Source organism: Dreissena polymorpha, chromosome 4 (assembly GCF_020536995.1).
Source record: "Dreissena polymorpha isolate Duluth1 chromosome 4, UMN_Dpol_1.0, whole genome shotgun sequence".
Lineage (NCBI taxonomy): Eukaryota > Metazoa > Mollusca > Bivalvia > Myida > Dreissenidae > Dreissena > Dreissena polymorpha.
In genome coordinates, this window is record NC_068358.1 from 112,608,717 (window position 1) to 112,752,895 (window position 144,179).

At 34.8% G+C, this 144,179-nt stretch overlaps 4 protein-coding genes and 1 long non-coding RNA gene across 10 annotated transcripts; 1 reads left to right on the forward strand and 4 right to left on the reverse strand.

The window, feature by feature from the left end:
- The first annotated feature begins 6,872 nt into the window (after window positions 1-6,872).
- Window positions 6,873-62,819, forward strand: LOC127877519 (protein tumorous imaginal discs, mitochondrial-like). Of its 2 annotated transcripts, XM_052423455.1 has the most exons (13): window positions 6,873-7,034; window positions 30,918-31,069; window positions 38,507-38,590; window positions 42,146-42,266; window positions 43,210-43,349; window positions 44,520-44,672; window positions 51,073-51,220; window positions 52,787-52,851; window positions 53,849-53,977; window positions 55,713-55,828; window positions 59,603-59,700; window positions 60,113-60,280; window positions 61,247-61,396. In XM_052423455.1, exons 1-12 carry the CDS (start codon window positions 6,881-6,883, stop codon window positions 60,232-60,234), a joined length of 1,482 nt encoding a protein of 493 aa, XP_052279415.1. In that variant the 5' UTR covers window positions 6,873-6,880; the 3' UTR covers window positions 60,235-60,280; window positions 61,247-61,396. The 2 variants fall into 2 exon arrangements, with proteins under 2 accessions (XP_052279415.1, XP_052279414.1); XM_052423454.1 differs by lacking the exon at window positions 60,113-60,280 and having other exon boundaries at window positions 61,247-62,819.
- Window positions 46,894-49,657, reverse strand: LOC127877520 (uncharacterized). Its single transcript, XR_008048475.1, has 3 exons — window positions 49,334-49,657; window positions 47,894-48,080; window positions 46,894-47,478 (listed from the first exon to the last, which is right to left on the reverse strand). It is a non-coding gene; the product is annotated as an uncharacterized LOC127877520 (long non-coding RNA).
- A 1,935-nt stretch (window positions 62,820-64,754) lies between the features above and the next one.
- LOC127877431 (protein arginine N-methyltransferase 9-like) lies at window positions 64,755-80,126 on the reverse strand. Of its 3 annotated transcripts, none has more exons than XM_052423300.1 (11): window positions 79,724-80,125; window positions 73,215-73,376; window positions 72,923-72,997; window positions 72,412-72,579; window positions 72,001-72,103; window positions 71,614-71,690; window positions 70,018-70,192; window positions 69,395-69,581; window positions 68,029-69,139; window positions 65,726-65,882; window positions 64,755-65,400 (listed from the first exon to the last, which is right to left on the reverse strand). In XM_052423300.1, exons 1-11 carry the CDS (start codon window positions 80,008-80,010, stop codon window positions 65,023-65,025), a joined length of 2,880 nt encoding a protein of 959 aa, XP_052279260.1. In that variant the 5' UTR covers window positions 80,011-80,125; the 3' UTR covers window positions 64,755-65,022. The 3 variants fall into 3 exon arrangements, 2 of the variants coding, with proteins under 2 accessions (XP_052279260.1, XP_052279261.1); XM_052423301.1 differs by lacking the exon at window positions 79,724-80,125 and adding an exon at window positions 79,340-79,641; XR_008048435.1 differs by lacking the exon at window positions 64,755-65,400 and having other exon boundaries at window positions 65,745-65,882; window positions 67,930-69,139; window positions 79,724-80,126.
- A 1,769-nt stretch (window positions 80,127-81,895) lies between these two features.
- On the reverse strand, window positions 81,896-82,568 carry LOC127877433 (heat shock 70 kDa protein 12B-like). Its single transcript, XM_052423305.1, has one exon. The coding sequence runs from the start codon at window positions 82,553-82,555 to the stop codon at window positions 81,896-81,898; it is 660 nt and encodes a 219-aa protein (XP_052279265.1). The 5' UTR covers window positions 82,556-82,568.
- Window positions 82,436-120,661, reverse strand: LOC127877432 (heat shock 70 kDa protein 12B-like). Of its 3 annotated transcripts, none has more exons than XM_052423304.1 (5): window positions 120,519-120,661; window positions 119,322-119,636; window positions 118,715-118,933; window positions 83,260-83,404; window positions 82,436-82,948 (listed from the first exon to the last, which is right to left on the reverse strand). In XM_052423304.1, exons 2-5 carry the CDS (start codon window positions 119,625-119,627, stop codon window positions 82,575-82,577), a joined length of 1,044 nt encoding a protein of 347 aa, XP_052279264.1. In that variant the 5' UTR covers window positions 119,628-119,636; window positions 120,519-120,661; the 3' UTR covers window positions 82,436-82,574. The 3 variants fall into 3 exon arrangements, with proteins under 3 accessions (XP_052279264.1, XP_052279262.1, XP_052279263.1); XM_052423302.1 differs by lacking the exons at window positions 82,436-82,948; window positions 83,260-83,404 and adding exons at window positions 116,043-117,860; window positions 118,168-118,312; XM_052423303.1 differs by lacking the exons at window positions 82,436-82,948; window positions 83,260-83,404 and adding exons at window positions 116,043-117,860; window positions 118,168-118,312 and having other exon boundaries at window positions 120,466-120,594.
- Between the last annotated feature and the right edge of the window lie 23,518 nt (window positions 120,662-144,179).

Sequence of the window (144,179 nt, forward strand, 5' to 3'; positions counted from 1 at the left end):
TATAAAAAGTTTTATGAGCGATCAATGCGCCACAAATAATGTGTTCAACGAAAATATTGAAACTTTGAGGAACACCCTTATTCCGGCATTTGTGCAAAATTACGACAAATTATCTGAAGATGAAAAGAAATCAATATCAGAAATGGGCCATTTTTCATGCAGGTTGCATTTGTTGGCAAATTTTGGCACGGAAGCAGACAAAGCACTGTCTAGTTTTGAACACATTGTTTGTGATGGCAAAAATCCTCATTCATTCAATAGTAATGAAAGCGGGTCTATTCGTTTAGCACGCACCGCGGCTAAAGCCTTTACCAAGAGAGGGTCAGACAAGGCAGGTGTCCATAGTTATTTTGAAACCTACATGAAGGGAAAAGATGAACGTAATCAATTAGTGACGTTTCATGGTCATAGGATTAATGTTGTATTTCATGATTGTGCTGCCGTCTACCACCATAGCAAAGATATTGAATCATTTTTAAATGATTGGCCAGACAAAAATGGTCTTTTAAAATCAGTTCATTTTGATGTTAAGGAGCCTGCATACCTTGCTGGGTGCAGAGCTATGGGCATTCTTGACAAATTAGTAACAGGCCCTTTTTGGCGCATTCTCGAACAAACTGGGTCAATACTATCACTCAATGATGACCTATTACAACTAAAACTAACTTTGACAAATTGGGCCCAGGATGGTAAAATACCATTGTCAGGTGAATCTATGTTCGATGAAAATAATGTTCCTATTATAAAGGATGAAGTATATCATTCACTTTTTAAGGAAACAAATGATCCATCTCTTGATGCCCTGACTGTTCTAGCCTTAGAACTGCTGTATGCTCAATTGCTCATTTTGCTTGAAAGGCAGGCCAAGACCCAACTACCTGAAGGAAAGTATCATAATCCAAATGAGTATCTAATTGAAATGGCTTCCAATGTCCCCAAAACAAATGCAATCTCTGAAAGAGATATGGCTGTCCTGGACAACTTACTTAGAGCCAAACCAGCATCATCAACTTTAACATAGGAAGCAATAGTTATGTGCACAAAAAACAAACCTTTTTCATGGCTTAGATCACTGGATGAACCAACCCGAAATGAAATTCTAAATGATGCAAGAGAAATGGCGGTATCAGTTAAGAAAACATTTCGCGAAAGAAAGGGAAAGCTCGAACTGGACATGAAATCAAAATTAAGGGCAAAACAATTGAAAGTTAAAGCAAAAGAAAATAAGGAAAAACATTCAAAAATCGAATTGAGTAGAGAGATTTCAAAATATGGAGGACCTTGGGGGTTAGAAGAGTTGGAAAATGCTCAAAACACATTGGAAAAAACTGAATTCAGAAAAGCAATTTTAATCCAAATAAAATTCCACAAGTCAGTCCTAAGGTCAAAAGGTCGAAAAGAATTATTTCAGGAGACATGTCAGAAACGTAAATATTCAGATGCAGAAATTGTAAATAATTTGAAAGAAATTTTAGAACAAAACGATATAAACGACATTGATACCGAAGAAATAAAGCCCGGTCTGTTTTACAAAGACCTAGATGAATCAAGATTGCAAATTAATGTAAAGAAGAACGAACTTACTGAAACACTGTTTAAAGCTAGAGAAAAAAGGAAACTTGATCAACAGAAAAAAACACTGCCAGAGTATATAGAAAATCCAAATAAACTAGTTGGGAGAAATATTCAACACAAATGTGTTGAAAATGGATCTGAAATGTGGTTCAATGCAAAAGTATTATCTGTGAAACAGGTGAACAAAGACACAATTAAAACAGAGTACAATGTCCAATATGAAGAGGACAAGGACAGTATCTGGTTCTTCCCTCTGTTGATAGATCTGAAAAAAGGGGACCTGATGATTATGTAGAACTATTGTGAAATGGCGAGGAGTACATGTTTCTATAGAATTTTACATCATTTCAAATGATGTAGAATTCTATAGAAACATGTACTCCCTGCATTACATATTGCATTCATTTTATTGATCCTTTGCCTTTTGTATGTACATGTCAAAATGATCCATGAAGCAATATATTATTACACTACATAGCCTGGCCTTTCAGAAAATGTAATCATTTATATAGTTTTGTTCAAATTCTAATTTTATGTATTATCCAGCGGCCATTTTGGCGGCCATTTTGTTGATTTTTATGTTACCTCATGTCAAAATGATCAAAGAAGTCACATCTTATTACTCTCCATAAGATGACCTTTACAAACATGTATACATTTATATAGGTATAAACTTCTTTGATCAAATTCAAATTTTATATACGAATAATGTGGCGGCGGCCATCTTGGCGGCCATTTTGTCCGCCATTTTGTTTCCAGATGTCAAAATGAGCGATTTAAGTATTTTTTCATAATCCTCCTAGCATGACCTTTCCAAAAATGTATACAGGTTTAGTTTAAAGTGCCTAGTTCTCATCCTAATTGTTGTGTCAGTATTATTTTGCGGCCATCTTGGCAGCCATTTTGGCGGCCATTTTGTTGTCACGTGCCAAAATTAACTTAAAAGTAATTTATTAAAATGCGAAATGTCACAACCTATCCAAAAATGTATACATTTACATAGTTTTAAAACACTACCAGATGCCTATTTTGAGAAATGAATTAAATTTATGACATTTTATTAAAAAATGGTGCCATGTACTATATATGCTTATATAATACGGGCAAAAGCCCGCGAAGCGGGCGTTGACCGTTCATACATATGGGAATTTAGACATAAAATTACATAAGAATACCACATATGGATACGTCTCAAAAAAATTTGCCAAGCGACATATATTTTCGCGATGCTATTTATGAACTTGAACAAATCAAAAACACTTTGACATATGCTAAATCACATGTAAATACATACCTCAGAAAAAGTTATATCAATGACATCATAATTGTGTAGCGAATCGCACTAAATATTCTCGCATCATTTGTTTTTCTTCGCAACCGTTCCAGAATTAGGTCATTACTCAATTATCTCCCCTGAATGCTCTTCTTCAGTGGGTATAAGCCGAAGACTGGTTCACTACATATAGTAACAGTCTTCACCGAACACAATTTAGGGGAACATAACCCGTCTTTAATATATTTCCGAATCTCCGATTTCTGTCGAATTTATTTGCTTTGATCTTTTCGATATCTTATTGTTATTATTATCCTGACAAATCACAAACGCCTGTTAAAAAATTATTTGTTTTAAACACTATAGTTGGCATCTCTATTCTTCAAGTATTCTCGCGGTATTTCAATAACGACACCCTACTGTTTATGTATCAGAATTTGTGACGCATTTTCCATTCGCTCTCAGAAAGAAGTTTTACGTTTGATCATGGGCAATATTCTGGTAAGTTGTCGTTGTTACCCACCAGAAACACATTTATTCACAAATTTTTAAGATATTTAGATCTAACTTTTTAGTCTTTTAGCTTTATTTTTTAAAGTATTTTCACCTCGTCTGCTTGCACTTTACCGATATCCCAAAAGGTTACATATCACTATAAATAGTTTAGGCCTAAAACCACAAAATCCGATACCGTTGGAATTTTCGTGCCACAATCTTACGTAAAAAATCTTCCAGATTCGAAATCAACAAAAAACAAGACATTTATAAATTGTCTGCATTATTGATCAAATTTTAAGATATTTGTTGGTTTTCCGTTTTTAGAAGCTGTTCTGCCAAGGCAAGAGCTGGGCATTATACAAGCCATTATATCCAGCAAAACTGACAGTTTTGGTTTACAGAAATCAACAAAGGAGGGATTCCCGAACTATCAAAATTTCCAAGCTATACACACAGTTATTATCTGTGGTGATCTTTATTGGTTCTGTTTGTTTACTTGGATGGAACATGTGTGAACTTTTATAGAACTTTGAAAAGTCTATATATGTCTATCTATAAACAAAAATCAGCTATGGTATAATACGATCAGATGTGCAAACAATGTCAATGGGTTGTTAAATTAACAATTTGAAGGCAATTATGCTGAAAAAAATATGAAAAGTTTCCATGCAAATTTTGTCTGTATATCGACAAGTGTCTGCCGATTATTGTCAAACTAGTAATACAAAACTTACCACAAGTATGTAAAAGCACTAAGTACCAGTGATCATATTTAGTAAGATAGTGTAATTCTAAACAGTAGCAAATAGCTTGTTTAGTAAATCCATAATGCAATTAATATGATTTCCGTTCTATTGTGTAATTAATAAATTGGTTGTTACTTGCTAATCCATGATAAATGTTTTATGGCTAGTGCAAAACCAGCAATGTTAATTTTGTAAAAGGTAATACAATAACACCACTTTGTAATTTCATATACGTAAATATTCTTGAAATGTAGGTTGATGAGTTTTACTTATTTTGTAACTATTATTTTATGTGCAAATAAATGATGTGAAGTGTTTTGTATATCCACACAATACCACATATCTTTTTATATATGTACTGTATTATGTGTTATTTGAATGTTTAAATAAAAAAATATGGATGATATAACATGATGCATTCTAATATTTGCATTCAAATTGTAACTGTAGAGCTAAGTGTATGCAGTTTAGACTGTGATTTTAGAATTGCTACAAAATGGCTAGTTTTTTAGTGGCGACACAATTTAAACTATTCAACAATAGTTTGCGAAAGAAAATTAGAAACCTGCAAGATACCTGTATTTATTAAATATTTTAATTGCGAAACAAGTATGTTGTTATGCTGTTACACATAATTATACATTGATAATAAATAAGAAGACAATTAGTGGTGTTAACGTTTCCCAACAGTAGAAATCATTCTTCTGATGAAGTCAGTGGTATACAGACGAAAGCTCCAGGTATGGCTTTCAATACGTAGTGTGTGTTATTTGGCAGTCTAAAACTTATTGGATTAAAAAAAATCCTGTCAAATTTGTCAATCAAAATTGATTTGACACATCACATGTACTGTATGCTAAATGCAACTGCTTTAGCAAGCTGTCAAGTTGAATTGAGACATTTGATGAAACAAACTGGTTCCTGGGTAGGACCAGTACTTAGTGTCTATATGACGTACCATGACGTCGAAAGTCTACAAGACCTACTAGATAGAACGAAAAATGTACTCTGACGTACAGTTTTCACCGACCCTTGAGTGTTAGCCAAACAGAAGACACCTTACATCTGTTGCTTTTAGAGATATTTGACATTGAACATAAGTATTATTATTATTTATACCAAATTATGCGACTATCGACCGCTTACTCATAGATATTGTGCGTATTTATTAAACATTATTATTATTATAATTTATACCAAATTATGCGACTATCGACCGCTAACTCATAGCTATTGTGCGTATTTATTGACCTGGCGTGGCGGAATTAACCTCTGACTTATGCAAGTTATGGTTATCACAAAATACGACCAACGGAGAGGTTATAATACATTATTTATCCTGTTAATGCTTGATAACTGTTTGGTTACCGTTGGGAATTTCCTACACAGTAATGCACTGGACGGTCGTGATACTCCGCCCAGAATGATCAATAAATACTCACAATATGCTGAATAATTTTAATTTTAAAAAGGTAACAATTGAATCTTCTTCAAATTTGTATATAATCTATTTCAATGCATTAAATACTTGAAACTTCTATGTGTTGTTTTTTTTTTGCCATTCTGATATTTTTATTCATTTTGTCCTCAATTAAAAAAGAGATTTTAAACATTTATTATGAATAAATCTGAAGGAAAAGCGGCTCAAGAGACTAGTGTTTTGATTGGCTGTTCAAAAATGTGTACGTCGAAGTACAAAGTGTACTTTGACGTACAAATATATACTTCGAAGTGTATTTTATATTTATGTCGACGTACAATTATTGTACTTTGACGTACATTTCTCTTTTTAACTTGTAGGTCTTCTTGACTTTCAACCCAAATGGTACGCCATAGTATGTCTTTAGGGTTATCTAAAGAATGCTCCCACTTAAGAGATCAATACAGAGACCTTCCAGTGACTAAGCCAGTTAGCAGACACCCCATCCACTATACCACAGACACCGAACCAGCTATAAATTCCTGTGGCTAGAAAACACAAAAATATAAGATGCTAGATCTTTAAGCTTGGAACAATAACTTGTTTTAAGATTGATTTTTTTTGGATGCATTACTTAATTATTGCAACAATTATAATATTTTGAACACAATCATGTCAATATATTTATTAAAAATACATATAATCATATTAGAATTTGTCACACATTTTGTATAAACCCGCAGACTTTAAAGTTGCATATCGTTTAAACCGGTTATCCGATTTCAATGAAATAAAAAGTATTTTGATCTGTTATCCCTGTTGTTTCATTATCTAAAACAAAATATGTATTCCATTCGCTTTAAAAAAAGTGACTGAACACCCTATCTGATGAGCTGTCTGTCTTCTGTCTCGACCGGATGTTGTACCACGTGTGCCCAGCGAATGACGCCAAGTGTTTTTGAACAAATAAGCTTGCCATTACAAACCCCGACAACAAGTTCGAACTTTCACACTCAAATATGGAATCCGACGAAAATGTCATAAACTTTCATTAATTACATAATTTGTCGACCGATTAAATTCCCGCTAAACTGCGTCACGCGGTGTACTTACAACATTGCAATGTTGTAATAATCGCTGTATTTATGAAACAGAAAGGGAATTGCCTGATACCATTTCCGAATTACGAAGTAAATTTGAATCGGTTAATTATAAGCAAATTATAATAAAAATTATGTGATCATACCATTTTTCTTCTTGTAGTTGGGTAGGGGTTCAAATAAATGTGTTCTTTTGAACCCAATATTTTACAAAATTGTTCAATAAATAATATCTGATCTTATATCCGAACTCCTTTCAGCTTTAGAAATGGCTGCCCTTCGAACGGCATGGAATCGTTCACTTGATAAAACAACCAAGTTTGTTTTGTCAGAACTAAAACTAACGAGCGATTACATGCACTTACCCTGTGTCGTGTCTTTTTCAACGCTGTCGTGCAAAAAGTCTCATAAATTTGGAAATGGTATGATTTTCGTTTTGTTTATCATGTGTTTTCGCGGTATACATGTCAATGTCAAACAAGGAAAATTACATCATGGTCAGATCATGCATGAATGGATTATTTATCGCTTGAAAAATCTAGTTGACTAATATGATAATAGGTGCTACCTAATTTACGGGCAAAAGCTTATTTGAAGTTTGATAAAAATAACACAGGTAATATACAGTCAGTTTATCTATTCCGGCTCCTGTCCGATTCCGACATATTTCTAGATTGAATGGCTGGTACGGAGAGAGTATGTTTAGAAACTTAATTTTGTCTGTTGTTTCATGTAAAGTAATTATTTCTTTGTCTACTGAATGGATGTTTACAAAATGTATGAATTCTTGGTCTGCCAGCGGTTGGATTTCCAAAACGAGGCTTCAGATCGGTTGAATTTCCGGCGCGTTTTTTCGGACGTCTGAAAAGTCGGTGGACAACATTAATCTGTTCAATGAACGAGGTTACCAAAAGGTTCGTGTTATTTTCTTGAATTATATATATTTTACTCGTTACAGTCATCAATATGCATTTCGACCTTCATTTAAGAAAGATAAACACCATTATATAAAGGCCAGTCAGTGTATCTATTCCGTACCACCTGGATGCATAACTCGGGGGCCGTATAAACATTACCGTAACTTCGACAAACATTTTTGGTGCATGTTTTGCGGATTTGGTCTGTTGTTTAATGCTATAGTTCGTCATTAAACTTGGTTGACATGCAAAGTATGCCTTGAAATAAAATGTTTGCAATATTTTCTCCCATTTGTAAATGTGTAATGAAAATAAATAAACTTTCAGTGGTCAGACAAACTGTCTTAACTGTCAGAATTACACCACAGGAGCTTGAAATTCTTTCACTACATAAAGTCTATGCATAAATTATTTTTTAAAAAAACCCACCCACCCCTCTTCTCTATATATAAAAAGACAGCTTGTCTTTTTATATATAGAGAAGAGGGGTGGGTGGGGTATTTTTTTAATAATTAATGCATAGACTTTATGTAGTGATAGAATTTCAAGCTCCTGTGATTACACACACACACACACACATATACATGTATGAACACTATTATAAACAAAAGCTATGATGAATTCTTTCAAATAATTGGTCTCATTATTCACAGTGTGTCACAATGTGTTCACTATATCCCTGCTGCAGGCTCATTAATGAGCAGTTTATAATTTTGTCACAATATTTACACAAATTATCCAATGCATTGAATAATATTCTTTGCATTAGGGAAATGCTAAATGTATGCTGTCTCAGAACAAATTTAAAGAGTATATGCTGACAGATATTATTATAAAGATAAAGTTATAATATTAATTCAAATAAATTGGCGGATTTCTAAATATTCATGAAACATTCTGTGTAGCCCGCATTACCTTAATTTTTAGGTTTAGACCATCCCAAACTGAAAGAGGTTGCAGATAACACACTAAGTTGTAATGTAATAAGACAAAGTTGATTTAGAAGGTTATATATCATTTTGATAAAAAGGGAAATTGCTCAAATTTGAGCAATTTCTCCTTTTATCACAATTATATCTAGTGTCATCATCAAAATCTTGAAAACCCTGTTATTGCATTGTAAAGGGTTAACACTTGTTATATCATTTACATTTGCAGATACAATTGCCATGGGAAAGCAGAAGACAAACAGATCATCAGTACATTGTAGTCCAGCTGTAGAGGCAGCAAAATCTGTAAAGCGGGTAATTAATTATCTTAATCAATTAAATAGTTATGCGGTAAAAAATATTTCAAAGTATAATGTGCATCTTATAATGGTACACATAACAATTTTGACTTAAATACCATTTTGATTGCTGTGTGTATCTTAGTTGTGAACTTCCTAAAGCCATTTTCAAATTCATTGAATACAGAGCACAGTTTCATACTTAACTTAGCTATAAATTAAAATGTATGTTATACTCACGCAGTACTGTATAAATAAACTATGATATCATAGGAAATATTTGCCTTTAATAAATGTAAACATATAAGGTTACATACAGTATGAACTGTAATAAAAATGAATACAGTATGGTACATGTGGTATTTTCTCTATGATCAGTTGATCACATTGTGCAACAAGGTGAACACAAAAGGATTTAGTTTTTTTTATTTTACCCCATGTACAAAGTATGGGGCTGAATTGAATGAGTTAACACATAACCAAACAATAAAGATATTTTAGATGTTTGTTGCAGATGACATAGGACATCACTAGGATAAAAGTAATATTTACTCATTTTAGCAATTTCTCCTTTTATCATAATGATTTCTACCCTACCAAATCAATTTCTTCCTTCTCTATCAAAGTTCCATTTTTTTCTGCAACCTCATTGAATTTAGGACATTCCAAATGTATTGTTTGGTAACAAGTTGACACCGAACTTCATTTTTTCCCCCACAAAATATGTGATAATATACTCAATGAATATGCTAGTCCTTTATGTCTTGTTTGTTAATTATATATTTTTATATATTTTTATTTTGTTATTGATTTTAAACCTTTCAATGCTGCATTTCAAGATTTGGAATTAATGTGTCTATGGACTGGATTTAAGCACTTGCATCCAATTAGCTCAGCCTTCCAAAATAGCCAAAATGATTTGAGACAGTTTGTAACAAAGATTCAACTACACGAATGTGTGTGTTATCTTTGAAACACATTGTTGATAAGACACGCAAGAAATATCCAGCATTGAAAGTGTTATTTCAACAGGCAGTTGATTTGCTAGAAATAAAATTGTAAAATTATTACTTAATCGTGTTTTTTATTTACACCCCATATTTTGTAACAATGTCTCGATACCTTTTTGTACAAAAATCTGCTCAAAGTGACAGTCAAAAATCATTTTGAGATGACCCCCGAGAGCACACATCTAAAAATAGATATGCGATTCGGAATAGTTTCTCTGCTATCGCAAACGGACACGTCGGGTGCAGGTTTACACGCGTGGTTTTACCTTCTTACACGTGCTCGATTTAATTCAAGTAAGTCTTAAATTATCGATAAAAAAAGTGTCTCTCATCATACGAAAACAGAGAAATGTGTCTATCGCACGTGAGAAATTTGCAGCGAAATAGCGTAAGGTGTGACGGAATAGATACACTGACTGTATGTCTGCACATTATCATGCAACAAAACATTCAATTTCTTTACAAAACAATATGTAATTTAGCAAAGCAATAAAATATAATTTGTTTAAATCTTAAACAAGTTTATGAAGCTATGCTTTTTGTATAGTAACCCCTTGTACTGTTTTCAAACTCTTAAACATGTATTTCATTTTTTGTTTCCATTTTTCAAAACAATGTTAGAATTAAAAAAAAAAAATCTCGCGAAACTGTGTTTTATTGATGTTTTCCTTATGCAGGGATGCCATTTATGTTTTAGGGTGAGATTATTTCTAAAACGATTTTATTTAACTTAAGCATAAAAAAGAAAGGTGCCGTACTTCATTATTTTGGTCCCATGTCTAAATCATCGACATCATAAATGTATCCCCTGCATATGTAAATGAAAAACTTTTTGTACTTAATAAATGTTACTAAATATATAAATGCAGCGTTTTTTTTCCTTCTTTAACTTATACCGGGGAACGGTACCTTTCCCAAAGCCTACCGGTAGCTTCCCAATTTTAGAACCGGACCTTTCCCAATCTCCATATCTACCCATCCCAACGATCCTAGGTACCGTTCCCAATCGACAGTGCCTTTCATTTTCACTGAAAATATCTTTTAAAATCGCCGAGCCTTTCATTGTTGGTCTTTTATTTTCGCCGAAATTCGTACCGTAGAAAGGTAAACAATTGTCAAACTCAAAGGGACGCAACTCTAACGGTCGTGTAAAATGTGAATGGTTCACATACTCGCGACGAATAGTGATTGATTTTTCCCGCCAAAAAGTTTTTCCCCGCGAAAGACCAGTCTTCACTACATGTAGCCAAGGAAAGATAATAACAAATCTTAAATTGGAAAGAATGAGTCATAATTCTAAATATTATCGAAAAAAGATCAAGAGAGAAGAAAATACTTCACCGGGGGTTCGCACTCTAACAGACTTCTTTCGTCCCTCGACGACAGGGCCGGAAAAACCTTCGACGAGCGCAACCGAGATTGTAGGTAAGGACTCGCCCCATTAACGACTCGCCCCTTGTTTTATACTGATTCGCCCCACATCCATAACGACTCGCCCCATTATAAATCATTCGGTATGATTTTTTTTGTAATTTGTTAATAGCCTAGTTTCTTTAATTCAATTCTCGTTCGTGTTCATGCTTTATTTCGATTTTTGTGTGTGTTTAAAGTAGGTTAAAACGAAACATTCAAAAAGTGGGTGGGGCACCTTACACCTCCCAAGATTTTGATTATATATAACTATACTTGCTGATTGTTAGTGATAAAATTAATTTAAGAAAATTTTATGGTACCAAGTTAGTTCAAATTATGCCATTTGGGTCAAACTATACCCTGACCCTAGGGTCACAAAATTGAACATTATATAAAGCTTATATCTTGCTTATTTTGTGAAAACTTTTTAAATATTCTTGTCCTTAACTCTAGTTATATAATTAAAGCATTCCACTCTACAACTCATATTGGTTATGTTTGGCTATTTTCACTGTCTATAATCATTAATGTAATGTTATTAAAAGATTTCAAACCAGTCCAAGTTCCATTGTTGTTATTCTTGTTCTGTTTTTTAAGTTTTTAATTTCACTCGCATAAAACATTGCAGAAGGCTCTTGTTATGTAATGTAAGTATCCTCTGATTTGTCTGTTGTGTACATTGTCTGCAAATGTAAACAATGACTGGCTGTTAATAGAGTTTGAGAAGTTGCTTTGAGTTAAATGTAACTTTGTGCCTGACTGTGAGGAGAGATATGTTTGACTTTGATCTGATTATCACCCATTTGGAATTTAACATATAATTTGATAATTCATTATTATTATTATTTTAAAACGTTAATTGATATTACTAAATATGTTTTCACAAAAAAGGACTGTCCAGGGCTTGTGAGCCTTCTAAGAGCTTAAATAAAAGTATTAATATTATTTTTTATGCAACCTCAGTGATTATGCCTATCACTAGAAGATTTTTTTTCCATTGACAGGCACATTCCTACTGAAGTGGCAATAAAACAATTTTCACATGACATGATTGTAAACATATCATTTTCTGTTAAAACCTAGAGCTTAAGATGCTTTGTGATGCAGAATGAAGCCACTAATGGTAGAGAAGATGCATTTTAAAGATTCCCAATTCATTGATTTCGCGACTCGAAAAATTCCCAATTTTAAGTTTTCACGACTCGAAAAATTCCCAATTGTAGGGGTACAGGTAGCTTTCCCCTTTGGGGAAAAAAAACGCTGAAATGCAACAATGCTTGCGGGAGTGTTTGCGTCTATCTTGAAAGAAGTGCATAGACCTCATTCACTGTGCAAAATTACACAGACCAGAAATATCACCTTTGGCTTTGGACACAATACTCTTTGCATATCTTCCGCACTGTTAGAGCTTATGTCATGAAATGTGGTAAACTTTTCTGAATACTCAGGAATTAACAGTTGGTAAAAACTATCGCTTATGGCATACACAGATTAAACATTACTAGGTTGGTGCTAAGGAGAAAATACTAGTAGCAAAAATTTAGGTTTATGATGAAGACCCACATCATAAGCTTAACGCTAAATATATGAGTGTATCTGTCACTTTATGTGTTAGACAAAAAATAAAGAACAACATACTTATTATTACGAATTTACTGTTATCAACAAGAATTGTTTAACCAGTAAATAATTTACCAAACCATATTTAAATAAAATATAATCAAATATTTTTCACCTGAATTTAATTACATTATTTCATTTATTTTCATTTCATTTAATTCATTTTCATGTTTTGAAAGTAAAGATATTCAGTCATTATGGAATGTGGCATTAAACATATAGACAGCAGCTGCGTATTGCATGTGAATGAGGCAGTTTCCACATGAATATGATTATTAAATAACAACCCGATTATTAAACTGCATGTACATCCCAATTGATTAAGGTAGCGCACCTCTAATGGGCACATATCCAAATATAATCTAATTAATTATTTTCTTAATCAGCATCATTTCACTGAACTACATGCAAATTTGTAGGTAGGCTTTCCATGCTTTTTAAAAAAAATATACCGATTTTTTCAAAACCACCCCCACGCTCGGCTTTTGTCCAATTTATTTTCACACCTGGGGTATATAAAAGTTCCGTAATTTATTCAAATTTCCAAATATGGGCATGCAGTTGGTGTGTACAGATGCTGTAAAGGTGTTTAAAGTTTAAACAATATGAAATAAGTATTCTTTTACAGACATTTATTTTTTACAAATTTTTATCTATGGAAGAGCGCCATGAAATGTAAGTGATTTCAGCCAAGTAAAAATTGGGTCGGTTAAAAACAAAGTGTCATCAAATTCAAAATAGTATCATTTAAGTCATATTTTAAACTAAGTTTTTATTGAAACACTATATACAGCAAAAATACCAAGAAATAGACAGATTTACCGTTCACTTTTTGAAATGAAAATAAAAATGCAACATGCATGGTTCGTATTTTCAACAGTAAATCACCCAATTTCGCCATAACGTTGTTTTAATTTTAATAATTGAAGAATGTGCATAAAAATTGCAACATATTTAACAATAAATATGGCTTATATGCCATATTAAATCAAATTACGTTAGAAAATAAATAAAACGCGTCGCAAAAAAGTATACGTCGTCGGCAGGATTCGAACCTGCGCGGGAATATCCCAAAAGATTTCTAGTCTATCGCCTTAACCACTAGGCTACGGCACCTAATAGTAGGCTCTTCAACCTTCGAAGAAATCGCGGGAAATCATTAGAGGTGCGTTACCTTAAAGTCAAGTTTTTGTATGTTCAAGCTCATAAACAAAATAACACATTCAGTATGTTCATTTATACCCCTATCATCTCGCCCTTGTTTCTGTGCACTCAACACATGTAGTATTAGACACACTGTTATGAGTTTGCATATATTCGGTAAGTTCCTACCACGCGTTTGTAAGTTAAAAAAGACGCTCAGTCATGGCACTAAATTTCAATGAGTTGACTTCATCAGAGATGTAGAACCAAAAAAAATACTCCACTCATCCAGTACGCCTTCTATGAAGAAATAATAACAAGCAGTCATCAAATAAAATGAATACCGTATCCTACACTTTCGCTTCTTATATGGTCTTCAAAAGTAAGTAATCAGTGGTAATCAGAGACAGTTGACAAGACTAAACTTCTGCTTTTCGCTTATTTTCAATTTTTTCAAAGTGTCAGCATAATGTGCAAAATAATAATGGTAATACACAACATGGTCTCAGGTGTGTCAAATGAATTTTTAGGCAAGGATTATTAATTATAGGTATAAGTTCAAGTGTACAGCACACTCTTTTGTAATTAAAATATTGCAAAGTGTGCTACTGGCACTGCATAATGCACATTTATATTTAAGCAAAAATTAACATTCATTTATATAATAAACAAGAAATCTGATACTTAAAAACAACTTAGTAGATATTGTTTAATGTACAATGTATTACTCAAAGTCATCATCACACACTGAGACAACACAATGGTCTCTAAACAGAGTGTGCTTTTTAATTGTGGCATACATTTTATGAATTAATACTAGTAATAGAAATACAGAAAAAAAACGTCTAGAGCTGCCTGGGAACTATCATTTTTAATATCAACAATTCATTTGAGATGCCTGATTGCAAATTGTTAATTTCACTATTCTTTCACATTGTTTTCACACCTGATATTTGTTATGCTGATATTTGTTATGCTGTATATTCTTTTTGCTTACAGACATACAGAGTCTGGTCACAATAATTGCAGTTTCTTTACAGTCCACTAACGTTGAACCTTACAATTGCTAATGTTACAGTCCCAGTCAAGCTTTTTAGGTCCAGAATTGCTTCGTTGTTGAGTACAAAGCTCAGCAGAGCAGAATGTTGTTGAGCAGAATGCTGCATGGAATGTGTGAAGTCCAGCATTTGACAGAGCAGCTTCTAAAAGAAAATCAAAAACAATCCATAAAATGTACATATGAATAAGTCTATTTCCAATGTGTATGTAAGCACAGTTTGATTTTTTTACAGTTTGAAACAGTTTGGTACGAAAATGATCGAGTATGAGTCGGAGATACAATATTTTTACAATCACAACGTAACTTAATACATCGCAAAAGAAAGGGTCGTGAGAATAATCACGTAGAATATACTCAAGAAATAACTCCAAAACTTAATAAAATGATAACTTTTATGTTCCATTAGTTTGACTGAATAAAAATGACCTTAAATTTAAAATCTGCGAAATTTTGTATGTGCCGAAAACAGTTCCCATGCTATCAAAGGTAATCTTTAGCAATATTACATGTATATAGAATGATGTTTTATGTAACCAAACGCAATATTTTAATTGAATAATGACTTACCAATCGAGTGCATTCCATTAATTTATTAAATTTCAACAATGTAAACATCCACCAGAGTATGTCAGTTTCAATTTTTACTTCTTAATGACGTATCGACAAAATCAGTGACATCACACAGACATGTATAGTTGTCGACGAAAGAAACGCGGCCCTTCATGTTGTGAACAAATTAAACTTTTAAACAATTGTTTATTTATGTAAAGGGATAATATTAACTATAGAATATTGGGTTCATTGAAGAAGTTAATTCGAAACTAATCTTATTTGGTATTGTAACCGGAAGTACGCAAATAATTTAGACGGGTTATCTTTTTAAAGATTTTGTTAACAACATCTAGAGAATTTTCAATTTGCAATGCATTATGGGAAACAGGAAGTTTCACACAGGGAGGCAAACAGACGTATTTTGATCGTAGAAAATCATAATACAATAACATAGAGTACGATTCGCTACCTAATAATTACTGCCATGCCGTATTATTTCATGAGGAATGCATCTACGTGTCATATAGCGTTTGTCGAAGTGCCTATGTGCTCCAGCGCTCTATGATTTTCCATCGCGAAAATAGGTGACGGCAGAAATTATTTGACTTGTATCCCTATAAGGTAATGTCTCTTTGTATTTCAGAAAAGTGATACAAATAAACGGTCAACGCCCGCTTCGCGGGCTTTTGCCCGTATCATAAATATGTTAATTAATGAAATAATTACTTTATCAAGAAATCACGTCAATACTTATAGTGTAACATGCATACTTTCGCTCAAGAAACTTCCGCGTACAGTTTTTATTTGTGAGCATTAGCTCACAAATAATGCTGACGCAATTTTGCAAATCAGTATGAGCTTAGCTACGACAGGAACCGTAACCCATGACAGTCTGTGTGGATAATCCTGTAAAATTCGTCTGCTCTCACCACTGCATATTCCTGTTCTCACTGGTACTCTACATAGCGTGTATTTACCAGCTTGTAAGACAACCTTGGCCAGTCTAGTGTTTATCATTTTAATCTGTACATATTGACTGCTTTCAGGGAAAACAGGGCTTAATGCATGTCAAATAAGATTAGCCTGTGCACACTGATTAGCTGTATCAGTGATTTGAATAAAAAAAATAATCGACCTGTGCTTTAAGACACACTCTCTATGAATTTGAATGGGTTGTGGTCATTTCAAACTTGCGATATAAAAAGCTTTAACATAGTTTTGAAAACTGAGTTGCGTCAAAGATTATACAACAGCGAACAAATTCAGTGCTTTCAGCGCTTTGATAATATAGTATTGACAGACCTGTACGCTGAAGCAAACCCCATATCAAAAGTCAACCAGAGTCGTAACATATTTATGTCATGCTATAAATCAAAGACAGTTCATTTTATTGAATACATTTCTACATATATTGGTGAATGAATATAAATTACTGCATCGTGGCATATTTTAAGGTTCAATTGTTTCAAATGCACCTTACAATAGATGAAAATGACTCACATCAGCCTGAAATTCACAATTTGACACCATTGTCGCTTTGTCACATGACGAGTTTTCATTTGGATACTTTTAGATCGACCTTGACATTTTTGCTGAAATGGTGAACATTACTTTTGTTTTCTGAAATTTATTATTTGTGACTCACAACTTACCTCTGGTGGATTAAAATACTGATTTAAAGTAAATCAGGTAACAGTGTTTTTTCACCATTTTGGGATTGGGGCCGCGTCCCTTTGGATTGGGAAAATTCGCGGCGTTTTGACTAAAATTGGGAAATTAGTGTTGTTGTTATTTTGCTAACAAATGCTTCAAAATTGAGGATACAAGTGTGTCCAGTATTATATTTACTAATGTTGATCTTATATGGATTGGAGATGAACAAAATATTGATCTAAAAAAAAAACTTTTTTTTTTTTTTTTTCCATTGGAAATTTTTAGCTCCCATTTGGGAAAAAATATATATGGGAATGGGTCCGGACCAGATTTTGAATAAAACACTGGGGAATTTTTAAATATTTTTACTTTGAGTTTGAATTGGCACTGCAATTTGTTAACAAAACAAGCAAGAATAATTTAAAATACCGGGAAATGTCATTCTGAATTTGAAAACACTTGAGCACATGGTATGTTACTTAAAATAGAAATAACGTCATATGACCGTGAAATCTCGGGAGATTCGCATTTCGAAAATGTCTTTCACATCGCTGTTTTTCTCGATATGTAAGAGCAGAAAAGATTTAAGTTTAAATGTTTAAGATATTATTTTGTGAAAGAATATTTCAGTTAAATGTGAAAAATGTAAATCTTTCTGATCAAGTGGTTGATTTGGGCCAATAACTGCTTTTAAAAGCTGTTTTGGACCGGTCTTTGTTAACTGTCAACTTTTCGGGAATTTCTGGGTTACTTTCCTAATAGGGTAATGATCCATAACTCTAAAGTCGCGCCAGTCAAAAATCATAAAAAGCGACATTCAAAGTTACGGTAGCCAGAACTAGCATACTTATTCATATAAACGGACTCCCAGGGCTCTTGTAGTCTTAATAATTTTTGCAATGATGGCTCTGGGAGTCCTCATGCACCCCTTCATAAACACAATTGCAGTTTTGTGCAAAGATTCTGTGCGCATCATTAAACAGACGTCGTTTATTGCCAATTAAGGAAAACGATGAAAAAACTTTAAATACACCTTAAATTTTCCTGAATTGCAGCCTACAGACGTTATCCTTTGCATGCTACCTTAAAAACACGAGGATGTTTCAACACACGATTCTTGCTGACATTTTTAGGCCCCCGGTAGGGTGGCATATAGCAGTTGAACTGTCCGTCATTACTTCAGTCTGTCCATCATTCCGAAAAAAAACTTAACATTGGTCATAACTTTTTAAGTATTGAAGATAGCAGCTTGATATTTGACATGCATGTGTATCTCATGGAGCTGCACATTTTGAGTGGTAAATTTCAAGGTGAACATCATCCTTCCAGGTCTAGGGATCGAAAAAACAAATCCAACGGAAGTAATAAGCTTTAAATGGACATAATTATCTGACCTGCCAAATTATTTTATTTTTTTTTATAAATCAAAGTGGGGCAGTAGGCAGTATTGTGTTTCTGACAAACAAATCGTGATAAAAGGTCAAGGTCATCCTTCAAGGTCTAAGGTCAAAAATACAAATCAAACTTTTAAGCTTTAAAGGGAGATAACTATTCAATATTGAACATAGCAACTTGATATTTGGCATGCATGTGTATCTCATGGAGCTGCACATTGAGTGGTGAATCTACAGTCACGGTAGTGGCTTTTAATTATTTGCTACTAAAAATAAAGATTGGCTTTTAATTATTTGCTACTAACAAGAGATGTGTTCGTCAGAAACACAATGCCCCCTATTGCGCTGCTTTGAAAAAAATATATTAAAAAAATGACCTTTGACCTTGAAGGATGACCTTGAACTTCCACCATTCAAAATGTGCAGCTTCATGAGAACGCCGCTTTGAAATTAAAAAAAAATTACCTTTGACCTTGAAGGATGACATTGACCTTGAAGGATGACCTTGACCTTGAACTTCCACCACCCAAAATATGCAGCTTCATGATAACGCCGCTTTGAATTTATTTATTTTTACCTTTGACCTTGAAGGATGACCTTGACCTTGAAGGATGACCTTGACCTTGAAGGATGACCTTGACCTTCTTCTGATGCCTTCTTCTGATTGGTTGTTATTTAAAGCCACACACCTTGAAATGAAATACATGGCATAGTAAATTTCAGTATAAATAAGAAACATTTTTATCTATGCCAATTAGAATATATCTGGTGGTAACAAGGTAGAAATCCGTCTCTTTTGCGCTTTAAAACTTAAACATTATCGCGTTTGTCAAAAATGAACGTATACATCTAGAAATCCTACTTTCGGTTTTAAAAACGTACCGTTTGAAAAAGAATAAATTACTTGCTAACAAGGCTATAGATTTAATTTTATCTATCTTAATTGGAATATATCTGGTGGTTACAAGGTAGAAATCTGTCTTTTTTGCGCTTTATAACTTAAAAATAATCGCGTTTGTCGAAATGGACTTATACTTATAGAAATCATACTTTCAGTTTAAGAATTTAAAAAAATAATAAATTACTTGCTAACTAGGCTATAAATTAAATGACAATTTTGCACACTTTCAAAATGCATCTATATTTATTGATTAACATGTACTTCATTTCAAGGTGTGTGGCTTTAAATCAGTTTCATAACATGTCGAGAGGTCAGTGATTGTAATGCGATTTAAGCAAAAGTTTAACTCAAGAATTTATGCCTTTCTAACGTCAATTTGACGATATTTGAGGTAAAAATGGACTTCTGAACTAAAACTTTCTGAGTTGGTAATGTTATTTTGCAATTTGACGCAAATTGATGAAAATGTATACTTTCTGGTTTCCACCACGTAATTGGTCCTTCGCCGATAAGATGTTCCAAAGAATTTAGCCCATACAAAAAGTATCTCTAAATTCTTTGCGCATCTTATAAATAAGACTACTGTTTGACATCGTTATCGACTTAGGCTACATCAAACATCTTGATGTGCATAAGGTTGATGTTCTGCGACCTAACCAATAGGGACACTGAAAGTCGGCAACATAACGACAGTTTTCCAATATGGTGGATAGAGCGTACCAAAGAATAACAAAGTAAATGAAAAGCAATTATTTCTTGCTTTAATGGTACTATCTGCATGAGTGTGTGCTTTAGCAGCGTCTTTTCCTCTATATAAAACTGGTACCGTCAAACGGCACCTGATTCCCTATGAGACGTTTTTTCCCAATTTCAAAATCAGTATACCTGCTAAGGGTGTTTACAAAATAACCAACACAAAATCCAGTTTTGTCCGGATTGTCTGTTTACTCGGTAGTGTCTACAATATACTAACTGATTCAATAATGAATTACTTAAAACGTAACTATAGAGATCAAACATGTTTCATCTGAACTTAATTTTGAGGAAATGTCTATTCAAAATAATTTGCGATATAATTTAGTTAAAATAAACAAGAACAGTTTTAACCGAAATTAAAATATTTAAATTGTCTCTAAGCTACTGAATTTTTATTAAAACAATCAATACACACACGCTTTATTTGTGTGAACGTGACGTTTTACAAAAGGCTTTTTTTTGCGCGCTTTTTATCGAAACGAAGAATGAACAGTATACACGAAATATACATTACTTGCACTGTTTATTTGAAACTAGAATTTGATAAAATGGCGTTAATATTAAAATTCAAACACGTGTTTCGGATTACAAATTTAATCATGGTCATTAGAGAATGCAACAAAACATTAATTATTTTAGGTAATTGAACAAATTTGTTGAACGGCTTTACTTGTCGAAATAAATGGTTTTGACAATATTAAGCATAAACTGCACAATTTCCACGAGGATTACATTATGAGGTTGCCATCATCAGTCTCTTACGTAACTGGCCACGAGTACACCGTAAGGACTGATTAGCCAATAGAAAATAAATTCCTAGATTCTCATCCTCGTCCGCCCATCGAAAATCGTCCCGCCCGAACGTTTTTTTATTTTGAAAAAAAGGAAAAAAATCAAACCGCAAAATACTGAAGACGAAACGGCTGAATGAGTACGAAAATTGCAAAGTGCGAATCGGAAGCTCAATGTCTACGAGACAATTATTGATTTTAAAGGCGCACGAGCGTCGTCTGAAATTTAAGTGATCGAGCGAAATCAACATCAAAATGTTTTTTTATTTTGAGGTATAGAAACGGTGCTACAACCGTAAAAGATTGGTACGGGGTGTCAAAATGTGCAGAAACTTTAACTTTCGCGGACCTGTACGATGAGTTCATTTGTGGTTTGTATGATCAAGCCCCATCGTTGAAAGTTGACCACCCGAAAAATCGTCTGTGCCCTAGTCGGCCGAAATAAATTAGAATTGACACAGATGTCACCCGATGTTACAGTTAGTCAAGCTGTCGGCTGTCTAGGAAATTTTATTTACTTTAGTATTGGAGACACCCCTGAAACTTCCCATAAATCTCCATGCATACCATGTTTTAATCAATAATATCTAGTCATTCTGAAAAAATAATGTAAAGGGTTCTGTTACAGATATGTATTTCCTTTAATACTTTGTGTAGCCAATGTTTTATTGAATGTCAGAATATATTTAACATGATATTAAAAGGGTAAAATAAAACACAATAGTCAAATTTTGATAATGTATTTCTTTTATTCTATATAATTGTACATACAAACAAACATATAGGCATTATGCATATAAACCAACAAATTCGTGAACATTCCATTTCTTATATATAGGTCTGACATATAAAATAAAAAATAAAAAGTAAAAAATAAAACCCACCCACCCGCCCCAATTTTCCCCAAAATTTGGATGAGAATCTAGTTATTTATTTTCTATGGCCTTAGTGTGCTAGGTACAGCAACGCCACAAAACCACTGAAACTATCGATTGATAATGTCATTGTGTTATTCACACATAACTGATTCATAATCGTTCATAGCTTCAGTGCCATGGAGCCATACTCTTATACTACTTGTTCAGTAATATGTAACCAATTTCGGTGTAAAATGAACACGGCCAAATATATTACCGGTACTGATTGTCAATAGATCACGCATTTATAAAATTTTGACAAACAACTGGGGATTATGTATCAAATATTGAGCCCAGTGCATAGTTGTCAGATGTTGTTTCTGGCAAAGTTTCATCAACCGTCCAGTCTACTGACGCAAACCAGGTTATCCTACCAGGGGTGGCGAAATCTCAAAAAACTATACTTGTCCACGGACAACCATTTAGGAAATTTAACTTGTCCGTTGCTGAACTACACTTGTCCGTTAATGTTTATATAAATTATATGATTACATGTATAATGTAAAACAATGTGGAATATACCAAAATGAGTATGATTTGCTTATAGTTGTATTTCAATAGTACATTCATTATAGCAGTATATAATAAACAATATTAAGACTTTCTAAAACTTTTAATCTTGCAAAGCTATTGTTATTAAAATATGTGTTAAACATAAGTACATCGTAATCTTTACCAATTAAACTAGTCCAATATGTCGACCTCATCAGACTGAGGCTCTGCGCCGCTACTGGTAGCAATTTGATTATCATCAACGGGTAACCATTGAAAATCTGTGAGCCACGTTTCTTGAAAAGTTCTGGTGCGTTTACTTAGATCATATTTTTTATCATAATCTTTCTTAGTTTTTTTGGGAGGTGGACTGCTCAAAGCTTAGGGTTTCTGCTCCGTTGTTGAAGACATTTTTACCATTAAAGTCGTCTAAAATAACAAGGTAGACCGTGTTTTGATTATCTTTCTTTGATACTTTTTATTTCCGTCTGATGATAAAAATTAAGAAACCAGTCTGTACACTGTCTAACAGTCGGGCCAAATGTTTAAAATGCGGCATGCTCTTGGTCTCTTATAGAATAAGGGAGATCACTGCACAGGAGAGTGCCCGTATTTTAGCTTGATTGCTCTGCAAATAGCACTGACAATGTTATCGCATGTCAACATCCGGTTTTGTAAAACTTAATTACGACTTTAATACAATGTATTTTTTTGTATACCTGGACCCGACTTTTAAAAAACTTGTTGTCCACGGACAACTTAATTGAAAAAAATCAGTTGCCCAGACAAGCAAATGTACGACTCGGGCAACTCGGACATTTGATTTCGCCACCCCTGCCTACGGAACATGATGCTCAAGAGCCTCGGTTTAGACCGTTGATACTTTCAAGCACAGCTTCAGTAAAAAGAGTGTTTGGTTTAAAGTGATATTAGACGCATCTAACAGTATATGCTATGTTTAAAGGTTTCTAATGCAACATTTTATGTTGTTTTTTTTGGTGTTTTCAAGTCATATACACTTATATTTGTTAATACAGTATCAGCATACTAAAACAATATCCCGGAAATAGACAAATAATGCATTTGAATTTCAACCGTACTTTCGTTTTGACAACTGACAGAAATAATTTAATGTACAATGTGAATCTAAATTTAGTTTAAGTGCAGATTTATTCATACAACACACGGACACTAACTCTGATCCTAATAAAAAGACAGTTCCGCTTGGCTTAGAGGACTGGGACAGTCATGTAAAATATTGAAAGTAATATATATTTTTTATAAACAACTGGTAGCAAGATGAGTTGTAGATAATTGGTCAGTTACCTCATTTTAACTAACTCTTTTGACCTGTTAATTCTTTTCAGCTCAATTCAACAGTGAAAAATGCGCATAATATCACTTTAACAAACTCGTTATTTAGTGTTGGTAGAAACAAGATTTTGCAAGAAATCAATTACCACTTCGAAATTAACATGAAACTTATTATGTGTACATGTTTTCGAAAGTTTTCAGCATAATTAATAAATTTCCCAATTTTGATGACAACGCCGCTAATTTTCCCAATTAGGCCTGTACTGGCACCATGCCCAAAGTAGTGAGGAAAAACGCTGTTTAGACAGGTAAAGTTGATAAGTTTTTGCAGTATCAGTGTTCCTTAGCCCTTGCAGTGCATATCAAATTTTGCACCTGAGGACAATAGACAGCGCATTTTAACTCTCCGCAACCCTTTGGGTACTAAAGCTGAAAGTTGAATTATTGCAACCGCATACATACTATACACTTCCAATTGAAAGTGTCTGAACTAATACAATTTATTGATATGATAATACATGTAGGTGCCACCTAATTTACAGGCAAAAGCTTATTTAATAATCATATATTGTAATAAATATATGGACTTTTTTGGGTACAAAAACACTTACTAAACTTTTAAATGAAATTATTAATGGAACAAAAAAAACAATTGTATTTAATACTTGATGAAAACAAGTGTTTTACATCTTTTTAAGCTTTTACAGTACAGCCAACGCGGAGCAAACATATGTCGCGATCCGCGGCGGCAAGGCACAACAAGTCGATGTCGAGTCGGCCGTTAAAGTATTCGGCGGCAAGTCGCATTACGCCACGACGCTTCGCATCTGTCCGCTGAGACTTGCCGAGGCAAGCCGCGATCCGCCACATGACGTCGAGTCGATGCGCATTTTCATATCAAAGTTTTTTTTAAATGATTAATTAGTCAAAGAAATTTAAAAGAACAATTATAAATATATTTAAAATCATAATTAATTTAATGTGTGCGGGTTCAAAATAGATAAACGAGTTAATAAAAAAGCATGCTGTTGTTTTGTTTTTAGTGATTGCATTCCCGTTTCTAAAGAAATTGATGTCATCAGGATACAAATAATTATTATTTTAAAAGAATGCAAATAAACAAAATCAAATTTATAAAAACAAAATACGATTATAACAGGTATGTCTTAATAAAATTCCAATAATCATTTACCATTGTCATTTTTAGAATCGGCTAAAGTACTTTAAGTTACTTTGTGTGCGTTTATTGCGCCGTATGATTATTGTCTTTATATTAAACGATCAACAAACACATTTGTTTTGGGTTTAATTTTTACGACAACATGTACATGTATTAGCATATAAGCATATTTAATGTGTCTGACCAAGATAGTTTGTTTCCTGCCCGTAGTGTATATATTTCACACATAAACAATGTCACGTAATTATGTTTAAGCACATACAAGTGGTCAAGGCTCCAGCAGATGGTAGATTTATAATTGCTTGTTGTTTTTGCTATTATATTTTAGCTGAGACAATTAATAAGCAGTTTGAAGCCACATCAATAACCAACACTTAACTATCAACTTATTATAACTATTGTTTGACTATTCGTATATGAAGTAGTTTCATTTTGTTAACCAGGTTTTCCGAAGGAAAAAACTGGTTATTAGATTGGCGATGGCGGGCTGGCGGAATAAGCTTGTCCGGGCCATAACTATGTCGTTCATTGTCAGATTTTAAAATCATTTGGCACATTTGTTCACCATCATTGGACGGTGTGTCGCGCGAAATAATTACGTCGATATCTCCAAGGTCAAGGTCACACTTTGAGTTCAAAGGTCAAAAATGGCCATAAATGAGCTTGTCCTGGCCATAACTATGTCATTCATTGTGAGATTTTAAAATCATTTGGCACATTTGTTCACCATCATGGGACGGTGTGTCCCACGAAAGAATCACGTCAATATCTCCAATGTCAAGGTCGCCACGACTAAAAATAGATTTAAAAAAAAAAAAAACCTACAAAGGGGGTTAATTTTTTTTGGTCATTTCAAAAGTTCAGTTTGAGTTTTCTCCCTTTATCAGATTTTTTTTTCACAATGAAAACCTGGTTTTGTGACAATTTTGTCCCTTGTTTATATTATACAGTTGATATCTCTAATCATTACCCGATAATCCTGTATATTCCAGTTTTAAAGCAAATTCCGGTAAATATTTACGATAAAAGTGCTCAAGATACAAACACATTCGCAATTATTCTTAAGTATCAAATACATTTTGGCATTTGTTACTATTTAAAGATGTGATGAAATAACGTCCAATCGTGGTGGGGTTTTTTTCCACTGAATTGCCTGACTTGATGTACATGTTTTTATACAACACAAAATACACCCAAACTTTCCATGCGACGTTCTACATGTCTGCATAATTTCCGCGCGCTTTTTATGGAGACAAAGGATATTTTAGCACTGTTTATTTGACGCTAGAATTTGTTCATGTCACATTAGCATTAAAATTTTGGAAGCGTGTTTCGGATTACAAATTTAATAAAGCTCATTTCAGAATCGAACAAAACATTAACATTGTGCGTTATTTATTCAACGATAATTTGTTAAATCGCATTACGTGCCATATCGCTTATTAAACCGTGAAAATAACAAATATGAAATTAGCGTAAATCTAGGTTTCTATGCCACACTAATGTACATGTTGGTGTATATCTTTTCACTCAATCCGCCGCGTACGTATGCGGCGGATTTACTCCGCGAAAGTACGCGAGGTTAAAACAGACTCGGCATCATTGCTTGGATCAATGCTGCGTGTCTCGGCGATACGCCGCGTGAACACTTGACACGGCCGCCGCTTACTAAATTTCTGGCCGTGGCTTAGCCGCGGATTATGTTTGTTCCGCGTTGGCTGTACTGTAGAACTAACATCATAATACCGAGATCTTTTGTGGTATTTTTAGCGAGGCCGTTTTTGGAGAAAACCCGAGCTATTGTCATAGCCAGCTCGTCCGCCGTAGGCGTCGTGCTAAAACCTTAACATTGGCTCTAAAATCAAAGTCCTTCCACCTACAACTTTGAAACTTCATATGTAGATGCACCCAGGGCTCGCGCTGTTGTTCGCCATTTGCGAACATATTGAGAATTTGGCTCAAGAAAAATCCGATTTGCAAAAATGCTAAAATCTCGTAAAATTTCATTGAAAACAGCCGCCATTTTAACCCAAAACTGGTTTCTATATTTTTCTCTTTGTTTCGATGAAAGGAAAGTATTCGCAATTTGAACAGTGTCAGTGAACGAAAACCGGTCTGCATCTGTATCGAGACATCGCTTGACCTTATTGTTATTGGAAGTGCACATGGTAGCTGGCAAATCAAAACTCAGAGCTCGCTTACACATGAAATGATGTTGTTGAATGAAACGTAAAAATGGGTGGAGCTTTGACTACACAGTTAATATTGTCTGCAAACAAAATAGCGGCCGGTCGCAAATGTCGTATTATAAGATTAAAAATGAAAATAAGCGTGACAATAAATTAATTATTTCCAAGCTGACTATCGAACTAAATTAAAGAGTGATAATTAAATAATTAGTTCTATGTCATTGATGTTACAACTTTCTGCCGATTTTCGATTGAAATGAAAAGGTGATAATTGATTAGTTTGATCGTTTTACTCACACACTATGCTAACTAACAGTGGTATTTTTTAATCAAAGGAAAACGTGAAAAACACGCGCGGTTTAATTGCAATTAAAGTTACGAATTTGTAACACATAGGAAGAGTAATTCATATCGTCTACAATATAAATGGAAGTAACCACTTTGTCCGTACAGTCGCTAACATGGCTTCTTTAACCTTAAAGCATCCTTTGGACTAAAATGAGGCTGAACAAACAAACAAAAGAATTAAAACACAAAAAACTAGAGCATTCCAAGATTCATGGAAAGTTGATAATAATTGGCTTCGCTTTGAGAATGAATCAAAATCAATGTACTGTAACCTATGCATTAAGGTGCAGAATTCCAACACGTTCACTGTAGGTTGCAATATCCTGAAAAAAGACTCGGTGACCAAACATGCAAAGTCTAAAGGTAAGATTTTGAAGATGAGAGGAATTTTAATTTGAAATTACTTTGAAATTCTATTAGTCTAACTATATGTATATATGCAGATTGACTATGTATTTATTTTTTTTTATTTTTTTTTTTTCAGATCACACTCATGCCGTCGATGCCAGCAAGCAGTTGGTGTTTATGAAGTCCGCAATGAAGCATCAGCAGAAGCTGCCAAGAGGTTGTTAGTATCCCCAGTGTCTACAGTTGATTGTGAACGAGGGTTCAGTAGGCAGAATGTAATCAAAACTGATCCAAGAAATTGTTTGACTGTAAAAAATTTGGAACATCTCATGAAAATCTCAATTGAAGGAAAAGACTGCAAAGATGTTGACTTTAAAGTGATCTACAAGCTGTGGGCTGGTAAAAAACAGCGCAGAATAATAATGAAATAATAATGAAACATGTCATGACTTTGTTCTCTGTATATAGCAGGATTTGTTTGCAATGTATTTTGTGAATGAAATGTATGCTTGTATTTTACATGCCATTCATCATATTGTTAAAAATGTGCTGTATGAAAATATCTCAATTACTATGAAAATTGTGATGTGATGTATATTATGATATGTGACATGTGCTTGTTGTCATTAAAAGATATATGAAAAATCTATAGTACATATTGTTATTTGAAACAAACGAAAACTAGTTGGCAATAGGCCCAAAACGCACCACAGACAATCTAGGATCCAAGTTAATTTTTAGCTCATCTATTTTTTGAAAAAAAATTATGAGCTATTGTCATCACCTTGGCGTCGGCGTCGGCGTTGGCGTTGGCGTCAGCGTCCGGTTAAGTTTTGCGTTTAGGTCCACTTTTCTCAGAAAGAATCAATGCTATTGCATTCAAACTTGGTACACTTACTTACTATCATGAGGGGACTGGGCAGGCAAAGTTAGATAACTCTGGCGTGCATTTTGACACAATTATGTGCCCTTTTTATACTTAAAAAATTGAAAATTTGGTTAAGTTTTGCGTTTAGTTCCACTTTTCTCAGTAAGTATCAATGCTATTGCATTCAAACTTGGTACACTTACTTACTATCATGAGGGGACTGGGCAGGCAAAGTTAGATAACTCTGGCATGCATTTTGACAGAATTATGTGCCCTTTTTATGCTTAGAAAATTGACAATTTTGGTTAAGTTTTGTGTTTAGGTCCATTTTATTCCTTAAGCATCAAAGCTATTGCTTTCATACTTGCAACACTTACTAACTATCATAAGGGGACTGTGCAGGCAAAGTAATGTAACTCTGACTGGCATTTTGACAGAATTATGTGCCCTTTTTATACTTAGAAAATTGAAAATTTGATTAAGTTTTGTGTTTAGGTCCACTTTATTCCTACAGTATCAAAGCTATTGCTTTCATACTTGCAAGATTTATGAACTATCATAAGGGGACGGTGCAGGCAAAGTTATGTAGCTCTGACTGGCATTTGGACGGAATTATGGGCCCTTTATACTTAGAAAATTTAAAATTTGGTTAAGATTTATGTTTTGGTCCACTTTACCCCTAAAGTATCATAGATATTGCTTTCATACTTGGAACACTCACAAACTATCATAAGGGTACAGTAAAAGGACAAGTTGCATAACTCTGGTTGTCATTGTTATGGAATTATGGCCCTTTTTTGACTTAGTAACTTTTAATATATGGTTAAATTTTGTGTTTCGATCCACTCGAAGTATCAAGGCTATTGCTTTCAAACTTCAAATACTTACATGCTATCATGAGGTTACTGTACCTGGCAACTTGAATTTTACTTTGACCTTTGAATGACCTTGACTCTCAAGGTCAAATTATTAAATTTTGCTAAAATTGCCATAACTTCTTTATTTATGATTAGATTTGATTGATACTTTGATGAAACTACTCTTACCTGACATACCACAATAGACTTCACCCAAACCATCCCCCGTGCCCTCCCCCCCCTCCCCCCTCCCCCCCCCCCCCCCCGATTTTTTTTTTTTTTTTTTTTTTTCGCTTTTTTGGAAGATAATGTAATAATAAATGTCCACAACCCCACACTATACACCCCTCTTCACTCCACTCCTCCCTCCTTTGTGATTGAAAATGATAGTCCCTTCACCTATAAAAAGAAAATAGATGAGCGGTCTGCACCCGCAAGGCGGTGCTCTTGTTTTTGGGTGGACCCCCCCTTGATCTGGGTGGCTCAAAGATATTTTGGGCCAGCGCTAGCCCTGATGCACCTTGATGAGTTTTACACGCCACACCCATTTTTGGATCACAAGGTCAAATCAAGGTCACTGTGTCCTCTAATATCAAACTTTAACATGGGCTCTAAAATCAAAGTCTTCCACCTACAACTTTGAAACTTCATATGTAGTTGCACCTTGATGAGTTCTACATGCCACACCCATTTTTGGTCACTAGGTCAAAGGTCAAGGTCACTGTGACCTCTAATATAAAACTTTAACAAAAACCTTAACATTGCCTCTAAAATCAAAGTGCTTCCACCTACAACTTTGAAACTTCATATGTAGATGCACCTTGATTATCACATGTAAAACTGCTTTCTGAGACAGAATGGAAATTAAGTCACAAAATATTAACATGTAATCAGAACTTACAGGGCACAACTCAAATGCCGTGGGAACAGCGATAATGTGAGAATACAGATGCCGACTATAATGTTTGACTCTCTGATAATACTCCTTTAATTGACGTTTTGGCATAATGCCTTTATCAAAACAATGGAAATTATATGTTGACTACATTTTTATGTCTTTACTGCACAATTCAAATAACAAAGAAAATTTTAAACGATAAAGGCATTATGCCGCTACGTCAATTAAAGGAGTATAATCAAAGAGTTATAATTATTTAATATCCCTTAGTATAATTCAACTGAGCTATAATGTTTTGAACAGGAAAAAAAAAGCATTTTGATAAATCGGCGCTGCCACATTCTGATCTTCTGTCATCTATAATAGCATCATCTTGTCAACATTATTGTGGTCAAGAGAATGTATTTCACTCCTACATGTATGAAAAGTTACTTTATTTGTGTGTTTTTATATCAGGGCATCCTTTGCTGGCCTCAAAACCTCATCATGCCACTGTTAGACAAGCAGAGTTTCACTCCAGTGGAACGTTAAATAAAGAGGACTATTACAAAGTGCTTGGGGTCAATAAAGATGCTACGGCCAAAGACATAAAGAATGCATATTATAAGGTAAAGTATATTGTTGTCTGTGTGTGTAGCTGTGAATTGTGTTATACACATGTTTGCCATTATATTTATTTTGTTAGTTTTTCATCTCTCCTTATCACAAAGTGCTCAAGGTAAGCTATTGTGATCACCCTATGTCTGGTTTACACTGTGAGTTGTTATTTTTTAGCTGTATAATCTTGATGAAACTCAGAATGTTAATCTGGACAATATCTGGGTCATGTGAGTTCAAAACCTTGTTAACCAGAACAAATCTTAGGAAAACCTTGTTATGGCATAAGATGCCAAAAGTATGACTCAATTTAGGTAATCTTGGGCAGAATGTTTATTAAGTCAATATCTAGGTCAAATATTACAAATATCTTGTAACCCACTCTAGAGGCTTCATTTATAACTCAATATAAATGAAATTGGTCAGAATGTTTATCTTAAATTAATTTAGACTGAGATCAAATCTGGCTTGCATTCGTCCACAAACTAGGTCACCAAAACAAATGTTCAAAACACCTTCCTTCTACTCTAAAGACCATATTTATTACTCAAACTTGATTACACTCAGATTGTTTATATGACATTTTAATGCCCCCCTTCGAAGAAGAGGGGGTATATTGCTTTGTTCATGTTGGTCGGTGGGTCGGTCGGTATGTCGGTCCGTCCACCAGGTGGTTGTCGGATGATAACTCAAGAACGCATACGCCTAGGATCATGAAACTTCATGGGTAGATTGATCATGACTTGCAGATGACCCCTATTGATTTTGAGGTCACTAGGTCAAAGGTCAAGGTCACGGTGACCCGAAATAGTAACATGGTTTCCGGATGATAACTCAAGAATGCATACGCCTAGGATCATGAAACTTCATGGGTAGATTGATCATGACTTGCAGATGACCCCTATTGATTTTGAGGTCACTAGGTCAAAGGTCAAGGTCACGGTGACCCGAAATAGTAAAATGGTTTCCGGATGATAACTCAAGAATGCATACGCCTAGGATCATGAAACTTCATGGGTAGATTGATCATGACTCACAGATGACCCCTTTTGATTTTCAGGTCAAAGGTCAAGGTCACGGTGACCCGAAATAGTAAAATGGTTTCCGGATGATAACTCAAGAATGCATACGCCTAGGATCATGAAACTTCATGGGTAGATTGATCAAGACTCGCAGATGACCCCTATTGATTTTGAGGTCACTAGGTCACAGGCTTTTTCCGCCCTATGCCACGGGTCCGAAATTCGGCCCCATTCCCAATGCAAATCTGGTTGTTTTTTTCCCAATTGAATTTTTGTTTTCCCAATTCCAAAAAAAAAAAAAAAATATATATTTTTTTTTTTTTTTTTACCTTAAAATATATAAGTTAACCTGATCCAGTGTAGAAAATAGAAAGTGTTGCATAATTAAATTATCTGTTGCCTTGAATTTGTTTAAAAAACTGTAAAATATGTTAATGATTATTTAAGACTTTCCTTATTTTCGTCAAAATCCGGCGCTTCGCACGATTTTTTTCACCTCAAAAAGGCCAGGCCTTTTCCCCGAATTCAGATTAAAAAACCTGCACTTATCTCACATGTTCATAATACTTTGTAAAATTTTTATAATAAGTTATCAAATTGTCGTTATTTACCAGTTAACGGCTTCTTGAAAATATAAGAAACACTATTTACATGCAATAATTTTTCCCAAATGAGCCAATTTTGCGAATAATTTTTTTCCCAAAATGGGGGTTTTCACGACGCGAAATTCCCAAAATTCCAGTGTGGCGTATTCCCAAATTGGAGCGGAAAAAGCCTGGGTCAAAGGTCAAGGTCACAAACCCGAAATAGTAAAATGGTTTTGGATGATAACTCAAGAACGCATATGCTAGGATCATGAAACTTCATAGGTAGATTGATCATGACTCGCAGATGACCCCTATTGATTTTGAGGTCACAAGGTCAAAGGTCAAGGTCACGGTGACCCAAAATAGTAAAATGATTTTCAGATGATAACTCAAGAACGCTTTTGCCTAGGATCATGACACTTCATAGGTACATTGATCGTGACTCGCAGATGACCCCTATTGATTTTCAGGTCACTAGTTTATTCTGTTTTCACACTGTCCAGTAAAGAGACTTACAAATTGAATGTTTGACACATGTTCATTCATAATGATGTATAAGCCTTTGTTTCTGTGCCAGTAAATACTTTGTTTATGGAAATGATGTGAGAATTCAACATTTAAAAAACCAATGTAATATGATATGTAATATTATATGCGACAGGACAGTTGTGATTTGCTGGGTCAATTCTATTTAGCTTGACCATCCAAGTGGTTGATAGCTTTGACAAACTGATGGTCTGAAACATTGAGAAAATGTCACGATTCACTGACAATAAATCAAACATGTAATTCTTGCTACGCAACTTGCATTTAATTTTGTCAATTCAAATTATACATAAAAATATAATTAATTTTTAATCTGCTTGTTAATTGAAAAACAGCAACACAGTTTGTATGTATAAAACAATGTTAATACATAAATAGGATCAAGCATATTAAAATATCAACTTAGATTTAGTTTCCTTTACTGTACAGGATTTGTAAAGTTAGGTTAATATTTGTGTATTGAACAAAAATAACAACAGTGTAAAGAAAAGTTAATTTGGGGATGTTCTATCCAAACCCTGAGAGTTCAGATTTCCTCAAATGCCAAGCAAAGATTGTAAATTTCAACCCACTCCTCTGGTTAGTTTTCAGAGGCACATATAATTAACTTTTGAGCTTAGTGTCTCATTTGTACATGCATTACTGTATTAACTCCAAATCAACTAGTACAAGTGGTAGGCCAGTATTACATGGACTGGTGTTTACTGTTTACACAGTTTCACAACCCCATCTGATACTGGTCAGTATCTTGGCAAGTGGCCAAAGTTGGGAGTGGAATTAATGGTCTATTACATAACTGACTTCTGTGTGTGGTAAACACATGATACTGGTCATGTGGTCAAGTTGCACTTGTATACATTTGCCCAATACACAACACTAGCCTTGGCTATTTTTAATCAGATTGCATTGCTATCTATGGTGGTCATTGACTAGGGGAGTTAACTGCTATAAATAACATGTTTCATTACCATTAATAAATAAAACATTACAAATTGTGTGCACGTTTCACATATTGTCAAATAAGTCAAAATGTGTGAAAAGAATCCAAAAAATCAAAGACTCAATCATATAATGGATATAATTGATTAGTATAGGTCCTGATTGGTTTTTGCACTATTAATTGGATACATTTCACAGGTCATTGACATACAGTGACAAAAACATATTCACACAATGGCTGTCACTACAACGGAGAGCCCATATGGGGGGCATGCATGTTTTACAAATAGCCCTTGTTTAGAATGAGTTTAAATTTCTGCCGCATGCTTCCAAAAACTTAGGTCACCAAGTAAAATCTGTCAAAAACTTTCTGGCCACTGTTATAACTCAATCTTAATGAAACTTCTATAAAATGTTATTTTTACAAAATGTATGCCAATTAAAATCTAAATACAGTGAAAACTCTCTTTACGACCACCTCGGTATTCCGACCAACTCGCTAAGTCGACCACCATTTTTCAGTCCCGATTTGTTCCTTCTATATTTCAATGGTCGTTACACTCACTAATCCGACCAACCCGCTAATCCGCTATTACGACCACTTTAATCAGTACCAATTATCGATATTGTTCTTAATTGACACCCGCCAAACGACCAGTAATTTTCACACCTTACTTGATCTGATGTTGTGGTACTATCGGGCTTGTGTACGAAGCCATTCTGACCCAATTAACCACAATTAACGACAACGGTTTTTGGCATCGATTTGCGACACAGGTGTTAGATTTTCGGCACTTGTTATAATTTTTAACCCTTGATTGACAATTAGCTATTATTATTATTGAGTCTTTGATGGGTAAATTGTTAGTTGTTTGGTACACACTTTAAAGATTTATTACGGCGAATAATTTAACAGTTAGGATATTTGAGTAACACGGTTTTGTTCGTGATGGATATAAAAACCGACTTTTATACCATTTCGTTAGTCAAAATGGATAAGCGAAAACGGAAAGAGTTGTGTTTAAAAGAAAAGATTGATTTGATCGACGCAAGTGATGGGAAATCTCAACGACGATTTATTCGGCATTGGAAAGACTCGGTTTCAAGCTATTCTAAAAAGAAAATCTCGACTTTTATTCGACAAAATGCTAAGCAGACGACAATTGACTCATTCGTTAAGAAAACATCAAGGATCTTGATGAAAAGTACATATACATGTATTTACACTTCTTTAATGAACAACTTGAAATACTATCTTTGTACAATGTATAAATACAATGTATAAACGGAAGACTGTTATATTGTATGCAAACAGATAAAAGTTCAGTGAATATTTACGTTGTTGTAATTATATGTCCATCAAATTCATGAAAACTCAGAATTAAGACCACCTCGCTATTAAGACCACTTTTGAAAAGTCCCACAAGTGGTCTTAATAGCGAGTTTTCACTGTAATGTGCTTCTAAGAACTAGATCAGTTTTATAGAAAACCCTTGATACCAGTTTTTGGCCACATTTATGACTCAATCTTTATGAAACTTGGTTAGAATGCTTATCTTTACAATGCTTAGGCCAAGTTTGAATCTGGACTTGCATCCAAAAAGTAGGTGGACAGGTAAAATCTTAAAAGTCAATCTCATAATCTGGGTTTATATGGTAAAAAATAAGATCACCTGGTCAAGTGTTCAGCTTATAGTAACAGTGATATCAATAGACGCAGAATCCTGCGTTTTGACGCGAGCAAATTAAAAATGACTCATTTTTGACGCAACCCTTTTTTCTGCCGTGCGTCATTTTGACGCATCGAAAATTTGACCTGTGCGTCAGTCAGTTAACATCTCGAGTTCCATGGTAATAAATCCTGCTGTGCTTCAAATTGAAATTAATGTTTCAGTATTTGAAACTCGGTCTATAATCGAGGGAATACCCCAGGCGTAGTTTATCTTATCTCATCTCTTCCAATACGCATGTCACCGTCTAAATAGTGCGTGCGCACTAACTGGGTAATTAGCAGCAGTGATTACGTGATAATTGATTGACCATCCGATAATTGCAGGTTTTTTTGCAGACTTTGCAGATGACACGGTTAAAGAAAATCGGCAAAAGTAATAAAAGAAAAAACAAATTGATCAAAGGTCTATTAATTACGTAGATCCACTAGTCAGTCTAGCGAGTTTAGTCAGTTTGTTAATCCACCGATAATTAGGAGCAACATCCATCTTATATAAACTGGAATCACAGTTCATTTTTTATACTAACAAGTCATAATACTACACATAAACATTGAGAAAACACATATCCTTGATTAGATATAAATTATCCGAGTAGAATTAAATTGCTACGTCATGACCTTTGACATTGTAAATGGCGGACGTATTGTAAATTAACATTCAACCCGCGTTCAATTCAAAACTGGCGATTCAAATTGCAAGTAATGGTGATTCAATAATGGAGAAAGCATTAACTGGATTTAACAAACATTTGATAAGGTTTGTTAAACCAGATACCGGTAACAACAAATTTTGGATTATTAAAGTTAAACTACTACAGTAAGGCATTCTTAAGTGTACATATTTCGGACATGTATAGTATTCGGATGAACAGTAATAGATATACTAGATGTTCCATGCATTTAGATTGTGTTTTGTAAAAAAGCTATCATAAGGATGATGATAATATAATGACGATAATTATGTGATGAAAAGGTGATACCGGTACATATCTTAAATTACTTTAATTTGTTAAAAGACTTAAATGTGTTATAAGGAAGTAGATCTAAATGTACTAATTCATTACAATATGTTGTGTTATGTATAATGGATTGTTATTTAATAAAGCAGGATAACTTTTTAAGATATTGTGTTACTCTTAGAGCATATTTTTATCTAAAAAATTGAATAATACAGACAAAAACACAATTAATGCGCTTCAAAATTGACCCCAGCATTTTTCAATTTGACTCCTCAAAATTTCAGTCCAGGGGTCATTGACTCCTGGTTTTTAATCTATTGGAATCCCTGAGTATATTTGAATTGAGGTAAGTGCTTTTAAATGGGTCATCATTGCCTCGTTTGTCTAAAAGCACTGACATTTTCTTTAGTTTTTATGCTCCCAGAAAATGATCTCTTACATATTTGGCATGTAGGTACCTTGCATGGACCTCCACCTTTTGATGAGGTTTGAGGTCACTGGGGTCAAGGTCACCAAGGCTAATAATAGATTTTCCGTCACACCTTTGTTACAGTTTCTCATAGCACCTTCAATATTTTACTGATCTTTTACATATTTGGCAAGTAGGTACCTTGCATGGACCTCTATCTTTTGGTGAGGTTTGAGGTCACTGTGGTCAAGGTCATGAGGCTAGTAATAGAATTTCTCAAGGTCAAACAAGGGGAGCATCCATCGTTTTCAACTATACTTGTTTTTAGTTATTTTTATGTCCCCCACTATAGTAGTGGGTGACATATTGTTTTTGCCCTGTCTGTTGGTTGGTCTGTTGGTTGGTTGGTGGGTTGGTTGGTCTGTTTGCGCCAACTTTAACATTTTGCAATAACTTTTGCTATATTGAATATAGCAACTTGATATTTGGCATGCATATGTATCTCATGAAGCTGCACATTTTGAGTGGTGAAAGGTCAAGGTCATCCTTCAAGGTCAGCAGTCAAATATATGTGGCCAAAATCGCTCATTTTATGAATACTTTTGCAATATTGAAGATAGCAACTTGATATTTGGCATGCATGTGTATCTCATGGAGCTGCACATTTTGAGTGGTGAAAGGTCAAGGTCATCCTTAAAGGTCAGAGGTCAAATATATGTGGCCCAAATCGCTTATTTTATGAATACTTTTGAAATATTGAAGATAGCAACTTGATATTTGGCATGCATGTGTATCTCATGGAGCTGCACAATTTGAGTGGTGAAAGGTCAAGGTCATCCTTCAAGGTCAGAGGTCAAATATATGTGGCCCAAATCGCTAATTTTATGAATACTTTTGCAATATTGTAGATAGTAACTTGATATTTGGCATGCATGTGTATCTCATGGAGCTGCACATTTTGAGTGGTGAAAGGTCAAGGTCATCCTTCAAGGTCAAATATATGGGTCAAAATTGCTCATGTAATGTCACTTCTGCAATATTGAAGCTAGCAATTTTATATTTGAAATGCATGTGTATCTCATGGAGCTGCACATTTTGAGTGGTCAAGGGTCAAGGTCAAACGTCATATAGGGGGACATTGTGTTTCACAAATGCATCTTGTTCATGTTTAACAAAGATAATCATGTTCTGCAATAAAATGATGTTATGATGTTTGTCATTAACCTACTGGTATGTTGATTGTCTGTTTTACAGTTGGCTAAAAAATACCACCCAGATGTCAGTAAGAATGATCCAGATGCTTCCAAAAAATTCCAGGCAGTTTCAGAAGCTTATGAGGTTTGAATGTTTACTTTTATGCAGTTTGAATGTTTTGATTTTTTCTTGTATTTTGTTATGGTATCATGAAAATGTCTTGTTAATATAAATATTTATTATGAAAAATTAACATATAATATTTGTAATAATGATAGTGCATCTGTTATGTACGGGTATGGTCAGAGGTGTGATTTTTCCTCCTTTCCGCTGATTTCCGCCCTTTCAATGTCAAACTAATTTTTAGCTCGGCTGTTTTCGAAGAAAACCCGATTCCATCTACAACTTTGAAACTTCATATGCAGATGCACCTTGATGAGTTCTACACGCCACACCCATTATGGGTCACTAGGTCAAAGGTCAAGGTCACTGTGACCTCTAAAAAATAAATTCTGACAAGCTTTCATTTATTAAAAAATGCACCCGCAGCAGAGCGTTGGCATCTGTTATGCAGTGCTCTTGTTCAAATATTTATAAACTTTGCTGGATCTATAACCCTGTGTCACTTTCAATCGTTTATTGATTTTTATATACAAGCCTATGCAAACTGCGCAGGCTAATCTGAGACTGCAATGTAGGCACATAAATTGAGCCCAGTTTTCACAGAGCGCTAATCATTTATTATAAGTTTAGGAGGCAGTGGGTATTTTGCTGTCAAGTTTTGGGCTTGAAGAAGGACCCCATTCCCTACGGAAAAATTATATATATTTTTCCCCAATGGGAATTATATATTCACAATCGAAGGTTTGAAACAAAATATAATTTGTTTTTATAAGTCTAAATAATAAGTTCATCACCCATCAAGCTCTTATTAAACCTTAATAAATGTAATATATATAGCACTTTTATTCTCATTTAAAGCATTTTTGGGCCAAAAATAACACTTATTTCCCAATTGAAGTAAAAACAAGATATTTATGCCCCCGGATCGAAAGATCCGTGGCATATTGTTTTTAGCTTGGCTGTTTTCCGAGAAAATTTGAGGTATTGTCATAGCCAGCTTGTCGTCTGCCATGATAAAACCTTAACATTTGCTCTAAAATCAAAGTGCTTCCACCTACAACTTTGAAACTTCATATATAGATGCACCTTAATGAGATCTACACGCCGCACCCATTTTTGTGTCACTAGGTCAAAGGTCAAGGTCACTGTGACCTCTAAAAAAAAAAATTCTGACAAGCTTTCATTTATTAGCTCATCTATTTTTTGAAAAAAAATTATGAGCTATTGTCATCACCTTGGCGTCGGCGTTGGCGTTGGCGTTGGCGTCGGCGTCCGGTTAAGTTTTGCGTTTAGGTCCACTTTTCTCAGAAAGTATCAATGCTATTGCATTCAAACTTGGTACACTTACTTACTATCATGAGGGTACTGGGCAGGCAAAGTTAGATAACTCTGGCGTGCATTTTGACACAATTATGTGCCCTTTTTATACTTAAAAAATTGAAAATTTTGGTTAAGTTTTGCGTTTAGTTCCACTTTTCTCAGTAAGTATCAATGCTATTGCATTCAAACTTGGTACACTTACTTACTATCATGAGGGGACTGGGCAGGCAAAGTTAGATAACTCTGGCATGCATTTTGACAGAATTATGTGCCCTTTTTATACTTAGAAAATTGACAATTTTGGTTAAGTTTTGTGTTTAGGTCCATTTTATTCCTTAAGCATCAAAGCTATTGCTTTCATACTTGCAACACTTACTAACTATCATAAGGGGACTGTGCAGGCAAAGTAATGTAACTCTGACTGGCATTTTGACAGAATTATGTGCCCTTTTTATACTTAGAAAATTGAAATTTTGATTAAGTTTTGTGTTTAGGTCCACTTTATTCCTACAGTATCAAAGCTATTGCTTTCATACTTGCAAGATTTATGAACTATCATAAGGGGACGGTGCAGGCAAAGTTATGTCGCTCTGACTGGCATTTGGACGGAATTATGGGCCCTTTATACTTAGAAAATTTAAAATTTGGTTAAGATTTATGTTTTGGTCCACTTTACCCCTAAAGTATCATAGATATTGCTTTCATACTTGGAACACTCACAAACTATCATAAGGGTACAGTAAAATGACAAGTTGCATAACTCTGGTTGTCATTGTTATGGAATTATGGCCCTTTTTTGACTTAGTAACTTTTAATATATGGTTAAATTGTATCAAGGCTATTGCTTTCAAACTTCAAATACTTACATGCTATCATGAGGTTACTGTACCTGGCAACTTGAATTTTACTTTGACCTTTGAATGACCTTGACTCTCAAGGTCAAATTATTAAATTTTGCTAAAATTGCCATAACTTCTTTATTTATGATTAGATTTGATTGATACTTTGATGAAACTACTCTTACCTGACATACCACAATAGACTTCACCCAAACCATCCCCCGTGCCCTCCCCCCCCTCCCCCTCCCCCCCCCTAATTTTTTTTTTTTTTTTTTTTTTAAGATCATCTCACAAATGACCACCACACCCTCACACTATACCCCCACCCCCCCCCCACCCCCCCCCCAATTTTTGTTTTTGATTTTTTTTTTTTTTTTTTTTTTTTTTTTAAGATCATCTCACAAATTATCACCACACCCCTCACACTATACCCCCCCCATTTTTTTTTTAAAACGGTTATGTTTGAAATACCGTCCAACCATCGCACCCAAAACCCCCCCCCCCCCCCCCCCCCCCCCCCCCCCCCCCCCCCCCCCCCCCCCCCCCCCCCCGATTTTTTTTTTTTTTTTTTTTTTTTTTCGCTTTTTTGGAAGATAATGTAATAAATGTCCACAACCCCACACTATACACCCCTCTTCACTCCACTCCTCCCTCCTTTGTGATTGAAAATGAGAGTCCCTTCACCTTTAAAAAGAAAATAGATGAGCGGTCTGCACCCGCAAGGCGGTGCTCTTGTTCAAAATCGCATCCATAGTCGAGCATTCGCACCCGTTATACGGTGCTAATGTTGGTCTGTCTGTCTGTCATTCATTGTGTGTGTCCTAAAACTTTAACCTTGGTTAAAGTTTTGCAATAACGTTTGCATTATTGAAGATAGCAACTTGATATTTGGCCTGCATGTGTATCTCATGGAGCTGCACATTTTGAATGGTGAAAGGTCAAGGTCATCATCAAGGTCAAATGTCAAATATATGGCTTCAAAGCGGCGCAATAGGGGGCAACATGTTTCTGACAAACACATCTCTTGTTCACATTTCAAAGGGACTCAGCCCCATTCCCAAAATGGTGACAAAAAACACTGCTGAGGTAAGGCATACATGTACACTGCTGAGGTAAGGCATACATGTACACTGCTGAGGTAAGGCATACATGTACACTGCTGAGGTAAGGCATACATGTACACTGCTGAAGTAAGGCATACATGTACACTGCTGAAGTAAGGCATACATGTACACTGCTGAGGTAAGGCATACATGTACACTGCTGAGGTAAGGCATACATGTACACTGCTGAAGTAAGGCATACATGTACACTGCTGAGGTAAGGCATACATGTACACTGCTGAAGTAAGGCATACATGTACACTGCTGAGGTAAGGCATACATGTTTTACACAAAATCTCTTGTTCCTATTACAGGTGCTGAGTGATGACAACAAGAGGCGTCAGTATGACACGTTTGGGATGTCAGGGGCTGGGATGGGAGGTCAGGGGGCGGGGCCAGGGGCTGGATATGGTGGCGGCCCCTTCCAGGGGCAAGGTGGGTCTCTGAGACTGAAGGATTCTGGGATTTATTAAAACCAATAGAGATATTTAGACATATACTTTCAATAGTCTTTTGAGAATGACGCTGAACACTTAATTATTACATAAGTATCAAGATGCAGAACTATTTTACCTGCTTAATGCAAAATGTGTCTTAGGCTACCGTTGCTCCAGCCCAGCTTTTTTACTTGCGCAGTCTGGACAGGAGATGCACGTCCCGCTTAATGTCAGGCAAGGTTTGTGGTCTCATTAACGGCCAGGCTAGCTCCTGACCATACCACATAGATGCACAGGCTGGTCTTGCGCTACACTGGCCTCATATTGCATTAGACCCATTTTTGCATGATGCAGGTAATTAATTAGTTAATCACATTTAACATTTCATATATTGTTTTGTTTGGTCATAATAGTGATGCTGAACTCTTTGTAATTGTTTAATTGATTTGATGTTAAAGAAGCTGCCATAAGCCTTATATTTTAATTAAAACTTAGTGTAAATTATTGAGTGGGAATTCGCAGCGTTGATGTCAGTATATGATAAGTTCAACCCTTTTATGTAAGTAGCAACTGTTTTAAACATATTTTAAAACGGCATGAGAGCCTTGATATTTGTTTTGCAGCATCATGTTGTGGTCCTGTATAAAGTTTGATTAAATTTTGACCCTATGATAAAAACTGACCACGCCTGAATGGAGTCACTTTGTATATATAGACTTTATTACATAAAAATCATCCCCTCTGAAACCACGAGGCCCAGAGTTAGCACAGTGTGAATTCTGGGAAGCGTTTCATGGTCATAATTTGCCCCCTTGTTTTTGATGTTATAAAGAGTTTGTAATGTTTATCAGATGTGTTAATAATTTTATACTATATACATAGCAACAGATTATTTTGCACCCATTATGATAAGATTCATTTTATTTAATGTGTTTCTCTAGGGTTTGAAAATTTCCGTAGCAACGTAAGTGCAGAAGACCTTTTCCGTCAGATGTTTGGCAATGCGGGGTTTGGGGGCTTTCGGCAGGCACAGGCGGAGGACTTTGAGGATTCAGTGTGGGGCCACAGTCCTGCTTCAGAGGTGGGTCTCATATGGCATATGGAATTGAGGACTGTTTCTTACATATGAGCTGTGCTTTGGAAAAGGGGGTTTTAAAATGCATGTGCCTAAAGTGTCGTACCAGAATGGCCTGTGCAGTCCGCACAGGCTAATCAGGGATGACACTTTCTGCTATTATTATATTTTTCATTTTAAGAGTCTCTTTTAACAAAAATCTAGTTAATGTGGAAAGTGTCGTCCCTGATTAGTCTGTGCGGACTGCACAGGCTAATCTGGGACAACACTACGCATAAGCATGAAACCCCTTTTTTACAGAGCACTGCTCATATAAATTTTATTTAAATGAGAGGTCATAATGTATGCGGGTAAAATCTTGTCCTAGATTAGCCTTGCAGTCTGCAGATGCTAATCAGGGACAACACGTTCTGCCAAGACGGTAATTTCATTAAGAAGAGACTTCCTTAGAACTGAACATTTCCATTCAAGTGGAATGTTTCATCATTGATAAACTTGTTCAAACTGCACAGGCTTATCTGGGACGATCTTAACCCACATACATTAAGCCTGGTTTTCACAGAAGGAGGCTCGTGTCTTACAGAAAATGTCAAGTGGCTTCAGTGAACATATGCACTGTAATAGTAAATTTTGAATAAATATTTTCTGCTAAGGAGTTTTATTTCTTTGCATTGCCGAAGTGCAACTTTTAATATGAGTGAGTTTTTATGCTCCCGGTAGGGTGGCATATAGCAGTTGAACTGTCCGTCAGTGTGTCAGTATGTGTGTATGTCAGTCCATTCCCTTTAACTTGTATGTTAAAAAGTGTTGCAGCATGTATACCTCAGTATTGTGATTTCAACTTCATTCACCCATTTTATCCTTTTCAGTTTCAAGCTCGCTTTGCAAACCATTCCTTAATTCAATAGATCTGTTGCATTAAATCATTTGTAATCATCGCCATGACAAATTCCTGGACATGTTTGTGTGTGGTTTACTGATACTGGGGAAAAATTTGAGAAATTTGTGTGGGTCATTTTCCATTGTGTTTGTGTAAAATGTGTATATCAGTCAAATAAAGAATATTAATACCTCAAGAATAGTACTGATTATACAGTATATACCACCCCTGAGGTGTTTTCACAATCACCCTCATACTATACTTTACTACATAGCGTTTCACTCTGTTCACTGCAGGTGTTAATGAACGTGACGTTCCAAGAGGCGTGTCGCGGTGTCAACAAGGAGATTGAGTTAAACACCAAGATGAAGTGTGCAGTGTGTAAGGGAACCAAGGCTGCTCCCGGGTACACCCCAGAGACTTGCCCCCAGTGTCAGGGAACCGGTGTGGTAAGCACATTTATTATAGGAGACGCATTCTGGGAAAACTGGGCTTAATGCATGTGCTAAAGTGCCTTCCCAGATTAGCCTGTGCACTTAGACACTTTCTGACGAAACTGGATTTTTGCTGAGAAAAGACTTTTTTAAGCGAAAAATATCTTAGGCTAACCCTGTTGGCATGTGCGGACTGCATGTGCTAATATGGGACAGCACTTTATTATGCCACGACAGCGCATTTACGTTGGAGACGCTGACATGATATTTTAAAGTGTTATCGAACACCCATCCGATAACAGTTTTAAGCTCCGCCCATCAATATCCGTTTAAAACTCCGCCCATATTTGGTTTACTCAATGATTTTTTTAGCGTTCCATGTTTTAGCCCCGCCCATTCTGAGAACTACTTTTTTGTAGGCGTGGTATGTCGCTTCTTTGATTTAAATGGAAACAAACAGCGATTCATATTTTATTCAGAAGTTAGAACATTAATAAACAATAAGTTGTTTTTTAAACAAAACTAACACTTTATTAAGTATATATCTATAGGGAAATATAAATTAAATGAGCATTAATCAATGGAAAAAAATTAAACAAATAGACGAGTTAATTGTTATTGTTTACATTCGGGATTTTTCGCGCATGCGCACTGACTGGTTGGCAAAAACACTGGTTACAGTAACGTAAAACATGTATAAAGGGCTTTTGTTTAGTCAATTTAACGATAAAAAATCCGAAATAAACATTACAACTCTTATACAATAGTGCAAATATATCATATTTAGTACCAATAAATAAATGTATCATCATATGTATAATTTCTTCTTTATAAAAATACAAATTAGTTATTAGCATCAGAGTAAACGTGGTCGGAAGACTAAATACTGACAATACCACACAACAAAACAATAAATTAGCCGTATTCTTTTTTATAGTAAGACTTTAAAAAATGATATTTAAAAACTTATAAAACATATATTAATTTGATTATAACTATAAACGGTGTGGATATTGTTATTGCTCATCAGCGATCGAAAGTGTATTATAAGAGGCGCATTTGATCAATTATAAAACAAAGCCATTAAAAACGGAATACATTACAATCGTTAAATGTTGTGGTAATTTTCTTTTCCATAGAATGAATTTTCGTTTCGTTTCCATTGAATTACAATATTAATAAATTTTAATATACAAATGAAAATAACACCTGCATCTTGTGCAAATTGAACTGTCTTTGCATGTATATTGAAATCTCTTAACAAGTAATAAGGAGTGATACATTTAACAATCTAACATTTTATGATAAATATATATAGTAATTTAATTTATTTTACACAAATATTGTTTATCCATTGTGATTGCTTGGTTTCATGATGGTGTTACGTGCAATGCAAGAACGTACAATCTTTACACTAAATTGACGAGTTTACATTTGCTGGTACCCGCGGTAAATACATCAATTGTGTAGCAGTAATATTGAACAATATTTTAAATTTAAAGTTATAAAGCACTGTATTATTATGATTAAACTGGCTTACATATAAATACGCATGTTCTTGTTAATCCGTTTCAGACAAATATCTTCTTTTTTTAATATGTTAAATTATTTACTAAAGCAAATGTTACGTATTTTGGCTTTAATATTTGGCTTGCTCAATATGACTGCTCAATATGCCAAGAGATGGCATGGAGGTATCATAAAGTCTGCCACATGTGGTCTATGCAGGGACCCAATTAAAGTATTGGTCACTATGTTTATGACACCGGCATGTTTTCTGTGTAATTGTCTGGGCAGTCTCCGATCATAACGAGATAATAGTTTTAAAATTGGTGTGCACAATTAAATAAAACAATGAGATTTATTAATTTATTTGTTGTGTAACAAGGTAAGTCTGTACAGATATATTAAGATTAAAATCAGTTACTATATGTTGCGCACAAAAAGCGATCTATTTGATGTTTGTTTTCATCCTTATTTGTGTTTTTTCATTAAATTTAATTTATTCTAAAAGAATTTCCATTTTTGAAATTTTGTATCTAAAATGGACGTGAAGATGCGTTTAGTAGAGATTTTTGTGGTAACCACATAACGAGCTCGTAGATAGTGTACGTTCCACTCCATAGCTGGTTTTTAGTAAGCACAAATAATGACAACAATATAATCGTTCCAAAAATGAATTTCCACGCATGCTTATGTTTTATTCAGACATTAGTAAAATTATATTTGATACAGTTCATGAGTATCAATAAAAACGATGATAATGTCAACCTTCTCTATATGCGCTTATAAGAATTCCACCTCTTTTTGCCAACCAGTGGGCGGAGTCTAAACTTTGCAGGTGCGTGTGACGTCACGCGTTAACTCGTCTATACAAATGTGCACCGCTAGCCTACCATTCATTGGCTGCAGATGAACACAATTTAAAACAGTAATGATAAACATTTAAAAAGTAACACAAATATACTTAACACGTTTTAAATAAAATATGACAGATTTGATCAAGTTAAAGAAGAATTTATGACAAATATTCACTAAACATCTCGTCTAAGATTATATAAAAAAAAAATAACTAATACTTTACAAATGCTTTCCTTTTTTGTGTCATTCTTATAAAAAGCAAGGCAAACAGGTGAATAGCATACACAATGAATTAACATTGACAAAGTAAAATAATTAATACTTGATTGAGATGCTTTGCTAATGCCTGCCATGCCTAATAATACATGACAATTTCAATTTTTAAGTGTCTGAAATCAAACTTTCACCAAAAAAAAAAGATTCTATCTCCACAACCAAACAGGAAATTTGTGTGGTCAACCTGAAAATAAAATAAAGATTCCTTTAGAAAAAAAAAACATCATCAAACATTCATTGCATAACTGCTTTAACCCTTTCAGTGCTGGAACCGAATTTTGAAGGCCTTTGCAAACAGTTTGGATCCAGATGAGACGCCACAAAACGTGGCGTCTCATCTGGATCCAAACTGTTTGCTATTCTGATAGTAATCTTTGAAAAAAATGAAGAAAATGCTTATTTTACAAATTCAGCAGACGACATTTTAGCAGACGACAAATTTCCCAGCATGCAAAGGGTTAAAAATAAAAATCCAGATATATAATTTGTATTAAAATTGAAACTTTATAAATATAGTGACATATAGATTTATAACATGTTCAGATAAAACAATTGCATAAATACTCTCAAAAATAAATTTGTCGACAAAAAAGTATTACCTTTCCCACAAATTAATTAGATGGGTTGATGTGAAGCTGTGCCGGGATGCAGTTGGGGGGGGGGGAATATCTCGAGTTGGTTGAGAGGCAGAGAAAGACTCGGACAAGTGCAACTGACGAGGGTAGAACTGTGCCGCCAAGAATTTTGGTAGATATCATCACCCATGGAATGTGTGGTCGCAACTTTCTGCCATTAAAAGAAAAACATTTCATATTATAATAAAATAAAACAAATCCAACAGGAGATAACATTTCAAAATAGAGTGTTTTAATAACATTTTTATGGCACAACTTGAACAAATTACAACTTTAATAGACACAATATTATTAATACAAAATGAAAATGTATAAACTCCACTTTATATAAAAATAATTAAGAATTTCTTTTAACTTAAAATATTTTTATTATGGACTCGGGGCTTTTTTTGCTTATTAAGGGAATATGTGTTTGTTTTCCTAATTTGAGAAATTTGCGACTCAAATTTTCACAATTTAAAGAAGTTCGGGACTCAAATTTTCACAATTTAAAAAAAGTTTGCAACTCATTTTTTCACAATGTTGATCTGTGGGCGACACAATTTTGAACAGTTTTCGACACATGTTTTCAAAAAAGTTGCACAGCGCGCAACTCATTTGTTCACAGTTTTCAACAGTGATTTTTTTTATGAACAGTGCGTGACTCAATTTGTTCACAATTTTGAACAGTGTGCAACTCATTTTTTTAAAATTGTGAACAGTGCGCGACTCATTTTTCCACCATGTTGAATAAACAGTGCGCGACTCCTTTTTTTCCCAAATTTTGAACAGTGCGCGACTCATTTTTACAAATTTTGAACAATGCGCAACTCATGTGTTTTCACAATTTGAAGAGTTTCTAACTTATTTTTTTGTAATTTTGAATGAACAGTGCCCCACAAAATTGTCCCCCATTTTTGAACAGTGTGCAAATGATTATTCCAAATTTTGTACAGCGCGTGACATGATTTTTTCACAATTTTGAACAGTGCGCAACTCATTTTTCCACAATTTTGAATGAACAGTGCATGACATATTTTTTTGCAAAAATTTTAACAGTGAGCAACTCATTTTACAAATTTTGCACAGCGAGTGACTCATTTTTTCAAAATTTAATTTATGAAAAGTGTGCGACTCATTTTTCCACAATTTTGAAATCATAATGAACAGTGGGCAACTAATGTTTCCCACAATTTTGAACAGTGCACAACGCATTTTTTCAAATTTTGGTACAGTGCGTGTCTCATTTTTTCACAATTTCGAACAGTGCGCAACTCATTTTTCCACAATTTTGAATAAACAGTTTGCGACAGTAGAACAACTGGCACTGATCATTGGTTCATCAGCATGAGAATGGGTGTAAAAAAATGGCATAAATAATGAAACATGTGTGTTTAAGCATGCATACATAACAATGAAACTTACCAACCACTCGGCCAGGAAACATATGGTGCAGAAGCTGCGGTATTCAGCATGCTCTCCCACTGATATTATGCAGATCAGTGGTCAAACTGGCAGTCAACTTATGTTGGGATTTCCCAATTGTGAAAATAACCTCAGCAATCTCCAAACACAAACATGTTCATTTATTGTCAGTCAAACAGCAATTAATCCATCATGTCACCCTGACAGTCTCAAAACACGATGCAAAACCAAAGCATTTTCGTTTCGTCTAACACACAGCTGGTAACGTCGCTGAATATTGCACAAAAGCAGCTTCATTATTTAGTTCCAGCGACTCGAAATACACGTTCCCCACCACTTTGATTTCGCACGTGAAGGCCTGTTTTTTGGGGTAAACTGTGAACATCTCACAACTAAACGTATATTACGGAGATAGACAAGTTGAAAAATAAATCACTCTTATCACTTCCAAATTGCACACTACGTTAAAATCCCGTTCCATTTGATTATTGTATTTATTGTTTGAAATTTTCACTCTACACATTCGCTTTGAAAATAGCGGTTGGTGTGTACTCTTGGAAGTACATGTCGAATGTGTTATTGTAAAAAATATTGGTATTGTGTTTTTAGTGCAGAAATTGTTCTTTTAAGTTTCGATTTCTCGCTTTAGTTTTTGTATTATGTGCGTTTAAATTTGATTGATTGTTGCTTACTTTCGAACTATTTTTTTATGTGTAAATATATATGCATAGACGCTAGCGGATGTAATCAGGTTGCTACTAATTTGCATATTTATCAATGAATTTAGCGGTTGTTTGTTTTTGTTTGTTTTGTGAATATTTTCTTATTTACTTTAAAATGTGGCATAATAAATAGAATATATGGTTGGTGACTTTTGATATCATGTGATATAAGACTCGTCCGATATGGCGTGTGAAAAGGCTCGGCAAGCCTCGCCTTTTCCTACGCCATATCAGACTCGTCTCATATCACATGATATCAAAAGTCACCAACCATATATTCTCTATTTACGCACATTTATTAAACTCTGTTTTCTGAGAGCAATACTCATTTGGCTGCTGTCATTATGAAACTTATTCAAATTTAAAATGCCAGAAACTGTTTTTTCTACTAGCGTTCATATCGTTTAAGTAGCCAGACTACTTTCTTTTTAAAATGGTTCATGATTTGTTTTAGTATTTAACAGATTGCTATGCAGAAAAATGTATATAGTTAATGTAATATAGCATCAGTATTGTGTTCTGTGAACGTGAATCAGGCTTGTTGGTTTTAAATAAATTATAAATAAATGTTTAATTGTCTACAACTTGCTTTTAAAAATCTGAAATCAGCTGACAAAAATGTAAAGCCATTTGGCAGACAGAAACACAATTTCGTTGTTGTCTAAATTGCTTTGTTTGTGTTAGTATGCTGAGTAGAGTGGTTTGACAAATAATTTATCAACCTGTGAATGAGTATTTATTCCACATTGTATTCAATAACTGAGCACTGATATGTTATTTAATGAGCTTTGTTCTTGGAAAACTGTACTTACTGCATCTGCTTAAAGTGTCGTCCCAGATTAGCCTGTGCAGTTTGCACAGGCCAGTCGGGGATGACACTTCCTAAAATTGATTTTCATTCAGAAGAGACTTATTTTAAACAAACAATTCCATAAAAGTGGAAAAAGTCTCTAATTGGCCTGCGCCATCTGCACAGGATAATCGGGGACAATACTTAACGCACATTTCCCAATACAGGAGACTATGAGTACTGGGATGTTCATGATGAGTTCCACATGCAGGATGTGTGGGGGCCAGAAGAAGATCATCAAGAAGAGATGTGAGGCCTGCAGGGGCAAGGGCAATGTTCTCGGCAGGAAGAAGATTGTTGTTGCTGTACCTGCAGGTTGGAACACTTCTCAGTCCTCTGAAAAACTACCTGTCCTTCAGACATGTCCGAATTTGTTCATCCGGTCATTCGTTAAATATGGGTCTGACTGAATAGAAGTTTTCTTCATTAGTTTTGGATAAGAAAGACAACTCTTGTTGTTAATGTTTGCGAGTTCATTGTCAGGGTTGTCTCTCTTTGTTTCATTGGTAAAATGTTTTTAGCTCACCGTTGTGCTTTTGTGAATACCTTTTGTAAGTCGTCCGTCATCAGCATTTGCCTTGTTACCACTCTAGAGACCACATTTAATGTCTGATCTTCATAAAACTTGGTAAGAAGAATTGTCCGAATGATATCTTGGAAGAGTTTGAAAATGGTTCCTGTTGGTTTAAAACATGGCCGCCAGGGGTTGGGGCATTTTTCCTTATATGGCTATAGTAAAACCCTCTTATCGCTCTAAGGGCCACATTTATTGCTGATCATCATGAAACTTGGTCAGAAGATTTGTCCCAATGATATCTTTGACGAGTTCGAAATGGTTCCGGTTGGTTGAAAAACATGGCTACCAGGTGGCAGGGCATTTTTCCTTTTTCGGATATATATGGCTATAGAAAAACCTTGTTAACACTCTAGAGGCCACCTTTATTTTCCCATCTTCATGAAACTTGGTCAGAACATTTCCCCATTAAATCTTGGACGAGTTCGAAAATGGGTCCAGTTTTTATGGAGGATTGAAAAACATAGCCACAAAGGGGCGGGGCATTTTTCCTTATATGGCTATAGTAAAACCTTGTTAAAACTTTAGAGACCATATTTATTGTCCCATCTTCATAAAACTTAGAACATTTGCCCCAATAATGTCATGGACGAGTTTCAAAATGGTTCTGGTTGGTTGAAAAACATGGCCACCAGGCCCTCTTGTTGATCAGTCAACCAATCACTATAACACATTTAGTCCAGCATTACCAAAATTGTTTTGGACCCAAAATTGCAAAAAAACTGCTTTATCAGAAATACATTTAATAAGTGTATATTGTGTTCAACAGTTAAAGAAAACATGTAAACCCTGTCTCTTTAATTTATTTTACTTCATTTTGCCTTTTAATGTTTCTGACCAGCAATTTTTTCTTTGGATTGGCAGTTTTTATTTTTCTGGACCAGTTGACAGGCAAATTTGATCTGCTTTCCAGAAAACTGACTTCCCTTAATTTTTTGTAACAAAGTGAAAGATTTTTGTTTCATTTTGGTTTGTGATTGGGTTTGGTATCAACAAGAATTGTCAGTCATCCTACCAAAGAATCAGTTTGATTAATCTTAATATTGAATGAAATGCTTTAAAGTGTGTGAATATTTCAGTCTAATTTTTATTTTGTTAAAAAAAAATCTTGATTGTGTTCATTTGGCTAAGTCATATTACATAGCAGATTTGAACAGTTAAAAAAAGAACTGATGTAAATGTGCAAGGCACGTTTCTTGAGATTAAGGTTGTAAATATAATTTCATACAGATTCATAATTGCAAATATTTTACTTGCCAAAATAGGTCCAAATGTCCTATTGTTATGCCTTGTGTTTCATGGTGCAGGTATAGAGGACGGGCAGACGGTGCGACAGTATGTGGGAGACCAGGAGCTGTTCATCACATTCAGAGTAAGACTGATAGGAGTATTACTCTGGGAAAAGGGGGCTTAATGCATGTGCTAAAATGTTGTCCCAGATCAGCTTTTTCAGTCCACACAGGCTCATCAGAGACGACACTCTCTGTCAAGACTAGATTTTATATAGAAAAAAATTCCTTTCAACAAACAAAATCATAAATCGGAAAGTGTCATCTTTGATTACCCTGTGGGAACTACACAGGCTTATCTGGGATGACAACTTACACATGCATTAAGCCACATTTTCCAGAGGCTCAAACCATGGCAGCATGGTGAAAAAAAGAAACAAATTCATTTACTCTTTCTTTTGAACAGTCTTTCTTTTGTTAACCCTTTCCCACTCAGAAGCAAAGTGAAAATGACTATGTGCAAACATGTGTTTGCTGCTCATCAGTATCTAAGGGTTGGAAATGAAACCTTAAAAACTTGAATCTAGTAAGAAAGGTCTTTAATAAAATTTATCTTTCTAAGGAACTACAAATGCTCCAAAATCTAAGTGGTTAATCATGCATCAATTGCTTCAGTAATGCTTTTAAAAAATGGTTTGCTAATAATAACATAATCTTCAATGTTTCCCATTTTTTCTCTCAATTTTATGTACCCTTAAATATACTGTTGGGAATGAACTGGAATCCCCTTGGACATATGTCAGTCTGTCTGTCTGTTTGTCTGGCAGCAGATACAAATTTGTGTGGAGAATTTCTAAATTTTCAACTTTTGACATTAAAAGATATGATTGATGCTTATTTGATAAAGTACATGTGCACTCTAATTGTCTTGCTTTAACAATAGCAAAATGTATGCCCCTTTTTCAAGGTAGAATTTCTGTAACATTGTTTTTGCTGTACTTCTTTTCTGAAACTACAAGCCCCAAAGGTTAAACATTTGGTGTAACATTTTTAACCAGGTTTTCCGAAGGAAAAAACTGTTTTGTCCCTTGTTATTACTTATTGTAGACCCATACTTACTTGTTTTCTTTATTGTGTCAGGTTTCTAAAAGCAACATATTCCGGAGAGAGGGTGCAGATGTGCACAGTGATGTCACCATAACATTGTCCCAGGCCGTTCTGGGGGGCACAAAACGTGTGCCAGGAATTTACGAAGACATTCTTGTCCAGGTCAGTTACACCAGTTGGATTGACAGGAATAAGCTCAAATCATGCATTGATATAGTGCTTCTTGTCTAAACATGTATTTACTATTAGGTTGTGTGTTATTCAGTTAAATATATTTATTAGTTTCAATTACAAATCAAAGATAGCACTGTTAAACACAAGTACTTTAAACTAATGAAAAATGTGGAAGGAAAAGTATACCGAATAACACCGCTTGCACTTATGGTCTCGTCAACATATTAAAAAAATTCAGCATTTCTTAAGTATTTGTAACTTGTACACTGAGCAGTGAGAATTAGCCATTTTGCTGATCAGTCTAATGAATGGGTAATAAACTTCCACATGATGTGGTACTCTGACCCAAATTTCAAATTCAATTCCATGCATGGATCTTATTTACCTGTGCATATAAAAATGAAGTTATTCAAATGTCCTTACAGCCTAATTAGCTTGACTATTATATATGAACCCGGCGTCGGCGTTAGCGTGAGCGTGCAAATGTTATAAAGTCTGCGTACCACCCCAAATATTTCCTATGTCCCTTGACATATGCTTTCATATTTTGCATACTTCTTTACCAACATGACCCCAACCTATAAACAAGAGCAGACAACTGTATCAAGCATTTTGTAAGAATTATGGCCCTTTTTCCACTTAGAATATGCATATTATTGATAACTCTATGTTAAAGTTTGCGTACCACCTCAAATATTTTCAATGTCCCTTGACATATTGCTTTTATATTTTGCATACTTCTTTACCAACATGACCCCAACCTATAAACAAGAGCAGACAACTGTATCAAGCATTTTGTAGGAATTATTGCCCCTTTTTTGTCTTTGTAACTTTGAATATTTTGTTTAATTTTGTGTTTACATGTAGATCCACTTTACTTCTTAAGTATTAAGGCTATTGCTTTCAAACTTCAAATACTTTGTTACTATCATGATGTTACTGTACCTGGCAAGTTGAATTTGACCTTGACCTTTGAATGACCTTGACTTTTAAGGTCAAATTAATAAATTTTGCATAAATTGCCATAACTTCTTTATTTAAGATCAGATTTGATTCATACTTTGACAAAACAACACTTACCTGACATACCACAATGGACTCCACCCAAACTATCCCCCACGCCCCACCCCAGATTCCCCCCCCCTCCACCAAAAAAAATAATAAAAAATCTTTTTTTTTTAAAGATCATCTATTAAATGACCACACACCCACATTATACCCCCCCCCCCCCACCTATCCATGATGGCTTACGTTATACTGTCAAGCACTGGAATAGTGGAGCGCGCTGTCCTCTGACATCCCTTGTTTTAATTGACCTTGCATTAAGCAACATCATGAGAACATAGTCAGAGTACATTTGCGCATGCTTGTCTTGAGCTTTGCTGGTCACATATGGCATAAGACCCATTATTTGCATGATGGGTCATTTAGTCATAATCCTCTTTGATTTGAATTTCGACAGACTAAAAAAAATTAAGAATGTTTGTACACTGGAAGACTTCAAATTGAGAAGGCATGACTAAAAATCCCAAGGCAGAATATTGGTAATCATGGTTTCCAACTATTGAAAAGTACAATGAAATGATTCATTTGGAAGCAAATTCATGTACATAAAGTGTCATCCCAGATAAGCCTGTGCAGTCTGCACAGGCTAATCAGGGACGACACTTTCCGCCTTGACTGGATTTTTGTTGAGAAGAGACACACTTCTTTGTATGCTCAGATTCCAGCTGGCTCTCAGTCTCACGACCGCATGAAGTTCCAGGGCAAGGGTATCAGCCGGGTGAACAGCTATGGACATGGAGACCACTATATACACTTCAAGATCAAAGTGCCGCTGTGAGTGGGGTGGATTTGTTGTCCTCATTACAGCACTGTGCTATGTTAGGCAAAAGAATTTGTGTTCAGTTGACTGCTTGACGGATTTGTAATTGTTGAAATTGAAATATTATATATGCAGTGTTCTCCGAAAGCATCGGCAGACGGCGATTTCACTGGCTTTGGCTACTTGTCCCCAATGTATCAGTTTAAAACAGCGCAAAAAACACCTGTTTTAGTTCTTAGACGCTGGCTACTTTGAAAATATAACTGGCTACTCAAATTTTTATGGAGAACTCTGAACTATGTGAATGTATTTTGCTGTTTTTATCTCACATTAGCACAAAGTTCTACAAGTGAGCAGTTTTGATCTCCTAATGTCTGATGTATGTAGTTTTTCGGTGTCCGGTTTGTCAGGTGCATCACCAACTTTTAGCTCATTGGCACTCAAAAGCCCACATTGTTCAGCCAATTCTTGATGAAACTTAAGTCTCAATTTTATCTAGAAAATATCTAGGCTGAGTTTTAATCTGGATCCCATGCGTCCAGTCTTAAAAAAGCCTTTCTTCCACTCTAGATGCCAAATTTATGACTCAGGCTTTGATAAAACATGGTCAAAATGTATATTTAGACCGTTTCTAAGCCAAGTTTGAATCTTGGTAATGTGCATCAGAAAAAATATGTTACCAGATCATATAGAAGAAAAACCTTGTCACCTCTGTAGAAGCAACATTTATGACTAAATCTTGATAAAACTGGTCAAAATGTTTATGTTCACTTTTTCAAGCCAGGTTAAAAACTCTAATCTTGTAAAACCTTACTACCACTCTAGAGGCCAAATTTATGACTGCATATTGATTAGTAAAAATGTTTATTTTGACAATATCTAGGCCAACTTCGACTGGTTGATGTGTGTTCAACAACAATCTCACAAATCTTTCAAATACCTTGTTACCATTCTAGAAAAAATATTTATGACTCTTGAAAAATTTAGTCAGAATGTTTATCTTGACATTTTCTATATTAAGTTTAAATCTGGATCATGTGTGTTAAAAACTATGTTAGATGGTAGATCAAGCTTGTTACTACCTTAGAGGCTTTATTTATGATTCAATCTTGATGAAACTCGGTCAGAATGTTTATCTGAAAATATCTGGGTTGTGTTTGAATCTGGGTCACATGCATTTAAAAACTAGGTCACCATGTTAAATCTTTGAAAAACCGTGTTACCACTACAATGTCTAGAACTTATTTATCTTGGCTCAAGGGTGACTAAAAGGGAGGTCAAATGTTACAAACAAGAGGGCCTCAAAGGCCCAAAGTCGCTCACCTGAGATACAAATGAACTGATTAGTTCTGTGCAGCCCAAGATATCATTAGAAAAAATGTTCTTTCCAAGTTTCATGAAGATTGAACTATAAATGTGACTTTAAAAGTGTTAACGATGTTTTACTATAGCCATTTAAGGAAAAATGCCCTAGCGGAATGTTTTTCAACAAAATGGAACCATTTTGAACTCGTCCAAGATATCACTAGAACAAATGTTCTGAATAAGGTTCATAAAGACAGGACAATAAATATGGCCTCTAGAGTGATAAAAAGGTTTTACTATAGTCATATAAGGAAAAAACCCGCCCCCTGGAGGCAATGTTTTTCAACTTACCAGAATAATTTTACAAATCATCCAAGGTATCATTGAGACAAATATTCTTACAAAGTTTCATGAAAATCGCACCATAAATGTGGCCTCTACAGTGTAAACAAGGGCTATAGCCATGTACGGAAAAATGCCCCGCCCCCTGGGGGCAATGTTTTTTAACCATTTTAGCCATTTTTAAGCTCATCCAAGATATCATTTGGATGAATCTTCTGACTAGGTTTCATGAAGATCACACAATAAATGTGGCCTCTAGACTGTTAACAAGGTTTTACTATATCCATATTTGGAAAAATGCCTCACCCCATAGCCATGTTTTTCAACCAACCAAAACCATTTTTGATAGATCCATGATATAATTGGGACAAATCTTCTGACCAGCAAGTTTCATGAAGATCGGACAATAAATATTGCCTCTAGAGTGTTAACAAGGTTGTACTAAAGCCATATATGGCAAATTCCCTTCCCCCTGGGGGGCATGTTTTTCTACAAACTGGAACTCATCTAAGATATGATAGGGACAAATGTTCTTACCAAGTTTCATGATGATTGGACAATAAATGTGGGCTTTAGAGTGTTAAAAAGGTTTTACTATTGCCAAATATAGCCATATAAGGAAAAATGCCCTGGCCCCAGGTGGCCTTGTTTCCAACCAAGCACAACCATTGTCGAATTTGTCCTAGATATAATTTTTAGCTCAGCTCAGAGAAAACCCGAGGTATTGTCATAGCCAGCTCGTCCGCCGTCCACCATAGGCGTCGTGTTTAAACCTTAACATTGGCTCTTAAATCAAAATGCTTCCACCTAAAACTTTGAAACTTCATATGTAGATGCACCTTGATGAGTTCTACACGCCACACCCATTTTTGGTCACTAGGTCAAAGGTCAAGGTCACTGTGACCTCTAATATAAAACTTTAACATGGGCTCTAAAATCAAAGTGCTTCCACCTACAACTTTGAAACTTCATATGTAGATGCACCTTGATGAATTCTAAACGCCACACCCATTTTTGGGTCACTAGGTCAAAGGTCAAGGTCATTGTGACCTCAAATATAAAACTTTAACATAAACCTCTACATTAGCTCTAAAATCAAAGTGCTTCCACCTACAACTTAGAAACTTCATATGTACATGCACCTTGAGGAATTCTACATGCCACACCCATTTTGGGTCACTAGGTCAAAGGTCAAGGTCACCGTGACCTCTTTAAAAAAAAAAAATCTGACAAGCTTTCGCAGCCGAGCGTGGCACCCGTTATGCAGTGCTCTTGTTGATAAAGCCTCTTACCAAGTCTCATGAAGATCTAACAATAAATGTTGCCTCTATAGAAAGGCTAATGTTGACAACGCATGACAGACAAAAGGCGATCACAAAAGCTCACCATGAGCACATTGTGATTAGGGTGAGCTAAAAACCTAATTGCCACAATAGGGACCATATTTATGACTAAATCTTGATGAAAATTTGTTCAAATGTTTTGATTCACATTAGTTAGTTCAAATCTGGAACTTAAGTGAAAAAAAAACAAGTTCAACAGGCAAAATCTGAAAAAATCTTGTTACCACTTTTAAGGCCACATGTGACTAAATCATTAAGAAACCTAGTTGGAATGTTATCTTCACAATATTTAGACTAAATACAAGCTGTATGGGTTTAATGCATGTGTATTCCGCCTAACTTGTATCTTGTAAGAAGTGACTTCCTTTAAACAAAAAATTCCATTAAAGCGCAAAGTGTAGTCCCTGTTTAGCCGGCTCGGACTGCACGGGCAAATTTGGAACAACACTTAACTCGCATGCATTTATCCTGCACATGCATTTAGGCAAGATTTCCCAGAGCAGGGCTCATGTAATGTATTTATAATATAGGCCGTGCTCTGTAAAAAGATCAAATGCATGTGCGTAAAGTGTCATCCCGGATTAGCCTGTGCAGTCCGCACATGCTAATCAGGTACAACAATTTCCGCTTTTATGATATTTTCTGTTTAAAGAAAGTCTCTTCTTAGCAAAACTAGTTTAGGCGGAAAGTGTCGTCCCTGTGTGGACTGCACAGGCTAATCTGGGACGACACTTAACGCAAACGCATTAAACCCCTTTTTCACAGAGCGAGGCTCATATTCATGCAATTATATTTCAGACATCTGTCTGCTGAACAGAAAGCATTACTAGTTGCATTTGCAGAGACGGAACGAAATGTAGAAGGCACAATAAATGGCATGGTGGACACACAGGCTGGTATGATATCACTTTCTATTGTCAGAATTCATACCAAGATCGAATAAAAAAATATGTAACAAAAGAAAAATCTTGTTTTAAGCTGGTAATAAAATCCAGGCATACTATTGGAAATTCCCTCTGTCATGTTAATGTTTCAGTCAATTGTTAAATAAAATATACAATTCCTTTTTTATTAATGGGATTTCTTTTGATACACTTCGCCAATTTAGTTGTGTGTCACGTATAGAAATCTTCCTGCTTGCCTTGTATATACATTATGGTCTGAAAGCTGCGTTTACATCCCTGAATAGATGGGGGCTAATGGTCTACATCTAACATCCCTGAATAGATGGGGGCTAATGGTCTACATCTAACATCCCTGAATAGATGGGGGCTAATGGTCTACATCTAACATCCCTGTCTATTTCAGGGGCTGGCAAAAGCAAGCAGGAAGATCCTATACAAGAGAAATCATTCACTGGGGAAACTAAAAGTGAAGAATCCGAAAACGAGTCCATTTTAGGAAAGATAAAGAGAAAATTGTTTGGCTGACAATAGCCACATTCTAGGATTTTCTCATTCTACAGTCATTAATTTTGTAAGATTTATGACATTCAAAATTATCTAAAATATAATTAAAAACTGCTTAAAGAATTTCTTATTTTATGCCATAAAATTTCAGAACAGGGAAATGCACATTTAATCCCAAAACTATTGTTACTTGTTGTTTTTATGCCCCTGGTAAGATGGCAAATAGCAGTCGCACTGTGTGTATGTCTGTCAGTCCGGCGTTCTGTTTTTTCGAAGTCTTTTTAGGCAACGCCTAAAGTTATTGAGCTCCCAAATGGGTCTTGACGGGGTGCGTCTTGGGAGGGGCGAATCTTGGGAGTGGCGAGTCTTGGAGGGATGGGTCTTGGGAGGGGTAATCTCAGGACAAATTGTAATTTGTTCCAGATGTATATGACAAAGGATGTTATCTGGTGTGTGTTGGTGCTATGAAATGTTCATGTACTTTAGTGTCTTGGTCCTCATATTTAGACATTATTTTTTAGCTCAAAGGAATTTTCATCTCTTTAACCTGCACAATAAGGCCACCAGGTCAAGTCTTTGAGAAAACTCTTGTTCCGCTCTATTGGCTGGATTAATGACTAAATCTTTATAAAACTTGACCAGAATGTTTATTTTGACACAATTAAGGCAAAGTTCAAATCTGAGCGCCATGTGTACAGAAATTTGGTCCACATGTCAAATCTAAGAGAACCCACCTCACCACTTAAAGCAAACTACAGTCTAAAATTCACCCAGTCCAACGTACATTTATGGTTTAAAAAAAAAATTTAAGTCTTGAAAGCTATATTCTTTACAGTCCTTGAGGTCTTGAAATGTGTTGAATAATCCTAGCAAAACATAAAAAAATCACACCAGAATTGTTGATCTATAATGAGGGCATTTATTTTGCTAAACATACATCCTCGTGGTTATTATTTATAATACTGACTTGGGGTATCTCACGTGTGACAGAGACAGTTCTAGCTATATTTTACTTCATTCTTTATTTGTACAGGTAAGCGTGTGATTGATGATGAAGGTGGTCTGGTGGCCCAGATACGAGCAGCCCTCTTACCCAACCACCCAGTAGCTGAACCGACATCGAGCGGGGATGACCTTCAAACTGAGATGAATGATAACACTGACGCAGTAATTTCTAAAAAACAAGGCACTCATCCAAAGGGAAAGGAACATAAGGCAAAAATAGACAATAACTCTGCAAATGAAAATTTAAGTGAAAAAGAAAACAATGCAACCATTACAAATTCAACCCCAAAGAAAGGCTCCAAGCAATGTAAATCAAAACATCAAAAAGTTATTGAGGAAAAAGATAACAACATGAAAAAAGTGCGCAAATTGGCTTGCTGACAATCATAAAATATAGTAATATACCATAAATATTTGTTTTGTGGTTAAATAACAATTGTTTTGTGTATAAGCCATGGAAGTTTCAATGTAAAAATCACATCTCTGAATTTACCTTGCACATCCATTCAGACTTTATACAGTTCATCAGAGATCATAGCACTTAAAAGTCATCTTGCAGATTTGTAAATAAATGCTTTGACCTTAAAATTGTGCTTGTCGTAGGTTTTTAATGATTGTTTACGATTGAGAAGGTTTTTTGCCAAGCTTATTCGATTTGTATTGGGCCTGTAGATTGATGCGAGTCTCTGAGAAAACTAGGCTTAATGTATGAGCTGTCTGCACAGGCTAAACTGTGACACAAATGTTGATCTAGACCAGATTTTCATTCCAAAGAGGTTTCTTTTAACGAAGATTGTGAGGTGTCACCTTAGATTATCCTGTGCAAACTGCATATGCTAATCTGGGACAATACTCTATAGGTATAGGCATCAAGTCTGTTTTTCCAGAATGTGACTTTCATATTTTCAATTATGCTTACAAATAATGGAGACCTACAACTGTGTTTTAAAGCCACTTTACCTTTGCTAAATGTTAAATATTCCTAGTTATGGCATGTTTGTCTTATGTTAAGCTCACTAATGCATTGATATTACATGTAACAAAAGATATCCTGATCATTCAAATTTCTTTGTCATTGTACAGAAACACTGTTTTAATAAGCTAGTGTGTCTAATTCTGTTTTATTGTGTATTATACAACAAAACCAAGAGGACTTAAAAATGCAATTTTTTGTATGATTTTCAATGTCTAGGTTCATTTAGAAATAAAAACAGCTCATGTTAACTGATTTTGGATAGTGTTCCATAAGAAAGATTCTGTCATTTTGATAAATGTCATAAACTTCTCAGTATCTAATACTTATTTAATTGAGAAGTTTTTGAAAACCATTGCTAACAAGCAATACAAAGAAAGTATGCTGTCTTCAATATTTAGAAGAAATACAGATTATATCAAAATACATACATATTAATCTATAATTAATTTATGTATTAATTATTACTCAAATGTTTATGTATATTTGTGATATTTGGGTCAGTTAAATGATTATTTTAAATAGTTGGTAGTCTTGTTATGTGATTTTTATTGGAAGCATGCATCTTAGTTTTGCAATCGTATGTCATTATACTGCGATAGAAACTAATAAAACATTTAAATCATCAGACATTATGTTTTCTATTGGATTTAAATGGTTGACATGTGAGATTCACAATTGTGCAATCTTCCACTCAAATGCAAGCACTATCTCTGTTTAAGGATATATCTTGTATACGAGTCTTGCTTTGGGAAAACAAGGCCTAATGCATGTGCATCAAGTGTCGTCTCAGATTAGCCTGTGCAGTCAGCAAGGTAATCACCGAGCGCTGCTCAAATTTATTTGAATTAATATGTTTATACAAATTGCGCTTTCTTTTGCCAGTCTATGTCAAGTCATGTCAACATTTTTCAGTGAACAAATGTATTATGGCCTATATTTAATCTTTGATTTTAATAGCAATTTTGCTTTCAAGACAAATCATAACTACACATATTTAGTTTGCATATCTGAGTTTGTTATATATATATATATATATATATATATAGAATATAGAAAATATGACCTGCAAGTTCTCTTTCCAAGGAGTTGTTTTCATATAATACTGACAGATTATCTCAATCTTCTGGAGGACTGTCAATAGACATCCCGAATGAAATAGCTTTGAAATAACCTTGGGGTACAAACAAATGTGACCAATGTCGCTTACAAATTGTATTGTTCCCCACGTGATTCTCTAAGTGGGTTTATGGGAATGCTAATCATGAATGCCAAATAAAAGATTCAGTTTTACAGTCTGTAGGTTTCTAGAACAAAAGTGTCTAATTAACTATTATTTTTAGTTGCCATGCTGTCATTTTGTTTATCTGAACATATAACGCTGACATTTTGTTTATCTGTTTATCTAAACATATAACACTAAACTTGCATTAGTTAGTTATATCCTCCAATATGATTTAGGGAAATTACCACAACAACAAAAATGAGGCACAATGTTGTTGAACTTCCGAAGAAAGCTTAATCAATTTTGAATTTCTATCCCTCCTGCTATCTCAAGATGAGGGGCCCCTAATAACTATGACAAAGAAATGACTTCCTAATAGCAAACTATGACTTCATGCCCCCCCCCACACATAAAAAAAAACAACTCGAGTAAATGTCAAGGTTTTTTCACATATTAAACAGTTAAGTCCAAGTTTAAATAAGCAGACAGGTTTCACAATAAAAGGTTAAAACTTCTTAGATGTGTGTCCCCACACAATTGATATTTTCCCACTCATGAAATCATTTATAAAAACTCATGTCTCATCAACCCCTATTTGAATCACCTACCATTGTTTGATACCGTTTGTAAGTGTTTCTTGTACCGAGGCATTAGTTCTTTTTTCAAAGTCTAGCGCAATGTAGGATAAGCCCATTACATCATCTTTATCCATAGATTGTGTAATCTGCGAATTTTCACATGAATATGGGTCGTGCTCTGTGAAGAAGGGGTTTAATGCATGTGCGTAAAGTGTCGTCCCAGATTAGCCTGAGCAGTCCACACAGGCTAATCAGGTACAACACTTTCTGCTTATATGATATTTTTCGTTTAAAGAAAGTCTCTTCTCAGCAAAAATCAAGTTTTGACTGAAAATGGTGACCCTGATTAGCCTGTGCGGACCGGCCAGTCTAATCCAGGACAACACTTTAAGCACATGCATTAAACCCCCTTTCAAAGAGCGCTGCTCATACAAATCAAGCAAGCAGGAAATTGATGCATTGACTACGACAGACATACATCACTTTTACATACACCCTACATGTCTGTAGAGGTGGCTATAAAGGAATCACTGCCATGTTGGTCTGTACCCAAGCTTTGGCCTGACTGCAACTTACCCACCAAGTGACGGTTTAGAAAACAACACAAACACATTTTAAACTTTACAAGATGGTGCCTTGAACACAAAAACCTTGAAGGTAATGCATGGAGATCAAATACGAATTATATTCTCATCATGGTATGTATGTGTCTAAGCAGAATGTGTGGGTAGCACTGTCAATGAAAGCTTGAGTTTTCACAATTGTTTCCTTATTATTTTATTCAGAAATTAATAGTTTATATTAATATTTTTACACAAAACAATTACACATTTGAAGATAGGTTTAAAAACCTAATAACAATACAAAATGTATACTGTTAGTTTTGTACAATAATTAAGTTATCAGAGTCTTGTATAAAAAAGCATACAAAATGTTCTTAATAGCTTTAACAATATGTAACTCTGAATTGATTTAAATGTTTAAAAAAGTTCAAATGGTCAATGCCTTGACAGTTTATTTTTACAATTTCAATGGCCATTGACACACTCTGGTGTCAATACTTTTACATCCAGGCAACTATTCTGCATCATCACCTTGGTGACAAGCGTCTGACCTTGACCAACATGGAAAGTGTCCTTGATCATTATGGCGGCCTGTTTCCAATGGTGACGGGAATCCAGCGTATTCACTACAGTGTCCTTATCCAAGATCATTTCAAACCAATACACCAGCGCTGAAATCTTCCCATTTGCAATGACCTCTGTTGACCTTTCTACATTGAGGTCAAGGATTTCTGGACCAGTTTCAATGGAGATATTGGCAAAGTCCAAGCTTGCTAATTCAATGACTTCAGTCAGTTTGGAGTAGTTAAGAGTTGTAAGGTCAATGTTCAAATGATTTTGCATCTGGAAAAAAATTAAGATCATGGATAATCAATTGACTCCGCTTACTTCATAAGGTTAGTTTGTAATAATTTGGGTCATTATTATAATTTGTAATTTGCGTCACAGTATATAAGATAGTGGTGTATGGTATTTACTGTACATAACATTTGCACAAGCAAGAGGCAGTTTTTGAAAAGTTCACCTGCAAAAACCACGACATGCTCCCATAGGACATGAGTGCCCCTAGTGTCAAGACTGCACAGGCTTACCTTGGACATCACTGTACGCACATGCATTAAATCCCGGTTTCACAGAGCAATGCTCCTATGTCCCATACATCTCTTACCTGGAACACATTGATAAACTCGGCAATCTGGTAGTCCAGTGTGGCCTCATTGCCAGTGACGTGAGTCAGACACTCTAGCTCCTGAGATTCTATGAACAGACCCTGGACTCTCAAATGACCCGGGAACACATGGCCATTAGGGGCTAAGTTGGTGATGCTGAAAGTTTAAACTATGCAATATTTTATTGGTGGTGAAATAGTATATTCTTATTCGTTGTTTTAAATTAGAACATCCATCAAAGCAATTAAATGTTTTTTAACAAGAAAGATGTCAATCCCGGTGTCACATAGATTAATAATACTCAGTTTCAATTCAAAACAGGGTTATTACATTCTGATCAATATAATAATGTATCAAATTCTTGCACATCTATAACCATAAAAATTCTTCTGAACAAGGCCGATGATTATGTGTGTAAGACAATGTTTGGATTTTTATACTCTTAACTGACTCATCACAGCCATTATTTTCTGCCATACAGAAAACTAAATACATGATTAGCTAATGTAGCATGTTTACATATCACTGCCACTTATCGATCAACTTATCCCTAAATATGGTAGAAAGAATGTCACTTCTCTCTGACATTTTGGACTACAATGCTCTCTGGACTACACTTACACTTGTGCTTTAAGTGTCTTCTCAGATTAGCCTGTGCAGTCAGTACAGGCTAATCATGGATGACACTTTCTGCCTAGACTGGCTTGTCATTTAGAAGAGATTTTCTATGAACCAAAAATTACAAAAAAGTGGAAAGTGTTGTCCCTGAATAGCATGTGCAGACTGCACAGGATAAAGTGGGACGACACTTAACACACATGCATTAAGTGCACTTCTTCTCAGACTTCACTTACATATGATACACGTGGTTCTCAGACTTCACTTACATATGATACACGTGGATCTCAGACTTCACTTACATATGATACACGTGGTTCTCAGACTTCACTTACATATGATACACTTGGTTCTCAGACTTCACTAACATATGATACACGTGGTTCTCAGACTTCACTAACATATGATACACGTGGTTCTCAGACTTCACTAACATATGATACACGTGGTTCTCAGACTTCACTAACATATGATACACGTGGTTCTCAGACTTCACTAACATATGATACACGTGGTTCTCAGACTTCACTAACATATGATACACGTGGTTCTCAGACTTCACTTACATATGATACACGTGGTTCTCAGACTTCACTAACATATGATACACGTGGTTCTCAGACTTCACTTACATATGATACACGTGGTTCTCAGACTTCACTTACATATGATAAACGTGGTTCTCAGACTTCACTTACATGATACACATGGTTCTCAGACTCCACTAACATATGATACACGTGGTTCTCAGACTTCACTTACATATGATACACGTGGTTCTCAGACTTTACTTACATATGATACACATGGTTCTCAGACTTCACAAACATATGATACACGTGGTTCTCAGACTTCACTTACATGATACACATGGTTCTCAGACTTCACTTACATATGATACACATGGTTCTCAGACTTCACTAACATATGATACACATGGTTCTCAGACTTCACTTACATATGATACACATGGTTCTCAGACTTCACTTACATATGATACACGTGGTTCTCAGACTTCACTAACATATGATACACATGGTTCTCAGACTTCACGTACATATGATACACAAGGTTTGCAGACTTCACTTACATATGATACACGTGGTTCTCAGACTTCACTTACATATGATACACGTGGTTCTCAGACTTCACTTACATATGATACACGTGGTTATAAGACTTCACTAACATATGATACACGTGGTTCTCAGACTTCACTTACATATGATACACGTGGTTCTCAGACTTCACTTACATATGATACACGTGGTTCTCAGACTTTACTTACATATGATACACGTAGTTCTCAGACTTCACTTACATATGATACACGTGGGTCTCAGACTTCACTTACATATGATACACATGGTTCTCAGACTTTACTTACATATGATACACATGGTTCTCAGACTTCACTTACATATGATGCACGTGGTTCTCAGACTTTACTTACATATGATACACATGGTTCTCAGACTTCACTTACATATGATGCACATGGTTCTCAGTCTTCACTTGCATATGATACACGTGGTTCTCAGACTTCACTTACATATGATACACAAGGTTTGCAGACTTCACTTACATATGATACACGTGGTTCTCAGACTTCACTAACATATGATACACTTGGTTCTCAGACTTCACTTACATATGATACACATGGTTCTCAGACTTCACTTACATATGATACACGTGGTCTTCCAGAGCCTGTTGTCTCAGGGCCCCACATGGATCCACAACCTCACTAAACACGATGTCCGCTTTCAAGTCAAGGTCACTCAGGTCTGACATTTCCAATAGAGTAATCACCCCTGATTGGCAACCATTCAAGGCTGCAACCTGGTGAAGAGCGTCAAAATGTTCCTCTGATGTAGCCATGGTAACAGACTTAAAACCCATTTTCGCTGCCTGAATTCCGAGAAATGACAGCCTGGGTGTTATATATAAAATTGATGGATTGTTAGATGACGGTGATGACTGTATTTGTGAAAGGGCGCGTTGCAAGGCACGGCAATACTGACTGTTGAGGTGTATATCATTGATGTACTGAATCTCAACGCTGTCTGTCACACACGTCATTTTCCTGTTTGACGCCCGGTCCTTCACAAGCTGCTCAGCTGCCGCTGTGGCTGGGTCAATAGAGCACTTGGACATGTCAAACAGCATGTCTGCACCCTCCATATCAGATGATATGTCAGTGGACACCTGTTGCTCACCAATATCACACATGCTTGTTTCATCAGCTGTGTTGTAAGTTACAGAAGAATCATTCACAGTACCTTCTGATAATTCATCTGCACATACATTCACTGTAGTATGACCTGCACCTACAGAAAAAGATGTCAGTTCTTCCGCTTGATGACAATGATCGGTTTTTGAGGTGGAAATGTCACAATTCATACCAGAAGTTGTACAAAATTCACGCATCTCCTCTTCAGAAACCTTTCTCTTTCTGAAGGGCAAAGTTTGTTGGCTGCACTCCTTGACAGATGAACCAACACTTGCAGGGCTGTATCTATGTGAACTCACTGCTCCACTGCTTTGGCAATCAAAATCATGGTCACTATGCCCTTTCTGTGACCTTGCATGCTCATTATGGTCATTTTCTCCATGCAGCTCTCTGGATTCCTTTTCCGGAGATGTAGCACAGGGAATATTTATTATAGGCTGACTTATCACGTTCGGTCGCTCAGCACAAAGAATATCACATTTTGTTAGGAGAAAGCAGTCAAGCTCAAAGTGGAATGTTGTCTGCAACCTATCTTTTCTCTTGACATGGAATTTGTTTGTGTCTTAAAAAAGAAAGAACCTCAATTTTAATATTTAAAATAAATATATAACTAAACACTAACACTAATGGAGTGATAAAAAATAATTAAAATATGGCAAAAATAAAACTTGCAACAATACTTTTATTAATATTTGAACAACTGAAAGTTGCAACCAAACGTCCACCAAAATAATTAATTTTATAAAAGAAAGATTTTAAATTAACAGTGTTGACATCAAACTCTATTCTTTAATAAAAGGTGAAAGTATCAACACACCTCCATTTCGTGCTGATACTGGGAATATTGCCTGCTCCCAGCAACTCTGAGAGTCAGCAGCTGTTGCTATAGTGATGGTGTCATCAAGATGAAGGTCAAACCAGACTGCCAGTGCATCAACCCGACCTGGTTTGCGGACAAACAACTCTTGAACCCAGTCTCTTCCTTTGTTGAATGATTCTAGCTCCTGAAAAATGAATAGTTTTTTACTGAAAACTTAATGTTGAAATCCTGGGTCAACTAGAATGATAGATTTTAGTATAACAAAAAGCCCAGTGAAAACCAGTTTTTTCATTTCACCGGCAAGTCACGAGGAACTTTTTACGCACTTTTTTTTTTAAGGGACAAATAACTTCTGTTGGCTGTGAAAAAGCTAATCAGGCCAACAATTAACATTGAAGTGATTTAGTGATTGAAAACTGTTAACCCTTTACCACTAATAAACGCACTGTGACTTGTTTGTAGTCCCTTAGCAAATCAAGTTTTCAAAGCTTCATTTTCAACCCTTAGATACTGATGAGAAGCAAATAGCATGAAACCGGAACGGACTGTAAGTTGCTTGCAAGCTGTTTCTGGTTTTATGCTGGTTGCACATAGCCATGTTCACTTTGAACTACACATACACAGAGGTTGCAGAAGCTGACCCGGAGCAGCTCGGCAATGTTGGTGAGTATCCTGTACCCTCCTGGGATCCTGGCAAGGTTCTCTGTCGTGTAGGGCTCCTCCGCCACTCGCCCCACACAGCTCAACATGCTCACACCGGACAGGTCTAGGTGCTGCAGCACTGGAAACAGCAGTCTGGAACAGAAAGAAATATGGTGTCTCCTTTTAATTGTTTCTATTTGAGCCTGGATCTGGGAAAACAGGGCTTAATGCCTGTGAGTAGTGTTTTCCCTGATAAGCATATGCAGTCTGCGCAGGCTAATCAGGGACACCACTTTCTGCCTACCTGTGAGTAGTGTTTTCCCTGATAAGCATATGCAGTCTGCACAGGCTTATCAGGGACACCACTTTCTGCCTAGACTAGATTTTTTGTCAAGAAGAAAATTCCTTGAACAGAAAATTCCATACAAGCGGAAAGTGTGGTCCCAGATTAGCGTATGTGTACTGTACTGGCTTATCTAGGTTGACAGTTTAACCTGTGACCACTTAGATACATATTTTTACGCATTTGTAGTCCCTTAGAAAGTTAAATTTAATTAAAGACCTTTCTTACTGTATTTAATTTTTAAAGGCTTCATTTCCAACCCTAAGATACTGATGAGCAGCAAACAGCATGAAACCTGAACAGACTGAGATACTCGCAGGCTGTTCTGGTTTTAAGCTGTTTGCACATAGCCATTTTCACTTTGCTTCTGAGTGGGAAAGGGTTAACACGTGCATTAAACTCTGTGTTCCAAATGAGAGGCTCAAATAAATCTGGTGTTTTATTTAAATCATTTGCACTTTATTCCCCTCTTAAATAGCCTTTATCAAATGTTGGCTTTTCTATTGTCTATTGAGACAAACCATAAACGGCTCTGATTAAAGGTTACTGTAGCATATATGAAAAGAATCCAAGTTTTGATATTGTACATGTATGGTAAGAATGTATTTTATAAGAAAAAGACATTAGACTTCAGTGTGTTACTGCACATCACTCAATTAGTAAACAAGAGCTGTCTCCATCGGAAGACATGCCCACGAAAAACGCTTTTTCTAAACCTAAACACAGATTTTGAAACCTAAACGCGGACCCGAAGTTCAAGGTCAATTTCAAAGGGGTCAAAATTTGTGTGCGTATGAAAAAGGCCATGTCCATATACACATGCATACCAAATATGAATGTAACATCTGAAGCGACATAGAAGTTATGAGCATTTTTTTAAACCTAAACGCAAAAGTGTGACGGACAGACAGATGGACAGACAGACGAACAGACGGACGGACTGTGCGATCACTATATGCCCTCTTTCGGGGGCATAACAATATTGTCCAGAGAGAACATTCATACCCAGATGTCAAAATACTAGTACTAGGCTTGCTGATATAGTGACTTTTTCATTGTGATTGGTGTGACAGCATCTGGCTATCAAATAATGATAGAAAACTTCAGACTCGCCTTGCAGACTATATAGTTTCAATGACTGTCAATTTATAATTGTTCATGATTTTTAAATACAGAAAATAACAACTTATTATTCACTCTGTCTCATAGCTATGTGACAGTATTTTAGTACCTGCTTTTACTTCGAATGGCTTCGCATTCAATTCCGCACACGTAAACTGTGGCTCCGCATGGAATAACTGTTCCAGTCTGTAAAATGCAGTACCAATATATACTGACAGATTAATTTTTAATAAACATACCCTTATATTAAATAGTATCACTGTTTTCAATATACATATACATAACTATGGAATAAGCATAAACTGTAAATTTTATAACACATCAGAAAGCTTACAAGACATAAAACTATGAAAAGTTTTGCTTGATTATACAAATAAACATTGAAATATATATATATATATATAATATTAATATTTTTATATTGAGATATTGTAGGGATTATCATTCTAAAACTTATTTAAGGCAAGGTTAATATCATAGAATTGCCACAACTTACAGGACTGGTAGAAATGAGATTTTTCCACGCATGTATCATAGTAGAGACAATGTGTTCCCCAAACAATCCAGCATCAAAAGTCTCTGTGACAACCAATTTAACTCTGCAAATCATAAAGTAAATTAAATAACACGTAATGACACACACATATAGGTTTTAAGTGATCCAACAATTTTGATATTGTACTTCAAAAGAAGTGTAACACTTTATAAGTAGATTCATGGCTCCCTTAGAGGCAAATGAAAAAAAATCAAACAACATCTGTTATAGATTATTTTGGTTGTTGTTCTGTGTTGTTGATTAATTGTTCTTACTATTTGTTTGTTGTTGAGTTTTTTACGAGTCCTTATTTTATTGAAAACATTAAATGGTCATAGTTAAAATATTCTTATCCAGTTCAAAATGTCCAACCTTGAGGGGAGATCATCAGGTACAGTGAGAGCCGTAGAGTGTTTATGCAAAAGAGTTATCTCCTCCTGTGCCCCATTTGCTCCCAGCACATCAAAGGCTACATCGTACATAGCACGGGAACCGTCACATGCAGTTATTTGCTGGGCACCAGCAGAGTGACACATCAAACTACAAGTATATATTATAAGCTATACTATATGATTTAGCATCCTGCTTCAACAAGAGAATAATGAAGTCCATGGCATAGTCTTGTGACATTACCATATATGCAAAGACTCAGACAATCAAAAATAATATGATGCATGCTAAAAATGCATGCTAAAATTGCATCAGTTATATGGAATGAGTGTTAAGTGTTTTGGTCAGTATTTTTGTTCCCAAGAAATCATTTCTGCTGAGTTCTTTATTCACTTTACTAAGAACGGAGATAAAAACTATTTGGTTGCAGTGACGTACATATCTCTATACAATTTAGTTTCTATAATAGGTCATTAAATTTTAATATTATTACCTCAATATACCAGTGCCTGTTCCAATGTCTAACACTGTATTGTAGCCTGACTTCACTGCTTTCTGAATTGCAAACCTGCAACATTAATAAACTCTGTGCTAAAACAAGTATATGTCCCAATAGATGGATACCAAGATAAACCTTATGTCTATTTCATTAGATAACCTTAAGACTGAACACGTTTCAGGTGCTCACGTTTATTAAATAGCTTAAAATACTATAAGCAAATCTAAAAGTTATACATTAATCTATTTAAACTATTCAAAGAAAACTGATATAAGCAATTTTTAACCTGTAAGACATGTTTCTTTTCTTGTCATTGAGCATGGCGAAGTGCCATCTTTCCACGAGATGGCTACAGATGTTCTCCAGGTTGTCCCTTGCAGCCAGGTAGTGTGGGCTAATCATCAGTGATTTCCTGATGTACGCAGCTGCTTCCTGTATGTAGCCCAACCTACCCGACAAAGTAGGCCATAATAATTGTAAACAATTATTTAAAGGATAATTAAGATAATTACAATAATAATTAATAACAAAAATAGCAAAATCCTAGTGTTTTTTCTTCAAAGCATGTAAAAATAATAATCTCGCACAATGTGCTTGTTAATTACATACAACAGACAATTATTTCTTCTTCTATTTCAATATTGGTAAAGATACAGCATTTTGTTAACCTCAATTGCACAAGTTGACATTTAAATCAAAATGCTTTATGCTCATGTGGAAATCATTTGTTTAGCCCCTAAAGCAAAATGCTTACGAGGTTCAGGAGTTTTGATGCAAGTTAGTTAAATCAAATCTTACTTGCTTAATATACATTTTATATGTTGTATTAAATGAAAGAAATAATCATTCAATCTTATAACTCAGTGATTATATTTTGTAAACGACAAATTGATGAAGGAGACATATACATACATATAATTGGTCAGTAAAAATTTTCTTGAACAAGTACAAAATAATTGTAGGGGTGTGCTGTGTTGCTTCAAAACACATGTCAAGGAGTTGACCAAGAAACAGCACTTGTTCTATCTTTTGAAAGTTGGAGTACCCCACCTTCCAAGCCTTACATTTTGGAAGCCCCAGGCATAAAGACTTGATATCCCGCTTTTATTTCAGTAATGTACAGTCAACATGAAAAATATTGGTTACATGTTTTCAAATAAATGTTAAAATACAGAAATAAGAAATGTTTTATATTGAATTCTTTGGTTTAAAGCTTAATAAAAAATTGTAAAAACTTAAATTATTTTTTTTATCAGTTTTAAAAGAAAACAAGAGATGTGTTTGTCAGAAACACAATGCCCCCTAATGCGCCACTTTTTTTTTACCTTTGACCTTGAAGGATGAATTTGACCTTGACCTTTCACCACTCAAAATGTGCAGCTCCATGAGATACACATGCATGCCAAATATCAAGTTGCTATGTTCAATATTTAAAAAGTTATTGCAGAACTTTACTGTACAGTAAAGTTTTGGGACAGATTTATTTTACCTTTGACCTTGAAGGATGACCTTGACCTTGACCTTTCACCACTCAAAATGTGCAGCTCCATGAGATACACATGCATGCCAAATATCAAGCTGCTATGTTTTTTTTTAAAAGTTATTGCAAAACTTTACTGTACAGTAAAGTTTTGGGACATAATGACAGAATGACAGACAGAAAGAAAGACAGACATACCAAAAACAATATACCCCCCATCTATCAATCCGGGGGCATAACAAATCTGAACGGGTCCCTTAAAAGAAGTGTCTGGTAAACTTTTGTTGATTTAGGTAATAAACAAGTATTTAGTTGCTGGTGGGCGTAGATAACTGAATTTTGGCATTGTATTACAAATGACCAAATTTATGTTGAGTCATGTATGTCTTGTGTATTAGATAACAAAGTGCATGCAGATTATTGGATGAAAAAGCCACTTCCATAGTTGTGAAATATAGGCAAGACTGCAATTTTTGGATATAATTTAAGCCTGGATGTCCAAAAACTAACATCTGGACAGCCCAGACAGATACACAGACGGTTGGTGTGACTTCTATATGAACAGTTATAATCCTTAGCAAAGATATTTTTATTTTAATCAGCATACTAAATAGTTTTAAAAAGTATTGTGGGTTCTTTTTGAGTTGTGGGCATAGATATCCAGTTAAATCCCTTGATAGAATGTTCACACATGATGCAGTTGCAGTTTGTTACAGAAAAAAGTTTTGACATTGTCACCATTGTTTTGCTGATCAAAAGGGCAACAAAAAACAGGTAAATATTGTATTTCATCATAACTCAATATTACCTCCTTAATGTATTGATCATATAGTGTTTCTAACTAACACAAAATCGTTTATTTATGAGAATTGTCCGTGCTACACCGTCTGTTGACATTTTTCGCAAGAAATTAAACTTCCCTGCAATGTCAAATTTAAGGCTATTTATAGCATGCAAATCTTTATATTGGGACAGCCAATTGAAATCCATCACTCACAAAGAACTGTAATTTTCAAGATGGTGTTTTGACACTATCAACACAATTGATTATTTTGATGTTATTAACAGACGATCAACATTTCAAAGAAAAGAACCAAATATAAAGACCAAAGGTTAACAAGGGCTGTTTGTAAAACATGCATGCCCCCCATACAGGCTTTCCGTTGTAGTGGCAGCCATTGTGTGAATACGATTTTTGTCACTGTGACCTTGACCTTTGACCTAGTGACCTGAAAATCAATAGGGGTCATCTGCGGGTCACGATTAATGTACCTATGAACTGTCATGATCCTAGGCAAAAGCGTTCTTGAGTTATCATCCGAAAATCATTTTACTGTTTCGGGTGACCGTGACCTTGACCTTTGACCTTGTGACCTCAAAATCAATAGGGGTCATCTGCAAGTCATGATCAATCTACCTATGAAGTTTATTGATCCTAGGCGTAAACGTTCTTGAGTTATCATCCGAAAACCATTTTACTATTTCGGGTCACCGTGACCTTGAGCTTTGACCTAGTGACCTCAAAATCAATAGGGGTCATCTGCGAGTCATGATCAATCTACCCATGAAGTTTCATGATCCTAGGCGTATGCGTTCTTGAGTTATCATCTGGAAACCATTTTACTATTTCGGGTCACCGTGACCTTGACCTTTGACCTAGTGACCTCAAAATCAATAGGGGTCAACTGCAAGTCATGATCAATCTACCCATGAAGTTTCATGATCCTAGGCGTATGCGTTCTTGAGTTATCATTCAAAAACCATTTTACTATTTCTGGTCACCGTGACCTTGACCTTTGACCTCGTGACCTCAAAATCAATAGGGGTCATCTGCGAGTCATGATCAATGTACCTATGAAGTTCCATGATCCTAGGCCCAAGGGTTCTTGAGTTATCGTCTGACAACCACCTGGTGGACGGACAGACCGACCGACAGACCGACCGACAGACCGACATGAGCAAAGAAATATACCCCCTCTTCTTCGAAGGGGGGCATAATAATTATGTATATAATGATGCAAGGTCATATATTTAAAAAATATTTTAAGATGTAAAATCTTTATAAAAATTATGAAAAGAAATAGATAAGGATTCATGGAAATATATTAATAAAATATTTTTAATACAACATATTTTGTGAAAAGTACCCATGATTCAAGAAGAATAAAGAATTTAGTAAGGTTGTTTTTTGGTGAGTCTTGGGTTCTTTTCGAGTTGAGGGTATAGAGATCACGTGACATCAATTGATACAATGTTCGAACAACTGCAGTTTGTTACATAAAAAAGTTTTAACACAGTCACCATCCTTTTACTGATTAAAAAGCAACATAAGTGATTCTTACAACACAAAATCTTTTATTTATGAGCATTTTCCATGCTACATGTATATCCTATGTTGACATTTTCTCACAAGAAATGAACCTCCCCAGCAAACAAGTAAAATAATTTCTATATTATTGCAAACAATGCAGCAATAAACGATTCACAATCAAAGATTCATTTAATTTCTGTAAACTCCATGTTAAAATCGGCAATAAAATAAATACGAGCGTTGTTAACCTGGTATAGAGACATCACATCCGAAAAGGGACAGTACTTGATTGCCATAGGCCAACAAAAATTCAAAAATTCAAATCACTACACCTATTTATACAAACTGAAACAGTACTTAAACTTTTTAATAAAATTATATTTACAATCTAACAAGTTTCTGTTTTCCACGTATCCACCGCCGCATAAAAGCTTCGTAGCACATTTGTTACTATTTAAAGATGTGATGAAATAACGTCCAATCGGGGAATTTTTTTCCCCACTGAACACGCGTAAATTGCCTGACGTGATGTTCATGTTTTTATACAACACAAAATACACCCACACTTTCCATGCGACGTTCTAAATGATTGCACAATTTTCACGCGCTTTTTTATTGAGAAAAAGGATAAAGCACTGTTTATTTGACGCTAGTATTTGTTAATGTCGCGTAAGCATTAAAATTCGGAAGCTTGTTTTGGATTACAAATTGAATAATGCTCATTTGAGAATCGAACGAAACATGTACAGTTGTGTGTAATTAATTCAACAAAGTGCCATAAAATCACAAAAGTATGAAAATTACGTCACTCATCATCTGCATGATCTTACTGCAGGTACTGCTTACAAGTGTAGTCTCTCATTCAAAGAGTGCGCCAACAAACTACCATAAAATCAGTATACTTGTTTTCAAGCCAATTAACAACCACATTAAACAATGCCGCCTTTTCGGTTTGACTGAGAACGTGAGACAATCGATATGATAAGAGGACCCCTGTTAATTGATCAATTTTGACACATAGCGTAGTCACCTATATCAGTCTTGGCATTAATTGTTTTTAGGCACTAGCCCGGTCGGGCTACCAGCTTGGAAATTTCACTAGCCCGAATCAATTTTAACTAGCCCAAATTAAAGTTATAATTCTGTTACATTTGTAACTATGTTTGTATTGAAAACACATAGAACAATGAAGATTAAACAAATAAACACTTGATTATGTTTTTATTCACAGTTAATTGTTGACAAAAAATTTAACACAAGGTCTCCAGACATCTCCATTCCATCATGGACATTGTCTGAATCACCGACATCCAGGTATAACATGTCAGGTGTGCTCTTAAAGGCAGTCTGAAAAAATAACGTTATAACATGATACAAATTTTCCACACAAATATCTGAATAAAGTTAATGCGCTGTCAAACAAGAAAATTAGCAATAATACCTGTGCATAAGAAGAAGAACAAGAAGGCAACTTTTCTGCAACAACTTCTGAGTCTTCTTAATCTAAAACTACATTTGTAGCAGAAGTACCATTGCCTAAGACTCATCTGGTTTGTCGCCGATTGTACCAGCATCTAAAATGCAGTATGGTACACATTTCAATTTACTGTTAGGATTTGTTCCTCAACAATCAAACTTTATCTGTTAAAACTATACTTGTAAGTTAATGCATGTTATTTAATTGCATTTTTTTCCATTATGAATGAAATGCACTTACCAACCAGTCAGCAATGCAGGCTGAGAATCAAATTCCTCACTATACTTGGAGAAATCAAAACGAAGCCAAGACCGATTATTTTTCCATCACGGTTGGAATTTTCATTTCGTTGACTGTTGTGTTGCTACTTTCATTTTCATTTTGCGGTTGATGTTTGTGCTTTGTACCCACAAAAACAGCAGAAAAGACCTTAACATAAATTAATCGCCGTGAGTTCTCCACCAAGTGATAATAAAAGTTAAATTGTCTCGCGAGATCGACTTACAACACTGTTTGATAAGCGTCTAATCAATGAGTGCCTTGACAGAAATAACCGATGAAGTTTTTAATAAGCGTCTATGTGAAGCTATTTCGGACTTGTTACTAAGTTCGGACACGAAAAAAGCACTCGACCGATCGGGCTACCAGCTTGGAATGTTTACTCGACCGACGCAAAAATCAATCGACTCGGTCGACGGTCGAGTGGGTTACGTCCAAGACTGCTATATGGGTAGGTATTGCCATGGAGACGCTGCGGATTAGTGGGGACACAGATTCAAGGTGCAGTTAAGCCTAAGATAAGGTACATGTATATATGGATTTCGTAAAATCCGGGACATTTGACAGATTTCCGAGATTGCGGGACACGTTCTTCATTTCCGGGACAATCCCGGACAATCTGGGACGTATGGCATGTATGGTTTATTGTTGAGCCATGCATTCTGATGGGCTATTCCAATTGCATACTGTAAATAGTCTTTAAACTGACAGTGCAGGGGAGGTTAATTTCTTTTGAAAAAATAGACGATGTAGTATGGAAAATACAACATAAATAAATGATTTTGTGTTATTTAGGAAAACTATATGAACAATTTATAAATGAGGAAATAGTTGACAAGAGCTGTGATGAATAACAATCTTTACCTGTTTTCATCGCAATTTTGATCAGCAAAACGATGGTGACCTGGTCAAAACTTTTTTCCGTAAAGACTGCATAATATGGGAACTTTCTATCAAGTAATTTCACGTGATCTCTATAACCACAACTCTAAAAGAACACACGACTCAACAACAGTGAACACACTATTATACATGAAAGTGTTGTGTTTACACTAGGGCAGTTTTCTGCCTCACTTTTTTCCTCTTTTTGGTTGTGTCTGTATTTATTTACAAGCGAGTAATATGAGACACAATATTATGAGGCCTTGCATGTGATGTCATCACGAATGCTTAGTTCTTAATGTAAACAAAAATATCAAAATAATGAGACGCTCGATATAAGGGAATCGTACGATATGCACTCATTACCTAAAAAGCTGTGCGCCAATATTGTTCAGAACAACATCATGGTTTGGATATAATTCACAGGCCTGATCATATCCCTTGAACAGATCCTCCAGTCTGTTTTCCTGTTCCAACTGTTCAAACCATTTCTTGGAGGCCAGAGCAAACTCCTGATAAACGTCCGCAGCACTCTCTGATTTCAGTTTCAGAAACAGCAAGAAATTAGCGAATGCGCGGCCATAATTTTGTGTTGTCAAACAATTTCTTGCATTCGAAATGGAAATCTGTGCTATTTTCTCGACGTTAGACATGGTAATGATTCATGACAGAGTACAGAAAAGATGTTAACCATCACGGGGTTTAAATACTGTCATTTATTGTCGTGTTTGTTGTTGTTGTTGTTGTTTAATTAACTGAAAAAAATAAAAGGTCGTGTAGACCGCTGAAGGGATAAAAGCACTAAGTTTTTGTTACATGTTTATCCTTGGTATTTCACCGTTTATAATTTCCGATAATTATGAATTCTCCATCAATATTTCCAAACTTTAGATTCAGCCCACATTTTCGTTCTATTTAGATGGTTAAACAAAAATACTGCATTAATGATACGAATATTCTGCAACACTCAATGAGTTATCTCCTACCTTGCTAGCAGCTGCATGAACAAAGGGACACAAAGGCAGCTAGTGCGGCTTACTTATGCACGTTTTGAAGGACGGTTACACGTCTGTCAGATGAATGTCAGGTATTTACGGAATAATGAATGCAAATTCAAGCATCATTTCGCACGATATAATGGGGTATAATATGACCGACTTCGCACCTAAAATACAGTTCTATATATAAAATCACGATTTCGAAGTCGCCACTATCACTACAGTACTTATGCTGCAAAAAGACCATTAGATAAGCGTAGTATGAATATCATGAGATATTTCTTGATAGTCCGCGATGAAGGTCTTGAACGATGCAGGGTCTCCAATCTCGTGAATGAAGAGGGAACGTAGTGTTGTACAAACAGGCGATCCATAAGTTCATTCAGCGTTGCTTTTACAGCTTTAATGCGATCTTTAAACATACTCTCTAGAATGCCTAACCTCGACGTTGTTAAGTTGTGACCTATTGTTAGTGATGATCGGTGGTATCAATCATCGTTCTATAATCCACGTCCGTACGGCGTCCGTGCCTTCTGTACCGAGTGAAGAGTCACCCGAGCACAACGACGCAATTTGTTTAAGATACCGGTAGTCTTTTCATAGTCACCATGCCGAACAGGTGCGGTTTTCTTCTGCGAACTCTTAATTCTTTCATCCACACCGCAAACAAACAAAATAATTATACTTTTCGAAAACCAAATAGCAGAAAAAATCAGCCAGCATTTTAACTATAACTTGGTGAGTTTCTAGAAAATTACGCTGTTGTGTTGACATCACGATAGCAATTATTCTTAAATTATGAAAGCAAGAGTTATGTCTCTTGTTCAAGGCGATTTCGACGGCCTTGACGACGGCGAGGCTGACCACTTGAAACCAGATACCACCCCTTCCACCAGGGGAAGGATAAACATGGCATAGAAATTATTTTAAAATGTGTATCACCGAGTCTTAGATTCATTTACTTTATCGTCAATTTCATGTACGAGCTTACCTGTGTAACGAAAGCCATGTTGGTAATTCAAGATAGAAATAAATTAATTTTGGTTTCATTTTCTGTATGTGATAAACTCGTGTGCAGTTGTTGAGTAAATGATAATAGCACAATCGTTTGAATTTGATCTACGTTTATCTGATAAAAAATTAACCACTGCTCAACAAATATATGTATCTCTAATATTAAATAAATGAGCAAAAACACACATTTAAAACACACGGACAAAACTCAATAATATAATAAATAATTTTGTCATTTTCATGATGGAGAAATATGTTTTGATTGTTTATTTATTTTAAACATCAACAAGAACATAAAATAGAAACACATTCCCTTAAGAAGGACAGTACCAGAAAATACATGTTTAGTTTAACAAAGTTGCCAACTCTCAGATAGTCTTTCAAATAATCGTTGATTGTTTATAAACACATTATAAAGTTGTGAATTGTTGTAACTCAACTCCTACCATGTGACACTACTACTCATCTTTATTTCAATGTCCACCCACATTGTAAACATAGGGACATTAAGAATTTGCAAAGAAGTCTATCCTAAGAAGTCAAATTTAGCTTTCGTTTCTCTGTCCGTTTTCGTATGAACTGCTTTCACCTCAAGCTCAGTCCCACCAAAGATCAGGGAAACATCGGCCGAGCTGATCTTTCCCCTGTCATCTTGACAATCAACACCCACTTCGCCGATTGGAAATGACCCCTCCTCGTCAACAAACAAGGGGTCTGTCTTTGGGGACGCAAACAGTTTAATAGTGAAACCGCTACGATTTTCATGTGGAAGATAAGTTTTAGTCCCAACAGGTTTATCAGGAGAAACTGACTGTCCTACCTCCACAAGCTTACTAAAACAACCTCGCACCTGATATATGCCATCAAGTTTAAATTTTCTTTGTTCTGGGTGTTTTGATGGGTCGAACGGTAAATAGCATTTTATACCGTACGTGTATTTGGCAATACGTGACACGATCATTTTGCTGTTATGCCCGAAGATGACCGCTTCTTTGAGAACCGTCAGTCCCGCATCCGGTGGCACGACGACCTTCTTGTCGGGGAATCCTTTCTTGATGGCGTCTTGCAGCATCGGCGATTCCGAGAACCCGCCGACCATCAAGAATGTACTGGTACCCATTGTTACAGAGTTCTGAAGTAGTTTTTTGACGTGCTGTACAATGTCGGCGCATGTCTTGCTAAACATATCTTTAATCAGGTCAGCTTCAACTCGCATCTTGTCTCCTGTGATTTCCCCCCCCATATTTCTGGTGATCGCGCACTGCATCTCGGATCTCGGCTTTCCTCACCTCGCGGTACAGTTCGTGCAAGGAGATTGGCATCTTGAACGTAACTCGGCTATCCGAATCGGGCTTGACTGCTCTTTTCCGCGTTTCAAACTCTCGCAGCAGGTCGATGTAGTCGTCTCGGTGCCTGTCTCGGAATGCCTCCAGCACGTCCGCGCCCAGTATTTCGGACAGGAAGTCCAGAAAGGCCTCGTCCACCGTGGTGCCGCCCCAGGGACCGCCGTTTGCCTTGTGCAGCTCCTTCAGTGTCCCGTCGGGATTCACCTCGTGGACCGTGATGTCAACCGTGCCACCTACAGCAACGTGACAGGGATAAGTTGTACGTGAAACGCGCCAATAGTGATTTTACTTGGACATGATAACTGGAAGTACTGTAGATAGAAGTAAATTTTGAAACACATTTGTAAAAAAAAATGATGTCATAAACATTACGCATATAATTTCTTTCCATTTCATGTATAAGCATTTTGTTATTGGCGAGCAAGAGCAAGCAACTATAATTCACATTAATTACAATTTGTATCTGCATTTTGATTATAAACCAAGGTACTTGTGTGTATATTTAAGCCATAGATATGAGTTCTCCATTGATGTATTAATTTACCTCCAGCGTCCAGTACGAGGTACTTTGACCGCGGAGAAAAACACTCAATACGCGTCTCCATTCTTTCCACCGGAAGGTACTTGCAGCACATTGAAGCCGCTTCCGGTTCAAGAGCCAGCAATAAAGCTTGTCCGTCTATTCCTGCCTGAAACGGAAACCAAGGGCACTCAATTACTATTATTCAATTCAAGCATATTAAGCTTGGTTGGGTCAATTGTGTTTTATGCCTAAGGTTTATTTAAGCACCATATGTTCGTATCCTGGGTAGAACCAGTACTTGATGTTATGCCAATAAGATCTCAAGGGGATTGAAACCGATATATCCTTATTACTTTGGGAAACCATATTCCCAGCCCCCACCGCACCCATGTTTTGGAATGGAGTTAAAGTATATATAATGAAAAAAAAACTACGCCATTGTGAAAAGATTGTCGTCATTTTAATATTGACCTTCGGTAAACTTTTTCTCTTTTTTTCCATGCTGAGCCTAATGCGTTAATTTAATTGCATGTGCTTGATTAATTCATATATAATAGTAAAAATGTACTTTTTCTGCCGCTTCACGCATGAATTGTTTTGCCGCGTCGTCCCAGATGGCAGGCACGGTTAGGACCCACCGGATCTCGTTGTCTCGGATCTGCGTGCTCCGGCGCGACAGGAAGTCCCCAAGGTGGTCTTTCATGTAGCGGATGGACGCCGCGAAGACGTCGATAGCCGGCATCTCATTTCCCGTCTCTTCTTTCAACAGATTGCTGCGGTGCACGTCCTGGGGACAGATTGGGCTGAAATATCACATATATGTTCAGTTGTATAACCTTACTATTCAGAACTTACATATGATCGGTATACAGGACGTGGACGTAGGAGGAAAGTGGTGTAAAACATGTATTTTGTGTGAAATGGATATTCATGTATCTCGAAAATTAATCATTGTAAACCCTACTCACAAACACGTTACACTGGAGGCATTAAATGGATACTTTTTATATCACATAATCAGACGTGCACATCATATGTCTCTTACATATGAACAACTTAAACATAGAAGAAAACACAATTGAGCATTATTTTCTCAAAATTCACATACACGTATTACGATTGTACACACGATTAAATTATCGATGTTCATTATTATTACATTAATACTAATCTACCTTCGAATTGTAAAGCATCATCTTAAAGCGTCGGAAGTAGTACCAGGAGCGATGCATGTTGTCCAGCGAGAGGTTGCTATACTTTTCCTCCGCCTCGAACCCGAAAGAGTCGAACGTCTTTTCCGGCCGGAAGGGACATGACGGAGTTCGTGCTCGAGCCCCACGTGCATGTGGAGACGCGCAGAGGGTCCGCCTGGAACTCCGTGACTTCCGAGAACGCGTAGCCGGAGAAAGTGGTGCCGAAATCAATGGCGGCGACCAGGAAGAAGTCTTTGGATGCCATGATTTATATCTGATGGAAAATTCAAAGGTGATTAGTTTCTAATTGAAAATGTACGCATGAATAATTTACGTTCAACCCATTAACCCTTTAAATAAAGAACACATATACAAAACTAATGAAGGAAGCGTGTATTATAGTTATGGTACTACGTGAACTAAATGTCACTTTTATGAACTGCGAACATTTGTGAAAAAGTCCCTTTGATGGTGTGAACGTCGATTGTGAAAATGCATCTTTGAAATATGTTGCAAGCATATATATATATATATATATATATATATATATATATATATATATATATATATATGTGCAAATATCTAGCAACATGAATATTAAACATATGTACCTTAATCAACCCGTAAAATATATGACAAAGCCTTACGCGTACGCCTCACGTAGATATGCGCAAGCGATTGTAAAAAAACGCAATACTTTCCTTTTAAATTATTCTCGAAACACCACGTTCTTTACACGCAGTTAATATACTTATCAATCGATCTGATTTGTATATAATTTGAGAAATATTTGTTGACTGATTTATTGCTTCCACCATTCACTCATCTTTTTTCCCAATCTCAGCATAAGGAGAACCAATGAGCCGAATGTCAAGGGTTTAACCCGTGTCTGGTATTCTTTTAATTCACGATCATTTAAATTATAAATACTTCATTTGATAAAATTATTCGTTTTGTCTAGTTCTATATAGAGATCCATTAACCGGGGTAGATAAAATCAATTTATGCTTAAATTAATATATTAAGTTTGCAATTAAAAAATCTACGATTTACGTACAAACATGTATAATTTATTGTGTCAATACTTCACAACTCCGAAAATTGAATATCCTTTTTTCGAAACCTAAACACAAAGTGTGACAGACGGACAGACAGACAGACGGACGGACAGACGGACAGTGCGATCACTATATGCCCTTCTCAGAGGCATAAAAATCAAACAACAGATTGTAGATTATTTTGGTTGTTGTTCTGTGTTGCTCATTAATTGTTCTTATTATTTGCTTGTTGTTCAGTTTTTTTATGAGTCCTTATTTTATTAAAAACATTAAATGGTCACAGTTAAAATATTCTTAATATCCAGTTCAAAATGTTCGATGTTCATGGGTTCCCTCCCATAGCGAAGGAACCCCGAGTCCGTCCCGTATGTCCTTCCACTGGTGGTCTTGCTGTCCCGACGTACCCGTCCCTCTACAGACGGGACCTTTGGACCAGTACGGGCAGGCAAGCTCTCGACGATACACAGCGGATTGGTCAGATCCGCTGCATCCTGGAGAAGACAGCAGTCTCAGCAGTGAAGAAGACGTCCGGCTCGAGGGTGACGGACTCAGCTGGATTTGCTGAGCCATCCGCAGAAGATCAAGCCGCGAGATATCAATCTTCTGCACGCGGCTCCTGGCCTCGGTTGCGACGAGCACGCTCCAGCTGCTGACCGAGCAAGTTTTAAAATGAAGAGATTTCTGCTTTATATACTTAGGGTAAACGCATGATTCATTTGGCAGGTCACAAGCGTGTGTATTTTATTATAAATCACATCTTGAAAAATACGAAAATTAAATGCTATATTTATTATCAATGTTTAGAAACATGTCTGTAATAAAAGCAGATATTATAACATAAAATGTATCTCAATAACTGAAATTCTTTACAACAAAAATGAATTGTGTATAAAGAAGGGAATTTTTCCGAGTCCAACCTTTGCAGGGAGACAACTCGCGCACAACAATAATGCCGTAAATATTCTTAATAGTAACGATTCATTTGGCAGGTCACGAGTTAGTCCAAATAATTAGACGTAAGCTACCCCGCTTACGTCTAAACGGCTACCGTCGTTTTCCTATGGCAAATTGAGTTCAACTTAAACTTCAGTTTTTCTCGTTAAATCTTTGCTAATGCATAAAATTATCATTAATTAGACATAAATGTGAGCGATTACCTCTTAAATGTATAAAAATTGTGCTTTAAACCACGTATGTACATTTTAAAAAATAAACATACACAACACACGAAGTGTGTTTGTCGTTTATAGAATTACATTGAATTATCTTGAACGAAATTATTTTTTGAATAGGTTACACATAACCAATTGTTGTTGTACAACAAACCACATCACTTTTTAGCTTTCTGTACTCTTTAATTAAATGGCACCTATATGTGTGTGTTAAAACTACCAGTTGTATCACGGAGTGTATATTGTTAGGAGATGAATCGAGTATTTGACCCTTACTGTAGTAAATTCAATCTTATGCAAAAACTATTCATCCGATTTTATTGGTTTATACGTTATCTTGTTGCTTATTAATTCCTCTTTCAAAAAATATGCGTTTTAGTATATTCCCGTTGTTATTAATGGATTTATAGCGAGATAAACACAAGAAATACACATTTTATGTTTTACCACCGCGCGTTTTACCGTATTGTGGCTATCGATCTTGTACAATTAGCGTACAGCGAAGCGCCGAGGTTATACATTTTGATGTACCCACTCACGTCTTTTGTTGAATTATAGTTTCATTTCTCGGCCGATTTTGACAAATTATATATCATTAGAAAGCTTACGTTACGTAGTAAACAGATATATAAATATATATTAAGTTTTTCTTCTGATTTCGACAGCCGGCGAGTTATAACTTTAACTTTTGCAAATATCATACCTATTTGGAGTTTTAGAATCCAGATTTACGGTTGACATGTTCGTACTTAATACCAATGTGTAGCGTTCTTCTGATTTCGACAGCCCGGCGAGTTATAACTTTAACTTTTGCAAATATCATACCGTTTTGGAGTTTTAGAATCTAGATTTACGGTTGACATGTTCGTACTTAATACCAATTTGTAGGTTCTTCTGATTTCGACAGCCCGGCGAGTTATAACTTTAACTTTTGCAAATATCATACCGTTTTGGTGTTTTAGAATCTAGATTTACGGTTGACATGTTCGTACTTAATACCAATTTGTAGCGTTTATATTTGGAGTTCAGTTTTAAAAATTACATCTTGCTTAGGAGAATAGAATTCTGTATACGATAGAAAAAAAAATGTTTAAAAACGAAAGTAATTAAGGAATGAAGGCGGAAGAAAGTAGCGCGCGTTCCTAACGCACTGAACTGATGCTACGGTCTTGGCGATTATGCTTTTGATTAGAAACCGGCCATTGAATTTCCTTTGCCATGATTATTATATTTTTTATGGAATATATTGTAGTATTTTGTTCACGAAACATATCAATAAAGCTTATTATAAATAAATTAACGATTTCAGCTCTTGTATATAACACAGAAAGGGTGTTAAATTTATGATGAAACAGCGTATATAGCGGACCCTCTCGATTTTATTCGGCTTTGCATGCATACTTGAAATAAAATGGGTGTCAAAAACATTCATCGTTTGCTGTTAATTATCAACGAGGGAATTATGTATTATTATATGAAATGTTATTTACCTTAAATTATCAATTTATTAAAGATTCTTGAAAATCACGGTCGGTGTTACGCGGGTCATTTCGTATTTTGACATCAGGGCATCATGTCCAACTATTCAAAATCAGATTTTTTTTCACTGGGACGATGACGACTTATATTTAGACAGGTAGACAGATAGTTTATTCAGACTTATACAACAGTACATCGTCTTCAACTCAAATATATAAATTATTTTTAGACGAATTGTTAGTTGATTACACATATAGCAGTGATGATTCTGAGAATGTTGCCATGTTTCTTATCCGTGTAATCTAGAGTCCGTGGTTTGAGCATTTTTATCGCGGTGTTCAATAAAAGATATCTCAATAATCTTGTTTATTGATAGATCTGTGGTTTTATTGCCCCTGTGTTCAGCACAAACCAATTGTCTCGTTATGATCAGATACTGTGCCGACCAATACTAAATAACACTATGGTGTCATACGCCACAGCAGGGACCTATACTTGTGATCATTTAAAAAAAAAAATAAATAAATACTTGTGATCATGGAGTCTAAGTGCAAGACTTAAACAAGTATGTTGTTTCGCTTGCGGTTGTTGAAGCCAAAACGGGGCTTCCCAGCTGGCACAGCTGCTGATATTCAGATCTGAATACTTAAACTTATTTAAGTAGAGGGAAAATTAGGCTTCTGGGACAGAACCGTTTCCCAACCGTTTTCCATCCGTTTCCCATCCGTTTTCCATCCGTTTCCCATCCGTGTCCCAGGAAATTCTATGTATAAATGTATAATATCTTTTTCAAGATATTATATATCCCCCAGGAAATTCTATATATATATAAATGTATAATATCTTTTTCATATTTCAGGGCGGCATCCCATTCGCAAACGCGGCGGCTCGAGGACTTTTGACCACTACCATTATTCGTGAAGGCCTTTGAAAAATATTTCGTTTATATGTTTAATTTCAAAGTTTTGGTAAACAATGTCGTTTGGTTTGATCATTCCGAGTAAGAATGCCGTGGTAATAGCACCTTTGCGATATTTTTTCTCCTTTATATCACACTCTAAGTTTAACACGTATTTGTCAATCAACCTAAGTTGATTCCGTTTTTTAACGTTCACCCACTGTTTCATTGACTCTTTAGTGGTTGCTTCCATCTTTTCAAACTCATCGTTTTTAGTCCAGAGCATTTGATTAAGTTCATCATGCAGTTGGACGCTGTATGTTTTTGGTATTTTAAACGTTTTATTGAATTTTAATAAGGTAGACGTTCCATCGTCTTTGTCAATAATCATACCACATTTTCCGAACCCTAGAAGCTCCAAATACCTCTTATTTTCCTTATCAGTTTCACGCTTACTACATTCTAGAAAAAACGGATAAAATCTCATTTTTTATATTAAGGATGCTTTAGTTAAATTAGTTTGATAAAGCATACATTTGCATATATTGAATACCAATTTCCTCATCAGGTGCACCTGAGCTTATAGTAAGTCTATAAAATTTATAATCATCAATAGTTGTAGAAGGTGGAAAAGGTGGTATAGAAAAAAACGTAACAGCAGAACTAGTACCATACAGCTTATCCTTAGATTGAAGAAGAATACACCATTCTCTAGCATTTTTGCTACCTTCAAAAATCCATTTTGTAACAGTTTTATCTTTTACAGCAAATAGCGCAATTCTCCAAATTCTTACTGGTTCAGGACACTCAATTGTAATCGATCCTGAACCCCGAGTAGCCCACCCATTATCAGTAAGATTGTTAAAAGCATGATATGGTTTAAAAGATTGACCAATTACTGCGCTTGAAGTAACAATAAACCCAGTTACACTAACATTTCCTTCCAAAATAGGAATATATCCACTTAAACATGGCACACTTATGTTTTCTTTAGCTTTACTAATATGCTTATCAACATAATGTTTAGTTGCAGCGTCTTGATCGTCTGAAGGATCCAATACATTGATTATTTTGTTAGAGTTTATATTTAGTACACCTGTTAAAGCACCACCTGCTAATGGAAGATGCTTATCAACATAACTTTTAGTAGCAGCATCCTGAGCATTAATAGGATCACCAACACTTCTTATTTTGTTAGAACGCATTTTTAGTTCACCAGTCATAGTATCTCCAGACTTTGAAACAGCGCGATTATCAACATAATTTTTCGTTGCAGCGTCTTGAGCATTAGCAGGATCCAATACATTGATTATATTGTGAGAATCCATATTAATATTTGCGTCAGCGGCATTTTTACCATCTCGCCTTAAGAACGTATTAATGGCCTGTGATAATGTAACCCCTCCTGAAATCAATCTTTGCGACGATCCTGCGTATGTTTTACCAAATACGTTTACAGACATTTTTATATACACATTTTTTTTTTTTAATACAATGAGTTTATTACATGTTGTAAGCTTACGCTCTCACATTGTTTAAGAATGTAAAGACAAAGGTGACCACAAAATACCTCGCCATCCGTTTGTACTCTTTCGCTATTATAATACACAGGATTCCTTATATAGCTGACGAGTTCAACAGGCGGTGCTAACCCATAACTGTCAAAGTACAGTTTTTCATGAGCGTTTTTGATCCATGCAGTCCAGTGTGTACCATTTCCTCGCGAGTCGCATAGATTTAGAATTCCACACTCTTCCTTTTTAGGGCTTAAAGTGTTTAATTTTTAACTTTTTAGCGGCATCTATTAACTGGAAATTGGATAGAGGTTCGTTTGGTAAGACAACTCCTTCAACATTAATATACTTTTCGGTATTAAAACTCATTTTATATAGTGCTATTAATGTTTTGTTTTTATGACCGTTTTTGATTCATGCCGTTCAGTGTGTTCCCGGCATATTGGGATGACGTGGATAATTGTCGCGCACATACCTTACTCTAACGTTTAAGCTTTTTAGTTGCTTTGCGACATCAATAAGTTGTGATGTGCTTGAGAACGTGCTGTATATGGGGATGTGGGGGACAACACGCCCACCCACGCTATTAAACTTTTTTATTATTATTTTTTGATTGTCTGTGAGATTATTGTTCATTTTGTTTTTTTCTTAGGAGGTTATGTCCATAAGCCATTGTATGAATACCGTCTTTTAGTATAATACGCTTATCATCATTTGCGCTAAGAGCTACCTTATTGACCGTTTCAGTATATATTTCATGCGCGTATGATCTGATAACGTTCATTGGTCTTAGCACTTTTTGACGAGAAAACAGCGTGTTTTTATAATCGTTGTGTGTAATGGTGTTTTCTATAACGCTCTTTTTTACCCCCTTACACTTTTTGTTTTCCTTTCCTTCATACATTTTACAAGAATACAGTTTAGCTCGGAGTCCAACAAATTCCTCTATTTGTTTTCCAGCTGCCTCATCTTTAAACATTCCGATAACCTTTTTGTTCACACCCGTTTTAATTCCTGAGGGGTGATCTTTTGGATAATCGCTTGTATCAAACAGTCTTTCAACATCGTTTGAAATGTCTGCATAAAAATCTTTAGTTTTAATTTCGTAGACAAGACTGTCTGTGTCGGTAAACAATAGCTTTGCCATTTGTCCATATTTAGCCTTGATGTAATTATAGTGAAACTCATACATGATTGTCTTGCTCAAGTCTAGAATAGACATTCCGAGATAAATGGGTTTGTTATAACATAACTTGGTTTTTCTCATATGTACTGCTATTAAATTTTCATCAAATATAGTCAAGCGGTCAAAATTAACCATTGCAATGAGCTTTTCCGCCTGTGTATTATTATTAACCAATCGGATATCAACACGATTTTCGATGTTCTCCATTGTTTTTCCAAACACACTGTTGTTCATCAACTTGAAGAAGTCTTTTTCAAAGTTGTTAGCTGCAGCTGTTCGCAATTAAGTGTTCAAGTCGATATATGTTTTTAACCAAGGGCTTTCATTAAACCTAATTCCTTTGTGAATTTTGGTAACTCTGAGCCCTAGCTTTTCATACTGCTGTAAGTTTTCATAATGTACTACATACTTGGTTTTGTTTTTCAAGTTTGGAATAAGCTTTTTAACTTTTGATCCCTTAGGTATAATGTTTTCAGGGGCTAATGGATAGTCATTATGAAGATTATGTAATTCATCAGGATATTCCAAGTCAACTTCTAAAATACACCCCTGTCCTTCTGTGCATGAAATGTTTTTCCAATCGTTAAGCTCATTTTCATTCATCCACTTAAACCCCCCGGTTGGAAGTGGCTTACTCATCGCGCTTCCGTAGAGATTGTTAGCATCCAGATAAATGATAAACGATGAGTCTTTGCTTTCATCATAATCATTACCCATATACTTATTGTTTCCAATACCAAAACGCGTTGAAATTGTACTAACCCCACCTCGAATACCTTGCTTTAACATTAGCAACACGTCATATTCGTTTATAAGCTCAAGTTTTACCTTTGTCAACTTAAGACACGCATCCATAGATAGTCCAGGCGCTGTATAATACCATGCCGGATCTAGTTTATAGTATTTATTGCTGGCATCTCTGAAGTTTTCGAAAACGTCGGCTAGCAGCAAGACATCGCTTTTTATGTAGAGTTCAAGGTAGTCTCTTATTGATTTACAGTTAAAAGCCTTCCATACCTTGTTAGCAAATTCATATTCATCATTACTAATAGCCTTACCCGAGAGATTTGAGTAGAATGCTTCCTTTGGGGGTAATGACGTTTCTTCGAGTTTTTCAACAGAGCTCACATAATCATATGGAAAGATGCCCTTTTGTTTCAAGAGTGTAAACTCATTACCGCTATAGATCTTACCCAATTCATGAAACTGATCATCGGTAAGATTTCCTGATAAAGAATCCAAACTAAATTGCATAAACCTATAGGTATCGATAAACCTAATATCACGATAAATAGGCTTTTTCCGTCCTTTTTTGTTTGTATACGTGTCAACAACAACCTTTTTACTGAACGAAATATACTTTTCCTCGTTATTTGGAATGCAGCTAATTTTTCCTCCAATACTTAACTTTTTAATAAATAGATGACAGTCATATCCAGAAAGATTGTGTAGTAATACTGGAATAAATTTAGGGATTTTATACCCTAAATTACACTTTGAATGTGCCGCTCCTCTAAACTTTCCAGTCAAGTGACAATGATTGCGAACCTTTGTATAGCTATCAGTGTTGTCTTCTAACCTAAACTTGCCTTTGTCACCTTCGCATATACAACATGTGGTTGCAGCATCGTATTTAGCTTGATCATCTTTTGTGAATATTTTTTCCGCGGAAAATTTAAATTTGTTGTAAATATCCTTAGTGGTTTGTTCAACAGAGTTAACAAATAATTGCGCGACATCATCTGTTTGATTCTTAGCTGAATACACAACAGGCTCTCGACTATACAATGAGCCATCAGAGCATACCACGTGATAGCAAAACGCGCTAGGCGTTTGCTTTTGGAACTTGTGTGTAAACGACGTCGCAGGATTCGGATTACAAGAACTAATAGGCTCGATAAACGATTCGAAGTCTGCATATATTACAAACGGAACCCTCATTGATCTACAGTAATGCTTGAAATACTCTGTGGCTCCCTCTGCTGGCATCACTATTTTTTGTGCGCCGTGTAATGAACAATATTCATTGTGTTTTTGAAGACCCTCAACTGTTCGATAACCTGTTAAGCACCTTTTACAATAATACATTTTATTGTGACTGGTTTCAGTTCGTCCTGAAGCTAATTTGTTAAAATTTTTAATTAAGCAATAATGTTTTGTTTTTCCATTTGAAATCAGCAATAAATCAATAGCCTTTTCACTTTTGTTTTTACTTATTATTAGTGGGAAAATATCCATTTCTTTAGAATTATAACCGAATATATTGATGTTCAAGTTGTTGTTTCTTTCAAATTTACTTATTACATTTTCATCCACTGCAACTGGAAATTTAATACCATCCCAATTTAACGACTTTGCGTGTTTCTTTAATTCTTCGGTTATTCTTTCGGAATGTTTTACAATAGGATTTAATGCTCTCGCGATGCACCACTTGAAACATTCGTTATCTTCATTTTTTATGTTAATAATTGCCTTTTTAGCAGCCAACTCTTTCGGCAATGGAATGTATGATTTACCTTTTAACGGCTTATACGTACCGGTGTTAATTTCCAGTCTAATGACGGACTTTAGCCTCCAATTGCTTCCCTTCATTTGAAAATTTGCAAACGATTCCAAAATCCTATCTACCATTTGGGTAAATAATTCAGCAACATCAGTTCCCTCCAATACTATTTCAGTTTTTGAAACAAAGGGTATTTTTTCGATTACACCAGTTTCATGTTCCATAGAATGCCGCTCCATTTCACACACTAGCACTAGATTCATTTTTATTTGACGATGTTTGCTCATAAACTTTACAACTTCTGGTTTAACAATATCTAAAAATGTTGGAGCATCAGTTTTTTCAACCCCATCAATAACATATTGCCTTGCAAAACGTTTAAGTGCAGTTTTACTTTCTTTAATTACTATGGCACTTTCACTAATTTTAATATCACGTTCACTTCTTTGCTGCTTCTTATAGTAATTATTATAAATAGATTCGACTTCTGCTTTAAACGCATTAGCCTTTTCGCTTATTGCTTTTCTTAAAGGCTCTGGTGTATGTGTAATAATCCAATCATAGCTATTTTTTGCAGCTGTCTTTACAGGTTTAACAGCCCAATCATAGCTATTTTTTACAGCAGTTTTTACAGGTTTAACAGCCCAATTAAATAACCTATTTATCATAGTAGGTTTTTTAGCTGGTTCAGCCCTTGTATCCTCCCTCGCATTTTCCCATACATCATTATCCCTTGCATCCTCCCTTGCATTTTCCCATACATCATCACCCGAATCCTCATCGTTGTGTCTGCTCAGCCTCGCTATCAACTCAGCTTTTGTAAGCTTCGCATATCCGCACAGACCCTGATCTTTTGCGGCTTTCTTCAACTCTTTTACAGTTTTGTTATACATTTTATATATATATAAAAAAATATTTAGATCATTTCAATTTTTTTTTATAAGCATGTGTTTTGCTTATAAAAACATGACCTCATACCTCATTCCATTTACCACTTGTCCGTTGTTTCTCTTTTTTATATTACAACCAAGCGCTTTTATTGCTTGGTATTTTGAGTTATAGGTTGTTTCCTCTCCAGTTTCAACATTCGTTAACTTAACAATTACTTTAGGCGAAAACTGTATAGGTCTGCCCCGCGGTCGTTTTTCATTAGGTTCTGGTATAACAACATCTTCTCGTTTCCAATCTAGTCCGTTTTCCTTTGCAATCAACATTAACTCCATTATACTTTGATTAGTCGTAGCAGGAACGTTAATACTTTCTAGCATTTTAATTAATACTTTCTTTGTGTACTTCATTTTTTTTTATATATAAAAAAAAAACTTAAGCTGATTTATTGTTTTATTTCATCACTATATACATTTTAGACCCGTCAGAGGTAAATTTTATCATTTGGTCGGAAATAACAACTGCGTACGCTTCTGTTCCCGCTGGCACATTCTGGTGGAATGTTGCCTGGATTTGCATTTCTACCGATGCATATTTTAACCGCTCACTTTGTTTGCTGACATCAAACACCATAATAGGAAACAGGTCTTTGAAATCCATCGGTGTAATGTTACTCTGTGTTACCAGCGGATCCATTCCATAAAACTTTTCGCTAAATCTAGCCGCTTCATAGTAAGCTCGTGAGAATTTTTGGTTTGGAAAAGATAAGTTGTAATCAGCCTCAGGGTATCGTTGATTGTTAACAGTCACGTACATGTTATGAAGATCGCAATGATCGAATATCGATGTATTTACTTCTTGATTATTTTTGCGATTAGTTTGAAATCCTACCAAAATGTATCGCGGTTTTTCGGTTGGTGTTCTAACACTTAGTCTCCAGTTGAACGATGTAGACTGTGGCACTGTAATACTTTCGCAATGTCTAGACCTAAAAGGAACGGGTACTGTTACCTTTGATTCAATTGATTTGTACAGTTGAAATTTTTCACTATCTGCAGGTAAAATCTGAGGCATAAACCATGACAATTTATCAATGCTTACTTTACCCGCAGCATGCGCTCCAGCATCTGTACGTAATCGAAATATGGCATCGTCGTCAGTTTTTCTAACAAGTGCGAGCGTATGTTTAAATCCATACACAATCTTGTCATAGTCATCACAAAAGCCGAAAATGTGTTTCAGCGGAACAACGAACGAGAATGTTCCCTTGGGGTTAGGCTTCTGAATAAGGTATGCCTGCCTGATTGCAAAGCCTGCGTTATCTGCAGCTGTTGTCGCCGTATCTTTAGTCCAAAGCTGATTGAGTCCTTGCGCTTTTGAAAACCCATCCGGATACTTTAGCATTCCAATCATGGTCGTAGCCTGTCCTGGATGATTTAACGATTCTATTTGTTGATCGGATAGCTTATACGTAATATTGGAAAATAAATGCATAAGCCCATTGTTTGTTAACGATACTGCGTCACCGTTTGCGTATGCATCCCCATTAGCTTTAGTTAGTTTACCTTCAATGAGTAGGTACGATTCCGCAGGATGAGCAAATACATCATACATCCCGATATCGATATTTATGGTACCCGGTGAATTTAAATTCGTACCATTTACAGACTCATACGCCTTAAACTCATATTTTTCAATGGATTCATCAACGGTTATAGCTTCTGTAAAATTTAATATTTCGCTCGACATTCTTACTTTTTATAAGAAAGAATAAATTTTTTTTAAGCCAGACGAAGACCGGATCCTGTGTTCAACCTTTTTACAAGATCTTGAATTGATATTGCGTTTGCCCTTGCGGTACCTCTCTTCACCCCGATGCCGTAACCCGCAAGCAAGTTGTTAATGTTTGTTTCTTTAATAGAACCCATATTTACGAGAGACGCTAACGCATCCCTCGATTCTTGCGTTACTTCGTGATTTTTTGGCGCATTATATCCATCAATCAAAGCTTTAGCTTTGGCTATAGCTACATCTTTTCCAACATCAATAGCTTTTAAACCAACTTCTTTTACAACCGACTTTCCGGCTTCGATAGCCGTTTTACCTATTTCTGTTTTCGATGCGCTACTCACTTTTGATGCCACCGTTTTTGCGACATTTGCAGCAGTTTTCGCAGCCGTTGATCCTACCATTCGCTTAAAGAAATTTGAGACGGTATCAAACATTCCAGAACCGCCGATAACTTTTTTTTTTTTATACCTGCGTTTAACAATCATTTTTTTAAATACATAACATTAATTTTTTATAATATTCTTTGTCTATTACCGCTTGTCTCATCAGTTCATCTGCTATGTCTATGATTTCATTTTTTACTCCAGTATTACCTGCATTATAACTATTAACTCGTAATATAAGCATTTCAACGAGTCTGTTTGGATCAGAAGGCATTAACGCTATTCCTTCTCCTTTCTTCTTGAATAATGAACTTATTTTGTGTGTCTTTTTAGGTTTTAAATATGCTTCATAGATTGGTTTAATAATTTTTCTGTACTTTTCTCCTGAACTTGATTTAACCTTTCCCGTGTCAGGATTCACAATAGCATTGGTGTTTAGTAAAATTGTTTTGTAGGAGTCAATGTCTTGTGAAGTATATTTATCGGAATCAGGATATTTCGATGTTATTAGCTCCCAAAGTCCTTGGGTTCCATTATATTTTGTTTCTCCAACAATTATATCATCTCCAAATAGTTTTACCTCTGAATCTCCAATATAAAAAGCGCCACCTTTATCATACAGTCCAAATGTTTTATCGGTTAATTGTTTGCCTGCCATCGATCTCAAGTATTCAGTTGCTATTGAACCTAGTTCTATTAATGTTTCTTTCGGTCTTTTATCCTCTTCTGCTTGTATGCTTGGGTATTGAGGGAAAGTAATGGCATTTGGTGTTGTAGCTGCTAATGCTGCTGGCAGTGCTTGTATCGCACTTGACGTTGCTTCTTTTAACTCTCTTTGCGAATCGGTGATAGGTTTGTAAAGTTTTGTTAGTTCTATGTGTTGATCAATGTCTCCTAGCTTTTCAGATAAAGAGTCTTGACGAATTTTATTTCTTAACATAAGATACTCATGCACCATGGAGTCCCTTTTTTCCGGATCTGTTATCTTTAAAAACGACATTTTTAAATAGAAATAATAATGTTTTTAGACGTGATTTGAGACGTAATTTTTGACATAATTTTTGACGTGATTTTCAACGTGATTTTTTGACGTGATTTTAGACGTGATTTTTAACGTGATTTTTAACGTGATTTTTAACGTGATTTTTAACGTGATTTTATACGTTAAAAATTACGTTGATTGAGAGGTGTTCGTCTGTTTTTCTCTCGATTTACTAAACATGTTTTGAAACGACAAAATTGCATCTTCACGTCCTTTCGCAATAAGGGACTGTTTTGTTTCCTCGTCTATACCTACTCTTATTTTAGATCTTATTTCTTCTTTCATCTGATTGAATTTGTCTAGTTCACTTAGAATCAGTGAGTATTCTTTATCGGAAATTTGATCGTCTGCCAATGCCTTTGATATAAGATCACTTATTGTGTTCAATTTTGCTTCTGCAAGTGTTTTAATTTTTTCGTGTTTTTCAGCTTTCATTAATAGCTTTTTATTGGTTTGACCTCCAATGATAGACAATAGTCCTATACCTATTGCAGCTCCCTCCATTGCTATTGCAACTGGTGCCGCAATGATTGTGCTCAATACTCCTATCCCCGCCGCACCTAGCACCATTGAAGAAACAACAAGAGCGTTGTCCACTCCTGCTATAACTCTCACTCCTCTGTGATACTTTTTAGACAAGTTTGCACGCTTGTCTCTTTCTGTGGCAATTTCTTTTTGAATTTCGTTTATCTTTTGAAGCCTGTATGACTGAGCAGTTCCTTCATCGCTAGTCGGTTCTGGAGGAGCCGACGGAACGGCAACTGGTGGTAAAGATGGATATAATTTAGCAATACATTTTGACTCTTTGTACTCCATTTTTATATTTGAAAAAATATTTTTTAAAGCAACTGATGTGTAACAAAGCATAAAGATTCACCTTCAACAATATTAACTGCATCCTTTGAGTTGTTTTGAATTGTAACAATTATGTCGTCAACAGATTCAGCAATAATTCCATCTAGTAAACTACATTTCTTTTCCTTTAAACTTTGTTTGAGCGATACCGAACAAACACCTTGAACTAGCCGTAAACCTATTTTTAATTTAATAGGAAGTGCTTCTTTCGGTTGAATAGTGAGCGATTGCTGCATCGAAATAATCCATTTACCATGCAGTTGTTCTGCAGGATGCGCAAGATTCTCGTGTGGCAGCCATTTAACTGCCGCTGGTGTTGGTCGTTTATGCTTGTGAATAAATTTGTGAATTGGTGGCATATATCTTTGCATTTTTATATATGTAAATATTTTTTATAAAAGCATCCCTAGTATTGGAATACTGCTAAATGGTGAATTCGGTCCTAGTAGCAATCCTGATCCTGCTCTCATGTACATTCCTTTTCCAGATTTAAGATACAGCCCCTGTCCTAACGAACTACCTTTCCTCCAAGGAGCTAAATACAATCCTTTACCTGCTTGTGTTACTTTACAACCGCTTCCGTTTTTCTTTAAATACAAAACACCCGATCCACTAATTTTGTCGACAACTTTACTACCGGCTGCGGCTCCTACGCCGGTGAGCAAACCGGTTGCAAGTCCTGGTAAAACGCTTGACATAAGAAACTTACCCGCGGTAGCCAACATCGGCAAAATAGCTCCAATAAATCCCCCTTCAACTGTTTTGTTGTGTTCTATTTGTGTTTTTGACATTTTAATCGTCACTCCTTTACCACTTTGGTAAGCTTTTGTCATTTTGTTAATCTGTGCTTGAGTGAGGGCTAGCACGTGTTCTCCAGATAAATCCTCGTGTGATAGGCGAATAGACACGGGAGCTCCTAATTGAATAGCTTTTTTGATTTTTTCTCTCTGACCTTCGCTAATATTTACTGGTACATTTACGAAACAACTCATTTTATATATGATATAAAAAAAGTTTTTTTACTTTTCTTTTATATGAAATTTAATAAAAATATTTTCACCACGCATATTTATAAGTTTTCCGTTCTGGTCAATGAGTTTTGTCTCAATTGACGAAATTGTCGACAAATTAACAGGTAAATAAACCAAATTAGCTGGTGTTTCCATAATTTTATACCCAGGTCCAACCGAAGGGAAAAAGCTGTATATTACGTTTTCAGTCGAATTGTTAACATATGATGAGCTAATTATATCACTAGTTACTTTCAAGCTACTAATACTTAATATTTCGACAATATTTTCTGCCTCATTATATCCTGATGAGTATATTTTTGCATTAAAACCCAATAACGATCTTATAGAGTTTGCTGGTGTAAAGTCTATTTTATAATCTGGTTCTATATTTAGTACTGTTCTGAGTGTGTTGTCGTTCGGCTCTAGGGTTATATTGTACTCGTCCGTGGCAGATTTGTAATGATTATTCTCCTTCATTATTCGTTGAATGTAATCGCCTATATCTTCCAATTCGTATGAACCTTCGGGAATATTTATATCATACCAATCATTTCCGTTGTTAGGGCTATAGCGAAAGTTATTGTTTGAAGAGTCTATATTTGGAAATGAATAGTAGGTCTCCAAACTAACTAAGGCCATTTCATATGTTTTGTCTACATCTAGTTGAATTGGTGGTCCTAAAGAAGTACAAATTCTTGAGCTATTACCCTGCAATATAATATAAAAAGAATTTTTCGGACTGGTATTAATTCTAATTTGTTTTATTTCCGCCAACATTTGTTCTAGTACTCGTTCCATTTTATATATATATTTTTTTTTTATTGAGGTATGTAAAAATAGTCAAATCCTGATCTATACTTACCATTATTTTTTTTACTAGTAAGATCTATAACAGCAAATCCATGAGGACGGTCCCAGGCTACTTTACAAAAATTTCTAAATTCTTCTTTTGACATATCAGTTGAAACGTGATCGTAGTAGATGTGATTAATATTTTTCATGTCCTGTGGAAACAAACACATAAAGTTTGCATTTTCACGTATTGTTTGTCTTGGAAGTTTAAAGTAGTTTTGTGCGAGATAAAAGCAGTCTACATTGCTGTGGCGTCCTCTTATGTAATAAGTTTCACATTTGTTTTGTTTTTCCAACTGAAGGTCGTCAAAAATCATTAAATTCTTTTTAGAGCTATTCAAGTCTCTAGGATCAGGTACATCATCAGACGTTTCAAAAAACTTACATTCAATATCAGCTGGCTTATTTAAACTTTTAGCAATTAATTCAACTAAAAGAGCTGGTGAAACGTCATTCTCTATTATATAGTCTTGTTCGGCAAACAATTTCAGAATTTCTTCTTTAGGCAGCTTTTCTTCAAACGCTTTCTTAATAATTCTGTACTCCGGCTGAAATAGCGACTTGCCAAAAACTTGTAAGTTGTTGTAGTCTAACCATCCGGGTCGTAGTAAAAGGTTTAACAATAGTATAGTTTTTCCGCATCCGCTTTTACCAATAATAAGACCTCGTATTGATCTCGGTAAAAGTCTACTGTTGCATCTTTTAGAAATATCATCATTCCACGAAAGATCTGTAACTTCCATTTTTAAATATAAATTATTTTTTCATAAAAAAATGTATTGTGTAAAGTGCAAAAGCAAAACTGAAACGGTTGATGTAAAAAATGTTGTCAGTAAGAACAATAAACCAATGCATCGCGGAAAGTGCTCCGTTTGCGGTTGTGTTAAAACACAGTTTGTAAAAATGCATACTAAAACTGGCGGAGACTTGGTTTCGACGTTGAATAAGGTGACGAGTAAAGTCAAGCTTCCGTGGGCTAAATTTCCCGGTGAAATGCATATTCCAGGAATGAACTTTGCAGGACCTGGAACTAATTTAAACGAGAGATTAACTTCAACTGGCGCATATAAAGACTGGAGTAAACCAGTTGATCGAGTTGATAATGCCGCATACCTTCATGATTTAGCTTACCAACACTTTCCAGATACAGCAGGTAGAAACGTAGCTGATCAAATTATGCTTGAACAAATGGATGCTATTAAAGACCCAACACTCCGTGAAAGAATTGAGCGTAGTATAATAAAGCCGATAATATCTACCAAGGCAAAGTTTGGGTTGGGTTATAATGGGAAAAAAAAGTCGTGGCTATAGAAATAAAATGGTCTGATCAGCTCGCAGTCGAACTGCATAGACCCGTTGTAAAACGTTTTAGAAAAAGAATAGTCGTTGCCCATGGCATTGATAACATATGGGCTGCGGATTTAGTTTACATGCAAGCTTTTGCTAAGTTTAATAATGGTGTAAAATACTTGCTAACAGTTATTGATGTATTTTCAAAATATGGATGGATTGTCCCATTAAAGAATAAAACCGGAGTTGAGGTTGCTGAAGCATTTAACAAAATATTTAAAAACAGACAACCTCAAAAGTTGTGGGTCGATAAAGGAAAGGAGTTCTACAATAAAAACGTTATGGCGTTGGGAGTCGAGTTGTATTCCACAGAAAACGAAGAGAAAAGTTCCGTGGTAGAGCGATGGAACAGAACAATGAAGGAAAAAATGTTCAAATACTTTTCAGCCAACTCTACCAAAAAATATGTTGATGTCTTAGATGAAATGGTCAATGACTATAACAACACAAAGCATTCATCAATCAAAATGACACCTGATAATGCTAGTGATAAAAAAAATGAAAGTGTTGTTTGGGTAAATTTGTACTCCAAACACCCACAAAAGTACGGTAAGCCAATATTTGAAGTCGGCGATAAGGTAAGAATAACTAAGAAAAAGGGAATATTTGAAAAAGGATATACACCGAGATGGACTGAGGAGGTGTTTACAGTGTCACAAGTTCAATATACAGATCCGCCAACGTATAAAATCACTGATTACAATGATGAGGAAATACAGGGTACGTTTTATGAACAAGAACTTCAAAAAACAAGTCAAGAAGTATATAGAATAGAAAAAGTTATTAGAAAACGCGGGGACAAGTCGTTAGTCAAGTGGCTTGGATATCCCAAATCGTTTAATTCATGGGTTGACAATAAAAACCTAATAGACTTGTAATAGTCATTTTCATACCCAAGTGAGGGTTTGGAAATGGACCGTAATCCTTTTTAAAATCAAGTACAGGATGATTTTTATAGAGACAACTGTTTTTCTTAGATTTTAAACGTATAGCTTTTCGAGTATTCATTCTTTTTTGATCATGTTGAAATTTTTGTAAAACTTTATTTAAATGCTCATTTGGTGGTGGTGGATTTTCAATTTGCTGAATACGCCGTTGAATCAATTCTTGTACCGTTTTGTCATCCATTTTATATAGTAAAAAAAAACTTAAGTCATTTTCATTTTTTTTTTTTTGTAAAAATCACGAATAATGGTAGTGGTCAAAAGTCCTCGAGCCGCCGCGTTTGCGAATGGGATGCCGCCCTGAAATATGAAAAAGATATTATACATTTATATATATATAGAATTTCCTGGGGGATATATAATATCTTGAAAAAGATATTATACATTTATATATAGAATTTCCTGGGACACGGATGGGAAACGGATGGAAAACGGATGGGAAACGGATGGAAAACGGTTGGGAAACGGTTCTGTCCCAGAAGCCTAATTTTCCCTCTACTTATTTAGACCTTATTCTTAACCGTTGCGCGTTTTACGATATCGGATTTTAGGCGGGAATACAACTCAGTGAAACTATTCAATTTCTTATACAACATAAAGCATATTAACAGTTATTGAAATTAACAATATCAGCGACATATTTTTTAAAGACTAAACACCTTTTCAAGTATCGAATTTAACATGTCAATAAAATATATTAATACCAAAAAGGTTTCATTTAATATTGTTCACATTTAATCTTTAAATGAAAGTGTCGCTTTAACTATTTTCAGTGTCTTATTAAGCCGCGAATCGTTTGCTAAAAACAGTTAACAAAAAGGGCTACACGTTCTAATTCTTAATGAAATACAAAAACAAGTATAACATAATTAATAACGTCCATAAACACACACAGCAAGATCAAAGTTTTAATGGAAAACTAATATGACATTCCACGTAAATTATTATTTTCGTCTAAATCGAATACTATATATAGAGAAACAATGTATTTATAACCGACCAATGAGGTAACATTATGCAACTTTCAATTTACACAGTGCTATATGGCAACAATATGGAATTTGAACAGTGGTAGTGTTTTAAGGTCTGGACTATCATTACTTGAAAGTTTGTATAAACATTTTTCTAATGCAATTAGTAAAATAATGTTTATATTTTATGTTTAATAATTTATTGCATGATTATTCTGTGCTGTTATATGAATTTGATGCCGTTAAAGCTTCCGACATGAATTCATGTCGGAACGATGCTATTGCAAAATAACGTTAAACGATATGAGGTCGATGTAAATCGACCTCATATTTATAGGAGTAGTCACGAGTGTGTGTTTTTTATTATTAATTTCATCTTAAAAAATACAAACATTAAATGCTATATTTGGGATCAATGTTTTGCAACATGTTTTCTGTGATATGAGCAGTTACCTCTATATAAGATGTATCTCAATATGTAAAATGCTTTACAATAAAAATGAATTTTGTATAAAGAAGCGAATGTTTCCGTGTCCAACTTTCGCAGAGAGACAACTCGCGCACTTAATATTAACTGATAAATATTTATGGAATTTATATTGTGTTATTAATTTTTATTTCTATTGACATTTATCTGTCGGCTTCGGTCCATATACTATTTGGGGCTGCCTGGCTGGTCACTATTCTGCCATAGGGCCCTCAGTGAGGTTTTCTATTTCTTAAATATTACCTTAACACTGAACACGTTTGATGTGTTCAAGTATATGAAATAGCTTAAAATATTACACAAGGGACAAAATTTTCACAAAACCAGGTTTTCAATTTAAAAAAAAATTTAAAAGGAGACAACTAAAACCGAACTGATTGTTCATAGTTACCGCCCCTGTTTAAATGTAAATATATTTTTAGTCGTGGCGACCTTGACCTTGGAGATATTGACGTAATTCTTTCGTGCGACACACCGTCCAATGATGATGAACAAATGTGCCAAATGATTTTAAAATCTGATAATGAATGACATAGTTATGGCCATTTTTTACCTTTGAACTCAAAGTGTGACCTTGACCTTGGAGATATCGACGTAATTCTTTCGCGCGACACACCGCCTTATGATGGTGAACAAATGTGCCAAATGATTTTAAAATCTCACAATGTTATGACCCGGACATGCTTGTTCCGCCCACCCGCCGACGTCGCCAATCTAATAACCAGTTTTTTTCCATAGGAAAACCTGGTTAAAAATCTAAGAATGATACATTAATATATTTAAACTAGAAAAACTGATATTTGCAAGTTTTAACCTGTAAGACTGGTTCCTTTTCTTGTCATTGAGCATGGCAAAGTGCCACCTTTCCACGAGATGGCTACAGATGTTCTCCAGGTTGTCCCTTGCAGCCAGGTAGTGTGGGCTAATCATCAGCGATTTCCTGATGTAGGCAGCTGCTTCATGCATGTAGCCCAACCTACCCAATAAATAAGGCCATATTAATTATAAACAAAATAAATATTTTAAAATGAAAATTTTGCTTATTAAATAATAATTAATTATAATAATAATAATTATTATTATTATTATAAAATGTAACAATAAAAAAAGATATGCAAGCACTGAGATTTGATAGATAAAGTGGACACATATCCTGATATAATTCAAGCAGTTGACATTCATACTAATTCAACATCAAAATCCTGGTGTTTTCTCCCAGGTATGTTAAAAATAATCTAGCCAAATGTGCATGTACCGGTAAATTCCTAACTCAGATCACAAGCAATACTATCTTCTTCAATTTTTTATTCGAAAAGAAAATTCAAGCTGTTAACATCAATTGCACCAGTTGCCACTTTAGGTCAAAATGCTTTGAACATTATGCCTTAAAGGCCCATAATGTGTTAACTGTCCAAATAGCAAATGCTTACTGGCTTTCAGAGTTGTGACGCAAGTAACTTTAAAATAACCTTATATTCATTTTCTGTTTTAAAATGTTAATGCACAACTTAAAAGTTTTAAAGTAACATAATTACTCAAAATCAACGAAAATTTCGTTCAACATTCCGAATAATAATGTTAACACACAAAAAATACCATACCACATCTAGCTTTGGAATTTTGGCTATTGTTATAAGGAACATTGATTTTTATGGGTTTACTTTATTATTCAAAATATTGTACAAAATATTCGTTGATTTTGAGTGTTAATGGGCTTTTGATGCAAGTAATGGGCTTTTGATGCTTTCTCTCCAACAACCTAGTGGTTATATTTTGTCATGAATAAATTGATAGATATCATACACTACAATAAATTGATAAAGGAGAAAAGTACATTCAAATATAATTTGTCTAATAAAATCTTTCTCAGACAAGTAAAAAATAAATGTAGGGCTGTGTTATGCTGGTTTTATGTACATTGTAGGTCCATCACATGTGCCAGCGATAAAAAAACTGAAAAGTAGTATTTTTAGAGGCAAGCTGTATTTTAAAGAGAGAGTATACGATTTTGTCAAATATTTATTAACTTATATAAAATGTGTAAAAAACTTATTAAATATATATTTTAATATAAATTAAAATAAAATTCAAGAAGGACATGTGTCGAAAATTAAAAATAAGCCAGATATTAATTCTGCAATCGAAAAAGGCTGTACAGTCGAATTCGCCAGCATGTAAATCATGCATGTACGGTGTGAATCTAAATTTAGTTTAACGGTTCATTTAAAATTCCCGCAACAAGCTAAAAAGACGAATGCTTCGGTTATTGTAGGGATATATGTACTAAATATCTTAGTCAAAATCGGCTCAGGGCTCTTATTTGTCTTTGCTGCATTTTATGAAATTCGTCTTCAATGTATAATTTGTCTTGCCTATTTTGTGTTATTGTAACATAATTTATCCATATATTACAATTTAACACATATACAAAATCGTATAATCTCGCTTTAAATAGTGGTGTTACTGTAGTCCCTATCAAATTTAAATAAAAGATCTGTCTTTGTGATCATTCTTGTCTTATAACTACACTAATCAACAAGAGATGTGTTTGTCAGAAACACAATGCCCCCTATTGCGCCGCATTGAAATACAATTTCAATATATCATTTGGCGGTTAAGAAATTATTTCACTTTTAAAGCTTATTACTTCCCTTGGATTGTATTTTTTTACTTTTGACTTTGACAGATGACCTTGACCTTTCACCACTCAAAATGTACAGCTCCATGAGATACAAATGCATGCCAAATATCAAGTTGCTATCTTCAATATTGCAAAATAACGGCCAATGTTAAAGTTTTCGGATGGACTGACGGACAGACAGACACTTCAAATGCTATATTCCACCCCAGGCATAAAAAGCTTTTCAGGAACAAAATGACAATTGGCATCTAAGTGTGACAATGACCTTTGAGGTTGGGAGACGGTATCTGCACGCAAAATGCTGTTGCTTCATTGTTGTCATTTGTGATAGGTTATTTTAAAACAACATGTATATAAAGAATTCAAACATTAAAGTCTGGATAAGCTCTTTCATGGCCAAATTTTACCTTTTACCTAGAAGAGTTTCCATAAATTTTGAGGTAAGGAAATGGGTATGATAGAATATGTGACATCTCATGGTAATCATTGTAGAAATCAATTTTAAATTTTAAATGATTATTGACAAAGTTACAGTCCAGATAACTTGTTTCATGGCAAATTTGACCTTCCTCCTCTAAGTTTGACCTTTACCTATGAAGTACATTGTAGTGAGACCTGTGTTACAGGACATGCCCCTCTTATAATGGTTTACATTGAAGTATTGGTTTACATGTCATATTGAAATCGTTTTACCATATGGCAAAGTTATGACTGAAAAACAGATTTCCCCTAGCTTTTTAAAGTTGGAAGGCGTTCCAAGCCTTAAATTTTGGAACTCCCAATTATACAATCTGAAAGTTCCACTTTTATTTCAGTATTTTACAGTAGACCTTGGACATTTGTATTGCTTGATTTCATATAATTGTTAAATGCATAAAAAGAAAAGAAAGAAAAGGTTCATATTACTTTTTTTGAGTTTAAAGTTTAATCAAACAACGTAACACTTTATAATAAATATCAATTTTATTTAAATGTGTTTTAAAAGAAAACAATTCTGCGCCAGTCCCTTAAAAGTAGTTTAGGTAACCTTTGTTGATTTAATTGATTTAATCGTATTTTGTTTTACAGTACAACAAAAAATAATTCCAAATTATGAAAAGTTTTCATATTAAAAAAAATCAAGATTCTGAAACACATATGTAGCTTAAGATATGTACATGTACAGACCCTATGGTACCGTATCAAACACTGGATACACATATTTTCCAAGTCTATCAATTGCCTGATGATCCAGCGTAATCAACATGCCAATTTTCAAACGCAACGTCTGGCCTTTACTGACAATGAATGTGTTTAAGAATTTCATAAAAACAAATGATCCTTTATTTACGGGAGAACATGTATAAAATTAATTTGGACATCATCACACGCATAAATCCAGTAAACGATGTGCCAGCCTATGGCACTGTTTATATTCATAATACATGTAGCCACCAATCAACATGTAAATCCTTATTGAGATTAATGCAACATGTACCAATAATTACCAAAATTCTGCAATAAAGTGAAAAAGAATTTTAAAAAACACTTGCAATGTGATCGTAAACTTTACCAATCACCAATTAAACACTCGACACGTCCTTACATGTGTATATCCACTTAAACACCGGAGAAGCAGTATAAAAGGGCCACAAACTCACAAAATGTCTATTTTTCAGTTGTACACTGGTGTGTTAACAGCAGAAAACAACAAGGGCTGTTTGTAAAACATGCATGCCCCCCATATGGGCTCTACGTTGTAGTGACAGCCATTGTGTGAATATGTTTTTTGCCACTGTGACCTTGACCTTTGACCTAGTGACCTGAAAATCAATAGGGGTCATCTGCGAGTCCTGATCAATCTACCTATCAAGTTCCATGATCCTAGGCATAAGCGTTCTTCAGTTATTATCCCGAAACCATGTTACTATTTCGGGTCACCGTGACCTTGATCTTTGACCTAGTGACCTCAAAATCAATAGGGGCCATCTGCGAGTCATGATCAATGTACCTATGAAGTTTCATGATCCTAGGCATAAGCGTTCTTGAGTTCTCATCCCGAAACCATTTTACTATTTCGGGTCACCATGACCTTGACCTTTGACCTAGTGACCTCAAAATCAATAGGGGGCATCTGCGAGTCATGACCAATGTACTTATGAAGTTTCATGATCCTAGGCATAAGAGTTATTGAGTTATCATCTGGAAACCATTTTACTATTTCGGGTCACCGTGACCTTGACCTTTGACCTAGTGACCTGAAAATCAATAGGGGTCATCTGCCAGTCATTATCAATCTACCTATCAAGTTTCATGATCCTAGGCATAAGCATTCTTGAGTTATCATCCGGAAACCATTTTACTATTTCGGCTCACCGTGACCTTGACCTTTGACCTAGTGACCTGAAAATCGATAGGGGTCATCTGCCAGTCATTATCAATCTACCTATGAAGTTTCATGATTCTAGGCATAAGCGTTCTTGAGTTATCATCCGGAAACCATTTTACTATTTCGGGTCACCGTGACCTTGACCTTTGACCTAGTGACCTGAAAATCAATAGGGTTCTTCTGCGAGTCCTGATCAATCTACCTATCAAGTTTCATGATTCTAGGCATAAGCGTTCTTGAGTTATCATCCGGAAACCATTTTACTATTTCGGGTCACCGCGACCTTGACCTTTGACCTAGTGACCTCAAAATCAACAGGGGTCATCTGCGAGTCATGATCAATGTTCCTATGAAGTTTCATGATCCTAGGCCCAAGCGTTCTTGAGTTATCATCCGGAAACCACCTGGTGGACCGACCGACGGACCGACAGACCAACCGACATGAGCAAAGCAAGATACCCCCTCTTCTTCGAAGGGGGGGCATAAAAATGATTATTTTCATAATATTTAAGTTTGTATTTAATATATTTCAATGAATTTTGCATACATATACTTTAGTATACAAACAATATGTATGTGTAATTTGGTGGTTGAAAGTTACATAGTTATTGACTTACACAAATGGATTTTTGTTGTCTGCTTGAAATTCAAATTTCCCTGAAAATGTTAAGCACCGCCCACTTGAAAGATTATGAACTTAATGTTAAGCACCGCCCACTTGAAAGGTTATGAACTTCTCTCATCCAGTAGCTAGCGAATGACTCAAATCAAGTTAACATGTAAATACAGATTCACCCCTATACCAAATAGCTGTCTGCTCAAACACGTGTTTCTATTTATAAACACTCTAATGTAAGCAGCAAATCAATGGCAGATAAACCCAACCAACTAGTAAATGCAGGTTTACATTTTACCACCGCAAAATCAAGCGATTGAGATCCGGCTTTTAAACATAATGGTTACCATGCACTATTTAGAAGCATACATACAACCTTAACACATTTATTTGATTCAGTCTTTTCAAAAGTTGCCCACATTTAAAAGGACATTCGGTCTGGTAAACTTTGACATTTTACCAGACCAAAACACGACTATAGTCAAGCAATATAAGTCCCCTACCGGCTCCACCATTGTCAGAAATATTTTTATTTTATTTTTTTATTTGTTGCCATGGCAACCAGAATTTTTGACGTATGAACAAAATGAAATGACATGCATAATGTCCTTATTGCCATCTATCCATGTTTCAAGATTCATTAAAAAATATTAAGAACTTTTAAAGTTATTGCAGGATCCAGAAAAGTGTGACAGACAGACTGACTGACTGACTGACTGACTGACTGACTGACTGACTGACTGACTGACTGACTGACTGACTGACTGACTGACTGACTGACTGACTGACTGACTGACTGACGGACACACAGAGCGCAAACCATAAGTCCCCTCCGGCGAAACCGGTAGGGGACTAAAAACATTTTACCAGACCAAAAAACATCTAACCAGACAAGGCATATCTGGTGTTTTCGTTAATTCTATAAGGTTTACGACAATTGGACTAACAGATACTGTCAGTATTCACATTTATTTCCAGTTACATAGAGACAATAGCTGCAGCAAAGATCATTGTTGTTACATTTGCGAAGAGTCCTTGAAAAGAAGTCAAAACACCGTGCGGCCTCCATTTTCCCGCTTTGGCGACCAAAAATAACGTATGTAGGGAACCAGATATGCTGATTTTCTTATCCGACCAATGAACGTGCAGTTTATTGCCTCACTATTAGCATAATGATCTCACGAGACTCATAAAGAGAGTACACAACTGTAAATATATTTGTAAGTGTGCTGCCCAATTTTAAGATCGATGTTTTTCCAATATTTTGTGTTGAGGGAAAAATGTTTTGTAGGAGAATATGTAAACTGTTTTGAACATGTAATAGGGTGAAATATTAACCTCTATGCGGATAAAAAATTTACCGGACATTTAGTCATGTAAAGACTAAAAATCTGGGGATTTATGTTTCTGTACATCTTTGGATGAATTAATAATTGCTGAATCGCCCTACATTGACCTTTTTTTTTTTAATAATGCGAAATATGTTGAAAAAAACATATAAAACCTAATCACCCTGTAAGATAATCCATTAAATTTCAAAAACATCTCGGAAGTATCATTGGCTCATTTATTAATGCATCTCAAAAATGAGGTCGCGCGCGTGATAAACGGCAGTGTTGTAGCTGGTGGGTAGAGGTAACTTAATTTTAGAACAGTATTACAAATGACCAGACTGGATTTCCTGTCAAGACTTGTATGTTTTCAGCATAAGATAACAGAGTATGAGCAGATTTTTTAACCTAACATGGACTTCCAAAGTTTGAAAAATGGAGATACTACTGCAATTTTTGGTTGTTATTTTAGGCTCAGACATCCATGAACAGGAACACTTGAGAAAGCTTTTTTGGGACTGACATCTGGAAAGACGGTGGGTGTGACAGCTATATGACAACTCCTATGAAGGAGGTTTCAGGGTTTTTCTCCACTTTTTGGGAAGATAGCCCATGGCTTTGGAATTGGGAATTTTATCGGCATTTTCATGAAATTGGGAAAATAAATTCATTTGCCTTTTTTTCACACGAAAAGTCCACTGATTAGGGAAATACTAAATTTGATATAACTCTTTATAATCATTCAAATTAAAAGAACAAAATCATATAATACTTTGTTAGATGTAATTGAACTAAAATTGAGATAAAATATGCATATAACACTTCTTTCTAAAAAAAAATTATTTTTTTTTTGGAAATTGGGAATTTTTTGCCACATTTTGGGAAAAAGTATACTTTTTGGGATTGGGAACATAGCCGAATTTCGGCTATAAAATCAGGCCAAAAAAAGCCTGGCTTTATATTAAACAATCATAAGATGGTATTGTTCCTGCGCCTTAACATTTTATTTCAATCAGCATAATTATTTAAGATTTAAAAACAACACTAAGATTGTTTTTTTTTTAAATAACTACCAAAAAAGTTGAGCCCCTATATTGTTAAGAACAACATCATGGTTTGGATACAGGTCACAGGCTTGATCGTATCCCTTAAATAGATCCTCCAGTCTGTTTTCCTGTTCCAACTGTTCAAACCATTCCTTAGGGGTCAGAGCAAACTCCTGATACACATCTGCAGCATTCTCTGATTTTAGTTTCAGAAACAGCAAGAAATTAGCAAATGCGCGGCCTAGTCTCATTTATAAGACGCGCAAAGAATTTAGAGATACTTTTTATATGGGCTAAATTCTTTGGAACGTCTCATCGTTGAAGGACCTTTTTTGTGGTGGAAACCAGAAAGTTTAAATTTTCATCAATTTGCGTAAAATTGCAAAATAACATTACCAACTAATTCAGTTTTAATTCAGAAGTTCATTTTTACATCAAATATCGTCGATTCGAAGTTAGAAAGGCATAAATTCTTCAGTTAAACTTCTGCTTAAATCGCAAAACAATCACTGACCTGTAGCCATGTCATGAAACTGATTTTAATATGAACCAATCAGAAGAAGGCATTACGGTGTAACGTGTACGCGTAATTTTATTTAACATGAGCTTTTAACACCGACTTTTACGTAACTAGATCTAGTATGCTAACCTTTGTCGATTTAATAAGCATATGTTCAAAACAGATATGGTGCAGTTTCTATTCACTGTTCTAAGTTTCAGGAAGTGTTTATGCATGTCTTTTTCGCACCTCTGTCTGTGTTGTTTTATGTACTTACATTCTACGTTACAAAGGACGGTATACTGTACGATCTGTATCAATATTATTTATGTACAGTATAAAAATAAAAGATGTTATTTATTTCAGAACTTTTTAATTGTCAATTTAGTATAACATCGGTTTACTATGTAACGCGCTGCACCACAACAGACGAACGCAAACTGTATTTTACGCTGTTTATTCTTCCACTTTAAACCAGATGCTTTACATCGAGGTCGTGTTATCGATTTATATCTACACAGCGAGCGAATCGTGAGATATTGAAAAATTGAATAGTGGTTGGATTTAAATTGCTCAGGCGTGCAAAATTCAAAGTGTCATTACATAATTTTTACGGAACATTATCGAGAAATGAATTATCTACACAGGTATGTAAATATTATTGCAATCCGTTGTTATTAAGTGTCTTATATCGGGGCTTGAATGTTGCGCACAAAATCCTTGCGCAACAATATAGACAAAGAACAAAAAATTCCCACCACATAATTGGTCTTTCACCCTTTGTACGCTCCAAATATTACCCATATAAAAAGTAGCTTAATATTTAAGAGCGTCAAAAATTTGGACTAATGCGCGGCCGTAATTTTTTACTTCCAAACAAATCCTTGCATTGGAAATGGAAAGCTGAGCTATTTTCTCGACGTTAAACATGGTTATGTTTGATGACAGTGTACAGAAAGAGGTAAACCAACATTTTCTATAAAATAATCATCGTCATTTAATTTGTTTAGTGTTTGTTGTTGTTGTTCCTCATTACTGGAAAAAAAGGAGGTCGTGTCGATATCTAACGGGATAAAAAGCACTATGTTTTTTGTACAGGCAATTGTAGTTCATCGTATATAATTTCCGTATATAACGATTTTCGAACTTAAGGTTCAGTCCACATTTTCCTTCTCTATATAAGGAGAAAAAAATTATGTATTAATGATTAAGAATGTCCAGCAAACAAACATTATATTATCACCCAGCATGCTCGCAGCCATTGGTCACTGGAAAGAGACAGAGGCTGCTAGATCGACTTATATGTGCAAGTTACGATGTACGTTAAAATGAAAGTCAGCTGAATGCAAGTTACTGTCGGACCCAAACCAACGCAATTTAAGGCATTGTGTATCGTATTATTTATTAAAATTTGACCAAGCATTTGTAAAAAAAATATTACAAGATATTTACATTTTCAGAAAGGAAATTCATTTCTGCGTTGAATAAGACCATAAGTTCATGGAAATCGCTGCACAATTGATGAAGTTATGGTTGTTCAAAGCGATGCATATATATATGTTGTTGGCCTATAGTTGAGACACTAGCTTCTCTTCTAGTAAAATTGCAGCCAGCCTATATATATATATATATATATATATATATATATATATATATATATATATATATATATATATATATATATATATATATATATATATATATATATATATATATATATATATATATATATATATATATATATTTTCACACATATGGCCAGTAACGGGGTCTCTGAATTAGAAATAGGTAATGGTGTTCCCACTTTAAATACATGTATCTCCATACCCTTTTTTATCCGATATTAACACGAATTAAGGTATATAGGGGTATCTAATATAGTATTATATATAAAGACGTCATTTATTTAACGTCTCATGCAAGGAAATATATAGCGACAATACTTGCGAGGTATATAAAATTTCATTTTCAGACGTGATTGTGGTTTTCGATATAAGACTTTATTGTGACATTTGATTGCATTACCTCCCCTACACCCCCTCATAGTAATTAAAGGTGCCTAGAACGCGGGGTTGTATACAGACCCCGTGTTCTATATTGACCCCTTAAGTATAGTCTGAAAACTACCGCGACCGCGTAAATGGCACTATGTATTAGTATCAATATATATTTGATAGTGAATTTTTTTCAGACAATTTGATTTTTCGTTATAATTTGATTATTTTTCATTCAAAATGATGTTTTTACTAATTAAAACCATAGCCACACGCTAACCACCTGTGCTTCTTCCCAGTACATAACGCCGAAAGAACACAATCAGGAAGCCAGTTGTGGTTTGCCGAAGATTAGACAGTGTCAAATGCATTCTAATTCATGCGGGTTGTGATGTTGGCCTATATTTGAGACACTAGCTTCTCTTCTAGTAAAATTGCAGCCAGCCTATGTGTAAAATTCGTTCAACGTCTGTGAGTCTTGTCGTAATTATGCTGGGATCCTCGGACAGACACCGGATCATCACGAAATGAGACACAACATTCCAACGGATATAACACACATTGTAGAGATGTTTTAATGTCTGTAACCACGTGTTTAAATGCACCCAGCATTAGATTTGATCATTATTATTTTATACTGCTTTTATGTTAAACGGGTTAACGTTCCGTCAAAATAAAGTAGCATTTCGTCCGTTAAAATAACGTTTTGAGCGTATATAACTAATAAAAGTCGGTGAAATTTCTTCAATGATGAAACATACATCACGAATAGTGTCTTTATATATTTAACATATCGGGCTCAATTTGGTGATCAATACAAACGAGCAAACAAGTTGAATTCGGACTAAGCGAGTACATTTTGGCTCAACATTGGTCACAGTGAAGAGGGGGATAATACTAGTACTTTTTCGTTAACTACATGTCAGAAATGTCTTTAATCCACACCCAGTCCAGCAAGGTAAGACCGATTCAAGAGCATCACAAATAAAAGTATTGTTTAATATTAATTAATGTAAATGGTTATAAAAAAAATCGTGTACATTTATTGTGTCAATCATACTAAAAATCGCGCTGCCTCACGAAATACTTTAATAAGAACAAAAAAGAGAACAATTTAAAAATGAACAAGCAAAAAAAGTAATATATCAACCACAACACACTTCTTAATATAACATAACCGTTAATAAATATGTGATGTAACAAACGTGAAATCAATTTATATATTTTTATATAATAAAACAAAGGCGGTTGTCAAAATCAAACACGATTTTGTAAATGATGATAATGCCAGTTTAAAGTAGTTGCACGAATTTACCAGCGCTTCAAAAGTTAGTCTCGTGAATCCTCGTGATGGTCACAAATAAGTTAAAATAACATGTATGACTCGCGCAATAAAACAAAGCGACTTTAACGAGGTGACCATATTGTTCATCTTAAAGTCAAAGTCCAACAACATGCTAGAAACGCTCATCATGTACATGCATCGAGGTCTATCCTAAGAAGTCAAATTTGGCTTTCGTTTCTCTGCCTGTATCCGAATGAACTGCCTTCACCTCAAGCTCCGTCCCACCGAAGATAAGGTAAACATCGGCAGAGCTCACATTTCCTTTGTCATCTCTACAATCAACCTCTACTTCGCCAATACGAAGTGTACCCTCTTCGTCAACAAACAGGGGATTTTTATTTGGCGAAGCAAATAGTTTTGCTGAAAACCATTCTTCATTTTCTTGTGGAGAATACTGTTGAGGACCAATTGGCGAATCAGGAGATACAGGTTGTCCTACTTCCACAATTTTGTCGAAACATCCTTGAACTTCGTACCTGTTATTTCGAACTTCTTTTCGTTCTTTCGGGTGTATTGAAGGGTCAAACTGCTGCCAGCACTTGAACCCATACGTGTATTTGGCGATTCGTGACACGATCATTTTACTGTTATGCCCGAAGATGACCGCTCCTTTGAGAACCGTCAGTCCCGCATCCGGTGGCACGACGACCTTCTTGTCCGGGAATCCTTTCTTGATGGCGTCTTGCAGCATCGGTGACTCTGAGAACCCACCGACCATCAGGAATGTACTGGTGTCCCTTGTGCTTGTATTCTGGAGCAGGTCCCTTATGTGCTTCACAATCGCATAGCACGTCTTGCTAAACAAGGCTATGATCAGATCGGCATCAACTCGCATCTTGTCTCCTGCGCAGGTGATTTTTCCGCCATATTTCGGGTGGTCGCGCACAGCATCTCGGATCTCGGCTTTTTTCATCTTGCGGTACAGTTCGTGCAAGGAGATTGGCATCTTGAACGTGACCCGGCTATCCGAATCGGGCTTGACTGCTCTTTTCCGCGTTTCAAACTCTCGCAGCAGGTCGATGTAGTCGTCTCGGTGCCCGTCCCTGAACGTCTGCAGCACGTCGGCGCCCAGTATCTCGGACAGGAAGTCCAGAAAAGCCTGGTCCACAGTGGTGCCGCCCCAGGGACCGCCGTTTGCCTTGTGCAGCTCCTTCAGTGTCCCGTCGGGGTTCACCTCGTGGACCGTGATGTCAACCGTGCCACCTGAAGCAACAGAACATGAATTTATTGTACGTGAAACGCGTTAAAAGTGATGTTAATTTGGACGTGTTAACTGAAAATAGTTAAAAGTAAATTTTGAAACACATTTGTACAAAATTTTGATTTTATAAACATTACGCATATATTTTCTTTCCATTTCGTGTGTAAGCATTTTGTAATTGTCGAGCAAGAGCAAGCAACTATAATTCACATTAATTACAATATGTATCCGCGATTTGAATATAAACCCAGGTACTTGTGTATATATTTAAGCCATAGATATGAGTTCTCCATTAATGTCTCAATTTACCTCCAGCGTCCAGTACAAGGTATTTTGACCGCGGAGAAAAACACTCAATACGCGTCTCCATTCTTTCCACCGGAAGGTACTTGCAGCACATTGAAGCCGCTTCCGGTTCAAGAGCCAGCAATAAAGCTTGCCCGTCTATTCCTGCCTGAAACGGACACCAAGGGCACTGGACTACTATCATTCAATTGAAACATATAAGTTTGTGTAAATTGTGTTTTATGCCTAAGGTTTATTTAAGCACCACTTTATGTTCGTATCCTGGGTAGAACCAGTACTTGATGTTATGCCCAAAACAATCCCAAGGTGGTATCCGAAACCGGTATATATTGATTACTTTGCGGAAACCATATCCCTTGCCCCCACCGCACACATGTTTTGGAATGGAATTCAAGTTCATTTCATGAAAAAAAAACTGCACCCTTCTTAAAAGATTGTCGTCATTTTAATATTGATCTTCGGTGAACTTTTTCTTTTTTTCCATGATGAAACTAATGCGTTAATTTAATAACATGTGCTAGAATAATTCATACACTTAGTAATAATGTACTTTTTCTGCCGCTTCACGCATGAATTGTTTTGCCGCGTCGTCCCAGATGGCAGGCACGGTTAGGACCCACCGGATCTCGTTGTCTCGGATCTGCGTGCTCCGGCGCGACAGGAAGTCCCCAAGGTGGTCTTTCATGTAGCGGATGGACGCCGCGAAGACGTCGATAGCCGGCATCTCTTTTCCCGTCTCGTCTTTCAACAGATTGCTGCGATGCACGTCCTGGGGACAGATTGGGCCGAAATATCACATATATGTTAAGTTGTATAACCTTATTATTCAGAACTTACATATGATCGGTATACAGGACGTGGACGTAGGAGGAAAGTGGTGTAAAACATGTATTTTGTGTGAAATGGATATTCATGTCTCTCGAAAATAAATCATTGTAAACCCTACTCACAAACACGTTACACTGGAGGCATTAAATGGATACTTTTTATATCACATAATCAGACGTGCACATCATATGTCTCTTACATATGAACAACTTAAACATAGAAGAAAACACAATTGAGCATTATTTTCTCAAAATTCACATACACGTATTACGATTGTACACACGATTAAATTATCGATGTTCATTATTATTACATTAATACTAATCTACCTTCGAATTGTAAAGCATCATCTTAAAGCGCCGAAAGTAGAACCAGGAGCGATGCATGTTGTCCAGCGAGAGGTTGCTATACTTGTCCTCCGCCTCGAACCCGAACGAGTCGAACGTCTTTTCCGGCCGGAAGAGGATGCTGGACGGCGTCTTCAGGGACATGACGGAGTTCGTGCTCGAGCCCCACGTGCAGGTGGAGACGCGCAGAGGGTCCGCCTGGAACTCCGTGACTTCCGAGAACGCGTAGCCGGAGAAAGTGGTGCCGAAATCAATGGCGGCGACCAGGAAGAAGTCTTTGGATGCCATGATTTATATCTGATGGAAAATTCAAAGGTGAATAGTTTCTAATTGAAAATGTACGCATGAATAATTAACGTTCAACCCATTAACCCTTTAAATAAAGAACACATATACAAAACTAATGAAGGAAGCGTGTATTATAGTTATGGTACTACGTGAACTAAATGTCACTTTTATGAACTGCGAACATTTGTGAACAAGTCCCTTTGATGGTGTGAACGTCGATAGTGAAAATGCATCTTTGAAATATGTTGCAAGCATATATATATATATATATATATATATATATATATATATATATATATATATATATATATATATATATATATATATATATGTGTGTGTGTGTGTGTGTGTGTGCTAATATCTAGCAACATGAATACTAAACATATGTACCTTAATCAACCCGTAAAATATTTGACAAAGCCTTACGCGTACGCCTCACGTAGATATGTACAATCGATTGTAAAAAAACGCAATACTTTCCTTTTAAATTATTCTCGAAACACCGCGTTCTTTACACGCAGTTAATATACTTATCAATCGATCTGATGTGTATATATTTTGAGAAATATTTGTTGACTGATTTATTGCTTCCACCATTCACTCATCTCTTTTCCCAATCTCAGCATAAGGAGAACCAATGAGCCGAATGTCAAGGGTTTAACCCGTGTCTGGTATTCTTTTAATTCACGATCATTTAAATTATAAATACTTCATTTGATAAAATTACTCGTTTTGTCTAGTTGTATATAGAGATACATTAACCGGGGTAGATAAAATCAATTTATGCTTAAATTAATATATTAAGTTTGCAATATTAAAAAATCTACGATTTACGTACAAACATGTATAATTTATTGTGTCAATACTTCACAACTCCGAAAATTGAATTACCCTTTTGTACATCTATGTTTCCAAAACGAAAGACTAGAGTTGTACAGTTTCAATTTTACTTCCTCTTTCGTTTTTAATGTAGCTTTCTTTTTCAGAAAAGCCGATCGATTTATTTCAATTAAGCTTCCTGGTTTACGAGTCCAATTATGCGAGTACGGAACTAACACGAATGTATTGATCGCATTCACGGTCTACTTTGTCCATCTCAAAAATAGTATATATTATACATTGCACATGGTACAGATGTCAGAACGTGACTTAAACCAGTATACATGATTTAATTGTTTTCAACGCTTTTGTATCGATCATTTGATAAAAAATGTCATAAAAGCGTTTAAAATAATTATCCCCGCGCTTTTAAAAGCTTGGGGATATTGTATTGATCTCGCTGTCTGTCCGTCTGTCCTGGCCATCTCCCCCTAAACTATTAGCACTAGAACCTTGAAACTTACACACATGGTAGCTATGAGCATATGTGCGGCGGTGCACTATTTGGAATTTTTAACTGACCCCTGGGTCAAAAGTTATGGGGTAAAATGGGGTAAAATGAGGACATTTTCACTCATTTTACTAACAACATGCGACGCACATGATAATAACTTTTGATCCAAATAGTGCTCTGTCGCACATATGCTCATAGCTACCATGTGTGTAAGTTTCAAGGTTCTAGTGCTAATAGTGTAGGAGGAAATAGTGGAGAACCACGCCCACCCAAAATTTTGTTTTAACATAACTTCCTAATTTATACACCAATTGACTTCCAATTAATACTGAACATCTCTTATGACAACACGGTCTATCTCGACCATCCATGTACACATTACCCACCCCAGGGCCATTGATAAAGGTAAAGGCAGCTTGGTTCCCGTCTTCTTTCAAATTTATGGAGAGGTTCACGGGTACTACTTCGTACCCAATTTTTTTTTCGTACCCAATTTTTATTTCGTACCCAATTTTTTTTTCGTACCCAATTTTTTTTTCGTACCCAATTTTTTTCGTACCCAATTTTTTTTTCGTACCCAATTTTTTTTTCGTACCCAATTTTTTTCGTACCCAAATTTTTTTCGTACCCAATTTTTTCTCGTACCCACATAGGCCACACCCACCCAAAATTGCCTTTTCGTCCGTCCGTCCTGGCCACTATCTCCTCCTACACTACTAGCACTAGAACCTTGAAACTTAAACACGTGGTAGCTATGAGCATCGAAAGTGCACTATTTGGAATTTTGATCTAACCCCTGGGTCAAACATGCGGCGTGGGGATACGCGTCGGCCGCTGCAGCGCCATTTCTAGTTAAATATAAAAGTCATCGAGTTGCTTTGTCAACGAGTTATCTTATGCTCCTTAAGGTGCCGTTTTAGAATCTTGGGGTAGGGAATCTTTTTTATTATACTTTTTTCTTGCATTTATAAATGTTTAAAATATTCTAAATATAAGCGCTTTGAAAGTTTATACATTTATTGACATTTTTCAAAACTTAGCAAATTTGTAAATAAGTCGTTATATATATATATATATATATATATATATATATATATATATATAAATACTATCGCCACCTTAGGGCGAAGTGCGCAAAAACACAGCACTTTGGCGATTTTTTTTAACTTCTTTAAACTAAGTTTATGTTTAATAGAAATCTCATAATTAAATAATTTAAGAGAAAAACATTGTAAAACTATGAAAAAATATTTTAAATTTTGCACAATTATATGTTAAATTTCTAAATTTTCATTTTCGACTTAATTCTATTTCTACCTAATGCCAAAAAACCCATATAGAAATTTCACTTTACCTCTTCAATGCACTTGGGAGAAGGGAACTTAATACCGAAAACATACTAATTTACGCTCTACTTCTCTAAGACTGTTGATAAATTTAGCAAAAATAAATATGTAGATAATAAATAATAAATAAAAATATATTATGCCGATACACGTCTGTAAACGTAACAGCATAATTTTATTATGCGTTTATGATACTTTTCTTACAATTTAATATAATATTTAATATTTATAATATTTATGTATTATCCGCGTGCTGATTTTTCTCTGATCTAAAAATAGAACACATACACTAAGTAAATGTTAGGAATTAGGGTGCACTCAGATATATACGTTTATTTGTTGAGATTCAATTGCTCTGTTCGATCACGACCTCGGCGATGCATTAAATTCATCCAAGTATTGTGTGTTTTTTGTTGGTTACTTCAGACATTTGTGGAACATTCAAGATCTTACATTTATTTCGACTCACCTATGGTCGGTGTTGTGCTAAACCGTTACGACATTGCTTTGCACGAATGAATCAGTGTACGCCTTTTACTTCTGCTTAGTTATTTGTTTACAGTTTAGTGCTTGCATCTATTGCGCCTAATTTACGTCACATTTACTATCACGTGATGCTTCGAATAGCCAATTACCTTGATGGTTAATATTCTTATCAATGTAAGTGTAATTACAAATATTATATAAATTCTAATTTTGATAACTGAATTAGTTCTCTGGTGGATTTTGATTAGCGTCTCTATAATGATGGCCAGCTAATGGTTAAAACAAAAACAAAACGAAACAACGTAAAAAACGACATTGAATAAAAGTGTGGTCATCTGCTTCGAACGTTCATTAAATACATAGCATTGCGAATTTAAAACTATTTGAGAGATCCCGAACCTCACACTTAGCCCAGCGATATAAAACACACATAAGTGTGAATAATCTTTTGTAATACAAATTGAAAGGCAATAAAAGAGAGCTTATAAATAATTTAATAACGGCTGGATTAATCAATGGTTAGAAGAAACCAAAGCAACAGAGTTATAGTTTTCTGGGGCACGATGCAATGAACGAAATAACAAGTATCAATTTTTCTTTTCGTTTGAACAAAACAAAAACACAAATAAAACGCGTCTGCTAATTTATTTGATGCATGTATTTGGTTTTCACTTACGCCAGTATTGTATCGAAGTATATGACAACGCATTCTCTTACTGTCGTAAAAATAAGACCTCTCGATATAAGATTTATCGATATGAAATAAATGTATACTTTATTATTATACTTTAAGAAGAAGAAAAAACAGACAAACAAACATAACAGTGCACTCACACATATTGTGTATTAACTATTATACATAATACGGGTTCGATACATACAATATTCTCATTTGTACGAAATATTTGTTCTGATATCGCATAATTGGTATGCAATTGTCAAAAATTGTACGCCTGAATATTCATATACGGCTATAAATAAGCATGTTGCAATATACATATATTTTGCCATACAAGTTTTATAATTTCGCTTGCATCTTTCTATTTCTATGCATTTCCAGCATTTGAAGGGAATTTTAAATACAGCACTGACCGCAGTTTTATCTGATATTTTGTGATGCTATGCAATGTAGGACCATAGGCGGATCCCCTAAAATCGCCAAAGTAAAGTCAATTCATTTGATGTTTAACACTTAACTAGATCTTAATCACCTATTTAAACATGTCAAAGCATTCAACATCACTATAATCGTGGCGCTTCTGGGGAGCTTTGCCCCCCTGGACCTCCAAAACGATAAACTATGCACTTTTTTGGCATTAAAAGAAGGTACTTTGATGAAAGTATATAAGGCGTGACATGTTCGAGAAGTGGTTGTCAAAGCCTTCAAAATCACTAAAATCGTGGAGCTTAGGGGGGGGGGGGGGCTTCGCTCCCCTGGACCCCTATCACTATGCCCCGCACCCACCAGAGGTTCTAGCGGCCCCCCTGGACCACCGGCAAAACTTTGAATATCCCGCCCCCCCACCCCAAACCAGATATTCCGGAGCCACCCCTGTGGACGGGTTGTTGTTTTGAAAATATTTCTAGGGAAACATATTTGTTGTAATGTATATACCCTGTATTGTTCGTACCCAAATGTTTTTTCGTACCCAATTTTGTTTTGGCATACTTTGTTTGTACCCTGAAGTTTTGTGTTTTATTACCGTTTTCTAAAATATGTATCTTGGTGGATTTGAGCACTTAATACAAGTAAATGTCCAGCGTAAAGAAGCCTGTACGTCAGGTATACCCTTAACACAGTATTGAGTCGAGGTACCTGACAGCTTTCATGTTTGTCGTCGGATAATTGACGTTCAATTTATATAAAGTAAATAGTCTATAAAATTGATCTTGGCAACAAAAATGTTCACACCTTAAAAAGGCACTTCACCATTTAAACTGATGTTTAATTTAATCCCAACTGCTTAGTTGAAGTAGTTTATTAATATTTATGTTGAGTCATATTAATACTGAAATAACTTTGCATAAAAATAAATCAGTTTCTTAAACACATGTTTTCTCTTATAATCACATGTGTAAACACGTATGTCCGAAAAAAGCATTGTCAGCAATCTTGTTCATTTTTAGATCGGCTTATTCATTCTTAGAAAGATATTTAATTATTTTGTATTTTTATATACATTTCCAGCATAAAGTTGCATTTTCCTCAGTGTGCAATTGCTGGAAGAATAAAAAAGCAACGTATGAATACAAAGTGTTGTGTTTTCATTTCATTATATTAAGGAATTTTTGCAGCAATATGAAACACGTTTTAGCTTCTGATTATTTGCCGTAAGAATGTATTTTGTTTTCTACGCAAACAGTATTATGTCGAAGTATATGAACGCATTCTCGTTTTGGTGTCAGATTAAATATCGTCATATAAAATGTAACGACATATAATAAATGTAAATTTTATGATAATTTTTAATATAAAAATAGAACAAACGTAAAACATATTCACGCAAAGTGTAAATTGACTTGATTCACTACTTATTTCTCAATAAATAGTAACATCTTAGAATTGTTGCTCTCATTTGTACGAAATCTATCGCCCTGTTCTTATGTAATATGCATACACTATACGCCTGAACACATATATGGTAGTCAAATAAAAATGCATGTAGGAATATATACATTTTATTATAATAGTTTATTATTTTGCTTGCATGAACAAACGGATACTTTCTATGTGTGAGTATTTCCAGCATTAGGGGGAATTTTAAACAAAGCGCTTTTTAGAACATATTCTGTGGTTGCATAATTTTTCTATTCGTTTATACCCTGTAATCTGTTCAGGACCATGTTTTATGATCAGAATGCATATACCGTTTTCTAAATATGCATTCATTATATAATATTATTGCATAAGCTCTATCTATAATGCCCTCTGGCGGGGTGCAGAAACTTGGCAAATAGATGGCTTGAACGGGAGAAATCGTGTATTAACAATGCGATTCACGTGCCGTTCAAGCGCTGTTATGTGTTTTACATATCCATAATCTGGTCTACGCGCAGTTACTTCCCTTCTCCAGCCTTCGACGACTTTCCAAGCATAATTGGGGAACTGAATAAGCACCAGTTTCCTCATGCATGCAGGGATAATGACGATTTCAATCCACTTTTCAAGTTACTTGTATACTATCTGCACTCTCTTGACATCAGCTTTATTGTATTGGCAACGTCATTGAAGTTAAGGTTATTTACTCAACACTTTCAAAAGACTATGCTCAAAATGTAAGTGTTTATGTACCTTCAACGTTCCTGCTGTAAATTCCAAAATAATTCCTCATTTCTTACTTTACGCTGCTGCATTTCAACTTTGCATTAATCCACTGTTTAAACACATTTTAAATCGAAAGCTGCCTATCCGAAAGTAAAGCCTCGTCATTTCGGATGATCACCGAGTGAGGCATATCTAAAACACAACCTTGAACTGTATTTAAATAATCGAATTATTTTGTCGATGTCGAATGAACAAAATATTGTTTTCAATGTTATTTAAAATTATTTTGGTATGTGTGATTTGTTTATGCAATAATAGCGAAAATACACATTTCTCGGACATGATCATCTGCCGGCGCTCTCAAAATCCGTTCCTGCCCTCGTGCCTGCGGGCGCTCTCAAAATCCGTTCCTGCCCTCGTGCTGCGCACTCGGGCAGGAACGGATTTTTTGAGCGCCCGCAGATGATCATGCTCTTGAAAACGTGTATTATCCCTATAGTAAAACTCTAGTTGCTCCAGCATTTATTAAGGATAGAAATGTAATATTTTAAAGTACATGTAATCTAAGTGATCATAAACGTTAACACAATTCCAATAGTTGTTACATCTTTTGCATATTTTATTTCAGTTTTCGTGAATGTATAATTATGCATCATGATGGATTTCAACATAGCATACAACATCGTTTGTCCAACGAAAAGGAGTCTGTACTATGGGGATGCCCTTAATACAGCATTAAATCGAAGTACGTGAAAGCTTTTATTTTTGTCGTCGGATGATTTAAGTTCAACTTATATAAATAAATTAGTCTATTACAATGCATTTAGAAATAAAAACATTCAACCTGAAATAGAACATCACCATTTAACTAGATTTTAAATTAAAAATCCAACTGCTAAGATGAAATAGTTTATTATTTTTTATGTTTCGTCATATTAATACTGAAATAAATTTGCATCAAATTAATCTTTTTCTTAAACAAAGTTTTTTTTATAATCACATCTGATTATTTATTCTCAGACATCTAGTTTTATTATTATGTACTTTTATATACTTTCCCAGCATTAAGTTGCATTTTATACAGTGTGCGATGTTATGTTTGGTTTTATAAATTCATACTGACTTACTGAAGAAAAACAACATATGAAAACAAGCATTTGTGTTGTCATTTTAGTATATTAAGGGCTTGTAGCAGCAATGTGATCACAATTTTAGCTTCTGCTAATTTCTGACGCATTTATTTGGTTTTCTTCTGAAACAGTATTATGTTGAAGAATATGAACGCATTCTCTTTATGGAGTTAAATTATAATAGCTGGACATGACAATTAACGATATATATAAATGCAGATTTTATGATTTTATTAAACACTCAACAGAAAACAAACATCAACATATCCAACGCATATTGTAAATTGTCTTCATTCACTACTTACATGTTCTCCATAAATAATTTCATCATAGCATTGTAACTCTCATTTAAACAAAATACTGATTCTGTTATCGAACTACTCTTATGTGATATGCATAATAGTTACGCCTGAATATACATACATGTACATGGAAGGCAAGTAAATAAACTTGTAGGAATATATACATTTTACCGTAATAGTTAAATTATTATGATTGCATGTAATTTACACACTCACTCTGTCTATGTCTGTGTACATCCAGCATTAGTGGGATTTTTAAACAAAGTGTTTTCTGAAGTATACTAATGTAAAACTTCCGCTGCTCCAGCAGCACAGCATTCCCATCAATAACTTTTAAAACATATTATGGGGTTGCATACTTTATGTTTACACATGTACACCCTGTAATCCATTCAGGACCATGTTTTTTGTTCAGCATGCCTATAGCGTTTCTCTCAACATGCTTTCATTATGTAAGAGTAAAAGTCTAGTTGCTTCAGCGTTTATTTAGGATAGACATGTTATGATTTAATGTACATGCAATTTTTGATAATATACGTTAACATAAATTCAAAAGTTGTGATATCTTTAATTATATTTATTACCGTTTTCTTGCATGTTTAATTATGTACCATGATGGTGTTCAGCATAGCATACAAGTATTTCTCCAACGAAAAGGAGCCTGAACTATGGGTATGGCCTTAAATCAGCATTAAGTGGAAGTACATGAAAGCTTTTATTTGTGTCGTCTTTCAAAACATTTTCGTGGGGTTTTATAACTTTTGTGCGGTCGTGTTTACCCTGTAATCCCTTCAGGACCATGTTTTATGTTCAGCATGCATTTAACGTTTTTTAAATATGCCATCATTATATAAGAGTACAACTCTAGTTTCTCCAGCCTGTATAAAGGATACAAATGTTATATTTTAAAGTACATGTTATTTCTGATCATGTACGATAACACAAATCAACAGATTTGATAACTTTTTTATATTGTATTACTGTTTTTGTGAATGTATATTTACGTACCATGCTGGGTTTAAGCATAACATACAAGTACAGTCCAACGTAAAGGAGGCCTTACTATGGGTTAGCCCTTTAATCAGCATTAAGTCGAAGTACCCGAAAACTTTTTTGTTTGTCGACGGGATAATTTATGTTCATGTTATAAAAAGAAATAAATATAAAACAATAATTTTGGCTTCAAAAACGTGTACACCTTAAATTGCACATTTCCATATAAAAAGATGCAAAATTAAAAATCCAACTGCTGTTATTTTTATGTTCAGCATGCCTATATCGTTTTCGCAATATGCGTTAATTAAAAAGGGTAAAACTCTTATTGCTCCAGCGTTTATTTAGGAAAGAAATATAATGTTTTAAAGATGTAATTTCTGATTATGTATGTTAACAAAATCCAAAATGTTGTTATATCCTTTATTTATCTTTTAACTGTTTTCGTGAATGTATAATTATGTACCATGATGGATTTCAGCACAGCATACACGTATTTGTGCAAAACGGAGCCTGTACTATGGATATGCCCTTAACTCAGCATTAAGCAGAATAATATAAAAGCTTTCATTGTTAAAGATCTCAATAATTCAGGGTTGATTTATACATAAACATATATATATAACAACTATTTGTGGCAACAACACCGAATACAAAACATAAAGCATTTCAACATTTGAAGATATGTCAAATTAAAATCCGATTACAAAGCTGTTTGTTTATTTTAATGTTTCGTCTAATGCAAACTAAAATTAATTTGCAAGCATTATTTTTTCAACAAATGCTTTCTATTACAATCATATTTGTAATCACAGATGTCGGGAAGACAGCATCGCCAAGTATCTAGTTCATAATTAGATCTGATAAGTCATACTCAGACGGATAACTTTTTGTATATATTTTGCAGAGTTTTCAGAATTAAGTTGCAGTTTTACCTAGTGTACAATGTTAGGCTTGGTTTGTTCATACGGACTTGCTTGAGGAAAACAATATCCTTACACAATTTTTTTACCGACAATATTATAGAGTAAGCACGTGTTTCAGCAACGTGATCAAAGTTTTAGAGTCTGCAAATTGAAGTGATGTATTTAATTTGGTTTCCCCTAAACCAGTATTTTGTCGAAGTATATGAACGCATGCGCCTATATTGTCAAAAATCAATTGATGTTACATTATCGATATATGATGAATGTACATTTTGATTTATGATGTTATGTTTAGTAACAGACAACACACATGCACACGTTTACGCATATTTCAAATGGACTTGAAACAATACTTATTTTTTTACTACTTTAATAATATCGCTTCAATGGATGCATTTCTTTTATCTATTTTTATTCATGTTAAGTATTGGGAGGGAATTTTAAATAAAGCGCTGATAAAAGTTTTGCTCCAATTTTGTCTCGTATTTTGTAATGTTTACATCGCAGCTTTCTGTTCAGGATTTTGGTCTATTACAGTGGAGAGCCAGCTCATTCGTGAGAGTTTTCTAAAGGTATCATGATCTTTTAAAAAACATAAGTATTTTTCAGTAAAGTGCAACCGCGCTTTTGTAATATGAAGTCCCCACACTGATCCGACATTTGTCTAGCCGTTCAAACGCGCGATTGCACTTTACTGAAAAAATACTTATTTGTTTAAAAAGATCATAAAACCTATAGAAAACTCTCACGAATGAGCGGGCTCTCCACTTTATCCCATTAAAAATGGTGAAATATTTAAAAAGAGATCCTTAAAAATAATAACTGGGTCGCGCTTTATTCTCCCAACACAGATCCGAAAGAGTCACGTGGTATAGGCACTGTGTTAATGCTATTTAAGCGTCATACTGATACAACACATATTAAGATTTATTTCGTTAATATCAATAAAGTCATTTAAACATTTACATTCATGATATTTATTCCTGTATTTAAGGATATACATTAAATGTTTATAATTAATTTTTGAAAATGTGGGTCAACAATATTCTAAATGTTTATGATTTGTTACCGTTAACGTAAAAGTATTTGCCCAACAAAAAGAAGCCTGTGCTGTGAGTATGGCCTTAAAACATAATTAAATCCTAGAATCTGAAAGCTTTCATTTTTGTCGTCCGAATAATGCAAGGTCAATTCGCATCAAGAAATCAAAAAATATAAGAACGATTGTGGGAAAAGGACCGAACAGAAGTAAAATAGCACTAAACAATTTAAACAGATGTAAATTTAAAATCCAACCGTAAAGTCGAAATAGTTTTCTTTGTTTCGTCTTATGCATGTTTAAATAACTTTACAACCAAACCTTTCTTATTTGTATTTTCTATTTGTACAAAATATTGGTTTTGATATCGCCTTATTCTTATGCAATAAGAATTGAATAACCGGCAAGGTTATACAAACGCATGTTGAAAAATATATACTTCCTTACTAGTTTAATAATTTCGCTTGTATGGACGCACTGCTTCTTTCTATGTTTATGCATTTAAAACATTTGGAAAAAAACTAAACAAAGCGCTTGCTGCAGTTTACTGCAGTTTTGTCGTGTAATTGTAATGTTTTGCATTTCAGCTTTCTGGTCAGGCAATTTATCACTTCCCTCACACGGACTAGTTACAATGAAGTAGGGATTGGTGTTCTGAAAATATTTCTAGGGAGGCATAATATTTGTTTACACGTTTATACCCTATAATACAGTCTGGACCAAATGTAAGGTCCAGTATGCGTTATAACAAATTTAAACTACCAATCTCTAGTTGCTCTAGCGTTTATTTATGATTGTCATGTTATGTTTTAAAGTACATGTAATTTCGTATCATGTACGTTAGCAAAATTCTAAAAGTTGTGAATTTTGTTTAATATATGTATAACCATTTTCGTGAACGTTAAATAATGTACCATGATAGATTTCAGCATAGCATAACAGTATTTGTCGAACGAAACGGAGCCTGTACTATGGGTATGCCCTTAAATCAGCATTAAGTCGAAGTACCTGAAAGCTTTAATATTTGTCGTCGGATAATTTAAGTTTAATTTATATAAAAAAATAGTCAATAAAAAATAATATCGGCAAATCATATGATCACACCTTCAATATCACATTACCATTTAAACAGATGCAAAATTTAAAATCCAATGGCTTAGTTGAACTAGTTCATAATGTTTAATGTTTCCATATATTAATATTGAAATAACTTTGCATAAAAATAAATCCTTTTCTTAAACAAATGCTTTCTCTTATAATCACATGTGAAACACCGATGTTGGGAAAATAGCATTGTCAACAATCTATGACATAATTTGATCTGATTATTCATTCTTGGAGAGATAGCTTTATTTTTATGTATTTTTATATACATTTCCAGAATTAGGTTACCTTTTCCACATTGTGCAATGCTATGTTTGGTTAAATTCAGTCAAACTTGCAGGAAGAAAAAAGTATCAATACAAAGTGTTGTGTTGGAATTTTATTATATTAAGCGCTTGTCGCAGCAATTTGATCTACGTTTTAGCTGCTGCTTATTTCTATGATGCATTTAATTGGTTTTGTACTAAAACAGCATTATGTCAAAGAATATGAACGCATTCTCGTATTGGTGTCAAACTAAAATATATCGATATAACAATTAACGATATATAATAATGTAGATGTTATGATGTATGTTGTATAAAAAGAGAAAATCATCAACATATTCACGCATATTGTAAATTGACTTGAAACACTTCTAATGTGTTTTCGAAAAATATTAACCTCATAACAGTGTAACTCTCGTTTGTACGAGAATCTGATCCTGACATCGCCGTATTCTTATGTAATTTGCATACAGTGTATGCCTGAATAAACATATAAGGTATTGACATAACAACGCATGTTAGAATATATACATTTTACCATTATTGTTTATTGTTTGCTAGCGTATACTCTGTTATCCATTCAGGACCATGCTTTATGTTCAGCATGCCTTTAACGTTGTTATGTTTTACCGCACATGTAATTTCTGATCATGGACGTTAGCAAAATTCACCAGTTGTGATATCTTTCATACTATTATATTTCATTACCGTTTTGTGAATGTATATGTATGTACCATGCCGGGTTTCAGCGTAGCATACAAGTACTTGTCCAACGAAAAGGAGGCTGTACTATGGGTATGTCCTAAAAACAGCATTAAGTCGAAGTACCTGAAAGCTTGTTAATCGTCGGATAAAATTTATATAAAAATAAGTCCTCAGCAATGATTTAGGCAACAAAAAGTACATACTTTAAATAGTACATCACCATTTAAACACATGCAATAGTTAATCAATGTTTATGTTGAGGCATATGAATACTGAAATTACTTTGCATAACCATACATCCTTATCTTTAACAAATATTTTCTCATATAATAACATGTGTACACACAGAAAGTAGAATTGCCAACAATCTAGTTTATAATATTATCTGATTCTTTTATACTTAGACGGATCGCTTTAATTTTATGTATTTTATATACATTTTCAGCATTAGGTTGCATTACTCACACTGTGCAAAGCTATGTTTGGTTTTATTCATTCGGACTTGCTGGAACAAAAAAAAAGTATCAATAAAAAATTGTGTTGGCATTTAGGGCTTGTTGCAGCAACGTGATCAAGGGTTTAGCTTCTGATAATTTCTTTTATTGATATATTTTTATCTGAAACAGTATAATGTCGAAGTATATACACGCATTATCTAAATATGTCAAACTAAATATCTTCATATAAAATATAACGATATATAAAGAATGTAGATTTTATTATGTATTTTTTTATAAAAACACAAACAAAAAATGGTTAACATATTGACCTATATTTAAAATAGACTTGACTCACTACTTCTGTGTTCTGGATAAATATTAACCTTATAGCTGAGCATTGTAACTCTCATTGCGCGAAATAATGATTTTGATATCGCCTTATTGGTAAGTAATGTGCATACAGTGTACGCTTGGATATGCATACATGTTAAGCAAATAAAAAACGTATGTAGGAAAATATATTCATTTTAGCATAATATTTTAATTATTTTGCTTGCATGGACAAACTGATTATTTCCATGCGTGTGTATTTCCAGCACTTGGGGATTTTAAACACAGACCTTTTTAAAACACATGCCAGGGGTTGCATAACTTTTGTTTATACGTGTTTACCATGCAATCCATTCAGGGCCATGTTTTATGTTCAGCATGGCTATATCGTTTTCTAAATATGCGTTCATTATATCAGAGTAAAACTCTGGTGCTCCAGCGTTTATTTATGATAGAAATTAGTACATGTAATTTCTGATCATGTAAAGATTCCTAAAGATGTGATATGTTATATTTATTTTATTACCGTTTTCGTTAATGTATACTTATGTACCATGATATTGTCAGCATAGCATACACGTAATTGTCCAACGAAATGGAGGCTGTACTATTGGTTAGCCCTAAAATCAGCGTTTTGTCGAAGTACCTTAAAAATAATTCAAAATACAAATCCAACTGCTTAGATGAAATATTTTATTAATATGTATGTTTTGTCATATACATACTGTAATAACTAAGCATAACAATAAATCCTATTCTTAAACAAATGCTTTCTAGTATAATCACATTTGTAAATACATATGTTGGAAAAGTAGCCTTGCAAACAATATAGTGCATAATTGTATCTGTTTCTTTATACTTAGCAGTATATTTATTAATGTTTTTTATATATATTTTCATGTTTGGTTTATTCATTCGGACTTGCTGGAAGAAAAGAAAGTATAAATAAAAAGTTGTTTTATGTCTTTTTGTATAATAAAGGCTTGTTGCAGGAACGTGATCAAAGTTTGAGCTTCTGATAATTTATTTTATGCATTTATTTTGTTTTCTACTAAAACAGTATTATGTCGAAATATCAGTACGTATTCTCTTGATGGTGTCAGATTAAATATCTTCATATAAGATTTAACGGTATATAATACATGTAGATGTAATGATGATTTTTTTTAAATAAAAAACAAACAGAAGAAAACGTGGCATATTCACGCATATTGTAAATTGACTTGATTCACTGCTGATGTGTTTTCTATAAATATTAGCCTTATAGCATTGTAACTCTCATTTGTACGAAATACTGATTCTGATATCGCCTTATTCTTATGTAATATGCATACAATGTACGCCGGAATACACATATATTGCAGTCAAATAGAACCGTTGTAGGAATCATAATAATTTATTATTTCGCTTGCATTGACAAACGGATTCTTTCGATGTGTGTGTATTTCCATCATCAGGTTAATTTTTAAACAAAGCGCTTTTTACAACATATTCTGGGCTTCATAATTTACGTTAACACGTGTATACCCTGTAATCCATTCATGTTTTATGTTCAGTATGCCTATATCGTTTTCTAAATATGCGTTTATTATATAAGAGAGAGAAAAACTCTTGCTCCAGCGTTTATTTAGGATAGAAATGTTGTCGTTTTAAGTACATTATTAGATCTGCTTATTCATTCATAGAAAGATATTTTTATTATGTATTTGTATATACATTTCCAGCAATAGGTTGCATTTCCATAGTGTGCCATTGCTGGAAGAAAAAACAACAACAAATGAATACAACGTTTTGTGCTTTCATTTATTTTTATTAAGGGCTTTTTGCAGCAATATTTTAGCTTCTGATTATTTGCCGTTAGAATGTATGTTGCTTTCTACGCAAACAGTTTTATGTCGAAGTATATGAACGCATTCTCTTTATGGTGTCAGATTAAATATCTTCATATAAAATGTAACGACATATAATAAATTTAAATTGTATGATGTTTTTTTTAAATAAAAAAACAGAACAACGTAAACATATTCACGCATATTGTCAATTGACTTGATTCACTACTTATATCTCGATAAATAGTAACCTCTTAGCATTGTTACTCTCATTTGTACGAAATATATCACCCTGTTATAATGTAATATGCATACAATGTACGCCTTAACACGTATATGGTAGTCAAATAAAAATACATGTAGGAATATATATATTTTACTATAATAGCTTATTATTTCGCGGGCATGTACAAACGGATTCTTTGTATGTGTGAGTATTTCCAGCATTAGGGGGAATTTTAAGCAAAGCACTTTTTCGAACATATTCTGCGGTTGCATAATTTGTCTACTCGTTTATACCATGTAATCCATTCAGGACCATGTTTTATGATCAGCATGCATATACCGTTTTCTAAATATGCATTCATTATATAAGAGTAAAACTCTAGTTGCCCCAGCATTTATTTATGATAGAAATGTCATGTTTTAAAGTGCATGTAATCTATGTGATCATGAACGTTAACACAATTCCATAAGTTTTGATATCTTTAAGGGGGCCTTTTCACAGATTTTGGCATGTTTTGAAGTTTGTCATTAAATGCTTTATATTGATAAATGTAAACATTAAATTTTAAAAGCTCCAGTAAAAAATCAAAAATAAAATTTAAAAAAGGAAACAAAAGTAGCCCGCAGCAGGGCTCGAACCAGTGACCCCTGGAATCCTTAAGTAAAAATGCATTAGCCAACTGAGCTATCCTGCCAATCATACATAATATGCGTATTTTATACCTTATATAAGCAAACTTCGTAGTTTTACAAATTTAAACGACAACAAGAGACCTCTCCAAATTATTCAATCGTTTCACGTTGCAACGCTTTATAATTTTAAGGTTTTTAAATCGTCAAAAGATGCATATTATGGCTATATTGGACCGTGGCAAATGTTCAGTAATACTGTTTCCTCACAAATATCATAACTTAACCGAACATTTGCGAATCTGAAACAACTTTTTTCAATTTTGTCAATTTACCAAACCGTGAAAAGATCCCTTTAATATATTTAATTTCAGTGTTCGTGAATTTATAATTAAGAACCATGATGGATTTCAGCAAAGCATACAATTATTTGTCCAACGAAAAAGCGTCTGTACTATGGGTATGCCATTTACACAACATTAAGTCGAAGTACGTAGAAGCTTTTATTTTTGTCGTCGGATGATTTAAGTTCAATTTATATAAATAAATAAGTCTATAACAATGCATTTAGAAACAAAAACATTCAACCTGAAATAGAACATCATCATTAAACTAGATGTTAGATTAAAAATCCAACTGCTTAGATGAAATAGTTTATTAATTTTTATGTTTCGTCATATTATTACTGAAATAACTATGCCTACAAATTTATTTATTTTCTAAACATTTTTTATCTCTATTATCACAGGTGTATCACAGGTGTAAACACAGATGTCAAGAAAATAGCATTGTAAACAATCTAGTTCATAATCACATCTGATTATTCATTCTTAGACAGTTTTATTAATAAGTACTTTTATATACTTTCCCACATTTTTATCACAGTGTGAAATTCTATGTTTGGTTTTATAAATTCATACTGACTGGAAGAAAAACAACATATAAATACAAAGTGTTGCGTTGTCATTTTATTACATTAAGGGCTTGTAGAAACAATGTTATCACAATTTTAGCTTCTGCTAATTTCTATAACGCATTTATTAGGTTTTCTACTTAAACAGTATTATGTCGAAGAATATTTACGCATTCTCTTTATGATGTCAAATTATATCTGGATATGACATTGAATGATATTTATAAATGTAGAATGTATGATTTTATTGAAAAAAACAAAACAAAAGAAAACAAACGTTAACATATTCACGCATATTTTAAATTGTCTTCATTCACTTCTTACATGATCTCGATAAATAATTTCCTTATAGCATTGTAACTCTCATTTGAACGGAATACTTATTCTGATATCGCCCTACTATTATGTAATATGCATAACGGGTACGCCTGAATATACATTCATGTACATGGTAGGCAAATAAAACACCTGTAGGAGTATATAAATTTTAACATAATAGTTTAATTATTATGCTTGCATGTAATGTACGCACTGACTTTGTCTATGCCTGTGTTTATCCAGCATTAGTGGTAATTTTAAACAAAGTGTTTTGTCAAGTATACTAATGTAAAACTTCCGCTGCTCCAGCAGCACAGCATTCCCATCAATAACTATTTAAACTTATTCTGGGGCTGCATACTTTATGTTTACACGTGTACACCCTGTAATCCATTCAGGACCATGTTTTTTGTTCTGCATGCCTATAGCATTTTCTAAATATGCGTTCATTATATAAAAATACAACTCAAGCTGCTCCAACGTTTATTTAGGATAGACATGTTATGATTTAATGAACATGTAACTTCTATTAATGTACGTTAACAAAATTCTTAAAGTTTTGATATCTTTAATTATATTTATTACCGTTTTCGTGCATGTTTAATTATGTACCATGGTGGTTTTCAGCATAGCATACAAGTATTTGTCCGACGAAAAGGAGCCTGCACTATGGGTATGCACTTAAATCAGCATTAAGTCGAAGTACCTGAAAGCTTTTATTTTTGTCGTCGGATGATTTAAGTTGAATATATATATATATATATATATATATATATATTAATTAGTCTATTACAATGAATATGGCAACGAATATGTACAAACCTTCAATATCACATCACCATTTAAACAGATGCACAATTTTAAAATCCAACTGCTTCGTTGAAGTAGTTTATTATTTTTTATATTTCGTCATATTAATAATGAAATAACTTTTCATACAAATTAATATTTTCCTTAACCAAGTGCTTTCTCTTATAATCACATGTGTAAACACACATGTTGAGAAAGTAGTATTGTCAACAATCTAGTTCATAATTAGATCTGAGTATTCATTCTTTGACTGATTACTTTATTTTTATGTATTGTATATACATTGCCAGAATTAGGTTGCATTTTCCAAAGTGTGCAATGTTTTGTTCAATACATTCGGACTTGCAGGAGGAAAAAAAGTATCAATACAAATTGTTGTGGTGTTATTGAGCTTTACTAAGCGCTTGTTGCAGCAATGTGATCAACGATTTAGCTGCTGCTTATTTCTATGATGCATTTATTTGGTTTTCTAAAAAAACAGTATTATGTCGAAGAATATGCGCATTCTCGTTATGGTGTCAAATTAACATATCCTGATAAAACATTTAACGATATATAATACATGTAGATGTTATGACTTATTTTGTATAAAAACAGAAAAAAACTTCAACATATTCATGCATATTGTAAATTTAGTTGATTCACTACTTATTTGTTCTTGATAGATATTAACCTCATAACATTGTAACTCTCATTTGTACGAAAAACTGATTCTGATATCGCCGTATTCTTATATAATATGCATACAGTGTATACCTGAATATACATACATGGTATTGAAACAAAAACGCATGTAGGGATATATACAAATTCCATAAAAATTAAATTATTTCGCGTGCATGTACAAACTGATTATTTCTATGTGTGTTCATTTTTGCATTTCAAGCATTAGGGGGAATTGAAAACAAAGCGCTATTTAAAACATATTCTAGGGGTTGCATAATACGTTGATTATAGGGTAAAACTCTAGTTGCTCCAGCGTTTATTTAGGATAGAAAAATAATGTTTTAAAGTATATGCAATTTCTGATCATGTACGTTTTTCAAAATTCAAAATGCTGTGATATACTTTATATATTTTATTGCCGTTTTTGTGAATGTATAATTATATACCAAATGCGATTTCAGCATAACATACAAGTATTTGTCCAACGAAAACGAGCCTGTACCATAGGTATGCCCTTAAATCAGCATTAAGCAGAACAAGGGTTGTTTGTAAAACATGCATGCCCCCCATATGGGCTGTCCGTTGTAGTGGCAGCCATTTTGTGAATACGGTTTTTGTCACTGTGACCTTGACCTTTGACCTAGTGACCTGAAAATCAATAGGGGTCATCTGCGGGTCACGATCAATGTACCTATGAAGTGTCATGATCCTAGGCAAAAGCGTTCTTGAGTTATCATCCGAAAATCATTTTACTATTTCGGGTCACCGTGACCTTGACCTTTGACCTTGTGACCTCAAAATCAATAGGGGTCATCTGCAAGTCATGATCAATCTACCTATGAAGTTTCATGATCCTAGGTGTATGCGTTCTTGAGTTATTATCCGAAAACCATTTTACTATTTCGGGTCACCGTGACCTTGACCTTTGACCTAGTGACCTCAAATTCAATAGGGGTCATCTGCGAGTCATGATCAATCTACCCATGAAGTTTCATGATTCTAGGCGTATGCGTTCTTGAGTTATCATCCGGAAACCATTTCACTATTTCGGGTCACTGTGACCTTGACCTTTGACCTAGTGACCTCAAAATCAATAGGGGTCATCTGCAAGTCATGATCAATCTACCCATGAAGTTTCATGATTCTAGGCGTATGCGTTCTTGAGTTATCATTCAAAAACCATTTTACTATTTCTGGTCACCGTGACCTTGACCTTTGACCTAGTGACCTCAAAATCAATAGGGGTCATCTGCGAGTCATGATCAATGTACCTATGAAGTTTCATGATCCTAGGCCCAAGCGTTCTTGAGTTATCGTCTGACAACCACCTGGGGGACGGACCGACAGACAACAGACCGACCGACCGACCGACCGACAGACCGACATGAGCAAAGCAATATACCCCCTCTTCTTCGAAGGGGGGGCATAAAAATATGAAAGCTTTCATTGTTTGACGTCCCAATAATGCGGGGTCAATTTATACATAAACATAAATATATTACAACGTTTTTTTGGCAACACATCGAACACTAAATAAATATTATTTCAATACTTGAAGATATGTACAATTAAAATTCCGATAACAAAGATGTTTTTTATTTTAATTTTAATGTTTCGTCTAATGCAAACTTAAATAAATTTGCAAGCATGAACTGTGTATATAACTCTAATATTTAAGCAAATTACGAAACAGATAACTCTTAATATCATTTTAGCGTCATACTGATACAACACATATTAAGATTTATTTCGTTACTATCAATAAAGTCATTTTAACATTTACATTTATGATATGTGTCCATGTATTTTTTAATATAGATTAAACGTTTTAAATTAACTTCCAAACATGTTTGTCAACAATATTCTAAATGTTTATAATTTGTTACCGTTTACGTAAAAGTATTTGTCCTGCAAAAAGAAGCCTGTGCTTTGAGTATGGCCATAAAGCATCATTACATGGAAGAATCTGAACGTTTTAATTTTTATCGTCTGAATAATTCAAGGTAAATTCACATCAAGAAATCAAAAATATAAGTACGATTGTGGAAAAAGGACCTAAGAGAAGTAAAATATCACTTAACAATTTAAACAGATGTAATTTAAAAATCCAACTGTAAAGCCGAAATAGGTTTCATGCATTCTTAAATAACTTTACAACCAAACCTTTCTTATTTGTATTTTGTATTTGGACAAAATATTGGTTCTGATATCGCCTTATTCTTATGCTATAAGAATTGAAACGAGGGTAAGCTTATAAATCCGCATGTTGGAATATATATTTATTGCCTTACAAGTTTAATAATTTCGCTTGTATGGACGTACTGCTTCTTTCTATTTTTATGCATTTTAATCATTTGGAACAAAAATAAACAAAGCGCTTGCCGCAGTTTTCTGCAGTTTTGTTTTGTAATTGTAATACATTGTTGTACTTTGCATGCCAGCTTTCTGTTCAGGTAATTTGTCACTTTCCTCACAACGACAAATTAAAATGTTATAGGGATTGTTGTTCTAAAATTATTTCTAGGAAGGCATAATATTTGTTTATACGTGTATACCATGTTATACAGTCTGGACCTTATTCAAATTCCAGTAAGCCAGATAATCAATTTTAACTACCAATCTCTAGTTGTTTCAGCATTTATTTATGATTGAAATGTAATGTTTTAAAGTGCATGTAATTTTGTATCATGTACGTTTACAATTTCCGAAAGTTGTTATATATCTTACATATATTTTATTACCATTTTCTTTAATGTAAAAGTATGTACCATTATAGAGTTCAGCATTGCATACAAGGACTTGTCCAACGAAAAGGAAGCTGTACTATGGGTTTGCCCTTAAATCAGCATTAAGTCGACGTACCTGAAAGCTTTCCTTTTTGTCGTCGGGTAATTTAAGTTCAATATTTATAAAGAAATATGTCGTCTGCAATGTTTTGGCAACAAAAACGTTTACACCTTAAATAGCACATCACTATTTCAACAGATGATAAATAGAAATAATACTGCTTAGTTGAAACAGTTTATTAATTTTGAAGTTTCGTTAATTTAATACTGAAATAACTTTGCTTAAAAATGAATCTGTTTCTTAAACAAAACTTTCTCTTATAATCACATGTGTAAACACAGATGTTGGGAAAATAGCATTGTAAACAATCTAGTTCATAATATATTGTATAATTATATCTGATTTCTCATACTTAGACGGATAGCTTTATTATCATGTCTTTATATATTAATTTTCAGAATTAGATTGCATTTTCCACTGTGTGAAATGTTATGTTTGGTTTCATTCATTCGGACTTGCTGGAAGAAAAAAGTACCGGTTTCAATAAAAAATGTGTGTTGTCGTGTTGTTATATTAAGGGCTTCTTGCAGAAATGTGATCAAAATATTAGATTCTGATAATTTCTGTAATGCATCTATATTGTTTTCTACTAAAACAGTATTATATCGAAGAATATGAACGCATTCTCTTGATGGGGTTAACTTAAATGTCTTCATATACAAGTTAACAATACATAGTTATGTAGATTTTATGTTGTACTTTTTATATAGAAAAAACATCAACATAATCACGCATATTCCATATTGACTTGATTCACCACTTATGTGTTCTGAATAAATATTAACCTCACACCATTGAAACTCTCATTCGTACGAATAACTAATTTTGATATCGCCATATTCTTTTATAATATGCATAGAGTGTACGCCTGAATACACATATATGGTAGTCAAATATAAACGCATGTAGAAATAAATACATTTAACCATAATAGTTTAATTATTTCGCTTGCATGGACAAACTTGTTATTTTTATATTTGCGTATGTCCAGCATTAGGTGGAATTTTGAACAAATCGCTTTTAAAAACGTATTCATGGAGTTTCATAACTTTTGTTTGCTCGTGGATATCCTGTTATCCCTTCAGAACCATGTTTTATGTTTAGCATGCCTTTAACGCTTTTTAAATATGCGATTATTCTATAAGAGTAAAACTCTATTTGATCCTGCCTGTATTAAGGATACACATTTTATGCTTTAAAGTACAGGTAATTTCTGATCATGGACGTTAATAAAAATCCAACATCTGTGATATATTTATTTCAATTTTATATTTTATTTTTATTACATTATATTTATTAATGTATATTTACGTACCATGCTGGGTTTCAGCATAGCATACACGTACTTGTCCAACGAAAAAGAGGCTTTACTATGGGTTAGCCCTTTAATCAGCATTAAGTCGAAGAACCTGAAAGCTTTAATGTTTGTCGTCGGATAATTTAAGTTCAATTTATGTAAAGAAAACACGTCTATAACAATTATTTTGGCAGCAAAAACGTTCACACCTTAAATAAAACAACGCCATTAAAAAATTGCAGAATTAAAAAGCCAACTGCTAAGATGAAATAGATTATAAATGTTTATGTTTCGTCATATTAATACTGAAATTATTTAAAATGAATCTGTTTCTCAAACAAGTGCTTTCTCTTATAATCACATGTGCAAACACAGATGTAAGGAAAGTAGCATTGCCAACAATCTAGATCATAATTCTATCTGATTCTTCATACTTAGACGGATATTTTTATTTTTATGTATTTTATATACATTTTCATATTTGCTTTTATTCATTCCGACTTGCTGGTAGAAAAGAAAGAATCAATAAAACGTTTTGTGTTGTCATTTTGTAGATTAAGGGCTTGTTGAAGCAACGTAATCAAAGTTTAAGCTTCTGATAATTTATTTTACGCATTTGTTTTACTAAAAGAGTATTATGTAGAAGTATATGAACGTATTCACTTTATGGTGTCCGATTAAATATCTTCATATACAAATTAACTATAAATAATGAATGTAGATGTTATGATGATTTTTTTTTTATAAAAAAAAGGAAAAAGTAAGCACAGTCACGCATATTGTAAATTGACTTTATTCACTACTTAGATGTTCTCAATAAATATAAACCTCATAGTATTCTAACTCTCGTTTGTACCAAATCATGATTCTGATATGGCCTTATTCTTATGCAATATGCATACACTGTACGCCTGAATACACATATATGGTAGTCAAATAACAACGCTTGTAGGAATATATACATTTTTCCATAACAATTTATTATCTCGCTTGCATTGGCTAACGATATTTTTCTATGTGTGTGCATTTCAGCATAAGGAGGAATTTTAACAAGCGCTATTAAAACAAGTCTGGGTTGCGGAATTTATGTTTACACGTGCACACCCAATAATCCATTCAGGACCATGTTTTATGTTAAGTATGCATATAGAGTTTTCTAATATGCGATCATTATAAAAGAGTACAATTCTAGTTTTTCCGGCACTTATTTAAGATAGAAATCTTATTCTTTTAAGTACATTTAATTTCTGATCATGTACGTTCACAAATTCCAAAGAATTTGATATTCTTTTTATATATTTATTCCCTTTTTCGTGAATGTTAATTTATGTACCATGATGGATTTCAGCATA

Excerpts from the sequence above, each read along its gene's own strand:
- LOC127877433 (XM_052423305.1), bottom strand. The coding sequence starts at position 82,555 with ATGTTTAGCAAGACATGCGCCGACATTGTACAGCACGTCAAAAAACTA.
- LOC127877431 (XM_052423300.1), bottom strand. The coding sequence starts at position 80,010 with ATGTCTAACGTCGAGAAAATAGCACAGATTTCCATTTCGAATGCAAGA. Across the intron at positions 72,104-72,411 it reads CCTGATGATCTCCCCTCAAG|AGTTAAATTGGTTGTCACAG; the intron begins GTTGGACATTTT and ends TATGATTTGCAG. Across the intron at positions 69,140-69,394 it reads AGTATCAGCACGAAATGGAG|ACACAAACAAATTCCATGTC; the intron begins GTGTGTTGATAC and ends TTCTTTTTTAAG.
- LOC127877432 (XM_052423302.1), bottom strand. The coding sequence starts at position 119,627 with ATGGCATCCAAAGACTTCTTCCTGGTCGCCGCCATTGATTTCGGCACC. Across the intron at positions 118,934-119,321 it reads TGATGCTTTACAATTCGAAG|GACGTGCATCGCAGCAATCT; the intron begins GTAGATTAGTAT and ends ATCTGTCCCCAG. Across the intron at positions 117,861-118,167 it reads CCTTGTACTGGACGCTGGAG|GTGGCACGGTTGACATCACG; the intron begins GTAAATTGAGAC and ends CTGTTGCTTCAG.
- LOC127877519 (XM_052423454.1), top strand. The coding sequence starts at position 6,881 with ATGGCTGCCCTTCGAACGGCATGGAATCGTTCACTTGATAAAACAACC. Across the intron at positions 42,267-43,209 it reads CGGCCCCTTCCAGGGGCAAG|GGTTTGAAAATTTCCGTAGC; the intron begins GTGGGTCTCTGA and ends GTGTTTCTCTAG. Across the intron at positions 52,852-53,848 it reads AGCTGTTCATCACATTCAGA|GTTTCTAAAAGCAACATATT; the intron begins GTAAGACTGATA and ends TTATTGTGTCAG.